At 45.7% G+C, this 144,179-nt stretch overlaps 1 protein-coding gene across 2 annotated transcripts; it reads right to left on the reverse strand.

Moving 5' to 3' along the window:
* Positions 1 to 20,783: 20,783 nt before the first annotated feature.
* LOC134346681 (uncharacterized) lies at positions 20,784 to 111,875 on the reverse strand. 2 transcript variants are annotated; one of them, XM_063048188.1, is made up of 11 exons: positions 111,210 to 111,875; positions 101,559 to 101,864; positions 69,895 to 70,161; positions 66,445 to 66,561; positions 62,619 to 62,720; positions 48,088 to 48,195; positions 47,916 to 48,002; positions 29,952 to 30,050; positions 28,432 to 28,485; positions 28,309 to 28,352; positions 20,784 to 27,671 (listed from the first exon to the last, which is right to left on the reverse strand). In XM_063048188.1, the coding sequence occupies exons 1-11, from the start codon at positions 111,487 to 111,489 to the stop codon at positions 27,642 to 27,644; spliced, it is 1,494 nt and encodes a 497-aa protein (XP_062904258.1). In that variant the 5' UTR covers positions 111,490 to 111,875; the 3' UTR covers positions 20,784 to 27,641. The 2 variants fall into 2 exon arrangements, with proteins under 2 accessions (XP_062904258.1, XP_062904257.1); XM_063048187.1 differs by lacking the exons at positions 20,784 to 27,671; positions 28,309 to 28,352; positions 28,432 to 28,485; positions 29,952 to 30,050 and having other exon boundaries at positions 47,369 to 48,002.
* Positions 111,876 to 144,179: the final 32,304 nt, after the last annotated feature.

Below are 144,179 nucleotides of genomic sequence, written 5' to 3' on the forward strand. Positions count from 1 at the left end.
AGTGGTTTTCTGCAAAGGCAGAGTACCCTGCTCATGAGAATGTTTTGAATTCAGCTAAAGATAAGGAGTCATGTTGTGTCAGTCATTCAGGGTTGCCTTGGCACATGTTGTAACTTTCTGTCCAGTGGGATGCCATGGAACATTCGAGAGGGCTGGGTGGCATCAGATTTCTGAAGGATGATGGTCTGGTTTGGGTCTTCTGACAGGAGCTGTGGAGCAGGGCATAAGAGCCCACCGAGTGCCATTTGAAGGAGAGATCCCAGTTGTAAGAACTGCTTTTGTGCAGACAAATAGTTAAAAGAGGAAGTGCCAATACCCCTGAATTAGCCAGTCCATTGAGACAATATTTGAAAGAAGTTGGAACTGTAATTGGTGTCTTTCACGCAGAACATACATTCAGCGCGTGAGTAAAGTGATACACTCATCTACTTCAGAAATGAGCTCCAATGTTTATGTGCACATTGGATTGGTTTCACTGTAATGGCCCCTTTTAATTTTCTTTTCCTGTTAACTGTTTGATAAAGTTTTTCAAAAAAATTGGTAAATATACTCTTAATATTATTCAGGTGTCTGATCTGCCATTTCTTGGCAACCAATAATTGTGTATAGGACAGTATTTACAAAGCATTTGCTACAATCAATGTTCCTTAATCAGAATGTCCTGATTTGCCTGTTTGGTTGAACCCCAAATCAGACTGTAACAACCTGGGAAAGGTTTCATTGGTAACATAATGGCCTTTCTGTAGAAGCAGTGTCTGGAGATAACGGGTGCTTTGGAATGTGAGCTGGGTCTTTTGTTCAGTGGGAGATGAAGAGGGAAATGCTGGAGAGAACTGATTGTAAGATTTGACGGTGGGAGACTGTGAAGGTGCCAGGGTCTACTGAAGATCGGTGAATATGTATGACTTTTAGAAGATTTGAGCTCCAATTTGACTGTTTAATTATAATTGTTTTTTTTCATTTCTTTATTAACCCTTAGTTAAGATTCATAAATATAATTCCATTAATCATATGCAATGTGCTGTCTGTTACTTCTTAACACTGATAGTAACTGGGTAGCAAATTACACAGCATCCACACAAACCGGGGTTTGGGGTGGGACAGCTGTCTCAATCTCTCGGGTTTGGTGGGACTGGAGTGTGTATTCCCGAGACTTGCGTAGTCAAGGAAACCCAAGTGGGTTTCAATACCCACCCTAGACATACAGTACATGCTTATGATAGGTGGCCTTCTCACTGCTGAGTTGCGTGGTTATTAGCAGAGTTAGCCAAGTTTGTATACAAGCCCAGTGAGAGGGTTGCAAGTACATGTGATGAATCAAGTTAATCTTTTTTATTTTTAAAATGTCTCTTAAGGATTCCTGTCCTTGGGATCATTCTAGGCAGCTGCTGATCTCTGCCACGTGCCTCAACCTGCTGCTTGCTGCTGCCAGGAGTTTCTGGCTGTGTCTCTGAACAGGAACTGTGCTTCCCTTGCACGATGCACACTGCCTCTGCCTAATATTCTCCACTAAACATCAGTAACTATATTATCATTAAGACAGCAGGTGCTAGTGGCCAGCTGACTCCATTTTAGAAACCAATAATGTTCTGCTTAACAGTTGTAACCGTGTTCCTCAGTGGTACAGTGGTAGACTTTCAACTGAGTGACATGAGTTTGATTCCCGATCAGGCAATTTCCCTTGCACTTAAATCTTCTCTTAAAGGGGACTGGTTCCCATCCCATCATGGTGGACCTCAAGGAGGCTTGGGAGCATCAAGGGGCCCCGGCTGTGCTGCCAGCTGGTCAGCCGGGATTGCTCATTGGACCTGAGCCCCGAGATGCCTCTCAGGAAGGGGTCCCACATGACATGAGCCGCCTGGCGGCAATGCCCACCATGCCTTTTTGTGAGCTGAGGAAATTCATGCACACCTTTCTCTTCCTTGACCTGTTCTGCCAACTAGACTCACTTTGGTGGTCTGTTTTACCATCCGGCAGTGGGGGAAGGTCCACAGTGGAAACATCTTTATGCAGGGGTCCTTTGCTGACACCCCATCCGCTTGTCCATTTTGTGAGTGGTAGGAGTCAGTGTACCATGGAATGTGAGACTTTGCAGCCCGCTTTCATATCTGAAAGGGCTGCTGCACAGGTTCTGGTTGCACTTCAGGCCTGTGCTCCTGATGTGGGTGCCCAGTACAGACTGGGGGAACAGGATATGAGTTGATATCATAAATGGCATATTCCATTTCTTTCCAAACAATCAGGTCTCTTCACTCACTCCAGGTGGAAATGACATGCCCCACTAATGGATGGATCAACATTGTCAAAGGCCAGTTTCCAACTCTGTTCTGACTGGGCTTCACTTTCGTGTCTTGAACTTGCCCTACGGGTTCACTATCCAAACTTCACAGTAAATACAGCAGACTGCAACCTGTACTGATCAGCACTCCCGAGTGTGTTTTACTTTCCTCACCCCCATGTCTAATTACTGGTCACCTAATGCTCCAACCCTTTATGTTCCTGGGCCACTGTCTCCTGCTTCGAGATACTTGCTGTTTATCAGCCCAGGTTTCTGTGTGGCCCAGGTCATCCCAATTTCCCCTGAAAACGCTATTTAGCTGTCATTGGCGAAGTCAGCCGTGCCCTTTCTCACTAACAATTCATGTACCTATAAATGAGGTACGATACCACAAATGGAGGTGACTTTGAAAACCTGGCCCCTGAATTTCCTCCATGGATTTGGGATGCCTCTGCTTAAGTAATTTGTAAATACCTTCTGTTCAAGGGGAGAGGCATTGTAGGTAATAATGTTACATACCCTGGCCAGATTTCCGAAGTGGTGAACCCATTCTATAGAAATAAAACCCCAAAGGCCTTCCAACATCGAATGGTGGCCCCTCTCAATTCCCGATTTTGTCTCCTGCCTTGTGGAGACAGACAGACAGACAATTCTCATTTAGTGGCTCAGCCTCTCCTCTGTAGTCCCTTCCTGCATTTAACCGTTTGTGACCTTGTAAACAATACCAGGAATTCCTTCTGTGTTCACCAGAGTTCTCTCCTCCCCTTGTCTCTTTTACTGGTCTCACCAGCACCTTTTGTGTTCAAACCGGCTTTCTAACTACAGAAGTTCATTTAATCACAAAAGTACAGGCTTAATCATCATTCAACCATACACATGTAGACAGTCAAATAAACATAATTTAGCAATGAAAAGCACATACAATAATTGGGTTCACAAATTTATTAATGGTTTCAAATTAAAATACAATTACTATTATATACAAAACCCTCAATTCCTTGGGGGGGGGAGGTGGAGAGGGGAGGGGCTCTCTGTTCTTGGAAATCCCCACTGTGCCCATAGAGATTTCAGGCTCCTTCTCCATAAGACAGAAGACCATAAGACAAAGGAGCAGAAGTCAGCCATTCAACCCATCAAGTCTGCTCCACTATTCTATCATGAACTGATCCATTCTCCCATTAGTCCCACTCCCCCGCCTTCTCACCATAACCTTTGATGCCCTGGCTACTCAGATACCTATCAATCTCTGCCTTAAATACACCCAATGACTTGACCTCCACTGCTGCCCGTGGCAACAAATTCCATAGATTCACCACCCTCTGGCTGAAAAAATTCCTTTGCATCTCTGTTCTGAATGGGCGCCCTTCAATCCTTAAGTCATGCCCTCTCGTACTAGACTCCCCCACCATGGGAAACAACTTTGCCACATCCACTCTGTCCATGCCTTTCAACATTCGAAATGTTTCTATGAGGTCCCCCCTCATTCTTCTAAACTCCAAGAAATACAGTCCAAGGGCAGACAAATGTTCCTCATATGTTAACCCTCTCATTCCCGGAATCATTCTAGTGAATCTTCTCTGAACCCTCTCCAACGTCAGCACATCCTTTCTTAAATAAGGAGACCAAAACTGCCCACAGTACTCCAAGTGAGGTCTTACCAGTGCCTTATAGAGCCTCAACATCACACCCCTGCTCCTATACTCCATTCCTCTAGAAATGAATGCCAACATTGCATTTGCCTTCTTCACCACCAACTCAACCTGGAGGTTAACCTTAAGGGTATCCTGCACGAGGACTCCCAAGTCCCGTTGCATCTCAGAACTTTTCCCATTTAAATAATGGTCTGCCCGTTCATTTCTTTTACCAAAGTGAATAACCATACACTTTCCAACATTGTACTTCATTTGCCACTTCTTTGCCCATTCTCCCAATCTATCCAAGTCTCTCTGCAGACTCTCTGTTTCCTCAGCACTACCAGCCCCTCCACCTACCTTCGTATCGTCAGCAAACTTAGCCACAAAGCCATCTATTCCATAATCCGAATTGTTAATGTACAATGTAAAAAGAAGCGGCCCCAACACAGACCCCTGTGGAACACCACTGGTAACCGGCAGCCAACCAGAATAGGATCCCTTTATTCCCACTCTCTGTTTCCTGCCAATCAGCCAACGCTCTATCCACGTGTATAACTTTCCCGTAATTCCATGGGCTCTTATCTTGTTAAGTAGCCTCATGTGTGGCACCTCGTCAAAGGCCTTCTGAAAATCCAAATATACAACATCCACTACATCTCCCTTGTCTAGCCTACTTGTAATTTCCTCAAAAAAATTACAATAGGTTTGTCAGGCGGGATTTTCCTTTAAGGAAACCATGCTGAGTTCTGCCTATCTTGTCATATGCCTCCAGGTACTCTGTAACCTCATCTTTGATAATCGACTCCAACAACTTCCCAACCACCAATGTTAAGCTAACAGGTCTTTAATTTCCTTTTTGTTTCCTTGCCCCCTTCTTAAATAGCGGAGTGACATTTTCAATCTTCCAGTCCTCTGGAACCATGCCAGAATCTATTGACTTTTGAAAGATCATCGCTAATGCCTCTGCAATCTCCACAGCTACTTCCTGCAAAACACGAGGGTGCATTCCATCTGGTCTGGGAGATTTATCTACCCTTAGACTATTCAGCTTCCTGAGTACTTTCTCTGTTATAATTGTGACTGTAAACACTTCTCTTCCCTGACACCCTTGAGTGTTCGGTATACTGCTGATGTCTTCCTCAGTGAAGACTGATGCAAAATACTTGTTCAGTTCCTCCGCCATCTCCTTATCTCCCACTACAATTTCTCCAGCATCATTTTCTATCGGCCCTATATCTACTCTCACCTGTCTTTTACTCTTTCTATACTTCAAAAAGCTTTTAGTATCCTCTTTGATATTATTTGCTAGCTTCCTTTCATAGTTCATCTTTTCTCTCTTAATGACCATCTTAGTTTCCTTTTACAAGCTTCTAAAAACTTCCCAATCCTCTGTCTTCCCACTAATTTTTGTTTCCTTGTATGCCCTCTCCTTTGCTTTATCTTTGGCTTTGACTTCGCTTGTCAGCCACGGTTGCATCCTTTTTCCATTTCAAAATTTCTTCTTTTTTGGAATATATCTGTCTTGCACCTTCCTCACTTCTCGCATAAACTCCAGCCACTGCTGCTCTGCCGTCCTTCCTGCCAGTGTCCCTTTCCAGTCAACTTTGGCCAGTTCCTCTCTCATGCCACTATAACTTCCTTTACTCCACTGAAATACCGACACATCGGATTTCGACTTCTCATTCTCAAATTTCACAGTGAAGTCAATCATGTTATGATCACTGCCTCCTAAGGGTTCCTTTACCTCAATTTCTCTAATCACCTCTGGTTCATTACATAATACCCAATCCAGTACAGCTGATCCCCTAGTGGGCTCAACAATAAGCTGTTCTGACAAGCCTTTTCTATTCCCTATTGTAATTTGTAGTCCACATCACGGCAGCTATTAGGAGGCCTATAAATAACTGCCATCAGGGTCCTTTTACCCCTGCGATTTCTTAGCTGCACCTTCCGATCCTATATCACCTCTTTCTAATGATTTAATATCATTTCTTACCAATAAAGCCACGCCTCCCCCTCTGCCTACCTTCCTATCCTTCTAATACACCGTGTATCCTTGGACGTTCAGCTCCCAGGGACATGCATCCTTTAGCCACGTCTCAGTGATGGCCACAATATCATACCTGCCAATCTGTAGCTGTACAACAACATCATCCACCTTATTCCTTATGCTGCGTGCATAAGTATAACACCTTAAGTCCAGTATTTGGTACTTTTTGCTTTGATTGTTCTGCAACTTTATTGCACTGCAACTCATCCCCAATGGCTACACATTTGCCCCATCACCTGCCTGTCTTTCCTGACATCTTTACTGCTCACTATCTTAGATTTATTTCTGTTTTCCCCTTCCTCCACTCTATCATTCCCGTTCACATCCCCCTGCCAAATTAGTTTAAACCCTCCCTAACAGCTCTATTAAACCTTCCCGCCAGGATATTGATCCCCTTTGGGTTCAGGTGTAACCCGTCCTTTTTGAACAGGTCAAACATCCCCCAGAAGAGATCCCAATTATCCAAGAATCTGAAGCCCTGCCCCCTACACCAGTCTCTCAGCCACGCATTCATCCGCCTGATCCTACTATTCTTGCCCTCGCTAGCACGTGGCACAGGTAGAAATCCCGAGATTACTACCCTGGAAGTTCTGCTTCTCAGCTTCCTTCCTAACTCCCAGAAATCTCTCTTCAGGACCTCCTCCCTTTTCCTATCTATGTCATTGGTACCAACATGTACCAAGACAGCTGGCTGCTTGCCCTGTCCCTTCAGAACATTCTGGACCCAATCCGAGACATCCCGTACCCTGGCACCTGGGAGGCAACACACCAAGCGGGTATCTCTATCAGGCTCACAGAATCTCCTGTTTTTTGGAATCCAGTCACTGTGGGCATCCCCTGTCAGGTCATCCCCCTCAACAGCATCCAAAATGATATACTTGTTGCTGAGGGGGGCAGCCACGGGGGTGCTCTCCACTGTCCAAGCATTTTCCTTCCCTCTCCTGACAGTCACCCAGTTTTCTGCCCCTGTAGCCTAGGGATGACTACCTCCCTGTAGCTCCTGTCTATCACCTCTTCACTTTCCCTGATAAGCAGTAGGTCATCAAGCTGCAGCTCCAGATCCCTAACACGGTCTCTGAGCAGCTGCATCTCGGTGCACCTGGCGCAGATGTGGCCATCAGGGAGGCTGGAGGTCTCCCAGGATTCCCACATCTGACACCCTGAACAAAACACTAACCCTCCAGGCATGCTAACTAATTCTACAGGAATGAAACAAGGAAAAATAAGTCTACTCACCCACTTAGCTCGCCAAACAGACGAACTTTTTAAACCATTAGCTTGTACCATTAGCTGTGTGAGCTCTGCTGTTCCTCTGTCTGTCCGGGCCGATTCACCAAGGGGTAAGGACACCCAGACACGGAAGCCGGAGAGGCAGTCGGCTTGAGAAGGGAGCTTGATTTCCTGCCACTTGGACTCACAAGTGGTTAGCTTGGCTGGGTCCAGATGCGTGGGGTTGGAATCTGCACTGTGAAACAGCAAAATGTGGGGAGGAGGGAAGACAGAAACACAAGGTGATAGGTGAAACTGGGAGGGTGAGGCGTGAAGAAAGAAGCTGGGAAGTTCATTGGTGAAAGGTACAAGTTTGGGCTCCTCTAAGCAGCTGCCTAGCACTCTGAAAATTAAAATAAATGATAAACACAAAGCAGGAGAAGGCTGTAAGAAGATAGCAAAGTGTTTTCAGGTAGCTGTTTCCTCAGTTCGGAATGTAATTAAGAAATGGCAGTTAACAGGAACAGTGGAGGTCAAGTTGAGGTCTGGAAGACCAAGAAAACTTTTTGAGAGAACTGCTCATAGGATTGCTAGAAAAAAAAGCAAAACCCCCGTTTGACTGCAAAAGACCTTCAGGAAGATTTAGCAGACTCTGGAGTGGTGGTGCACTGTTCTACTGTGCAGTGACACCTGCACAAATATGACCTTCATGGAAGAGTCATCAGAAGAAAACCTTTCCTGTGTCTTCACCACAAAATTCAGCGTCAGAAGTTTGCAAAGGAACATCTAAACAAGCCTGATGCATTTTGGAAACAAGTCCTGTGGACTGATGAAGTTAAAATAGAACTTTCTGGCCGCAATGAGCAAAGGCATGTTTGGAGAAAAAAGAGTGCAGAATTTCATGAAAAGAACCCCTCTCCAACTGTTAAGCACGGTGGTGGATTGATCATGCTTTGGGCTTGTGTTGCAGCCAGTGGCACGGGGAACATTTCACTGGTAGAGGGAAGAATGAATTCAATTAAATACCAGCAAATTCTGGAAGCAAACATCACACTGTCTGTAAAAAAGTTGAAGGTGAAAAGAAGATGGCTTCTACAACAGGATAATGATCCTAAACACACCTCAAAATCCACAATGGACTACCTCAAGGGCCGCAAGCTGAAGGTTTTGTCATGGCCTTCACAGTCCCCTGACCAAAACGTCATCGAAAATCTGTGGATAGACCTCAAAAGATCAGCGCATGCAAGACAGCCCAAGAACCTCACAGAACTAGAAGCCTTTTGCAAGGAAGAATGGGTGAAAATTCCCCAAACATGAATTGGAAGACTCTTAGCTGGCTACAGAAAGCGTTCACAAGCTGTGACACCTGCCAAAGGGGGTGTTACTAAGTACTACCATGCAGGGTGCCCAATCTTTTGCTTCAGGCCCTTTTCCTTTTTTTTTATTTTGAAACTGTAAAAGATGGAAATAAAAAAGTAATCTTGCTCAAAATATTAAAGAAATGTGTCATCTTTGACTTGACGTCTTCTGGAAATCAGGTCATCTTTTACTCGCTTAGCTATTCACAGAAACAGAAATTTTGACCAGCAGTGCCCAAACTTTTGCATGCCACTGTCCAGGGCTGGAGAAAGGGGAATCTGATAGGAGAGACAGAAGGCTATGGAGGAAAGAAAAGGGTGGGGGGGGGGGGAAGAGCAGCAGAGGGAGGTGATGAGCAGGCAAGGAGATAAGGTGAGAGAGGGAATATGGGATGTGGTATGATGAAGGAGTGGGGAGGAAAATTACCGGAAGTTTGAGAGATCGATGTTCATGCCATCAGGTTGGATGCTACCCAGATGGTGTACAGGATGTTGTTCCTCCAACTTAATCACTTCCAGTAATGCAACCCCCCCCCCCCATTCCCTTTTATTTCTCATCTTATCTCCTTGTCTGCACGTTGCCTGTGGAGGTTGGAGAGTTTTTCTTCTAGATGAGCTGCCGACCACAACTGACGAGCCCCATCTGCCAGAAACAACTGGTTTTATGTGCCAGTAACCCATTTTGCCTCTCCTGTCAGTAGAAACAGTTCTGCAGGGCTTATCAGTTAAGCACATGTGAACTCCAGGAGCAGGACTTGATTGTCAGAGGCTACTTGAAGCACATGCCATTGAAAGCTTATCTCCAATACCCTCCCCCACCACCATCCCCGACGACTATAACAACCATAAGGAACCCTCGCTATGACCACCTTAATTATTAAGTCAATAAGTCCCCCATTATCACTACTCAACAAGAACCTGGACCCAATGCAGTTTGCCTATTGCCACGATAGGTCAAGGGTAAAAGCAATTTCAATGGCTCTTCACACGGTCATAGACCACCTGGACAATACTAATACCTATGTCAGGATGCTGTTAATCGACTATAACTCAGCATTTAACACCATCATTCCCACAATCCTGATTGATAAGTTACAAAACCTGGGTCTCTGTACCTCCCTCTGCAATTGGATTCTCGACTTCCTAACCACAAGACCACAATCTGTGCAGATTGGTGATAATATCGCTGATGATCAACACTGGTGCACCTCAGGGGTGTGTGCTTAGTCCACTGCTCTACTCTCTCTATACCCGTGACTGTATGGCTAGGCATAGCTCAAATACCATCTATAAATTTGCTGATGAAACAACCATTGTTGGAAGAATCTCAGATGAAGATGAGAGGGTGTACAGGAGTGAGATATGCCAACTAGTGGAGTGGTGTCGCAGCAACAACCTCGCACTCGATGTCAGTAAGATGAAAGAGCTGATTGTGGACTTCCGGAAGTGTTATGTATTGCACTGTTCTGCTGATAAGTTAATAAATTTCACGTCACTTGCCGGTGATAATAAACCTGATTCAGATTCTGATTCCTTTTCTCCTGCTGTTTCCCTGCCTGTCCCCAAAGTCCTGGGCGGACGAGGGAGTTTTGCTCTGCAAAGACATTGTCAGTCCTGCGGACTCTTTCTTTGCTCTCACACGCAGCAAGCCGAACTTCCCTGATCAGATCATACCTGTCAAATACAATGGGTGTCTGAAATTCCTTGCTGGTGTGAAACCCACAGAGTAAATAGTATATCTTTACTCAGAGAGTGGTGAATGACTGCAATGCACTGCCTCAAACAGTGGTAGAGGCAAATACATTAGAGACTTTAAAGAGATGTTTAGACAGGCACATGAATGTGAGGAAGCTGGAGGCTTATGGACATTGAGTAGGTCGGAGGGACGAGTGTTCGGGTGTTTTTGATTTGATTTTTAGCTGGTTCGGCACAACACAGGATTTCATTTAAAGTCAAACCCACTAACACCCGGTGGATCAGCCAAGATTAGTAACTAACAAGGCAGTGGGACTCCGAATTATACCCGACAACCAATATCCAAGGCATGAAGGTACCTGGTCAAGAGGTCGTGATCTTGGTTATTGACCCCAGTCCCATGAATTCTCACAGAATTATCAAATCTGAGGAAGGAGACCTGATTGCCATCTCCCTCAGCTGCTGGATTAGGACTCCCCCAGACTGAATATCACTCGGAGGCAGTCGCGAGGAGGAGGAGACAGGACCTACCCTGCTGACCAAGTTACATGGTTCTGAAGGACATAGTTACATAGTTCTGAAGGACACATCTGTGTTCGTGGGGAAACAGAAGACATGCGACCAACTAGCACGAGGGGAATCCATGGAAACCATAGAAACTACACCACAGAAACAGGCCTTTTGGCCCTTCTTGGCTGTGCCGAACCATTTTCTGCCTAGTCCCACTGACCTGCACACGGACCATATCCCTCCATACACCTCCCATCCACGTATCTGTCCAATTTATTCTTAAATGTTAAAAAGAACCCGCATTTTCCACCTCGTCTGGCAGCTCATTCCATACTCCCACCACTCTCTGTGTGAAGAAGCCCCCCCTAATGTTCCCTTTAAACTTTTCCCCCCTCACCCTTAACACACGTCCTCTGGTTTTTTTCTCCCCTTGCCTCAGTGGAAAAAGCCTGCTTGCATTCACTCTATCTATACCCATCATAATTTTATATACCTCTATCAAATCTCCCGTCATTCTTCTACGCTCCAGGGAATAAAGTCCTAACCTATTCAACCTTTCTCTGTAACTGAGTTTCTCAAGTCCCGGCAGCATCCTTATAAACCTTCTCTGCACTCTTTCAACCTTATTTATATCCTTCCTGTAATTTGGTGACCAAAACTGAACACAATACTCCAGATTCGGCCTCACCAATGCCTTATACAACCTCATCATAACATTCCAGCTCTTATACTCAATACTTTGATTAATAAAGGCCAATGTACCAAAAGCTCTCTTTACGACCCTATCTACCTGTGACGACACTTTTAGGGAATTTTGTATCTGTATTCCCAGATCCCTCTGTTCCACTGCACTCCTCAGTGCCTTACCATTAACCCTGTATGTTCTACGTTGGTTTGTCCTTCCAACGTGCAATACCTCACACTTGTCAGTATTAAACTCCATCTGCCATTTTTCAGCCCATTTTTCCAGCTGGTCCAAGTCCCTCTGCAGGCTCTGAAAACCTTCCTCACTGTCTACTACACCTCCAATCTTTGTATCATCAGCAAACTTGCTGATCCAATTTAACACATTATCATCCAGATCATTGATATAGATGATAAATAACAATGGACCCAGCACTGATCCCTGTGGCACACCGCTAGTCACAGGCCTCCATTCAGAGAAGCAATTCTCTACCACCACTCTCTGGCTTCTTCCATCGAGCCAATGTCTAATCCAATTTACCACCTCTCCATGTACACCTAGCGATTGAATTTTCCTAACTAACCTCCCATGCGGGACCTTGTCAAAGGCCTTACTAAAGTCCATGTAGACAATATCCACTGCCTTCCCTTCATCCACTTTCCTGGTAACTTCCTCAAAAAACTCCAATAGATTGGTCAAACATGACCTACCACGCACAAAGCCATGTTGACTCTCCCTAATAAGTCCCTGTCTATCCAAATGCTTGTAGATTCTGTCTCTTAGTACTCCCTCCAGTAATTTACCTACTACCGACGTTAAACTTACTGGCCTATAATTTCCCGGATTACTTTTCGATCCTTTTTTAAACAACGGAACAACATGAGCCACTCTCCAATCCTCCGGCAGCTCACCTGCAGACAGCGACATTTTAAATATTTCAGCCAGGGCCCCTGCAATTTCAACACTAGTCTCCTTCAAGGTCCGAGGGAACACCCTGTCAGGTCCCGGGGATTTATCCACTTTAATTTTCCTCAAGACAGCAAGGACCTCCTCCTTTTCAATCTGTACAGTTTCCATGATCTCACTACTTGTTTCCCTTAATTCCATAGACTTCATCCCAGTTTCCTTAGTAAATACAGACGCAAAAAACCTATTTAAGATCTCCCCCATTTCCTTTGGTTCTGCACATAGCCGACCACTCTGATCTTCAAGAGGACCAATTTTATCCCTTACAATCCTTTTGCTCTTGATATACCTGTAAAAGCTCTTTGGATTATCCTTCACTTTGACTGCCAAGGCAACCTCATGTCTTCTTTTAGCCCTCCTGATTTCTTTCTTGAGTATTTTCTTGCACTTCTTATACTCCTCAAGCACCTTATTTACTCCCTGCTTCCTATACACGTCATACAACTCCCTCTTCTTCTTTATCAGAGTTGCAATATCCCTTGAGAACCAAGGTTCCTTATTCCTATTCACCTTGCCTTTAATCCTGACAGGAACATACAAATTCTGCACTCTCAAAATTTCTACTTTGAAGGCTTCCCACCTACCGATCACATCCATGCCAGAGAACAACCTGTCCCAATCCACGCTTTTTAGATCTTTTCTCATTTCTTCAAATTTGGCCTTCTTCCAGTTAAGAACTTCAACCCTAGGACCAGATCTATCCTTGTCCATGATTAAGTTGAAACTAATGGTGTTATGATCACTGGAACCAAAGTGCTCCCCTAAACAGACTACTGTCACTTGTCCTAACTCGTTTCCTAACAGGAGATCCAATATTGCATCCCCTCTAGTTGGTCCCTCTATATATTGATTTAGAAAACTTTCCTGAACACATTTTACAAACTCTAAACCATCTAGACCCCTAACAGTATGGGAGTCCCAATCAAATTAAAATCCCCTACCACCACAACTTTATGTTTCCTGCAGTTGCCTGCTATCTCTCTGCAGATTTGCACTTCCAATTCTCTTTGACTATTGGGTGGTCTGTAATACAATCCCACTAATGTGGCCATACCTTTCCTGTTTCTCAGCTCCACCCACAAGGACTCAGTAGACAAGCCCTCTAATCTGTCCTGCCTGAGCACTGCTGTAACATTTTCCCTAACAAGCAATGCTGCTCCCCCACCTTTCATTCCTCTGCCTCGATCACATCTGAAACATCGGAACCCTGGAATATTGAGCTGCCAGTCCTGCCCCTCCTGTAGCCAAGTTTCACTAATTGCTACAACGTCAGAATTCCACGTGTCAATCCACGCCCTCAACTCATCCGCCTTCCCCACAATACTCCTAGCATTGAAATATATACACCTCAGAAGATTTTTACCACCACTCACAACCTTTCTATTAGCGGATTTGCTTGAACTTTTAACATCATTTATTTTCACCTCAGCCACACTGTCAGCTCTGGCACTTTGGTTCCCATCCCCCTGCAAATCTAGTTTAAAGCCCCCCCAATAGCATTAACAAACCTCCCTGAAAGGATATTGGTCCCCCTGTAGTTCAAGTGTAACCTGTCTCTCTTCTACAGGTCCCACCTGCCCCAGAAGAGGTCCCAATTCTCCTGAAATCTGAAACCCTGCTCCCTACACCAGTTCCTCAGCCACTTGTTCATCCTCCAGAGCATCCTATTCCTACCCTCACTGGCACCTAGCACAGGTAGCAATCCTGAGATTACCACCCTTGAGGTCCTGCTTTTCAACTTCCTACCAAGCTCTCTATACTCACTCTCCAGGATCTCCTCACTCTTCCTTGCTATGTCATTGGTACCGATGTGCACCATGACATCTGGCTGATCACCCTCCCACTTCAGAATGTCATGCAATCAATCAGAGACATCCTTGACCCTGGCACCTGGGAGGCAACAAACCATCTTGTCACGACCACAGAACCTCCTATCTGCACCTCTAACTATCGAGTCCCCTATCACTACCGCTCTTCTCTTTTCCCCCCTCCCTTCTGCACTGCAGAGCCAGACTCAATGCCAGAGATCCGGCTACTGCAGCTAGTCCCAGGTAAGTCATCCCCCCCAACAGTATCCAATGCGTATACTTGTTGTTGAGGGGAATGGCCACAGGGGAACTCTGCTCTGCCTGCCCTTTCCTCTTCCCTCGCCTGACAGTGACCCAATTTCCTGTCCTCTGCTCCTTTGGCGTAACTACCTCCCTGTAGCTACGATCTATAATCTCCTCATTCTCCCGAATGATCCGCAGGTCATCCAGCTCCTGCTCCAGTTCCCTAATGCGGTTTGTTAGGAGCTGCAGCTGGATGCACTTCCTGCAGGAGTCGTTGTCAGGGACATCGGAGGGCTCCCTGACTTCCCACATCCTGCAAGAGGAGCATTCCAACATACTGCCTGGCATTCTCTCTACGCTAGACAATCTGAACAAAAAACTTACCAGAACCTACCCTGGCCTCTACCTGTTCTCGCCGAAGCCTGTTTGAGCCAAAGCCACCCCACTCTGACTCAGTCCACTACAACGATGGCCGCTGTATATGGTGGTCTGCTTTTTAAACCTTGGCGCGCTACGTCACGCACCTGCGCAGTGCAGACCCTTCTCCCCGAGCAGTCTTTAAGAAAAAAAATGACTTTTTCGACCTAATGTCACCCACGTAGTTTGTTGCAGGTGGGTTTCAGCTGACATTGTACGAGACAAAGGAAATACTGATTACCAGAAGCTTGCAGTGTTATGATCAATAACGAAAGGCAAGAGGCAAACTCACAGTTTGGATTACTTGTTAATGTTAAGAACGTAATCGAGGTGATGAACACAACAATGTGAAGTCCAAATAGAGTCCATCTCCAAAACTCTGTCAAGTACAGAAATGTAATGATTAGAGACCTGATAATCTGAGGGAATTGGAAGTCTGATCAAATTAATGATCTGTTCCTCACCTGCATTTTTCTGGAAAGAGACAGGCTTTACAACGGAGAATGGTAGAAACAAAATCAAAAGCAGCAGAGGCACTGTGCAGGAAGCCACCACTGCAAAAGGGTTCGAACCTGGAGCAAAGATCCCACAGTAATAGTTAGCAATTCACTCAGTACATATCAGGAAATTAAACCAATGAGATGCAGTGATCCCATTCCAACACTGAAGCTCATGCTTCTTACACAGCTCCTGGGGATATAGAAGTTGAACTCCTTCTGCTTACCCTGAGAGGATGATGGCGAGTCCCCACTGAAACCTCTGCTGTTCTCACACATTCCAGCACCAACGTAGCATACCCACAATCCTCAGCAGGACAACACAGAACACAACAAGCAACAAAACAACAACAGCAAACCAGGCCCCATTTCTCCATCCCACCCCACGCATCCTTAACCCCAGAACAGGCCTCCAGCCTGCAGCAGATTCAAATTTAGCCTGCAGACACTGGGCTTCAACCACCCCAGGTGACTCTCAGAGATTCGCAGAATCACCTCCGGCCATCAGGCCCAGACTTCCAATTCAACCCTTGACGATTGATCCTTGGCCTCAATGCCAAGACACGCTGATCACCAAACACTAGACCTCGAATTCTTGACTCGTTGGAGACGTGACCCCAAACACCAGTCTCACCAATTTGCAAACCCAGTGGGTCAGTTGAACTTACTCATCCACTCTCCGCTGGCCAGACATCTGACATGTGACCACAGCTATCCCACATCAGTGTTGCTGGCCTTTGAACACAGAATGGAGACTCTGCCCTGCCTCAAATTCCCCCACATCCGTCTCTCAACAACCTAAATTATTCCTAATTACTTATTAAAAAACATGAACAGAACAGCACTCAAAACTGACGTAGGCTCGGGTGACCCAGTCCCTGGTGCCCCAAGCATCAGCAATAGCTTCAGTCTGTCCATCACTCCCTGTTACTGTCTTGAGACCTTCCATCACATCACCCTCTCGCTGTTCAAACTCGAAGGATGTGATCTCTGCTCGTAACTTAAATCCTTAGTAAATCTACATTGATGTCACACAGAGGTCAAAATAGCCTGGGGCCCAGTATTGCTCTCAGTTCTCCAACTGTGGTCTCACCAGGGCTTTGTCTGGCTGTGGCAGAACCTGTACTCCACATACCCCAGTGGTCCAGATCTGAAGCCAGCATCCATGAGCTGCTTTGATGATCCCCTGTAGCTGTTTTGGACGTTTTAGTGATCAGTCAATCCTCCACCCCTCAAGGGTTATTGGATTGATATTTACCATTAGAAACCACTCTGCTCGATCTTTTCTAAGTCTAATGTGAATGCCAATGATTTAATATGCTTTGCTGAACACCTCCGCTCCTTCCACTAAAAGCGGAAATTCCAGATGGCTAAACATTTGGATCGCAATTCCCATTCCTGTTCTGACATGTTAGTCCTTGGCTTCCTCTTGTGTCAAGATGAAGTTGCCCTCAGGGTGGAAGAGCAACACCTTACATTCCGTGTGGGTCGTCTCCAAACTGATTAGATTAGATTAGATTAGATTAGATTCAATTTTATTGTCATTGTGCTAAGTACGGATACAAAGCCAATGAAATGCAGTTGGCATCTGACCAGAAATGCAAAGAATAGTGTTATTTACAAAATAACTGTGAATAATAAGTAAGCGCTACAGCACACAAATATCAAAGTACTGAGCAGTACAATATGGATGCAGCACTGTTTAGCGCTATGATGTGAGGTTCAGCAGTTACTTATGGTATGGATATCGATTACTCCCTCCAGTAATTAACCCCCCTCCCCCTACTCTTCTTATATTCCCCAGCGTGGCCTCTTACTCCTTCTCACCTGCCCTTTGGGTCCCCTTCTCCGACGGTCCATTCTCCTTCCTCCCCATGCATTTATCTTTCCTACCCACCTGGCTTCACCAATCACCTTTTAGCTGTCCTCCTTCCGCTCACCCCACCTTTTTATTCTGGCGTCTTCCTGCTTACTTTCCAGTCCAAAAGAAGGGTCTCTGCTCGAAATGACGAATATCTACTCATTTCCATAGATGCTGCCTGAGTTCCTCCAGCATTTTGTGTATGTTGGTTTCGATTTTCCAGAATCTACATTCTTTCTCGTGTTAATGACATCCATTTGCCATAGTTTTGAACATTTGCGCGGTCTAATCATCTCTATTTGCTTTAATATAGACATTCATCGGGCTTACGACGTCACATTCTCTGTGCCAATGGTGCGACTTTGATCATAGATAGGAGGAGTAAACCTGACCGTATTTCGGTAGATCGCCTTAAACCGGCCCACCAAGACTTGGAGTATTCCTCTACCATGCCCCTGGTGTCAGGACAACTCTGGACGAGCCCGAGTCACCTGCTGCTCCCCCACCCATGGAACACGGACCCGAATCGGGCAGCTCACGATGCCGGTTTCGGTGAATTCCGGAGGGGCTTGAGCAGGGTAGTGTAAGGGGTGGAAACACATGCATAATTCGGAACGACAGACTTTGAGCCGAGGGTTCACTTTAAGAGGCTGGTCTGACGGATTTTTTCATGTGCTTTATGCTCTGTGTGGTTGGTTAAACGTAAAGGAGTTGTTGCGGAAAATGCCTCTGTCGTTTTATTTACGAAAACGTACATTTACTGGGGGGGGAGATAATTTAGCGTTCATTTGAAAGACAAGAAGTGAGGGTCCCCCACTCCAATTCTCTGCACCTCACTCCAGTCGGTGGTGATTTTGCGCCGCGAACCGCCATAAAAATCCGCCGAGCAGTAGAGATCACGTACGGATCGACGTTTCCGTCCTGCCCCGGATCCGGGCTGCGGAGAGGGCTCGACCTCGGAGTTCCGCCAGGCTACTGTCTCGTTTGCCTTTTGCAGCAGCGGTTTCCGCTTTGTCTGCCTGGTGCCGAAGGCAATCTGCCGGCGCTGGGGAATAATTGTTGTAAACAAACGGCATATTCCCTGTTACAGCGCTCAGAACGGTGGTCACCGAGAAAGCGACTCGGGACTATTACAGGGACGTACAGGAACTTGTGGTTGTTCGGTCGGTCGGGGCTCGATCAGCGGATTTCACAACCGGTGTATTGAGAGTGTATAATGTGGGACGGTCCATGAAAATTTGAATCTCTAAATTGAAAATCTGGATGTGTGCTGTCCAGAACGAGGGGCCACAGTTTGAGGATAGAGGGGAAGCCTTTTAGGACCGAGATTAGGAAAAACTTCTTCACACAGAGAGTGGTGAATCTGGAATTCTCTGCCACAGGAAACAGTTGAGGCCAGTTCATTGGCTATATTTAAGAGGGAGTTAGGTATGGCCCTTGTGGCTATGGGGGTCAGGGGGTATGGAGGGAAGGCTGGGGCGGGGTTCTGAGTTGGATGATCAGCCATGATCATAATAAATGGCGGTGCAGGCTCGAAGGGCCGAATGGCCTACTCCTGCACCTATTTTCTATGTTTCTATAACAAACTCTCACTCAATGTCAGCGAGAACAAGGAAGTGATCAGAAAGAAGCTGTCCCGTAGCTTGTTGGCCCTGGCTTTAATGCTGTGGTACTGTTTGCCAGACGGAAGCAGCTGAAACAGTTTATGGTTGTGACTGGTGTCCCAGATGATCTTCCAGGCCTTCTTTACGCACCTGCTGCTGTAAACGTCCTCAATGGAGTGAAGTTCACATCCACAAATAAGCTGGGCCGTATGTACCACTCTCTGCAATGCCCAGTGATTAAGGTTGGTGCAGTTCCTGTACCAGGTGGTGATTACAGCCAGACAGGATGCTCTCAAAGGTGCCCCTGTAGAAGGTCTTGAGGATTTCCATCTCAGCCATCTAAACTTCTTCAGTCACCTGAGGTGGAAGAGTTGCTGTTGTGCTTTTTTTTTGCCACACAGCCAGTATATACAATCTGGGTGAGATCATTGGTGATGTGTATACCGAGGAACTTGAAATTACTCACCCTCTCGACTGCAGTCCCATTGATGTTGATTGGTGTGAGCCTGTCTCCATTCCTCCTGTAATCCGCGATCAGGTTTTTTTTTGGATATTGAGGGAGGGGATGTTTCCTTGGCACCACTGTGTCAGGGTGTTAACCTCCTCTGTAGGCTGTCTCATCACTGCTAGAAATAACTTGATCTGCTTGATCCTTCAATGAATTTTGTTGCAATTACAATTCTATAGATTTGCTGATATGCCTGCAGGAAAAAGAATCACAGGGTTTTATGTGATAACAATTATGTACCATAATAATAAAATTTACTTTGAATTTTGAAGGCTGGCAGCATATAGTGGGAATTGGATCGAACACAAATCTGACCACAATCATGTAGAGTCACTGACAAAGGCCAGTAGTGTTTGAACGATCGGGGGGCTATGATGGGGTGATCCCCAAACAAGAAATTCCCTCTTTTCTCATCCCTACTACAGTAATCCAAATTTAAGCAAGCTCCAAATTCAGAAACTGTGACATCACTAGACTGGGGGGGGGGGGGGTGTCAGCCAATCCCATAAAAGAATTAAAGTTCAAAATAAATGTTATCATCAAAGTACATAAATGTCACTGTATTCAACCCTGAGATTCATTTTCTGTGGCATCATCAACAAATGGATAGAATAATAATTATAACAGGGTCAATGAAGAACCTCCCAACTAGGGCGTTCAACCAGAGCGCAGAAGACAACAAACTGTGCAAATTCAAAAAGAAGAAACAATAATAGTAATAAATAAGCAATAAATATTGAGAACGTGAGATGAAGGAGTCCTTGAAAGTGAGTCCATTGATTGTGGGAACATTTCAATGATCAGGCAAATGAAGTTGAGTAAAGTTATCCCCTTTGGTTCAAGAGCCGAGTTATCCCCTTTCCTTGGGGGGGGGGGTTGACTCTTCCCGAACCTGGTGGTAAAAGTCCTGAGGCTCTTGTACCGTCTTCCTGGTGGCAATAGCGAAAAGAGAGCATGCCTTGGGTGGCAGGGGACCCTGATGACGGATGTTGATCTCCTGTGACAGTGTTCAAAGGTTCATTTACTTTCAAAGTATTCAACTCTGAAATTCCTTTTTGCCCGGCCGTCATGAAGCCAAGAAAGAAAAGAAAGGCAAAACAATCATCAACCCCCAACTCCTTCCTCCCGCACAAAAAGATGAACAAAATGGAACAGACACATTGACTGTTTCATGTAGATGTGCTCAATCAGTGGGAGGGCCTTCCCCGTGATGGACTGAGCTGTATCTGCTACTTTTCAAGGATTTTCCATTCAAGTGCATTGGTGTTCCCATACCACGCTATGATGCAGCCAGTCAATATACTCTCCACCACACACCTATGGGAGTTAGTCAGAGTTTTGAATGTCATGCCATATCTCCACAAACTCCTAAGGAAGTAGAAGCTCTGCAGTGATTTGTTATTTATTGCATTTGGGAGCTGGACCTAGGACAGGTCCTCCAAAATAATAACACCCAGGAATTTAAAGCTACTGACCCTCTCCACCTCTGATCCTCCCATGAAAACTGGCTCATGGACCTCCTGTTTCCTTCTTCTGATGTCTATAATCAGCTCCTTGGTTTTTTGGCGTATGGCAATGCTGCCATCAGCAAACTTGAACATGGCATTGGAGCTGTGCTTAGCCAGACAGTCATAGGTGTGCAAAAAAAAAGTAGCGCAGGGGACCAAGCACACAGCCTTGTGCTGCATCTGTGCAGATGGAGAACTTGGAGGAGAGGTTCAAAGATTCAAAGTACATTTATTATCAAAGTACGTATGTATTACACAGCCACGTCTTCCCACAAGCAGCCACGAAATAAAGAAACTCCATGGAACCCATTCAAAGAAAAGCATTAAACCACCCCCCCCCACAACACACACAAAAAAAGTGATAAACACAGCACATAGCACAGTAGTTAGTAGAATGCATTACAATACAGGTGACCCGGGTTCAATTCCTGCTGTGCCTGTAAGGAGTTTGTACCTGCTCACCGTTACCCTTAGGTTTCCTCCCACCGCTCAAAGATGTGTCGGTTGGTGGGTTAATTGGTCATCATAAATTGTCCCATGACCTGGGTAAGGTTAAATCGGTGGGTTGCTGGGCAGTGCAGCTCGAAGATCTGTAAGGGCCTTTTCTGCACTGTATGTCAGCCAATAAACCAATCAATTAGTTAACAAGTAAATAAAAATCTAAAAGTAAATTAAATAAAACAAAACACAAAACCAAGTCAGGGATATCGAGTTCCGTTCAGTCTGGTGCTATATCATTCGTTAAATTAAGGCCACCTCAATTAAATTCGTCCAAAATAGCAATAAAACAAAGGAGTGACCAGAAACCAGAAACACATCACAATGTGACCTAGAGTCCAACCCACAAAATGCTTCAATTGAGCCATGCCCAAAACCCAGGATTCCAGCACAGTCCTCTGTAGCGAGAGGGAAAAAGAGACTGTCACTTGCAGCAGTAGCAAGAAGTCGACAGCGCTAAGCACGCACTCGGTTTGATGATTTCAATGCTTTAGTCAGTGATAAATGGAGTCAATCATGGATTTGTGCCTCATCTCCAGGCTTTGCTTGAAACATGACTGAACACCCTCAGAGACAGCAAAGTGCCAGATCACTCAATTGGCCCAATAACACAACACCAAAATATAGATCACAGGTTCCAAAAGTAGTAGAAACAAGTATTAAAGTAAAAGATGACATAAAAGAACTGACAGTAGCAGTTTTGTGAATCGTTTACGGGATGTCATCGTTGGCTGTGTTGTTCACTGGCGCCATTTTCTTACATACTTAAGCACATCATCTGTACAGGGGCAGAGGCTGCCAACAGCAGCTCGACAGAGCCCTCTGTCCTGGGCCACTCTGTAAGTTGTCCCCAGGTGTGGTCTATCTTCTTGGTGTATCCTTCCTCTCCCAGGGATGAGGACTTCGGTGTTTCTGTAGCAGTGGCTTTTTACAGGATGAGGTTGCTCGCCCCATGCCTAACCCTCCTCCTTTCACAGCCGGGCTTGGGACCGTCCATGGCGAAGTTCTGAAGACCCACACCTCACTTTAACAACAGTTTCTGCCCCACTGCCCTCAGGATCTTGAACTGAACTGAAAAACCTAACATGACCTCAGACAAAAAACGAGGAATTCTGCAGATGCTGGAAATTCAAGCAACACACATCAAAGTTGCTGGTGAACACAGCAGGCCAGGCAGCATCTCTAGGAAGAGTGTGACGAAAGAGGGTTACAAAGAGTACACATAGACTAAGATGTTAACTGTCCTGTGCTAGCACCAGTGGGATCAACAGCTGATCTGCCACCTGTCTTCAGGAGAGAGAGATAAGTAAGACAATGGAGCAGCATTTGGAAATGTTAATGAAGAAACGAGAGAGTTTAACAGAAGGAGACACCGGTCTGAGTATTGTCAAGACCGGCTCCTTTTGAACCCTGAACTGTTTGAAGTGTGATGGACAGGCGATACCCCAGCAGGGGGATAAAAAGGAACAGGTTCGCTAAGACAACACACACGACACCACGAGGTAACGAGACCCTGGAAGCGGTGTGCCCCCACAAGTGGGAGTTTTTGGAGGACTGTCGCGGGTCCAGCCATAGACGCACAGGGTGGAAAGATACCGTCGGCGGGAACCTGGTGTGTGTGTCCACCCTTGCCTGGGTGCCGGGTTCACCACAGAGGAACGATCGTATCTGAAACAGAAGGGTCACAGTTGGTGACCTCAGAAGACATTACAAAGGGCTCGCCCGAAAGCTAACTGCGAGGAATATCGAAGGTCTGTTTGGAATCCGATTTGAATATTCATTCGTTCTCTCTCTCTCTCCAATGGCACGATGGCGATTACTGCGAACTGAACTAAACTGAACTCTGTCACTTGTGATTGAACTTTTACCCCTAGTATGCGATAGAGCTGATTGACCCTATTATCCTAGTTCTGTGGACATGTGTTTATTCATTGCTAACCTGTTGCATTTATATCCTTACTATTAGAGTACTCTGTTGCTTATTTCTTTAATAAAACTTTCTTAGTTCCAGTAATCCAGACTCCAACTGAGTGGTCCATTTCTGCTGGTCTGGCAACCCAGTTATGGGGTACGTAACAAGAGGTACAGTCGACGTTTTGGGCCGAAACCCTTCGTCAGGACTAACTGAAGGAAGAGCTAGTAAGAGATTTGAAAGTGGGAGGGGGAGGGGGAGATCCAAAATGATAGGAGAAGACAGGAGGGGGAGGGATGGAGCCAACAGCTGGACAGCTGATTGGCAAAAGGGTTATGAGAGGATCATGGGACAGGAGGTCCGGGGAGAAATAAAGGTGGGGGGGGAACCAGGAGGATGGGCAAGAGGTATAGTCAGAGGAACAGAGGGAGAAAATGGAGAGTGAGAGAAAGAATGTGTGTATAAAAATAAATAATGGATGGGGTACGAGGGGGAAGTGGGGCATTAGTGGAAGTTAGAGAAGTCAATGTTCATGCCATCAGGTTGGAGGCTACCCAGATGGGATATAAGGTGTTGTTCCTCCAACTTGAGTGTGTCTTCATCTTTACAGTAGAGGAGGCCGTGGATAGACATGTCAGAATGGGAATGGGATGTGGAATTACAATGTGTGGCCACTGGGAGATCCTCCTTTCTCTGCCGGACAGAGAGTAGGTGTTCAGCAAAACGATCTCCCAGTCTGCATCGGGTCTTGCCAATATATAGAAGGCTACATCGGGAGCACCGGACGCAGAATATCACCCCAGCCGACTCACAGGTGAAGTGTCGCCTCACCCGGAAGGACTGTCAAGGCCCTGAATGGTGGTAAGGGGGGTAAGTGTAAGGGCATGTGTAGCACTTGTTCCGCTTACAAGGATAAGTGTCAGGAGGGAGATCAGTGGGGAGGAATGGGGGGGACGAATGGACAAAGGAGTCGCGTAGGGAGCGATCCTTGCGGAAAGCGGGGGGGAAGGGAAAGATGTGCTTAGTGGTGGGATTCCGTTGGAGGTGGCGGAAGTTACGGAGAATATGTTGGACCCGGAGGCTGGTGGGGTGGTAGGTGAGGACCAGGGGAACCCTATTCCTAGTAGGGTGGCGGGAGGATGGAGTGAGAGCAGATGTGTGTGAAATGGGGGAGATGCGTTTGAGAGCAGAGTTGATGGTGGAGGAAGGGAAGCCCCTTTCTTTAAAAAAGGAGGACATCTCCCTCGTCCTGGAATGAAAAGCCTCACCCTGAGAGCAGATGCGGCAGAGACGGAGGAATTGCGAGAAGGGGATAGCATTTTTGCAAGAGACAGGGTGAAAATAGGAATTGTGCAAGAGATAGAGACTTCCTGACCCCATCAGGAAGGTCTCAAAGCTCTCCGCTTCTTTTTGGATTCCAGACCTAATCAGTTCCCCTCTACCACCACTCTGCTCCGTCTAGCAGAATTAGTCCTCACTCTTAGTAATTTCTCCTTTGGCTCCTCCCACTTCCTCCAAACTAAAGGTGTAGCTATGGGCACCCATGTGGGTCCTAGCTATGCCTGCCTCTTCATTGGCTTTGTGGAACAATCTATGTTCCAAACCTATTCTGGTATCCGTCCTCCACTTTTCCTTCGCTACATCGACAACTGCATTGGCGCTGCTTCCTGCACGCATGCTGAGCTCGTTGGCTATATTAGCTTTGGCTCCAACTTTCAACCTGCCCTCAAGTTTACCTGGTCCATTCCCGACACCTCCCTCCCATTTCGAGATCTTACTGTCTCTATCTCTGGAGACAGCTTATCTACTGATGTCTACAATAAGCCTACTGACTCTCACAGCTATCTGGACTATTCCCCTTCACACCCTGTCTCTTGCAAAAATGCCATCCCCTTCTCGCAATTCCTCCGTCTCCGCCGCATCTGCTCTCAGTATGAGGCTTTTCATTCCAGGACGAGGGAGATGTCCTCCTTTTTTTAAAACATAGAACATAGAATAGTACAGCAGAGTACAGGCCCTTCGGCCCACAATGTTGTGCCGTCCTTCAAACTCTGCCTCCCATATAAGCCCCCACCTTAAATTCCTCCATATATCTGTCTAGTAGTCTCTTAAACTTCACTAGTGTATCTGCCTCCACCACTGACTCAGGCAGTGCATTCCACGCACCAACCACTCTCTAATATCCCCCTTGAAATTCCCACCCCTTACCTTGAAGCCATGTCCTCTTGTATTCAGCAGTGCTGCCCCGGGGAAGAGGCGCTGGCTATCCACTCCATCTATTCCTCTTATTAACTTGTACACTCCTATCATGTCTCCTCTCATCCTCCTTCTCTCCAAAGAGTAAAGCCCTAGCTCCCTTAATCTCTGATCATAATGCATACTTTCTAAACCAGGCAGCATCCTGGTAAATCTCCTCTGTACCCTTTCCAATGCTTCCACATCCTTCCTATAGAGAGGTGACCAGAACTGGACACAGTACTCCAAGTGTGGCCTAACCAGAGTTTTATAGAGCCGCATCATCACATCGCGACTCTTAAACTCTAGCTCTCGACTTATGATAGCTAACAACCCATAAGCTTTTTTAACTACCCTATCCACCTGTGAGGCAACTTTCAGGGATCTGTGGACATGTACCCCGAGATCCCTCTGCTCCTCCACGCTACCAAGTATCCTGCCATTTACTTTGTACTCTGCCTTGGAGTTTGTCCTTCCAAAGTGTACAACCTCACACTTCTCCAGGTTGAACTCCATCTGCCACTTCTCAGCCCACTCCTGCATCCTAACTGTCTTCTCCTATCATTTTGGATCTCCCCCTCCCCCTCCCACCTTCAAATCTCTTACTAGGTCTTCCTGACGAAGGGTCTCGGCCCGAAACGTCGACTGTACCTCTTCCTGGAGATGCTGCCTGGCCTGCTGCATTCACCAGCAATTTTGATGTGTGTTACTACCTCAGACAAGACTTTTTCTATTTCTCTCCCTCAATTTTGCACTAATGTTATTGTTAATTTTTGTACACACTTGAGTTATGAATATATTGTGTTAGTTTTAAGTTGATGTTAAAATGGAACATTATATAGCTCACAATGTTGTGCGGACCCGTACAAACCTACTCAATGATCAGTCAAAACCCTTCATCCTACATTGACAATAACCACCCCCATCTTTATTTATCCAGGAGCCCATCTCAAGAATCTCTTAATGTCACTAACGAATCAGCCAAAACTACCATGCGTCCAGACATTACCATTACTCTCTGTAAAAAATCTACCTCGGACGTCACACCCCATATTTTCCTCCAATGACATTAAGAGTATGCACTCTTGTATTATTCATTGCCACCTGGAGAAAGGAGCTGGATGTTCAATGCCTCTTATCATCTGATACATCTCAATCAAGTTATAGGGAAAGGTTGAATAGGTTGGGACTTGTTTTTTATCTCTGGAGTGTAGGAAACTGAGCGGAAGTTTGATAGAGGTATACAAAATTATGAGGGTTATAGAGAGGGTAAATGCAAGCAAACTTACTCCACTGAGTTTAGGTGAAACTAGAACTAGAGGTCATATGTTAAGGGTGAAAGATGAACTATTGAAGGGAAACCTGTGGGTGGTGTGAGTGTGGAACGAGCTGCTAGTGTACACAAGCTGCAACATCTGAAAATGGGGAGAGCTGCCAGAGGCTTGAGGGGTGGGGAGGTGGTGGGAAAGGGACCAGAAGGAGATGTTTCTCCTCTCCAAGGGGACCTAGGTAAATCTCCATAGCTATAGCCACAGCCAATACCCCTGGCAGCAGCAAGCAGCAACTTGTGTGATGTGGCAGACATCTGTGACCAGACACGACTGAAATAAACCTCAGCTTCTAACTCTCAGACACAACAGTCCAAGCATTTGTGGGAGCCAAAATCTAACATCACCTACATTGTGTGGAATTTGCTTACTAGTGACGTCTATGAGCATTAGTCCTAATGAACTTCGGGTGTACTGTACAAGGCCCAAGAACAAGAGACTCCCTCTGCCTACTCTCAGAATCTGAAATAATAATTCCAGTGCTAATGAAAATACTGCCAAAAATTGCAGAGTCCTGACAAAGGGTCTCGGCCCGAAACGTCGACTGTACCTCTTCCTAGAGATGCTGCCTGGCCTGCTGCGTTCACCAGCAACTTTGATGTGTGTTGCTTAAAAATTGCAGAGGACTGGCTATCCTATTGATTCCAGTGCTAATGGAAATTCAGCCAGATTACTAGGGTCTAAATGTCCTACCTAGAGCTGAGAGAAGGAGAACTGAGGCTTCTTCCCTCTTCTCAGGCTCCTACCCAAAGCAAGGTCATTGGGAGGCAAGTATCTGTCCACTAAAATGCATCAGAAGCTGCTGAATGTGGTGCCAATTCTAATTGAAGAGATTGGTCATTCGTCATCTTGCATAACTTCTAACCCCTAAAATAAACAAGATGTAATTGTTACTTGATGACAAATATATTTATATACATCTACAGAGAGGTGCCAGAAAAAGGCCAGCAATCTCATGAAGGATCCCACCCACCCTGCTCACGTCCCTCTCCTATCAGAGAGGAGGCTACGTAGCATCCACACCAGGATCACCAGATACAAAATCAGTTACTTTCCCCAAGTAGTAAGGCTGATCAACACCTCCACTGAATCTTGAAATCTTCACATTCAAACACTGGAGAGACAGACAACAGCAGCAGAAAAATGGATGGGCTAGATGTTGCAATGGGGGAAGACTGAAGCAGTCACACTGTAGGACACAGTATAGCCTGGGAGATAATGTCTGTAACTTACAGGAGGAATGTGCCAGACAGGGAGTCAGTGAAACAGTCAGAGAAATCGTGCACACATTATATCCAATCACATATCTGTCAGTTTAACAGGGACAGAGGCTCACTCTGGGTCGTGTATTTCAATGTCTGACAGACGGTGGCATAATAAATAAGAACAGAAAGATTCTAAAGGGTGTGTATAGTACATAGGAGAGAGGGAGCGGTTAGACAATGAGTCAATTTACAATCACATGAACACTGAAAAACTGCAAGAATTAATAGAAACAAAATACCTGTACTTCAGTACACCTGCCTTCCCTTGTTTCTTGGTTTTGATCTGTAAAAAGTACATGAATCATTTGTTTCTTGTGCAAATTTAATATGCAACGTCATCGGAGATACCCGACTGCACTCACCATTCCTCTGGATATAGCTTCTCCAGATGTTAAAGGCAAGTCCTGTTCCTGGGGCTGAGCAGTGAGACAAATTATAAAGGAACTGAATAAGAGATTATGCCTTTTAAAAAAAAGCACACACATTGAAAATCAAACTCAGCAATCCATACAAAACAGAAAATGATGGAAACACTCAGCAGGTTGGACAGCGACTGTGGAGACTGAAACCAAGGAGTAACTTCAGCTCCATAAGATATAGGAGCAGAATTAGGCCATTTGGCCCATCGAGTCTGCTCCGCCATTTAGCCGTGGTTGATCCAATTTTCCCCTCAGCCCCAATCTCTGCCTTCTCTCCGTATCATTTCATGCCCTGATCAATCAAGAATTTATCAATCTCTGCCTTAAATATACATAAGACTTGGCCTCCACAGGTGCCTGTGGTAAAGAATTCCACAGATACACCATCTCTGGCTGAAGAAATTCCTTCTCATCTCCATTCTAAAAGGACACCCCTGTATTCTGAGGCTGTGTTCTCTGGTCTTTGATGCTCCCACCATAGGAAACATTCTCTGCACATCCACTCCAGCAAGAACTTTCGCCGTTTGATAGGTTTCAATGAGATCACTCCTCATTCTTCTGAATTTCAGCGCATACAGGCCCAGAGCCAACAAACGCTCTTCATATGACAAGCCATTCAATCCTGGAATCATTTTCGTGAACATCCTTTGAACCCTCTCCAATTTCAGAACATCCTTTCTAAGATAAGGGGGCCAAAACTGCTCACAATACTCCAGCTGAGGCCTCACCAGTGCTTTATAAAGTCTCAACATTATATCCCTGCTTTTATATTCTAGTCCTCTTGAAATGAATGCTAACATCACATTTGCCTTCCTCACCACAGACTCAACCTGCAAGTTAACCTTTAGGGAATCCTAATCAAGAACTCTCAAGTCCTTTTGCACCTCAGTTTTTTGTATTTTCTCTCCATTTAGCAAATAGTCAACCCTTTCATTCCAACTACCAAAGTCGATGACCGTACACTTCCCGACACTGTATTCCATCTGCCATTTATTTGCCCATTCTCCTTATCTGACTAAGCCCTTCTGTAGCTTCTCTACTTGCTCAAAACTATCTGCCCCTCCACCTATCTTCATATTGCCTGCAACCTTCGCAAGAAACCCATTAATTCTATCATCCAAATTACTGACATCAAATGTGGAAAGAATCGGTCCTAACCCAGACCCCTGTGGAACATAGGTGCAGTAGGAAATCACCAGAGCGGGAGTCCTGACAACTACTGGCAGCTCCACATGAACTGACAATAAGATCCAGCATAACACCCACAATAGGTCCAGAGCTGTTCCCAAACGATGGCAGCCGCTCAGGGACAAAAGGAGTGACGTGCTTAAGATTTAACCACCCACAACTGTCCACTTTTCAGAAGCCAGAGTGACACTGAGACCTGGCGAATGTTTTCACTGTAACCGACTGCCATAGAAAGTGAGCAAAGAGATAAACGGTTTAATCATTTTGATACTTACACTGATAGAGCAAAAGGTAGAGGAGAAAGATCACCGTAGAGATAAACATTGTTGCAAAGAATACTCTCCAGGTTATGAAGCTGCTGTCACAAATTTGATCTAAAATGCAGAAAGAGAAGCCGTTGGCACCCACTCACATCTCTAACACAGGAACTTATCCAAAGGCGCTTTCAGAACACTTCACGTACAACCTGCGTTAGAAACATAGAGAAACCTACCACACAATACAGGCCCTTCAGCCCACAATGCTGCGCCGAACATGTACTTACTTTAGAAATTACCTCAGGTTACCCATAGCCCTCTATTTTTCTAAGCTCCATTGAGGATTCAAGCTGCGATGAGGATGTGATGCGTGACTATCACCATTAGTGGGTGTGATCCATCAAAATAATGTGGACACTTCTCAACACAATAACAGGAGTCCTTCATAGATAGTTCCCACCAGCTGCTCCAGTGTCAGAAAACCCTGCTCTGCTATCTGATCTCAGAGTCACCCTAAACCCCCTGTTGTACCCTCGCTGCCCTCCTTCCTCACAGCCTCAGTGTGATGGAGACATAGGCACCACCCACCTAATCTGCCCAGATGGATATGACTGCAGGGTACTGGGCAGTGCCCAGTTGGATATGACCTCAGGGTACTGGGTAGTGCCCAGTTGGATACGACTGCAGGGTACTGGGTACTGCCCAGTTGGATACGACTGAAGGGTACTGGGTACTGCCCAGTTGGATACGACTGCAGGGTACTGGGTAGTGCCCAGTTGGATACGACTGCAGGGTACTGGGTAGTGCCCAGTTGGATATGACTGCAGGGTACTGAGCCACTTAAGGGTAATGGGGGTGGCAAGAACACAGGGCAGACCCAGAGGAAGGGGAAGAGGCACCAGGCACTCGACATTGGTGTTAAGTCTCTTCCTCTTCATCAAAGCCGAGCCTTCCCACTATGTCCCATTCCGACCTCCACAGCTCCCCCGAAAACTGTGACTCTGCCTCCCTTCGCACCCACCAAATACAGACTCTGCTTCCCCCCACACAGGTCCCCCCTCTTCACCCCCCAAGCACCACCTCTCTCTTCCTAACTCCGACCGTGCACAAACTCCAGTCTCCTTTTGAAAGGAGCAGTCTTGTTAGGCACAGGTCCATTGACACGTGCTGTGCAATGCACCACGTGGGTCAAAGCAAATCAGCAAGGGTTGTGCTGGCGGCCTGCCAAGTATCACCACACTCCTGGTGCCAATGCAGCATGCCATGCCCACCACTCACTGAGCCTCAGCAGTATGTGGGAGGAAACCGGAGCACCTGGAGGAAACCTACGCAGACACAGGCGGCGGCTGGAACACAGAATCCCGATCTTACGGCTGGCGTGCTGTGAAGCATTGCACCAACCCTGTACTACCCTGGCATCCGGTCCAGTTACACTCATGTACATGGTGCCCCCTCAGCCCCCATATACAAACTCTGCCTTCCTCCGTGTCCTGTCAGGAGATGGAGTAATGGGTCACAGTTCACCTTTGGGAAGAAGTGGGAAGCGATGTTCCAGAAAGAGCCATGCTGGGACCACTTTAGCTCTCACTTTGCATCAACTATTTAGACTTTGGTATGCTTTCTGAATTTGTGGATGCCACTAACTTGGAGAGATTATCAATACTGCAGAGATTTGCTTCAAAATAACCTGCAACAAACATGGAAGGATTAAAATTGGATGTTTTGGTGGAATAGAGATTTTATTTTTTGAATAGTTGAATCTTCAAAATAACACTTGGAATAAATGTCTTTGGGAGGAAACCAGAGCACCTGGAGGAAGCTCACACGGTCACAGGGAGAAGGTACAAACTCCTGACAGGCAGTGGCGGGAATTGAACCCGCGTCACCTGTACTGTAAAGCGTGGTAACCACTACACTACCATCCCGTAGTGATTAATAGGTAGAGGGCGCATATCTCTTCCCATCATTTCTCCCCCCTCCCCCAACCACCCCACTGAGCGTGTGAGGGACGTAGTCAGTCACGGTTGACCATGGATGTTGCACCCTAGCTGCCTAGATACGCAAGCCGGGGCAGCACAATATGGAGAGCAAGCTGTTGCCCATGTAGCAAGCCCCACCCTCTCCACGCATCTGATGAACCCAAAGGAACAACAGAGACCAATCTAGTTTGGAACCAGCAGCATTGCAGATGTTGCCAGTCAGCACTAATGTCGGACTGCCTTAGGGACTCCCAGCTCCAGATATTTCCTTCAAGGTTGTATAAGAGCTGGAATGTTATGATGAGGTTGTATAAGGCATTGGTGAGGCCGAATCTGGAGTATTGTGTTCAGTTTTGGTCATCAAATTACAGGAAGGATATAAATAAGGTTGAAAGAGTGCAGAGAAGGTTTATAAGGATGTTGCCGGGACTTGAGAAACTCAGTTACAGAGAAAGGTTGAATAGGTTAGGACTTTATTCCCTGGAGCGTAGAAGAATGAGGGGAGATTTGATAGAGGTATATAAAATTATGATGGGTGTAGATAGAGTGAATGCAAGCAGGCTTTTTCCACTGAGGCAAGGGGAGAAAAAAACCAGAGGACATGGGTTAAGGGTGAGGGGGGAAAAGTTTAAAGGGAACATTGGGGGGGGGCTTCTTCACACAGAGAGTGGTGGGAGTATGGAATGAGCTGCCAGACGAGGTGGTAAATGCGGGTTCTTTTTTAACATTTAAGAATAAATTGGACAGATACATGGATGGGAGGTGTATGGACGGATATGGTCCGTGTGCAGGTCAGTGGGATTAGGCAGAAAATGGTTCGGCACAGCCAAGAAGGGCCAAAAGGCCTGTTTCTGTGCTGTAGTTTCTATGGTTGATACCTGAAACCATTCCCATGAGTGGGTATAGACGCAAGGCAGCGGAGTTTTGAGATCAGAGTCTTCCTTCTCCTAGATGAGCTGCCAACCACAGCTGACGAGCCCCGTCTGCCCAAAGCGACTAGTTTTAAGGCACCAGTAACCTGCCTCTGCCCCTTCTCGTCAGAAGAAACAGTTCCGCCGGGCTTATCAGTTAGGCACACGCAAAGGCCAGGAGCAGGACTTGGTTGTCAAGAGGCTATTTGAAGCACACACCATTGGGAGCATTTAACAGGTGGTGGGAGCTAAACTCCACTACCCGACCCCCCCCCCACGCTCCCCCGCTACGACCACAGTGATCACTTAGTCATCAAGTCCCCCGTGATCACTACCTTTCTTCTCTGCCTCTGTTTCCCTGCCTGTCCCCAAAGACCTTCTTCTTTGCTCTCACACGCAGCAAGTCCAATATTGCTGATCAGATGATACCTGTTATATGCAGTAGGTGCAATGAAATTCCTTGCTGGTGTGAAACTCACAGAGTAAATAGTATTTATGGTTGATCATTACTCAGGGAGTGGTGGATGCCTGCAGCTCGCTGCCTGCTATGGTGGAAATTGGAGCAAATAAAAAGCTTTTATAGATATGTGAAAAGAAAAAGATTGGTTAAGACAAATGTAGGTCCCTTACAGACAGAAAGAGGTGAAGTGATTATGGGGAACAAGGAATGGCAGACCAATTGAATAACTACTTTGGTACTGTCTTCACTAAGGAGGACATAAATAATCTTCCGGAAATAGTAGGGGACAGAGGGTCTAGTGAGATGGAGGAACTGAGGGAAATACATGTTAGTAGGGAAGTGGTGTTAGGTAAATTGAAGGGATTAAAGGCAGATAAATCCCCAGGGCCAGATGGTCTGCATCCCAGAGTGCTTAAGGAAGTAGCCCAAGAAATAGTGGATGCATTAGTGATAATTTTTCAAAACTCGTTAGATTCTGGACTAGTTCCTGAGGATTGGAGAGTAGCTAATGTAACCCCGCTTTTTAAAAAAGGAGGGAGAGAAACCAGGGAATTATAGACCAGTTAGCCTAACATCGGTGGTGGGGAAAATGCTAGAGTCAGTTATCAAAGATGTGATAACAGCATATTTGGAAAGCGCTGAAATCATCGGACAAAGTCAGCATGGCTTTGTGAAAGGAAAATCATGTCTGACGACTCTCATAGAATTTTTTGAGGATGTAACTAGTAGAGTGGATAGGGGAGAACCAGTGGATGTGGTATATTTGGATTTTCAAAAGGCTTTTGACAAGGTCCCACACAGGAGGTTAGTGTGCAAACTTAAAGCACACGGTATTGGGGGTATGGTATTGATGTGGATAGAGAATTGGTTGGCAGACAGGAAGCAAAGAGTGGGAATAAACAGGACCTTTTCAGAATGGCAGGCAATGACTAGTGGGGTACTGCAAGTCTCAGTGCTGGGACCCCAGTTGTTTACAATATATATTAATGACTTAGATGAGGGAATTAAATGCAGCATCTCCAAGTTTGCGGATGACACGAAGCTGGGTGGCAGTGTTAGCTGTGAGGATGCAGGGTGACTTGGATAGGTTAGGTGAGTGGGCAAATTCATGGCAGATGCAATTTAATGTAGATAAATGTGAAGTTATCCACTTTGGTGGCAAAAACAGGAAAACAGATTATCTCAATGGTGGCCAATTAGGAAAAGGGGAGATGCAACGAGACCTGGGTGTCATTATACACCAGTCATTGAAAGTGGGCATGCAGGTACAGCAGGCAGTGAAAAAGGCGAATGGTATCTGGCATTCATAGCAAGAGGATTGGAGTACAGGAGCAGGGAGGTACTACTGCAGTTGTATAAGGCCTTAGTGAGACCACACCTGGAGTATTGTGGCAACACACATCAAAGTTGCTGGTGAACGCAGCAGGCCAAGCAGCATCTGTAGGAAGAGGTGCAGTCGACGTTTCAGGCCGAGACCCTTCGTCAGGACTAACTGAAGGAAGAGTGAGTAAGGGATTTGAAAGTTGGAGGGGGAGGGGGAGATCCAAAATGATAGGAGAAGACAGGATGGGGAGGGATGGAGCCAAGAGCTCGACAGGTGATAGGCAAAAGGGGATACGAGAGGATCATGGGACAGGAGGTCCGAAAAGAAAGACAAGGAGGGAGGGAGGAACCAGAGGATGGGCAAGAGGTATATTCAGATGGACAGAGGGAGAAAAAAGAGAGTGAGAGAAAGAATGTGTGCTTAAAAATAAGTAACAGATGGGGTACGAGGGGGAGGTGGGGCCTGAGCGGAAGTTAGAGAAGTCGATGTTCATGCCATCAGGTTGGAGGCTACCCAGACGGAATATAAGGTGTTGTTCCTCCAACCTGAGTGTGGCTTCATCTTTACAGTAGAGGAGGCCGTGGATAGACATGTCAGAATGGGAATGGGATGTGGAATTAAAATGTGTGGCCACTGGGAGATCCTGCTTTCTCTGGCGGACAGAGCGTAGATGCCATTGATCTCGCCGGCTCCAACACCTCAGGGCATTTTCAAAACCCGGACTCCAGCAACGACCATGGACACCTTCAAAGTGATTGCGCAACCACCAACTGCGACTCCAGCCTTGAACTCCAGGCCGGGTCTTTATGTGCTGCTATTGTGACTCCCGTGTCCCCTTCCCCAACCACCACTCCGCAGCCCCGTCTTCCTCAGATCCCACTGTCAACTCCTGGGCCCTCAGAGGCTCCATCTTCCTCTCACTCCAACCCTCCCCTCTCCATTGACATCCTCAGCCTCCCCACTCCCCCCTCTGATCCCAGCTCTCATCCATGCCGGGTCTTTACCATCCCCTCTGACCTTCAACTGTCGGAGGCACAACGCTCTGTTCTCAGTAAGGGCCTCACGTTTGTCCCCCTTCGCCCACACCTCAGCGAGTTCCGTGTTCGCCATGATGCGGAACTTTTCTTCCGCCGTCTCCGTCTCCGAGCCTACTTCTTCGGCAAGGACTCTTCCACCCCCACCGATGACCCCTTCTCCCGTCTTCAACCCTCCTCTTCTTCATGGACCCGCTCTGGTCTTCTGCCTGCTCTGGATCTCTTTATCGCTAACTGCCGACGGGACATCAACCGTCTCGACTTTACCGCACCTTGTCCCCATTGCAACCTCACTGCTTCGGAACGCTCTGCTCTCCAATCACTCCGCAGTAATCCTAACCTTATTATTAAACCCGCCGATAAGGGGGGTGCTGTTGTAGTCTGGCGTACTGACCTCTACCTTGCCGAGGCACAGCGACAACTCGCGGATACCTCCTCTTATTTACCCCTCGATCGTGACCCCACTAAGGAGCACCAGGCTATTGTCTCCCACACCATCACCGACTTTATCCGCTCAGGGGATCTCCCATCTACTGCTACCAACCTTATAGTTCCCACACCCCGCACTTCCCGTTTCTACCTCCTACCCAAGATCCACAAACCTGCCTGTCCTGGCCGACCTATTGTCTCAGCTTGCTCCTGCCCCACCAAACTCATTTCTGCATACCTCGACACTGTTTTATCACCCCCTGTTCAATCCCTTCCGACCTATGTTCGTGACACTTCTCACGCTCTTAAACTTTTCGATGATTTTAAGTTCCCTGGCCCCCACCGCTTTATTTTCACTATGGATGTCCAGTCCTTATATACTTCCATCCCCCATCAGGAAGGTCTCAAAGCTCTACGCTTCTTTTTGGATTCCAGACCTAATCAGTTCCCCTCTACCACCACTCTGCTCCGTCTAGCGGAATTAGTCCTTACTCTTAGTAATTTCTCCTTTGGCTCATCCCACTTCCTCCAAACTAAAGGTGTAGCTATGGGCACCCGTATGGGTCCTAGCTATGCCTGCCTTTTTGTTGGCTTTGTGGAACAATCTATGTTCCGTGCCTATTCTGGTATCTGTCCCCCATTTTTCCTTCGCTACATCGACGACTGCATTGGCGCTGCTTCCTGCACGCATACAGAACTCGTTGACTTTATTAACTTTGCCTCCAACTTTCACCCTGCCCTCAAGTTTACCTGGTCCATTTCCGACACCTCCCTCCCCTTTCTAGATCTTTCTGTCTCTGTCTCTGGAGACAGCTTATCCACTGATGTCTACTATAAGCCTACTGACTCTCACAGCTATCTGGACTATTCCTCTTCTCACCCTGTGTCTTGCAAAAACGCCATCCCCTTCTCGCAATTCCTCCGTCTCCGCCGCATCTGCTCTCAGGATGAGGCTTTTCATTCTAGGACGAGGGAGATGTCTTCCTTTTTTAAAGAAAGGGGCTTCCCTTCCTCCACTATCAACTCTGCTCTTAAACGCATCTCCCCCATTTCAAGTACATCTGCTCTCACTCCATCCTCCCGCCACCCCACTAGGAATAGTGTTCCCCTGGTCCTCACCTACCACCCCATCAGCCTCCGGGTCCAACACATTATTCTCCGTAACTTCCGCCACCTCCAACGGGATCCCACCACTAAGCACATCTTTCCCTCCCCCCCTCTCTCTGCATTCTGCAGGGATCGCTCCCTACACAACTCCCTTGTCCATTCGTCCCCCCCATCCCTCCCCACTGATCTCCCTCCTGGCACTTATCCGTGTAAGCGGAACAAGTGCTACACATGCCCTTACACTTTCTCCCTTACCACCATTCAGGGCCCCAAACAGTCCTTCCAGGTGAGGCAACACTTCACCTGTGAGTCGACTGGGCTGATATACTGCATCCGGTGCTCCCGATGTGGCCTTCTATATATTGGCGAGACCCGACGCAGACTGGGAGACCGCTTTGCTGAACATCTACGCTCTGTCTGCCAGAGAAAGCAGGATCTCCCAGTGGCCACACATTTTAATTCCACATCCCATTCCCATTCTGACATGTCTATCCACGGCCTCCTCTACTGTAAAAATGAAGCCACACTCAGGTTGGAGGAACAACACCTTATATTCCGTCTGGGTAGCCTCCAACCTGATGGCATGAACATCGACTTCTCTAACTTCCGCTAAGGCCCCACCTCCCCCTCGTACCCCATCTGTTACTTATTTTTATGCACACATTCTTTCTCTCACTCTCTTTTTTCTCCCTCTGTCCCTCTGAATATACCTCTTGCCCATCCTCTGGGTGTCCCCCCCGCTTGTCTTTCTTCCCAGACCTCCTGTGCCATGATCCTCTCGTATCCCCTTTTGCCTATCACCCGTCCAGCTCTTGGCTCTATCCCTCCCCCTCCTGTCTTCTCCTATCATTTTGGATCTCCCCCTCCCCCTCCAACTTTCAAATCCCTTACTCACTCTTCCTTCAGTTAGTCCTGACAAAGGGTCTTGGTCTGAAACGTCGACTGCACCTCTTCCTACAGATGCTGCTTGGCCTGCTGCGTTCACCAGCAACTTTGATGTGTGTTGCTTGAATTTCCAGCATCTGCAGAATTCCTGTTGTCTGGAGTATTGTGTGCAGTTTTGGTCCCCTAATCTGAGGAAAGACATCCTTGCCATAGAGGGAGTACAAAGAAGGTTCACCAGATTGATTCGTGAGATGGCAGGACTTTCATATGATGAAAGACTGGATCGGCTCGGCTTATACTCATTGGAATTTAGAAGATTGAGGGGGGATCTTATTGAAACGTATCAAATCCTAAAGGGATTGGACAGGCTAGATGCAGGAAGATTGTTTCCGATGTTGGGGAAGTCCAGAACGAGGGGTCACAGTTTGAGGATAAAGGGGAAGCCTTTTAGGACCGAGATGAGGAAAAACTTCTTCACACAGAGAGTGGTGAATCTGTGGAATTCTCTGCCACAGGAAACAGTTGAGGCCAGTTCATTGGCTATATTTAAGAGGGAGTTAGATATGGCCCTTGTGGCTAAAGGGATTAGGGGGTATGGAGGGAAGGCTGGTACAGGGTTCTGAGTTGGATGATTAGCCATGATCATACTGAATGGCGGTGCAGGGTCGAAGGGCCAAATGGCCTACTCCTGCACATATTTTCTATGTTTCTAAATACATTAGAGGCGTTTCAGGGAAGTTTGGACAGACAATGAATGTGAGGAAGATGGAGGGATATGGACATTCTGTGGGTAAGGGGGACTAGTTTTCGGGTATTTTGATTTGCTTTATAGCTGGTTCGGCACAACATTGTAGGCCGAAGAGCCTGTTCCTGGGCTGTACTGTTCTATGTTCTATAATAAACGCAGCAACATATAAAGCAATAAGTACAAAATAACGTCGTGGATCAGAGGTTGTAGTACAATGTGAAGTAGTACAAAAAGAAAGCTAGTGGTAATAACACGATTAAACATGAGAGGTAAAACTGAAAGTCCAAGCATGGGGCAGCCCCAGTGGGAAGGGGGTGTGAAAGACAACCAGCGAGCAGTTCAGTGTCAGCAGGACATTCTCGTTGTAAACCCTGCTTCCCAGCTCTCTAAGACATCACAATGCCCCTTTCCTAAACTCAACTTTCTTCTGCCTTGTAACTCTATCATGTATAAAACTGTTTAGATATCCTCCCTGATATTATTACTCAGCACCAGAGCATCTCCAACTTGCACTTGTTCTATAAACTGGTGTCAGAGAGATTCAAGCAGCGATATGGCCTATTGACGAGCCCCTTTGGGGTAACCTAACTTTCACAAATTCCCACATTATGCCGTCCGGACACACAACCTGTCAGGCCATATCTTTGATTGGAGTCATAGAAAACTGCAAGCACAGAACCAGTTGCTTCAGTTCATCTAGTCTTATACATGCTGAAATATTTAAACAGCCCAATCTTAATTACTTAACTAACTTAATTAATTAACTGGGTGGTTAAGTTCAGCTCCAATTCCATATTCAAGTTTGCAAATGACACCGCTGTTGAGGGCCAAATCAAAGGGGCTGACAAATCAGCACACAGGAGAGAGAGAGTGGCTGAGTGCTGTCAGAACAACCACCTCCCACTCACTGTCAGCAAGGCCAAGGAGAGGGAAACCAGTGGTGCTCATCGGAGGATCAGAGGTTGAAGCAAATTTCAATTCCTGTGTGCTACCTGTCCTGGACCCAGCACGTAAGTGCAATTGTGAAAAAAGCACAGCAGCGCCTCTACATCCTTAGAACTCCGTGGAGATTCTGCATGACATCTGAAACTTTGACAAACTTCTACAGGTGTGCAGTGGAGAGTATATTGACTGGTTGCGCTGCACTGATATGGAAATATCAATACCTTCGAATGGAAAATTCTATAGGAAGTACTGGGTTCGGACCTGTACATTACGGGTAAAGCCCTCCCGACCAGTGAGCACATCCACATGAAATGCTGTCGTAGGAAAGCAGCATCCACCATCAGTTTGTTGTCTTCTGCACTCTGGTTGATCTTTCATTGATCTTGTTATAGCTTCTATTCTAGAGATTTGCTGAGTATGCCTACAAGAAGATGCATCTCAGAGTTGTATCTAGTGGCATATGTGTACTTTGATAATAAAATTTATTTTGAACTCTGAACTTTGAAGTAACATTTTTGTTCAACAAGCTTTGATGATTATCTTTAGACAGTTTGGTCAAGCTGTAAATGTAACCCAATATCGTATACTATTGTAAACAACAGGAATTCTGCAGATGCTGGAAATTCAAGCAACACACATCAAAGTTGCTGGTGAATGCAGCAGGCCAGGCAGCATCTCTAGGAAGAGGTACAGTCGACGTTTCAGGCCGAGACCGTTCGTCAGGACTAACTGAAGGAAGAGTGAGTAAGGGATTTGAAAGTGGGAGGGGGAGGGGGAGATCCAAAATGATAGGAGAAGACAGGAGGGGGAGAGATGGAGGCAGTAGTTGGACAGGGGATTGGCAAAAGGGACACGAGAGGATCATGGGACAGGAGGTCCGGGAAGAAAGACTTGGGGGGGGGGGGAACCCAGAGGATGGGCAAAGGGTATATTCAGAGGGACAGTGGGAGAAAAAGGAGAGTGAGAGAAAGAATGTGTGTATAAAAATAAGTAACAGATGGGGTACGAGGGGGAGGTGGGGCCTTAACGGAAGTTAGAGAAGTCAATGTTCATGCCATCAGGTTGGAGGCTACCCAGATGGAATACAAGGTGTTGTTCCTCCAACCTGAGTGTGGCTTCATCTTTACAGTAGAGGAGGCCGTGGATAGACATGTCAGAATGGGAATGGGATGTGGAATTAAAATGTGTGGCCACTGGGAGATCCTGCTTTCTCTGGCGGACAGAGCGTAGGTGTTCAGCAAAGCGGTCTCCCAGTCTGCGTCGGGCCTCGCCAATCGGGAGCACCGGACACAGTATATCACCCCAGCCGAATCACAGGTGAAGTGTCGCCTCACCTGGAAGGACTGTTTGGGGCCCTGAATGGTGGTAAGGGAGGAAGTGTAAGGGCATGTGTAGCACTTGTTCCGCTTACAAGGATAAGTGCCAGGAGGGAGATCAGTGGGGAGGGATGGGGGGGGACGAATGGACAACGGAGTCGCGTAGGGAGTGATCCCTGCGGAAAGCAGGGGGGGGGCGGAGGGAAAGATATGCTTAGTGGTGGGATCCCGTTGGAGGTGGCGGAAGTTACGGAGAATAATATGTTGGACCCGGAGGCTGGTGAGGTGGTAGGTGAGGACCAGGGGAACCCTATTCCTAGTGGGGTGGCGGGAGGATGGAGTGAGAGCAGATGTACGTGAAATGGGGGAGATACGTTTAAGAGCAGAGTTGATAGTGGAGGAAGGGAAGCCCCTTTCTTTAAAAAAGGAGGACATCTCCCTCGTCCTAGAATGAAAAGCCTCATCCTGAGAGCAGATGCAGCGGAGACGAAGGAATTGCGAGAAGGGGATGGCGTTTTTGCAAGAGACAGGGTGAGAAGAGGAATAGTCCAGATAGCTGTGAGAGTCAGTAGGCTTATAGTAGACATCAGTGGATAAGCTGTCTCCAGAGACAGAGATAGAAAGATCTAGAAAGGGGAGGGAGGTGTCGGAAATGGACCAGGTAAACTTGAGGGCAGGGTGAAAGTTGGAAGCAAAGTTAATAAAGTCAATGAGCTCTGCATGCATGCAGGAAGCAGCGCCAATGCAGTCGTCGATGTAGCGAAGGAAAAGTGGGGGACAGATACCAGAATAGGCACGGAACATAGATAGTTCCACAAAGCCAACAAAAAGGCAGGCATAGCTAGGACCCATACGGGTGCCCATAGCTACACCTTTAGTTTGGAGGAAGTGGGAGGAGCCAAAGGAGAAATTATTAAGAGTAAGGACTAATTCCGCTAGACGGAGCAGAGTGGTGGTAGAGGGGAACTGATTAGGTCTGGAATCCAAAAAGAAGCGTAGAGCTTTGAGACCTTCCTGATGACCTCCGCCTCCCACTTTCAAATCTCTTACTCACTCTTCCTTCAGTTAGTCCTGACGAAGGGTCTCGGCCTGAAACGTCGACTGCACCTCTTCCTAGAGATGCTGCCTGGCCTGCTGCGTTCACCAGCAACTTTGATGTGTGTTGATCGTATACTATCCCAATCTTAGTTTAAAACACTGGCCAAACTTCGAGGGAAGAAAACCCCGGCACTCATTACTTCCATCACCAACCCATTCCACTTTAGGAAAAAGGCAATACCGTACTTCCGTCCCCACTTAATCTCCCCAGTTTCCTGGGATCAGTAGAATCCACACACTTGAACTCTACATTACTTCATTTCAGAGCAAAAGCCTCCGACATTAACATTCGGAAAAGTGCTCAGTCCAGAGTCATTCACTGCTCTCAATAATGTTTCAATAACCAATTCAGCAGCCACAAATTAACTCTGTAAATGTGTAGCATCTCGGCTGCCAATTGTGAAATAAATTCTGTTCATTTTAACATTGTTAAATGTTAATTACAAAACTTAATGAGATTCAAGGAAGCAATGAAGCTGAAAATTAAATTAATCTGTCCAATTCCCATGATCTGGAGGTTGGGAATCTGTAGATGTTCTAGAGGGCTTGCGAGGCAAAAGGCAAATGTCAGAGAGATCTACTGTCTCTCCATATTTACCATAGCTTCTCTCACTGCCCCTTTCCAACACTGATGGCATCTATTCAACACTGAAAGCCGTTGATTAGACAATCAAGATTTGAATAGCTCAGACTCAGCGGAAAGCAGCTGATTGGGCAGTCGAGGTCAGGTGATCAAGCATTTTGAAAAGCTCAAACAGATAAATAGAGGGATAGCTCAAGCAAAGTGGCCTGTGGAAAGTGGCCAGTGAAGGAGTGGAGCTTTTTGGCTCTGATGAGAAGAGGCGGAGGACTAGCTTGCTCGCAGTTAGTCTTTACAATGTCCCCTGATATGGTGATGTGCCTCTTATGTGAGATGTGGCAGTCTTGGGGGAATGCCCGTCTCCCGCAGAGTCACATCTGCCAGAAGTGCATACGGCTGGGCGATCCGGAAGACCGTGTAAGGAATCTGGAGCAGCAGCTGGATGACCTTTGACTCATAAGGGAGAATGAGGCAGTCATAGATTAGAGAGCTACAGGGAGGTAGTCACACCTAGGCTGTCGGAAGCAGGTCGTTGGGTGACAGTCAGAGGGGGGAAAGCGAAGGTGAGCAGACAGGTAGTGCAGAGCACCCCTGTAGCCATTCCCCTGAATAATAAGTTTACCGTCCGGGATACTGTTGGCGGGGATGACCAACCAGGTGTGAGCCACGGCGGCAAGGCATCTGGCACTTGGAGAAGAGGAGAGCTGTTATCATTGGAGACTCTATAGTCAGGGGAGCAGACAGGAGATTTTGTGGACGTGAGAAGGACACCCGCATGGTTTGTTGCCTCCCGGGTGCCAGGGTCCAGGATGTCTCTGGGGTGCACGACATCCTGATATGAGAGGGAAAGCAACCAGAAGTTGGGATACAAGTTGGGACCAATGACATAGGCAGGAAGAGGGATGAGGTCCTGAAGTATCAGTTTTGGGAACTAGGCAGAAGGCTGAAGAACAGGACCTCAAGGGTGACGTTCTCAGGATTGCTGCCAGTGCTACGTGACAGAGATGGTAAGAATTGGAGGAGATGGCAGTTGAATGCGTGGCTGAGGAGTTGGTGCAGGAGGCAGGGTTTTAGATCTTTGGATCATTGGGATCTCTTCTGGGGAAGGTGGGACCTGTACAGATTGGATGGGTTGCACCTGAACTCGAGGGGGAGCAATATCCTTGCAGGTAGGTTTGCTAGCATGGTTCAGGAGGGTTTAAACTAATTTGCAAGGGGGATGGGACCCAGAGCGATACAGCAGTGAAAGAAGTGCATGGAGTAAAGCCAGATCTAACATATAGAGAGGCTTTGAAGAAAGAGAAGCAGAATAAACAGTGTAAAGACAGTAAGGTAGAAGGGCTGAAATGTGTGTACCTCAATGCAAGAAGCATCAGGAACAAAGGTGATGAACTGAGAGCTTGGATACATACATGGAATTATGATGTAGTGGCCATTACAGAGACTTGGTTGGCACCAGGGCAGGAAAGGATTCTCAATATTCCTGGATTTCAGTGCTTTAAAAGGGATAGAGAGGGTGGAAAAAGGGGAGGAGGGGTGGCATTACTGGTCAGGGATACTATTACAGCTACAGAAAGGGTAGGTAATGTAGCAGGATCCTCTTTTGAGTCAGTATGAGTGGAAGTCAGGAACAGGAAGGGGGCAGTTACTCTATTGGGGGTATTCTATAGTCCCCCAGTAGCAGCAGAGACACAGAGGAGTAGATTGGGAGGCAGATTTTGGAAAGGTGCAAAAATAACAGGTTTGTTATCATCCGTGACTTTAACTTCCCTAATATTGATTGGCACTTGATTAGTTCCAAGGGTTTAGATGGGGCAGAGTTTGTTAAGTGTGTCCAGGACGGATTCCTATCACAGCATGTGGACAGGCCGACTAGGGGGAATGCCATACTAGATCTAGTACTAGGTAATGAATCGGGTCAGGTCACAGATCTCTCAGTGGGTGAGCATCTGGGGGACAGTGACCACCGCTCCCTGGACTTTAGCATTATCATGGAAAAGGATAGAATCAGAGAGGACAGGAAAATTTTTAATTGGGGAAGGGCAAATTATGAGGCTATAAGGCTAGAACATGCAGGTGTGAATTGGGATGATGTTTTTGCAGGGAAATGTACTATGGACATGTGGTCGATGTTTAGAGATCTCTTGCAGGATGTTAGGGATAAATTTGTCCCAGTGAAGAAGATAGAGAATGGTAGGGTGAAGGAACCATAGGTGACAAGTGAGGTGGAGAATCTAGTCAGGTGGAAGAAGGCAGCATACATGAGGTTTATGAAGCAGGGATCAGATGGGTCTATTGAGGAATATAGGGAAGCAAGAAAGGAACTTAAGAAGGGGCTGAGAAGAGCAAGAAGGGGGCATGAGAAGGCCTTGGTGAGTAGGGTAAAGGAAAACCCCAAGGCATTCTTCAATTATGTGAAGAACAAAAGGATGACAGGAGTGAAGGTAGGACCGATTAGAGATAAAGGTGGGAAGATGTGCCTGAAGGCTGTAGAAGTGAGTGAGGTCCTCAATGAATACTTCTCTTCAGTATTCACCAATGAGAGGGAACTTGATGATGGTGAGGACAATATGTGTGAGGTTGATGTTCTTGAGCATGTTGATATTAAGGGAGAGGAGGTGTTGGAGTTGTTAAAATACATTAGGACAGATAAGTCCCCGGGTCCTGACGGAATATTCCCCAGGCTGCTCCACGAGGCGAGGGAAGAGATTGCTGAGCCTCTGGCTAGGATCTTTATGTCTTCGCTGTCCACGGGAATGGTACCGGAGGATTGGAGGGAGGCGAATGTTGTCCCCTTGTTCAAAAAAGGTAGTAGGGATAGTCCGGGTAATTATAGACCCGTCAGCCTTACGTCTGTGGTGGGAAAACTGTGGAAAAGATTCTTAGAGATAGAATCTCCGGGCATTTAGAGAATCAAGGTCTGATCAGGGACAGTCAGCATGGCTTTGTGAAGGGCAGATTGTGTCTAACAAGCCTGATGCAGTTCTTTGAGGAGGTGACCAGGCATATAGATGAGGGTAGTGCAGTGGATGTGATCTATATGGATTTTAGTAAGCCATTTGACAAGGTTCCACATGGTAGGCTTATTCAGAAAGTCAGAAGGCATGGGATCCAGGGAGGTTTGGCCAGGTGGATTCAGAATTGGCTTGCCTGCAGAAGGCAGAGGGTCATGGTGGAGAGAGTACATTCAGATTGGAGGATTGTGACTAGTGGTGTCCCACAAGGATCTGTTCTGAGACCTCTACTTTTAGTGATTTTTATTAACGACCTGGATGTGGGGGTAGAAGGATGGGTTGGCAAGTTTGCAGACGACACAAAGGTTGGTGGTGTTGTAGATAGTGTAGAAGATTGTCAAAGATTGCAGAGAGACATTGATAGGATGCAGAAGTGGGCTGAGAAGTGGCAGATGGAGTTCAACCCGGAGAAGTGCGAGGTGGTACACTTTGGAAGGACAAACTCCAAGGCAGAGTACAAAGTAAATGGCAGGATACTTGGTAGTGTGGAGGAGCAGAGGGATCTGGGAGTACATGTCCACAGATCTCTGAAAGTTGCCTCACAGGTGGATAGGGTAGTTAAGAAAGCTTATGGGGTGTTAGCTTTCATAAGTCGAGGGATAGAGTTTAAGAGTCGCGATATAATGATGCAGCTCTATAAAACTCTGGTTAGGCCACACTTGGAGTACTGTGTCCAGTTCTGGTCGCCTCACTATAGGAAGGATGTGGAAGCATTGGAAAGGGTACAGAGGAGATTTACCAGGATGCTGCCTGGTTTAGAGAGTATGCATTATGATCAGAGATTAAGGGAGCTAGGGCTTTATTCTTTGGAGAGAAGGAGGATGAGAGGAGACATGATAGAGGTGTACAAGATAATAAGAGGAATAGATAGAGTGGATAGCCAGCACCTCTTCCCCAGGGCACCACTGCTCAATACAAGAGGACATGGCTTTAAGGTAAGGGGTGGGAAGTTCAAGGGGGCTATTAGAGGAAGGTTTTTTACTCAGAGAGTGGTTGGTGCGTGGAATGCACTGCCTGAGTCAGTGGTGGAGGCAGATACACTAGTGAAGTTTAAAGGACTACTAGACAGGTATATGGAGTAATTTAAGGTGGGGGGTTATATGGGAGGCAGGGTTTGAGGGTCGGCACAACATTGTGGGCCGAAGGGCCTGTACTGTGCTGTACTATGCTATGTTCTTATTCTCTCTATCATCTCTAATTCTAAATATACTTCTGTTGTGTCACCCTTTAATACTGATGTGTATTCTGCTTGTTAGTATATTGCAAGCCTTTAGTTAGATCTTCTCCAATCAAATCACAAAGTTAAAATCACTTTTTTTTAAAACTTTAAAAGAACTAAACAGCAAAGAAATGCATATAAAGTCAAACCCATTAACACCTGGTGGTTCAGCCAAAATTAGTGAATACAAGACAGTGGGACTCAGAATTATACCCAACAATCAATATCTAAGACATGAAGGTGCCTGGTCAGAATTGACCCCAGTCCCATGAATACCACTCGGAGGCAGTCGTGAGAAGGAGCAGACAGGACCTATTCTGCTGACCAAGGTACATAGTTCTGAAGGACACATCTATGTTCCTGGGGCAACAGAAGGCATGTAAACAACCAACACGAGGGAAATCGTCCCTAATGTCACCCACACAGATTCAAAGATTCAGAAAACTTTATTGTCATTCTAACCGCACATCAGCTCTGCAGGGCAGAATGAGACAGCGTTTCCCAGGGGCAGTGCAATCATAACATAACAAGCGCAACACTAAATAATAAACATAACAATAAATAGTAAAACACAACAGCCACATGTCAGTTAAAATCAGTTATAATTGTCCAGTGCAAGATAAAAGTGTCCAAAGCAGAGTCAGGTAGAGCAGCTATTTAGCAGTCTGACAGCCTGTGGGAGGAAGCTGTTTAGTAGCCTTGTGGTTTTAGTTTTGATGTTCCTGTAACGTTTGCCAGATGGCAGAAGAACAAACAGTTCATGGAGAGGGTGTGAGGGGTCTTTAATGATGTACCGTGTCTTCTGGAGGCATCGAATCTGACACAGTTTGTTGCAGATGGGTTTGAACTGACATTGTACGAGACAAAGGAAATACTGATTATCAGAAGCTTGCAGTGTTATGATCAATAACGAAAGGCAAGAGGCAAACTCACAGTTTGGATTACTTGTTAATGCTAAGAACGTAATCGAGGTGATGAACACAACAATGTGAAGTCCAAATAGAGTCCATTTCCAAAACCCTGTCAAGTACAGAAATGTAATGATTAGAGATCTGATAATCTGAGAGGATTGGAAATTTTATCAAATTAATGATCTGTTCCTTACCTGTATTTTTCCAGAAACAGACTGGGTTTGTAACGGAGAACGGTAGAAACAAAATCAAAAACAGGAGAGGCACAGTCCAGGAAGCCGCCACTGCAAAAGGGTTCGAACCTGGAGCAAAGATCCCACGGTAATGGTCAGCAATTCACTCAGGAAATTAAACCAATGAGATGCAGGGATCCCATTCCAATACTGAAGCTCATGCTTCTTATACAGCTCGTGGGGATATAGAAGTTGCTTTAAAGACTGCAGGTGTACTCCATCTGCTTATCCTGAGAGGGTGATGGCGAGACCCCACTGAAACCTCTGCTGTTCTCACAGAGATGTGAGCTGGGAGTCTGCAAAACTAACACTGAAGTGTGTGCATGTGTCTGTGTCTGTCAGTGGACACTGAAATTGTTGTTATTTCACTGAGTATGCTACTATTCTGGTCAACATTTCAAAGTGATGGAGATCATGGTCACTGGGGCTACACGTTCACTAGCCCTGGGCAGACCGGTGTGAGACACTCACAAAGCTCTCCTGGTCTCCATCCTTACAGACCGACCTTCCTTTCATTTTCACAGTCCTTCAGCCCTTCTTTGCGAAAGAAAGTTAATTTCTAACCTCCCATTCTGATGCAAGGTCATTGACTGAATCACTAGTTCAGGCACTCTCTCTGCAGAAGCTGCCAGCCCTCCGAGCATTTCAAGCATTTTTTTATGAGTCAGTTGAAGACGTGGTCTGGGGGGAGTGGAGGGAAGAAGCTTCAACAGTTACTGGTGGGGGAGGTTGGGAGCTGGTTAGCAACGAACAACTGCAGACATACAAGTTCAAATCTGCACGTGGTCCAGCTCCTCTACAGGAGTGTTGAGCACTGAGCACAACATCACCTGCTGGGATGCGAGGCTGACTGATTTCTGCAGCACCCAGTCCAATTTCTACTGTGGAGATCCCCACTTTTTACTCTGGGGAAAGTAAAGATTCATGATTCAAGTTTATTTGTCATGCGTACATCAAAACAGACAGTGAAATTTGCAGTTTGCGTTCACAAACAACAGGCCTGAGTATGTGCTCGGGGCGATCTGGAAGCGTCACCACATATTCCAGCACCAACAGTGCAAACTCACAATTCTCGGCAAAACACAGAACACAACAAGCAACAAAACAACAACAGCAAAAACAGGACCCATTTCTCCATCCCACTCACACACACATCCCAGGATAGGCCTCCAGCCTCCAGCAGATTCAGATCCGGCCTGCAGACACAGGGCTCCGGCCTCCCAAGCAGACTTGCAGAGATTCGCAGAATCACCTTCGGCCAATAGGCCTTGAATTCCAGACTTCTGATTCAACCCTGGGGTCTTGATCCTTAGGATCAATCCCAAGATAAGCTTATCACTGAACACTAAGCCTTGAACTCTGGGCTTATTGGAGACGAGACGGCAAAAAGGAGCCCTTGAACACCGGTCTCACTGATTTGCAAACCCAGGTGGTTGTTGGAGTTCATTCCTCCTGCATGCATGGATCTCTGACCTTGGATCCTGCCGATAACACACTGACCCGAATGACGGGTTCCTCAATCACTCTCCACTGGCCAGACATCCAACATCTGGCCACAGATATCCCATGTCAGTGTGGCTGGCCTTCGAACGCAGAATGGAGACTCTGCCTGGCCCCAAATTTCCCCACATCCCTGTTGCTGAACAACATAAGTGCTTACTAATTTATTAAAAAACACGAACAGAACAGCACCCAAAATTGCCGTAGGCTCGGGTGACCCAGTCCCTGGTGCCCCAAGCATCAGCAATAGCTTCGGTCTGTCCATCACTCCCTGTTACTGTCTTGAGACCTTCCATCACATCATCCTCTCACTGTTCAAACTCGAAGGACGTAATCTCTGCTCGTAACTTAAATCCTTAGTAATCTACAAACCTCATTTCCAGAAAAGTTGGGATATTTTCCAAAATGCAATAAAAACAAAAATCTGTGATATGTTAACTCACGTGAACCTTTATTTAACTGACAAAAGTACAAAGAAAAGATTTTCAATAGTTTTACTTACCAACTTAATTGTATTTTGTAAACACACAAACTTAGAATTTGATGGCTGCAACACACTCAACAAAAGTTGGAACAGAGGCATGTTTACCGTTGTGTTATATCACCTTTACTTTTAATAACACTTTTTAATCGTTTTGGAACTGAGGATGCTAATTGTAGTAGGTTTGCAATTGGAAATTTTGTCCATTCTTGCTTGATAAAAGACTTCAGCTGCTCGTGGTCCGTGGTCTCCGTTGTCTGATTCTCCTCTTCATGATGCGCCATACATTTTCAATAGGAGATAGATCTGGACTGGCAGCAGGCCAGTCAACCACATGCACTCTGCGTCTACAAAGCCATGCTGTGTAGCCCGTGCAGAATGTGGTTTGGCATTGTCCTGCTGAAATAAGAATGGACATCTTGGGAAGAGACGTCGCCTTGGTGGCAACATATGTCTCTCTAAAATCCTAATATACGCCTCAGAGTCAATGATACCTTCACATACATGCAATTCACCCATGCCTTGGGCACTGATGCACCCCCATACCATCACAGATGCTGGCTTTTGCACCCTTCGCTGATAACAATCTGGATGGTCATCTTCATCTTTGGCACGGAGAACTCGACGCCCGTTTTTTTCTGAAAACTAGCTGAAATGTGGACTCATCTGACCACAGCACACGGTTCCACAGTCTTTCGGTCCATTTGAGATGAGCTTGGGCCCAGAGAACTCGCCGACGTTTCTGCATAGAGTTGATGTATGGCTTCCTCCTTGCATAATACAGTTTCAAGTTGCATTTCTGGATGTAGCGACGGACTGTGTTGAGTGACACACATCAAAGTTGCTGGTGAACGCAGCAGGCCAAGCAGCATCTGTAGGAAGAGGTGCAGTCGACGTTTCAGGCCAAGACCCTTCGTCAGGACTAACTGAAGGAAGAGTGAGTAAGGGATTTGAAAGTTGGAGGGGGAGGGGGAGATCCAAAATGATAGGAGAAGACAGGAGGGGGAGGGATAGAGCCAAGAGTTGGACAGGTGATAGGCAAAAGGGGATACGAGAGGATCATGGGACAGGAGGTCCGGGAAGAAAGACAAGGGGGGGGGGGACCCAGAGGATGGGCAAGAGGTATATTCAGAGGGACAGAGGGAGAAAAAGGAGAGTGAGAGAAAGAATGTGTGCATAAAAATAAGTAACAGATGGGGTACGAGGGGGAGGTGGGGCCTTAGCGGAAGTTAGAGAAGTCGATGTTCATGCCATCAGGTTGGAGGCTACCCAGACGGAATATAAGGTGTTATTCCTCCAACCTGAGTGTGGCTTCATTTTTACAGTAGAGGAGGCCGTGGATAGACATGTCAGAATGGGAATGGGATGTGGAATTAAAATATGTGGCTACTGGGAGATCCTTCTTTCTCTGGCGGACAGAGTGTAGATGTTCAGCAAAGCGGTCTCCCAGTCTGCGTCGGGTCTCGCCAATAAATAAAAAGCCACATCGGGAGCACCGGACGCAGTATATCACCCCAGTCGACTCACAGGTGAAGTGTTGCCTCACCTGGAAGGACTGTTTGGGGCCCTGAATGGTGGTAAGGGGGGAAGTGTAAGGGCATGTGTGGCACTTGTTCCGCTTACACGGTAAGTGCCAGGAGGGAGATCAGTGGGGAGGGATGGGGGGGACGAATGGACAAGGGAGTTGTGTAGGGAGTGATCCCTGCGGAATGCAGAGGGGGGGGAGGGAAAGATGTACTTAGTGGTGGGATCCCGTTGGAGGTGGCGGAGGTTACGTTGAATAATATGTTGGACCCGGAGGCTGGTGGGGTGGTAGGTGAGGACCAGGGGAACCCTATTCCTAGTGGAGTGGCGGGAGGATGGAGTGAGAGCAGAGTGACGTGAAATGGGGGAGATGCGTTTAAGAGCAGAGTTGATAGTGGAGGAAGGGAAGCCCCTTTCTTTAAAAAAGGAAGACATCTCCTTCGTCCTAGAATGAAAAGCCTCATCCTGAGAGCAGATGCGGCGGAGACAGAGGAATTGCGAGAAGGGGATGGCGTTTTTGCAAGAGACAGGGTGAGAAGAGGAATAGTCCAGATAGCTGTGAGAGTCAGTCGGCTTATAGTAGACATCAGTGGATAAGCTGTCTCCAGAGACAGAGACAGAAAGGTCTAGAAAGAGGAGGGAGGTGTCGGAAATGGACCAGGTAAACTTGAGGGCAGGGTGAAAGTTGGAGGCAAAGTTAATAAAGTCAATGAGTTCTGCATGCGTGCAGGAAGCAGCGCCAATGCAGTCGTCGATGTAGCGAAGGAAAAGTGGGGGACAGATACCAGAAAAGGCACGGAACATAGATTGTTCCACAAACCCAACAAAAAGGCAGGCATAGCTAGGACCCATACGGGTGCCCATAGCTGCACCTTTAGTTTGGAGGAAGTGGGAGGAGCCAAAGGAGAAATTATTAAGAGTAAGGACTAATTCCACTAGACGGAGCAGAGTGGTGGTAGAGGGGAACTGATTAGGTCTGGAATCCAAAAAGAAGCGTAGAGCTTTGAGACCTTCCTGATGGGGGATGGAAGTATATAAGGACTGGACATCCATAGTGAAAATAAAGCAGTGGGGGCCAGGGAACTTAAAATCATTGAAAAGTTTAAGAGCATGAGAAGTGTCACAAACATAGGTCGGAAGGGATTGAACAAGGGGTGATAAAACAGTGTCGAGGTATGCAGAAATGAGTTCGGTGGGGCAGGAGCAAGCTGAGACAATAGGTCGGCCAGGACAGGCAGGTTTGTGGATCTTGGGTAGGAGGTAGAAACGGGAAGTGCGGGGTGTGGGAACTATAAGGTTGGTAGCAGTGGATGGGAGATCCCCTGAGCAGATAAAGTCGGTGATGGAGTGGTCCTCCCACTTCCTCCAAACTAAAGGTGTAGCTATGGGCACCCATATGGGTCCTAGCTATGCCTGCCTTTTTGTTGGCTTTGTGGAACAATCTATGTTCCGTGCCTATTCTGGTATCTGTCCCCCACTTTTCCTTCGCTACATCGACGACTGCATTGGCGCTGCTTCCTGCACGCATGCAGATCTCATTGTCTTTATTAACTTTGCCTCCAACTTTCACCCTGCCCTCAAGTTTACCTGGTCCATTTCCGACACCTCCCTCCCCTTTCTAGATCTTTCTGTCTCTGTCTCTGGAGACAGCTTATCCACTGATGTCTACTATAAGCCGACTGACTCTCACAGCTATCTGGACTATTCCTCTTCTCACCCTGTCTCTTGCAAAAACACCATCCCCTTCTCGCAATTCCTCCGTCCCCGCCGCATCTGCTCTCAGGATGAGGCTTTTCATTCTAGGACGAGGGAGATGTCTTCCTTTTTTAAAGAAAGAGGCTTCCCTTCCTCCACTATCAACTCTGCTCTTAAACGCATATCCCCCATTTCACGTACATCTGCTCTCACTCCAACCTCCCGCCACCCCACTAGGAATAGGGTTCCCCTGGTCCTCACCTACCACCTCACCAGCCTCCGGGTCCAACATATTATTCTCCGTAACTTCCGCCACCTCCAACGGGATCCCACCACTAAGCACATCTTTCCCTCCCCCCCTCTCTCTGCATTCCGCAGGGATCGCTCCCTACACAACTCCCTTGTCCATTCGTCCACCCCCATCCCTCCCCACTGATCTCCCTCCTGGCACTTATCCGTGTAAGCGGAACAAGTGCTACACATGCCCTTACACTTCCTCCCTTACCACCATTCAGGGCCCCAAACAGTCCTTCCAGGTGAGGCAACACTTCACCTGTGAGTCGACTGGGGTGATATACTGTGTCCGGTGCTCCCAATGTGGCCTTTTATATATTGGCGAGACCCGACGCAGACTGGGAGACCACTTTGCTGAACATCTACGCTCTGTCCGCCAGAGAAAGCAGGATCTCCCAGTAGCCACACATTTTAATTCCACATCCCATTCCCATTCTGACATGTCTATCCACGGCCTCCTCTACTGTAAAGATGAAGCCACACTCAGGTTGGAGGAATAACACCTTATATTCCGTCTGGGTAGCCTCCAACCTGATGGCATGAACATCGACTTCTCTAACTTCCGCTAGGCCCCACCTCCCCTCGTACCCCATCTGTTACTTATTTTTATGCACACATTCTTTCTCTCACTCTCCTTTTTTTCCCTCTGTCCCTCTGAATATACCTCTTGCCCATCCTCTGGGTCCCCCCGCCCTTGTCTTTCTTCCCGGACCTCCTGTCCCATGATCCTCTCGTATCCCCTTTTGCCTATCACCTGTCCAGCTCTTGGCTCTATCCCTCCCCCTCCTGTCTTCTCCTATCATTTTGGATCTCCCCCTCCCCCTCCAACTTTCAAATCCCTTACTCACTCTTCCTTCAGTTAGTCCTGACGAAGGGTCTCGGCCTGAAACGTCGACTGCACCTCTTCCTACAGATGCTGCTTGGCCTGCTGCGTTCACCAGCAACTTTGATGTGTGTTGCTTGAATCTCCACATCTGCAGAATTCCTGTTGTTTGTGTTGAGTGACAATGGTTTTCCGAAGTACTCCCGAGCCCAAGTGGATATAATTGTCACAGTAGCATGACGGTTTCTTAGGCAGTGCCGCCTGAGGGCTCAAAGATCACGCGCATTCAACAGTGGTTTCCAACCTTGCCCTTTCTGCACTGAGATATCTCTGAATTCTCTGGATCTTTTCACAATATTATGTACTGTAGATGTTGAAAGACCTAAATTCTCTGCAATTTTGCGTTGAGAAATGTTCCTTTTGAACTGACTAACAATTCTCTCATGAATTTTGGCACAAAGGGGTGAGCCACGACCCATCCTTGCTTGCAAAGACTGAGCCTTTGATGGACGCTACTTTTATTCCCAGTCATGATACCTCACCTGCTACCAATTAGCCTGCTTAATGTGGAGTCTTCCAAACTGGTGTTACTTGAATATTCTGTGCACTTTTCAATCTTGTTTTAACTCTGTCCCAACTTTTGTTGAGTGTGTTGCAGCCATCAAATTCTAAATTTGTGTATATTTACAAAATACAATTAAGTTGGTCAGTAAAACTATTGAAAATCATTTCTTTGTACTTTTGTCAGTTAAATAAAGGTTCACATGAATTAACATATCACAGATTTTTGTTTTTATTGCATTTTGGAAAATATCCCAACTTTTCTGGAAATGGGGTTTGTACATTGATGTCACACAGAGGTCAAAATGTATCTTCCTAGCCTGGGGCCCAGTGTTGCTGTCAGTTCTCCAGCTGTGATCTCACTGGGACTTTGTCTGGCAGTGGTACAACCTGTAACCCCGGTGCTCCAGTGGTACAACCTGTACCCCCAGCGCTCCAGTGGCACAACCCCTCCCCCCCCCCCGGTGCTCCAGTGGTACAACCCCTCCCCCCCCCGGTGCTCCAGTGGCACAACCCGTACCCCCATGAGCTGCTTTGATGATCCCCTATAGCTGTTTTGGACGCTTTAGTGATCAGTTAATTCCCACCCCTCAGGGGTTATTGGATTGATATTTACCATTAGAATCCACTCTGCTCAATCCTTTCTAAGTCTAATGTGAATGCCAATGATTAAATATACTTTGCTGAACACCTCCGCTCCATCCACCAAAAGTAGAACTTCCCGGTGGCCAAACATTTTAATTCCAATTCCCATTCCTGTTCTGATACGTTAGTCCATGGCTTCCTCTTGTGCCTAGATAGATTCACCCCAGGGTGAAGGAGCAACACGTTTCATTCCGTCTGGGTAGCCTCCAACCTAATGGCATGCATATCTATTTCTCCTTCCAATAATTACCCCCCTCCCCTCTTCTTCTATTCCACACTCTGGCCTCTTACACTTCTCACCAGCCAGTTATCTCCGCCCGGGTCCCCTTCTTCTTTCTCCCTCATTTCCAGCCTTTTATCTTTCCTACCCACCTGGCATCACCAATCACCTTCTAGCTGTCCTCCTTCCCCTCATCCCACCTTTTTATTCTGGCGTCTTCCCGCTTCCCTCCCAGTCCCGAAGAAGCGCCTCGGCTCGAAACATCGACTATCTATTCATTTCCGTAGATACTGCCAGCCCTGCTGAGTTCCTCCAGCATTTTGTATCTGTTGATTTGGATTTCCAGCATCTGCAGAATCTCTCATGTTAATGACATCCATTTGCCATAGTTTTGAACATTTGTCTGGTCTAATCATCTCTCTCTATTTGCTTTAATATTGCCATTCATCGCGCTTACGACATCACATTTCTCTGTGCCAATGGTGAACTTGGTGGTGCAACTTTTATCATAGATAGGAGTAGTAAACCTGAACGTATTTCGGTAGATCGCCTTTGTTATGTACTCCTGGGATTCCTTTTTGCTGTGGACTGTCACTTTAAGGCACAAGAAAGAACTGAGACTAACTTTTGGATTTCTGCTGAGAGAGAGAGGGGCATCGTCTGCCTCTCAGCTCATGTTTACACTTTTACAAGGACACTGACTACTGCTGTCAGCTTCTGGGTTGCCATCGAAAGTGAGAGAGGTGGAGTTATTTGATGGGCAATCGATGTTATAGTTTCTCTGCAGCGTGTTTACTTTTTACAAGGACAGTTACAGACACAGAGAAACACATGCTCAAAGTCAAGATGGTTTCGATCAAAGAAAGACATCAGTGAGTGAGGTCCTGGTTTAAACTTTCAGTAGCCCGAAAGGGGTGAGTTGAGATAGATCCTGAGTATTGATAAACGACTCTCACAAGTTTTCTGCAACTAGGACAAGTTCGCAGGAAGAGGGGAGGGGAAGGTTTGAAACAGAAGAAACCTAGTGACAAAGAGATCACTGTTTGGACTCTCTCTCTAAGTAGCCCATGAGGGTGAGTTTGATTCCACTCAAATACGAGAGTGTGATTGTCACGTAGTTAATCCACAGGAGTGGGTTTGCTGGTGAGGGGAGTAACTTTGTGAATACCATTTGTGTGTTACCCTTGTTTGGGTGTGCTAGTTCACTGAAGAAAGGCACTTGTGTGGCAAATCACTGTTGGAGTTATTTCATATGTCGTGGAACTGGTTAAGTGACTACCACTCTTGTGTGTTTGGGGTTACCTTGTGTGGAAACTACCTGTGTTTGATAATCCTTGCCTGGGTGGGTAGTTTTACCGCTTGAAGACGGTACATCAGTGATAGACTACTGTTGGTGATAATCCATACCAGGATTCTGTTTGAGTATCCTGTGGCCACCACTTTGGGATGACCCGTAGCTGAATTTGGGTGTGGTACCAATTGTGTTGAAAGGATATTCGTTGAGGATCACTGTCGGTGATATTTCGTGTGTGGAGTGGAAGAACATTGGAGATTAAACCTACTACTATTGTTATTTTGTATTGCTGTAGTGAAATCTGGGGAATATCAACGTAATTGCCTTCTCTCGACATTTACCCTGGATTATAAATATCTCTCTCCATCACTACTCAACTCAATACCACAAACTGAACTGAAGTTTACCCATCACAGTGAGACGGTATCCATTTACCCCTAGGCTTGAAGAAGCTTGGTTTCTATATTTCCACACTTATATACATATAATCTTTGCTAACCTGCTTAATATATCTGAATTTATATTATTGTATTGCGTAGTTACTAATAAATAGTATTAGTTAATAGCAATACCAGACTCCAAAGTGTTTTCTATTTCTGCTGGTTCTTTAACCCGTCACGGGGTATGTGACACCTTCAACCGGCCCACCAAGATTTGGAGTATTCCGCTGCCACGCCCCTGGTGTCAGGATCTGACCATGAGCGTGTTAACACAACTCTGGACGAGCCCGAGGAATATAAGGGGTGGAAACACATGCATAATTCACAACCAACGACATTGAGTTGAGGGTTAACCTTAAAAGGTTGGTCCGACATTTTATTTCACGTGCTTTATGTTCTGTGTGGTTAAACATAAAGGAGTTGTTACGGAAAATGCCTGTCGTTTTATTTACGAAAACATACATTTACGATCTATAGGGCTTTTAGAGGTAATTTAGCATTCATTTGAAAGACGAGTTGTGAGTTTTTCCCCCCAAAGATTCTCTATGACAACCCTATACAACAATTCATCTCTGTGACAGGAGAACACATCGTAGTACAATAGTCTCTGTTTAATTATTTTGTACAATATTATTGCACATTATTGAACATTGGTACATTATTGTATATATTATTATTCTGTATTTTATTATTAGTTAAGTCTTCACACTTTTTTTTAAAAAATGTTGCTGCTGTAACTAAAGAATTTCCCACTCGAGATCACTAAAGAATGATTATTATTACAACACCTCACTCCAATCCAGTTGGTGGCGATATCGCACCTTTAAGTTGCACTATTAACCCACACAAACTGGTGTCCAACCGTCGTTAAACAAGATACAGACAGACACAAACTGGTGACGCAGTGTTTGGAATGAGGTTTCCACCCTGCTCTGGAGAAAGTTTGACTTTATCATTACTGTATCGTTCGCCTTTTGCAGCAGCGATTTCCGCTTTGTGTGCCTGGTGCTGAAGATAATCCGTCAGCACTGGTGAATAATTGTTGTAAACAAACGGCATATTCCCTGTTACAGCGCTCAGAACTGTGGTCACCGAGAAAGCTACTCGGGACTATTACAGCGACGTACCGGAACTTGGACATTTGTGGAGTGGAGTAAAAGGGAGGTGGGGACAGTGTTGTAGTTGTTTACATTTGGTCGGTTGGGGCTTGATCAGGGGATTTCACAACTGATACTCCCTATTTATAGTGTATAATGTGGGACGGGCCATGAACCTTTGAACGCATCCCGCACTGTTGGTTTCTCCTAATGATCAACACATCCTATTTCCTTATGCACCCAACCCCCACCCCCGAAGAGTCTGCTATCACGCAGTTGCTTTCCCTTCTTCCCCACCTGTCAGACACGCACTCAACCCACCGTCCCTCCTCCCTTTGCTTTTACATCAGATTGCTGTCCTATCCCAGACTCCTGTCATTGTCTGCACCCGTCATGGCCTACCTGCCCATAAACCATGTCACACCTGGCTGCACCGGTCACTTACCAGCTCATGACCCTGCCTCCCTCCCGCTCACCTCTTTATAACTGGTAATCTCCCCTTTACACTCTCAGTCTTGAAAGAGGGTCACAACCAGTGTAAGTCGTTGTGATAGGTACGGTAACAAACTTTAAAAGACAGCTGCATGGAGAGGGAAGGTTAGAAGATGGTGGACTAGCTCGGATGAGGCATTTAGTTTGGTGTGAACTAGTTGAACTGAGGGGCCTACTTCCATTGGATCGATAATTCAAATCGTTAACCATCATGTTGGCTCTGCAGATGCTGCTTGCCCCACACGGTTCCTCCAGTAACACACACAAGATGCTGGAGGAACTCAGGAGGTCAGAAGCATCTATGGAAATGAATAAACAGTTGACGTTGCGGGCTGAGACTCTTCTTCAGGTCTGGAAATAATCATAGTCTTAGTTATACTTTATTGATCCCGGGGAAAATTGGTTTTCGTTACAGTTGCACCATAAATAATAAATAGTAATAAAACCATAAATAGTTAAATAGTAATATGTAAATTATGCCAGGAAATAAGTCCAGGACCAGCCTATCCGCTCAGGGTGTCTGACCCTCCAAGGGAGGAGTTGTAAAGTTTGATGGCCACAGGCAGGAATGACTTCCTATGACGCTCAGTGCTGCATCTCGGTGGAATGAGTCTCTGGGTGAATGTACTCCTATGCCCAACCAGTACATTATGTAGTGGATGGGAGACATTGTCCAAGATGGCATGCAACTTAGACAGCATCCTCTTTTCAGACACCACCGTCAGAGAGTCCAGTTCCATCCCCACAACATCACTGGCCTTACGAATGAGTTTGTTGATTCTGTTGGTGTCTGCTACCCTCAGCTTGCTGCCCCAGCACACAACAGCAAACGTGATAGCACTGGCCACCACAGACTCATAGAACATCCTCAGCATCGTCCGGCAGATGTTAAAGGACCTCAGTCTCCTTAGGAAATAGAGACGGCTCTATCCCTTCTTGTAGACAGCCTCAGTGTTCTTTGACCAGTCCAGTTTATTGTCAATTCATATCCCCAGGTATTTGTAATCCTCCACCATGTCCACACTGACCCCCTGGATGGAAACAGGGGTCACCGGTACCTTAGCTCTCCTCAGGTCTACCACTAGCTCCTTAGTCTTTTTCACATTAAGCTGCAGATAATTCTGCTCACACCATGTGACAAAGTTTCCTACTGTAGCCCTGTACTCAGCTTCATCTCCCTTGCTGATGCATCCAACTATGGCAGAGTCATCCGAAAACTTCTGAAGATGACAAGACTCTGTGCAGTAGTTGAAGTCCGCGGTGTACATGATGAAGAGAAAGGGAGACAAGACAGTCCCCTGCGGAGCCCTAGTGCTGCTGACCACTCTGTCGGACACACAGTGTTGCTGACCACTCTGTCGGACACACAGTGTTGCTGACCACTCTGTCGGACACACAGTGTTGCAAGCACACGTACTGTGGTCTGCCAGTCAGGTAATCAAGAATCCATAATACCAGGGAAGCATCCACCTGCATCGCTGTCAGCTTCTCCCCCAGCAGAGCAGGGCGGATGGTGTTGAACGCACTGGAGAAGTAAAAAAACATGACCCTCACAGTGCTCGCTGGCTTGTCCAGGTGGGCGTAGACATGGTTCAGTAGGTAGACGATGGCATCTTCGACTCCTAGTCGGGGCTGGTAGGTGAACTGGAGGGGATCTAAGTGTGGCCTGACCATAGACCGGAGCAGCTCCAGAACAAGTCTCTCCAGGGACTTCATGATGTGGGAGGTCAATGCCACCGGTCTATAGTCATTGAGGCCGCTGGGGCGCGGCGTCTTCAGCACAGGGACGAGGCAGGATGTCTTCCACAGTACAGGAACCCTCCGGAGCCTCAGGCTCAGGTTGAAGACATGGCGAAGTACTCCACATAGCTGAGGGGCACAGGCTTTGAGCACCCTGGTACTGACACCATCCGGTCCTGCAGCCTTGCTTGGGTTGAGACGTTTCAGCTGTCTTCTCATCTGTTCAGCTGTGAAGCCCACCATGGTGGTTTTGTGTGGGGGTGGGGTATAGTCATCAGAGCAGGGTGGGGGACTGTGAGGAGGGGTAGGAGGGGAGAGTGGAATATGTGTTGGTTGGGGGCCGACAACAGATGGCTCATGCGGGGGATGGGCAGGGGCCACAATGTCAAATCTGTTAAAGAACAGGTTAAATTCGTTGGCCCTGTCCACACTGCCTTCAGCTCCTCTGTTGCTAGTTTTCCGGAACCCAGTGATGGTCCTTATCCCCCTTCAGACCTCTCTCATGTTGTTCTGCTCGAGTTTCCACTCAAGCTTCCTCCTGTACCTGTCTTTAGCCTCCCTGATCCTGGCTTTCAGGTCCCGCTGTATTGCCCTCAGCTCCTCCCTATTTCCATCTCTAAATGCCCTCTAAACAGCCAAGGACCCTGTTTCTTTCCTAGTCAAACTCACCCATCAGCTACTTTTCATGCAGGGCCTTAAGAACATAGAAAGAAAGCCAGACAAAAAGCTCAAGCAGGGTGTTGTAAAGGGAAAAAGAGGCCATGAAAAATTCTTTGAAAAGAGGATTAAGGAAAATCCAAAGGCATTTTATAAATTTATTAAAATAAAGAGGTTAGTGAGGGAGAGAATAGGAGGGAATTTATGCCTGGAGCCAGAGGATATAAGCAAGGTACTAAATGAGTAGTCTCCAACCTGGTGGCATGAATATCGATTTCTCATTCTGGTAACTTTTTCTGACCCCATCCCCTCTTCTATTCCCCACTCTGGCCTTTTACCTCTTCTCACCTGCCTGTCACTTCCTCCTGGGTCCCCTCCTCTTTCCCTTTCTCTATTGGTCCACTCTTATCAGATTCCTTCTTCTCCAATCCTTTATCTTTCCCACCCACCTGGCTCCACCTATCACTGGCCTCCTTCCCCTCCACACCCCAACCTTTCCAGACCTGAAGAAGTGTTTTGGCCCGAAACATCAACTGTTTATTTATTTCCATAGATGCTGCCTGGCTTGCTGAGTTCCTCCAGCATTTTGTGTGTGTTGGTTTGGATTTCCAGCATCTGCAGACTGTCTTGTGATAATGACATCCATTTGCCGTAGTTCTGAACATTTGCCTGGTCTAATCCTCTCTCTTTCTGCTTTAATATCGCCATTCACAGCGCTTATAGCATCACATTTCTCTGTGCCAATGGTGAGCTTGGTGGTGCACCTTTTTATTCCAACACCTGAGTCAATCTGACAGAAAGTTGCAGTGCCAACACGGGTCCTTGCCCTTGTCTGACACCATTAACCTCACCTTGTCAACGTAAGCACCTGAAAATGACCTCCACTGGCTGTGGGGTCAAAGGCTGCAGGTGCCGGTAGTCCAGGTAAAGTGACTCACAATTACCGACTGAGATAGTCATTCCATTCTCATAATCCTGCAGACAACTGTGATTATTTTCATTGAAATAAAAATCATTTTGTGCACCTACCTTCAATGCGAATCCAGCAAATGAGGGCAATGAAGATTGCCACAAGAGACGCAACGTCACAGATAAACAGGCCCAGCAACCAACTTTCGTGGTTCTTCAGAACTACAAGGAAACAATCAAGAACAATCAGAATGTGAGATCCACGCAAATGATTTAACACAGGAATCAGCAGTGAAAGTGTTCCAGATAATAGGGATGGCATCCAGGTTTGGTCAGACTGTTGCATGTCCGCATTCCCTAAACAAGAGGCAACCTGGCCAGATCAGTGTTCCCTCTAATTTGTAATGGCCAGTGCATGCAAAAATCTTGTGTTGTGCAATTTTTTCCCCAGTGACAACATGTGCACTGAATAACTTCTTCAAAAAAAACAGTATAAATAAGCCAGTTCTAAAATCTGCAGACAAATTATCGCAAAGTCCATGTTGTCAACACCGTCTGCATCAGAAACCGGAAAAGGAAATGTGATTGCGGGTGATCGTGAAATATACTTAACGAGGTAGAGGGCAACAATCTTTTGTGTGCAGTTTAAATTCCTTTGTGCACAAGTAGCAAATGATTTGTGCACAAGCACCTTAGAGGGAACACTGGACCGCATGATGTGACACAGTGTGTGGAATTGGAATTGGCCCAGCAAGCTCATTGACACTTGCAGCAAGTGGAGAATCTGTACAGACAAAACATACTACTGGGAATCAGCTTGTGTAATCTCATTATCCGCTGCCTGTGGATATGAAAAAGACATTTGCTGGAATCCAGTGCCAAGAAGAGGAGGAACGAGCTCACTATGAATCAGCTGTGCTGTTTATCCCAATAATTTTGTTTTGCAAGAATAACCCTCCCTAGCTACTGCACTGAAGTTACACTGTTTTAAGTGTGAAATCTTTTCCGGTGCCAAGAACTGGAACATTACTGCAGTCAGATGCTCAGAGGAAATAGCAGGTGTTCTGGCCCAGAATGTAAATATGGTGCAGGCTAAACTATCCAAATGCAGGGACACTTCATGTAGAAAGAGTAAAAGTTGCCCAAAGGGTCCAGAGGTAACTGGTCAGCCACATATACGGATGCATCACCACACATCTCTCCTTCACTTGGTTCTTTGTTCAACTCATTCAGTTGTTGGTCCAGCATTTGTCGATTCTCATCATGTGCCCCAGAAAGTGATGCTGTTACCTTTTGCTTTGCTCCCATCCCATATTCCAGTCCACTTCAAATCCCCCTTCTGGAAAAGATTCCCTCTCCGATCCCTTCCCATGATCTTTTCAAGTTTCCAGCCACACATTGAAATGCTAAATAACACCCTCTGAAAGCTTCTGAATTTCCAGCTTCTGTTGAAATGGTTTCTCTCTCAGCCTGGTAGAGAAAAAAATACAAAAGCCGAATACTTGTTAAATGCTGAGACATTGAAAGTTGAGGGTGTCCAACGGGACTGGGATCTCATTGCACTCAAATCACCGAAAGCTAACAGGTAGGTAGAGCCAGCAATTAGAAAGGCAAACAGCACATTGTCCTTTATTACAAGAAAAAAAAATCAGTTCAGGAGTGGAGATACCTTACTCCGATTGTAGAGATCTATTACGTATAATGAGCTGCATCGGGAATATTGTAAACACAAGAGGTTCTGCAGATGCTGAAAACCCAGAGCAAGTGCTGGAAGACCTCAGCAGGTCAGGCAGTATCTATTAAAACGAATAAACAGCCAAGACCAGTTCTGATGAAAGATCTCGACCCAAAGTTCGACTGTTTATTCCTCTCCATCAATGCAGCCTGACCTGCTGAGCTCCTTCAGCATTTCTCTGTGTGTTGCTCAAGGTTTCATTTCTCTGATGAAGGAAGGACACACTTGTCCTAAAACAAGAGTGAACAAGACTTCATCAGATTCATTGCTGGGAGGGTTTATCATTCAGACGGTAATGCTTCCCCTGGCCACAGAGCTGCAAAGTAAGCAGTCACAGTATTAAGATATGGGGCAACACAATTAGCACTGAAAGAAAGAACTGTCTCAATCAGAGGGTAGTGAACTTGTGGAATTCTCTACCAAAGGCAAACGTGGAGACACGTCATGGAATAAAGTATATAGTGTTACATGCTCAAGGAGATCTGTTTTTTTTTGTGAGAATGCTGTAATGGTCTTTTGGAGGTCACCTGATGTGATTTTCCCGCCGATGTGAGGTCACGTGATGACATGTGCCCCCGTGACTATATAAGGGTTGACCCAGGTGACACAGTGGGTTTTTGAGTTTGTAGATTTCCAGGTAGAAAGTGTTGTGCCTCTGTTTCTGTTGCGTGTTTGTTTTTGTGACGCAGTTTCATTTTTAAAACGGAAGGTGCATTCTCTTACAAGATATTGTATTTGAACTGGAAATTTGTGGCTGGAAGTGCCAATTTACTCAATTCCGACAGTTTTGAAGGGAGAGTGAAGAATTCATCAAAGTGAAGGATCGAGAGAAGTCAGCATCGGTTGGCAGTTTAATAAAAGATCGACCTTATTGAGTCTTCGTTGAAGAGAACCTGCATTGAGATAACTCTTGCAATAGCGCAATGAGTTCATGCACAAAGGCTCTCTCTCTCTAAAAGGAATTTAAGGTCAGTTGATTTAAACTGTTTATTTTCGGCATCGGGAATCCTGCGGACAGAACCGGCAGTAAAGGTGCATCGGTGAAGAAATCGTTCTCCAGAGAAGTCTCTCCCAATTGAATGTGTAAAACTGTTGGACTTTTGAAGTTGTCGCTTTAAGAACTATATCTGACTGTATCGCTTTAAGAACTGTTTTCGCATTTAACGCTTTAAGAACCGGAGCCGAGTGGAGTTGATGAACGGCTGCGTACCTGTTTAACCTCCGGTTAAAGTTTTCCTTTGTTTTTTTTTCCCTTATCGTTTATATGTGTTTAATAAATGTTTGGTTATTTTTTTATAAAACCTGTCTCAATTAATATTCATTGTTGCCGGTTACGTAACAATAGTAAATATCTTAACTAAATTTCTTGGTTTAACAACTGGTGAAGAGGCTCTCAAAGTTAACATGACCAGAGACTTGCAGCACAAACGTCTTAAAAATAAATTTAATGTTTACTCCCCCAATAAACGATACTAAACACAGATGGGAGTCATTTGGCAGAATTCCGAATTCTTGAATGAAGGTGGAACAACAATATTTGGAACCAAGGATTGTTTATGATCTGGGCAGAAAATGGAAGCAGGTGGTGAAAGACACAAGATTCAAAGATATTCCAAAGTTTAAAAAAAATAGCAAGGACTCAAGGGAAATTAGTACAAGACCTGAGGGAGCCAAGCCTATCCCACATACACACACATTCCACAACAATCAGGATGAGGTACCTTTCTGTCACTCTTTACCAACTGAACCGACTCAACACTGGAAGAAAATTCCACATGATTTGTCAAACACAAATGATTTGGGACTCACTCTTTTCCAAAGTGCCCCTCTGGAGTTGGGTCAGAGCTGACTTGTGCGTCATTCCAGCTGTTGTGTGTCACCACAGAGGACCATTTCACATCTGGCCAAAAGTGAACAACAGTATCCCACAGATCCCAGGGACTGTCGGGAACAATGCCTGGTCACCTTTCTTTGCTGTCTTGCTTGTGTTAGCAGTGGAACACTGAAGAGTACGGCACACAGGAACGGGCCCTTCAGTTCAAAATGCAGGTGTCTACCATGATGGGGATGTAAATTAATCCCACCTGTCTACATCCCTCCATTCCCTCTCTGTTCACGTCCCTGTCTAAATACCTCTCAGAATTAATCAAAGTTTACTTAGAGAAGCCTGTGTGTTTATACCTTAAATGCTAATTAGCTAACGATAGGTACCTTTGTCAGGTTCCAAATTCCAGCAGAGCTGAAGAACACCATCAAGAAGAAAGACTGAAGAAATCATCAGTTCTATGATCGACAGAGTTATAACTGCGATGTCCTCAGAGGGAAAGCCTGCAAGTAAAATAGATTTAAACCATGCAACTGGACACTGCAGAACTGACTGCAAAGGCTGCTGATTGTGGCATTGAATAAATTGTTGCCCTTAACTCCTGCAGGAAGGTGAATGTGTTAACCTCTGCTCAGCCTCATGCCCTGTGATTTCAGAATCTACACACACACACAATCCCTCTGAGGTGGGTTGGCAAGATACTGAATTGTAATATCAGCCAGGAGCATACAATTGATAAGATCCATTCATCTGCCTCGTGGGTCTCCTGTCTAATTTCACCACTGGCTGCTCTGTTGGGTGTCAGTGTGGCCAGATGGGATTAGCACAGTTGGGTGCCTGTTGGTCAGCATGGACATGTTAGGCCAAATGGCCTGTTTCCATTCTGAACATCTCTACATCTATAACTGGAGTCAGATGTTGACTCAACACTGAATTTAAATACTTTCATACTTTGTCACCCAATTCCTCCCATTTCTTTTGTCGGGAGAAGGTCTGGTTGACTGCCACGATGTGGTTAATGGCACGTTAAAGAAGAGAAAGCCACTTCCTGAAGGGAAGGCTGACTGCAGTCAGGTCCTTGTACATCATGGACATAGGCACTAACTACTGTTACTGTTTTTGCCCCCCCAGTGAGTACAAGGAACTTACAATTTCACAACAGTTTTCACCATCTAACCATACAGCAGCAGTTGTGGATGCTTTAGAGAGAGTGCAGAGGAGATTCACCAGGATGCTGGATTAAATAGCATGTCATATGATGTTAAGTAAAATGAATAGGGCTTTTCTCTTTGGAGCAAAGGAGGACGAGAGGTGACCTGATAGATTTGTACAAGATGTTAAGAGGCATAGATCAAGTGGACAGTCAGAGACTTTCCCTCAGGGCAGAAATGGCTAATGGGGGGGGGCATAATTTTAATGAGATTGGAGGGAAGTAGAGGGGGCATGTTAGAGGTAAGATTTTTTTTAATACAGAGGGTGCAGAGTACATGGTACTCTGAGTCCCTGAGTCCCTGATGTACCTGCCAAAGGTAGCGATTCAGGCAGGTACATCAGGGACATTTAAGAGACCCTTTAGGTAGGCACATAGATGATAGAAAAGGGAAGTGTCAGATTGTAGGCTAAAAAGGTTTTTAGGCACAAAATTGTGGGCTGAAGGGCCTGTGCTGTGATGTATTGTTCTATGTTTTTGGACTCAGCCAGTGAAATGCAGCCACTGCAGTAGAGAATGAGGCATCCAATTTGTAGTGATCCAGGCTGCCTGTTTTATTTCAAAATTCTCTTTATTATCTTTAGTGTTACGTATTCTACTAATTGTGTCAGTATTTTCTGTGTGCAGTGCACCATTGTCTCTTTTGGAGGATACACGCTTCAATCTTTCTAAGGCTTTTCAGAGTCAGGGTCAAGTTGTTTTGTGGCATAATACTTTCTGCGGCACTGCTCCTTGAAGATGTCTTTGATACTATGGAGGCTACAGGACCTGTGATGGAGTTGATTAATCTTACACTTTCCATAGTTTCTTTCAATCTTGCGCAGTAGGTACCCCCCCACTTCCCCCTCCCCCCCCCCCCACTATACCAGACGTTGATGCTAAGGGCCGGAGACGTTTACACAGTACGGTATTTGTAACCTGAAACAGAGAGCGAGTTTGAAAAGCTGGTGGGAGCAGAGGATGTTGGGAATGGTGAGGGTGGAGCATCGTGAAAGGGGTGTGGGACAGATAACAGAGAAGAAGCATGGTGGGGGTGGGGGGTTGTTGGCATAGGTGCTGACACCAGGCAAGGTCATTTGATTCTAAATAATTCTTTTACTGATCAATACAGAAAGTCTCTCTGGTACTTCCTGCTCCCTCCCCTTCCCCTCCCCTTTTTCCCAACCAGGGTGGCTCCCGCTCTGCCCTCTTCCCACCCACAGTCCACAATCGAGACCCAAATCAGAATCAGGTTTGTTATCACTCAGGTGTCATGAATTGCCTTTTTTTTTGCGGCAGCAGTACAGTGCAATGCATAAAATTACTACCATACTGTGAAAAGTCCTGTACCTCTTTCCTGACGGTAGTGGAACAAGGAGATAAAGGAGCAGGTGATACAGATCATCAACAAAGCTTCGTGTACAATGCTCCCGGTAAATATTAGCTTCTGTACTACGCAGTGATACAACCAGACAGGACTTTCTTGATGCTGCTCCTGTGGAAAGTTGTTAGAATCGGGGCACATCTCAACTGTTGATGCTACTGTACCTCCTTGACTAACGAGCACCTTAGATCGTCCATCATGGAACTTTGTGCTCTTCACTCTCTCCACAGCAGTGCAAAGAAGGCATACAAGACCGTGGCTTTATAAAACAACCTATTAGGGTGTAATGCTCGACTATGAGTGGATGTACACATTCTAGCTTTTCAGACGACACAAAACCTGGAGATGTCTTGAACTGTGAAGGGGCTAATACATTTCAATGAGATAGAGACAGTCTGCTGGAATGGGCAGGTAGGTGCAAAAGAAATTTAATGTCAGGAAATGCTCTATGCTCCATTTCTGGTAGGAAGAAGAGGTCGCTACGTACACCAGAGCATGCAGCTCTAAATGGGGCACCACAATCTCACTGTCACCATAATGCAATGACAATTAAGTTCTGTTCTACTCTAAAGAGAAAGATCCGGGATATCCTAACAAAGGTTGTTGAAAGTGGCTAAGCAAATTGAGGAAGTGTCTAAAATCATGCAGTTACTGGTCTCTATAATTTGAGTGTAAGGTGAGGAATGTTACAAGGGATGTTAATAAAAGACACAGTCTTGGTACCAGACTTTAATAACAACTGTGTATGAATGTTTTGGAGGAGGTGCAGAATAAATTGTGGAATGACTTGAGTAAGCGGGCAGATGGTAGAAGCTGTGTTTATTCGACTTGGAACAGAGGAAGTTGCAAGAGGATCTGAAAGGAAATTTAAAACGTGAAGAGTAAAACAGCAGATGGAAAGGGTCATGAGTTAGAAGAGAAATAATTGACAAGAGAAGCAAAGCTCGCTAGAGCCTGCACTGAATTTGGTTCAGACGGAAGCGGATTCAACTGTAGTGTTCAAAGGGGAGCCATTAAAGTGTATGAAAGAAAAGAATTTGCAGGGCTATGGATAAAGGGCAGGGGAATGGAATAAATAAATTGCTCTGACAAAAAGCCAATACAGAGCTGATGGACATGATGGCCTCCTGCTGCACTGTCACCTTTCTGTGATCCTTAATTCTCTACTGCTGTAGTAATCAGCACAGGGTGCATTCTAAATCCCACCACTCCCAGCTAACCACAAGGTTTAGACTCAAAACGTCATACATAAATTAAACTCACCGAGAACAGTCAGGGTGTAGTCTGACTGGATGGAGCTGACAGGATTGGTTGCCACACAAGTGTATATTCCACAGTCACGTCTTGAAGCCTTCATGATTACAAGAGTCCTATTACCGTCTGTCAGCTGGTAAGGCTGGGAGATTTCCCCTCCATCTTTCCACCATTGATACTGATGAGGATCTCCACTGACGTTACAGATGAGCTGGATGGTGGAACCACGACCGTGGGAAGTGGAGTTGGACAATATCAGAGCTTCAACCAGCCTCCCTGAAAGGAAAAAAAAGATGTTGATTAATGAACTGCAATCACTTCCACAAATCTCACTCTGACTTTGGACCAAATATGTTTGAATGAAAGGATTTGATTTCATGCAACAGGTTTGTACTGCCAAGGAGTTCACACCCGGTGTCCTCGTAAAGCATAGAAAGTACAAACAAGAGAAAATCTGCAGATGCTGGAAATCGAAGCAACACACAGAAGTGCTGGAGGAACTCCGTAGGCCAGGAAGCATCTGTGGAAAAGGGTACAGTCGACATATTGGGCTAACACCCTTCAGCAGGACTGGCCTTCCCTTTGTGTGTGTTGCATAGAACACTACAGCACAGCAGGCCCTTCAGCCCATAATGTTGTGCCAAACCAAATAAAATAGCCAGCTTAAATAATCTCTTTTTACCTACAAGGAGGAAGGGAAAGAAGCTAACAGGAAGGTGAAAGGTGAAGCCAAGTGGGTGGGAAAGGTCAAGGTCTGGAGAAGAAAGAATCTAATAGGAGAGCAGAGTGGACCAAAGGAGAACGGGAAGGAATAGGGGACCCACGAGGGCAGGTGAGAAGAAGTAAAAAGTTAGAGTGGGGAATTGGGGGGAGGGAGGGGAATTTGTGTACTAGAAGGGGAAATCAATATTCATGCCATCAATTTGGAGACTACCCAGAGGGTATATACGGTGCTGCTCCTCCACCCTGAGGATAGACTATCCTATCCGATCTGTTCTTCTCCAGCCCTTGACCTTTCCCACCCACCTGGCTTCACCTATCACCTTCCAGCTAGCCTCTTTCCTCTCCCCTCACCTTTATATTCCGGCATCATCCCCCTTCTTTCTCAGCCCTGAAGAAAGGTCTCAGCCTGAAATGTTGACAATTTTTCCCATGGGTGCTGTTTGACCTGCTGAGTTCTTCCAGCATTTTGTGTGTGTTGCTTCTCCACTATCCATTCATTATACTGCCAATTTTTTTTAAGATTATGAGAACACTCAGTCCTCTTTCATTGTCATTTAGAAATGCATACATGCATTAAGAAGTGATACAATGTTTCTCTGGAGTGGTATCACAGAAAACAGGACAGACCAAAGACCGACACTGACAGAACCACATAATTATAACGCAAACAACAGGAATTCTGCAGATGCTGGAAATTCAAGCAACACACATCAAAGTTGCTGGTGAACGCAGCAGGCCAGGCAGCATCTATAGGAAGAGGCGCAGTCGACGTTTCAGGCCGAGACCCTTCGTCAGGACTAACTGAAGGAAGAGTGAGTAAGGGATTTGAAAGCTGGAGGGGGAGGGGGAGATGCAAAATGATAGGAGAAGACAGGAGGGGGAGGGATGGAGCCAAGAGCTGGACAGGTGATAGGCAGAAGGGGATACGAGAGGATCATGGGACAGGAGGTCCGGGAAGAAAGATGGGGGGGGGTGACCCAGAGGATGGGCAAGAGGTATATTCAGAGGGACAGAGGGAGAAAAAGGAGAGTGAGAGAAAGAATGTGTGCATAAAAAAGAGTAACAGATGGGGTACGAGGGGGAAGTGGGGCCTAGCGGAAGTTAGAGAAGTCAATGTTCATGCCATCAGGTTGGAGGCTACCCATACGGAATATAAGGTGTTGTTCCTCCAACCTGAGTGTGGCTTCATCTTTACAGTAGAGGAGGCCGTGGATAGACATGTCAGAATGGGAATGGGATGTGGAATTAAAATGTGTGGCCACTGGGAGATCCTGCTTTCTCTGGCGGACAGAGCGTAGATGTTCAGCAAAGCGGTCTCCCAGTCTGCGTTGGGTCTCACCAATATATAAAAGGCCACATTGGGAGCACCGGACGCAGTATATCACCCCAGTCGACTCACAGGTGAAGTGATGCCAACTGCCGACGGGACATCAACCATCTCGACTTCACCGCACCTTGTCCCCATTCCAACCTCACTCCTTCGGGACGCTCTGCTCTCCACTCCCTCCGCACTAATCCTAACATTATTATTAAACCCGCTGATAAAGGGGGTGCTGTTGTAGTCTGGCGTACTGACCTCTACCTTGCCGAGGCACAGCGACAACTCGTGGATACCTCCTCTTATTTACCCCTCGATCGTGACCCCACTAAGGAGCACCAGGCCATTGTCTCCCACACTATCAACGACTTTATCCGCTCAGGGGATCTCCCATCCACTGCTACCAACCTTATAGTTCCCACACCCCGCACTTCCCGTTTCTACCTCCTACCCAAGATCCACAAACCTGCCTGTCCTGGCCGACCTATTGTCTCAGCTTGCTCCTGCCCCACCGAACTCGTTTCTGCATACCTCGACACTGTTTTATCACCCCTTGTTCAATCCCTTCCGACCTATGTTCGTGACACTTCTCACGCTCTTAAACTTTTCGATGATTTTAAGTTCCCTGGCCCCCACCGCTTTATTTTCACCATGGATGTCCAGTCCCTATATACTTCCATCCCCCATCAGGAAGGTCTCAAAGCTCTACGCTTCTTTTTGGATTCCAGACCTAATCAGTTCCCCTCTACCACCACTCTGCTCCGTCCAGCAGAATTAGTCCTTACTCTTAATAATTTCTCCTTTTGCTCCTCCCATTTCCTCCAAACTAAAGGTGTAGCTATGGGCACCCGTATGGGTCCTACCTATGCCTGCCTTTTTGTTGGGTTTGTGGAACAATCTATGTTCCGTGCCTATTCTGGTATCTGTCCCCCACTTTTCCTTCGCTACATCGACGACTGCATTGGCGCTGCTTCCTGCACGCATGCAGAACTCGTTGACTTTATTAACTTTGCCTCCAACTTCCACCCTGCCCTCAAGTTTACCTGGTCCATTTCTGACACCTCCCTCCCCTTTCTAGATCTTTCTGTCTCTGTCTCTGGAGACAGCTTATCCACTGATGTCTACTATAAGCCTACTGACTCTCACAGCTATCTGGACTATTCCTCTTCTCACCCTGTCTCTTGCAAAAACACCATCCCCTTCTCGCAATTCCTCCGTCTCCGCCGCATCTGCTCTCAGGATGAGGCTTTTCATTCTAGGACGAGGGAGATGTCTTCATTTTTTAAAGAAAGGGGCTTCCCTTCCTCCACTATCAACTCTGCTCTTAAACGCATCTCCCCCATTTCACGTACATCTGCTCTCACTCCATCCTCCCACCACCCCACTAGGAATAGGGTTCCCCTGGTCCTCACCTACCACCCCAGCAGCCTCCGGGTCCAACATATTATTCTCCGTAACTTCCGCCACCTCCAACGGGATCCCACCACTAAGCATATCTTTCCCTCCCCCCCCCCCTGCATTCCGCAGGGATCGCTCCCTACACAACTCCCTTGTCCATTCGTCCCCCCCATCCCTCCCCACTGATCTCCCTCCTGGCACTTATCCGTGTAAGCGGAACAAGTGCTACACATGCCCTTACACTTCCTCCCTTACCACCATTCAGGGCCCCAAACAGTCCTTCCAGGTGAGGCATCACTTCACCTGTGAGTCGACTGGGGTGATATACTGCGTCCGGTGCTCCCGATGTGGCCTTTTATAAATTGGTGAGACCCAACGCAGACTGGGAGACCGCTTTGCTGAACATCTACGCTCTGTCCACCAGAGAAAGCAGGATCTCCCAGTGGCCACACATTTTAATTCCACATCCCATTCCCATTCTGACATGTCTATCCACGGCCTCCTCTACTGTAAAGATGAAGCCACACTCAGGTTGGAGGAACAACACCTTATATTCCGTATGGGTAGCCTCCAACCTGATGGCATGAACATTGACTTCTCTAACTTCCGCTAGGCCCCACCTCCCCCTCGTACCCCATCTGTTACTCTTTTTTATGCACACATTCTTTCTCTCACTCTCCTTTTTCTCCCTCTGTCCCTCTGAATATACCTCTTGCCCATCCTCTGGGTCACCCCCCCCCCGTCTTTCTTCCCGGACCTCCTGTCCCATGATCCTCTCGTATCCCCTTCTGCCTATCACCTGTCCAGCTCTCGGCTCCATCCCTCCCCCTCCTGTCTTCTCCTATCATTTTGCATCTCCCCCTCCCCCTCCCACTTTCAAATCCCTTACTCACTCTTCCTTCAGTTAGTCCTGACGAAGGGTCTCGGCCTGAAACGTCGACTGCGCCTCTTCCTATAGATGCTGCCTGGCCTGCTGCGTTCACCAGCAACTTTGATGTGTGTTGCTCACATAATTATAACATATGGTTACAGCAGTGCAAAGCAATACCATAATTTGATAAAGAACAGACCATAGGCACAGTAAAATATATCCTCAAAGTCCCGAGTCGATTGACTCCCGAGTCCCCGATAGCAGGCGGCAAAAGGGAGAAACTCCCTGCCATAAACCTCCAGGCACCGTCAACTTGCTGATACCTTGGAAGCAGCCGACCACAGCCCACCCTGAGTCCATCCGTCCGAAAACTCTGCACTTCCGACCAGTCTCTCCGATACAGCCTCCCGAGCGCCATCCTCTGCCGAGTGCCTTCGACCTCCCTCCGGCCGCTGAAACACGCAAAGCCGAGGATTTCGGGGCCTTCAGCTCCGGAGGTTCCGGTTACCACACAGTAGCAGCTGCAGCAAAGCAGGCATTTCAGAAGTTTTCCAGATGTTCCGCTGTGCTCTCACGTCTGTCTCCATCATATCAGGATTGTGCACGGTCCCCTACTTGACAGATAACAGACATCACCACTGAAGTGGCCGCGCGCGCTGTCGTCGCACTGCCATCTTCTCCCCTCTCCCGGGGGGATTTGTTGTTATTTTCAAAATCATTGATCATGCCACCAGCATTCTCTTCCAGATGATTAATATATATATGAAAACCAATAAAGGACCTAGCACTGACCTCCATGGCACACCACTGGCCACAAGCCTCCAATATGAAATGCAACCCTCTATGGGAGGGAACAAGCTTGGATTCACACATTAGGACATAAGGGGCAGGTAGAACAGACAAATGGGGAAGCATGTACAGTCTAGAAAGTGAAGGGGGAGGGATGATCATGAAATCTGCTGCTGCAAAACAACAAATTTCACAACGTACACTTAGTGTACAGCTGCACATTAATGCAAATCACGTGGCAGCAGTTGAATGCATAAAAGCATGAAGACATGGACTAGATGTTCAGTTGTTCAGACCAAACATCAGAATGGGGAAGAAATGTGATCTAAATGACTTTGACCATTGAATGATTTTTGGTGCCAGGTGGGATGGTTTATGTATCTCGGAAAATGCTGATCACCTGGGATTTTCATGCACAACAATCTCAAGAGTTTACAGGGAATGGTGCGAGAAACAAAACCCATCTAGTAAGTGGCAGTTCTGTAGGCAAAAAAAAAGCACATCCTAAAAATTGAGGTTCAAAAACCTGGACTGGTCTCCTTTATGTTAAGATTATGCAATGGACTCTGGTTAATTAGAATACATTGGGAACAATACATCTTGGCCCAATTACGGACTACCCAATTAGCCGAAGTTTCACGGAAATAGTTAAAAAGGCAATAAAAATAACTGAGTAACAAATTATGTATTTAAATGATATACAGAACAAATCAGAACACTTTCAATACTACTACAGTATAATAAACTGTGTATTAGATCCTAATAGTTATCAATGGCAGAATTCATCCAGTGTACGTTGTCATGTTCTTTTGATTGACTGAAAATGAACAAAATCAGCGCAGATGCCTAGTGCAGATAATGGACTGTTTTCAAAATAAACAACAAAATTATCAAAAATTCACATTTTTGAATCTCCCCAATAAAAGCAAGAGTACACACAACTGGTGCTATTTAAAAACTGTCCACTCTAAGCACAGAGTTGTGTCCATTGGTCACACAAGTGCAGACACAACTGACACAAGTTTGAAGCTGTATGGCGACAGTTTCCTGTACCAATTAAGTGGCATAGTGTCCCAAGTAAGCAAAAGGAAACCTGGCTATTTACTTGATTAATTTTATTCTTTAAGAGTTGTCCCAAATAAACAGCTGTTTCGATTAACTGATGGCCCCATTAACTGGAATCTACTGTATGTGATTTGGCCACTATGTTATCTCCTCGTCAGGTTAGATAGTTGATGTGGAAAGTTCATACTGACATAGGCAAGGATAAGCAAAATAGATAAAGTAGTTGGAATGCAAATAAGAAGATGTAGTTGTATGAACAAAGCCCAATACCAATCGACTGGGGAAAGGTAGTTCTGTAAGCAGCACGTCCCTGAACATGAGGAATACTTCAGAACTGTGTGGTTGAACAATCCAGGAGTTGCAATGTTAAGTGAAGAAAACAGAGGGATCTATTGTCCACTGAAGTCAACCTTTAATGGTGGCCTGAAAATCAACAGTGCCAGAATGTTTAGGTTAACAAAATCAAACTGGAAAGCACCTAACACTTCATACAGCCACAAACATGCATTCCTGATGAAGGGTCTCGGCTCAAAATGTCGACTGTTTATTTCTTTCCATAGAAGCTCCAGTATTTTGTGTGAGCTACTTCATACAGCCAAGTTGACTCCAGAGATGGGAGGTTAGCCTATGAGGAGAAATTGGGTCACCTGGGACTATACTCACTGGACTTTGGAAGAATGAGAGGGGATGTCATAGAAGCATACAATTATGAATGGGATAGATAAGATAAGGGAAGTTGTTTCCACAGGTAAACAAAACTAGAACTATGGGACATGGCCTCAGTATTCAGTGGGATACATTTAGGATGGAGATGAGAAGAGTTGTGAATCTGTAGAATTCTCTTCCCATGGACGCAATAGAACCTACCACAGTAAACATACGTAAGACACAGTGTCCCACCAGCACTGGCATAGAGGAACAGACATGGATAAGTCACTGCTGCAGAAACCATCAGCCACAGCAGCTCAGAAAGAGGGGAGGTGTTCATTCAAAAGGCTGCTGAATTATCACTCTGTTATGACCCACCATCTGCACCGGGAACAGGGGCTCTGATACCACAGTGTCGGAGAACATTTTCATGGCACTCAGATTGATTCAGGGATTCCCAGCCTTTGTTAAACCATTTTCCGAGGGGTCCGTGGACCTCAGGTTGGGAACATCTGGCTTGACGGTACAGCTGGTAAAACCGGATGCAAAAGGTCCAAACTTTCACTTTATTATTGAAGTATACAACTCTGAAATTCTTCAGTTCTCTGGGTAGCCATGAAACCAAGAAAGAAAGGCAGCAGGATCATCAACCCTCAGATAGCCCCTCCCCACAAAAGAAACAAAAACAGAACAGGCACATCGATCCCCAAATTCCTCCTCCCACATAAAAACCAAGCAAAACGGATTGAGCACATCAACTCCTAAATCCCTCCTCCTTCTCAAAAGCCAAACAAAATGGGGATCAGGCACATCGACCCCCAAATCCTCCTCCCCGCACAAAATCCAAGCAAAATGGATCAGACATATTGACCCCCAAATCCCTCCTCCCGCAGAAAAAAATGAGCAAAATGGAACAGGCACGTCGACTCCCAAATCCCTTCTCCTACACAAAAACCGAGCAAAACAGATCAGGAACACCGACCCCCAAATCCCCCCTCCCTGCAAAAAAAAAACAAAAATGAGAAGATTAGGTGAAAAAAAAAACAATATTAAAACTATAAGACTGAAAAATAAATTTTATGGTCCAAGTCCACTTCCAAAACGCGGAGAACCTGGGCAACACTCCCCACAGCAGCAGGCTCCCCCCTCTGGTAGCGTGGTGAAGTAGAAGCAGCACGCACATCAAACAGAGTTTCTGTGAATGGGTTGGCAATCTTGGACTCAACTCCCTACTTGTTCCTGTGATGGGGTCCTGAATTACCCCTACGAACTGTGCTTTTGAAAAGAGAGAGAAAGATGCTCAACAACAGACACCTTGCTAAAAAGATAAAAAGAGTTATTTAACACCAACATTTTGTTTTTAAGAGAGAGAGAGAGAGATGAAGACTGCTTTGAGATGGTGTTATGATTTTTCGGCAGGATGTTTACATTTCTACAAGGACGTGGCCTGCTTGTACATTCTTACAGAGAGAGAGAAGGGAAGAGCTGATTGAGTGACAGTTGGTACTCAGTGCAGGGAGATAAATAGAAGGTCAGATGATAGACCTGAGACACATGATTTTGGACACTGAATGAGCTTTGTTGTGCCCGCAGAAAAAGTGGGTTTTGGAGGATCGATTAGGCGGATCGATCAGTGGCTCTCGCAGTGTGAACAGGGCGTGACCGGTGGGGAGTTATTTGTATTTCCAACCCTCGCCTGGGTCGATAGCTCCACCACAGAACGGCCCCCTTTGTTGTGGTCAGTCAGTGACTTTTAAAGGATTTCAGAGGACAACAGGAAGATCGATGGCATCAGCTCACCTGAAGACTCAAATCTCTCTCTCTCCATCACTACTCAACTCAATACCACAAACTGAACTTTACTCATTATCGTAAGACTATCTATTTATCCCTAGACTTGAAGCTCGGTTTTCATATAAATTCCACACTTACTTATATATAATCATTTGCTAACCTGTTTGATTTATCCACATTATTATTATTGTATTGTGTAGTTACTAATAAATATTATAAGTTAATAGCAATACCGGACTCCAAAGTGTTTTCCATCTCTGCTGGTTCTTTAACCCATCACGGGGTACGTGACAGCTCCAAATTAAATGCTTCTTAAACGAAGGAACTGTGGGGCCTCTTCTCAAAGAAATCAATCTCCTAGGGATGCAATGCTGGTGGATATACAAATATTTGGTCCATAGAATGCTTACTAACTCTGCCATGGATGGTCCCAAGCCCGGCTGTCAAAGGAGAGATAGTTCGGGCATGGGGCGAGCAACTCCATCCTATAAAAACCCAGAGCTACAGAAACATCACAGAAGCTCTAAGGTTCTCATCCCTGGAAGCGAAAGGATCTTAGCCTAGAAGGCATTTGAAGATGGGCTACACCTGAAGACAACTTGAGAGTCCAGCCCAGGACAGAGGATGGACTTAAGTAATAATGTTTACTAATCACAACATGTGGGTAGAAATGACCTTTGAGGAGATTCAACATTGACTGACTGGTTGGATCAAGGGATATTTTTGTTATGATCTGACATATCGACCCTAAATTCTTCCTCCTACATAAAAACAAAGCAGAACGGTGTTGTCTTAATCCTGGTTGGACAAAGGGTAACGGCAAACTATTTCTGTACTGTTTAAGGAAATCCTCATCCATGAAGTGTAACCTTAGAAGTGTATATAGAGATCAGGTGTCGCAGCGGTCATTGTCGGAGTGGACAGAGTTAAACTGGTGATTTTGAGGCTTTAACTCTTCGAGGGAAAAGTGAGGAGAAGCTTCAGTTAGAAAACGCAAAAAAGAAAAGCTGTAGATAGTTTCTTTTTCATTTTTTCCCCTTCTTTACATTTGCTCAGCTAAAACAGTAGAGACCCCAGGCAGGATAATTGAATGCTCCTCTTGCAGGATGTGGGAAGGCAGGGAGATCTCCAGTGTCCCTGACATCTACAACTACAAGCAGTGCGTCCACCTGCAGCTTCGAACCATCCACGTTAAGGAGTTGGAGCAGGAACTGGAAGAACTCTGGATCATTTGGGAGGCTGAGGGTGTGATAGGGAGAGGTAGTTACACCCAAAGTGTAGGAAACAGGAAACTAGGTGACAGTCAGGAAGGGGAATAGGGTAAAGGAGCCAGTACAGAGTGCCCCTGTGGCCAACTTCCTCAACAACAGGTATACCACTTTGGATGCTGTGAGGAAGGATGACCAAAAGAGAAAAGTCACAGCAGTCAGGTCTCTGGCACTGAGTCTGGTTCTGTGACTCAGAAAAGAAGGGAAGAAGAAGCACGCTGTTGCTGATAGGAGATTCACTAGTCAGAGGAACAGAAAGGAGCTTCTGTGGGTGAGAATGAGATTCCTGGATGGTACGTTGCCTCCCAGGTGCCAGGTTCTGGGACATCTTGAATCAAGTCCCTCAGCATTCTCAAGTGGGAGGGTGAATAGTCAGAGGTTGTGGTCTATGTAAGTACCAATGACAGGTGACAATGTTTTGTATAGAGAGTTCAGGGAGCTAGGTGCTAAGGGGCAGGACCTCCAGGGTTGTGATCTCATGATTGCTACCTGTGCCACGGCTAGTGACGCTAGAACTAGGAAGAATATACAGTTTAACACGATGCTAAGGTTGGTGTAGGGGGGAGGGCATAAGATTTTTGGATCATTGGGCTCTCTTCCAAGGAAGGTGGGTCTTGTACAGAAGGGATGGTTTGCACCTGAGCTGGAAGGGGACTAATATCCTGGCAGGAAAGTTTGCTAGTGTTGCATAGTGAGGTTTAAAGTAGACTTGCAGGGGGATGGGAACAAGACTGCCAGAACAGTTAGTGGCGAGGTTGTGATGTTCCTCAAAGTCAGGAATCAAAAGATTGAACATGGTGCGACTCGTGTCCTGAGCTGCAAGTATTTCCATGCAAGAAGTATCGTAGGAGAGGCAGATGAGCTCAGGGCATGGATCAACACCTGGAATTATGATGTTGTAGCCATTAGTGGGACTTGTTGCAGGAGGGGCAGGACTGGCAGCTCAATATTCTGGGGTTCCATTATTTCACATGTGACAGAGTGGGATTACTAGTCAGGGAAAATGTCACAGCAGTACTCCGTCAGGACAGACAGAAGAATTCATCTATTGATTAAGAAAGATATGATCCCGTTAATGGGCTAAGTCTTAGGGGGATTTAGAAGAACAAATTTGTAAAGAGATCAGAAACTGGTGCCAGAAATATAATGTTATAGTAAATGATTTTAATTTTCCACATGACTGGGAATCCCATACTGTAAAAGGACTAGATGGGATAGTGTTTATCAAATGTGTTGAGGAAAGTTTCCTTCATCAGTATGAAGAAGACCCAATGAGGGAGTGCGTGATACTGGATCTATTAGGGACTGACACAAGACAGGCGACAGAAGTTTGTATAGAGGAACACATTCCAACTAGTAACCACAATAAAATTTCAAAATAAACAAGTGAGAAGACAGATCTGGTTTGCGGTTTGAGATTCTAAATTTGATTAAGGCCAATTTTGATGGTATCAGAAATGATCTGCAAGTGTGGTTTGGGACGGGCTGTTTCCTGGCAAAGTTTTCAGGTTGTTTACTTTGTAAGTAGGAGGCCTTCAAAAGCAAAACTTTGAGAGTACCAAAGATTTCAACGAGTATATTTAATGTCAGAGAAATGTATACAATATGCATCCTGAAATTCTTCTGCTTCGCAATCATCCATGAAAACAGCAGAGCGCCCCGAAGAACCTTGTATGTACCTGTTGGAATAAAAGATAAAGAGAACAAGGGTAGGAAACCTTGGTTTTCAAGAGATATTGAGGCCCTGGTTATGAAAAAAGGAAGTGCATAGCAGGAATAGGCAAGTAGGAACAAATGAGGTTCTTATGGAGATCAGGAAATGCAAGAAAACAGTTCAGAAAGAAATCAGGAGGGCTAAAAGTAGACATGAAATTGCCCTAGCAGACAAGGTGAAGGAGAATCCTAGGGGATTCTACAGATATGTTAAGAGCAAAAGGATTGCAAGGGACAGAATTGGTCCTCTGGAAAACCAGAATGCTAATCCATGTGTGGAGCCAAAACAGATGTAGGAGATCTTAAATAATCTTTTTGCATCTGTGTTTACTCGGGAGATGGACACAGAGACTATAGAAGTGAGCCAAAGCGACATCAACTTCATAGACCCTGCAGATTACATAGGTGGAGGTGTTTGCCACCGCGGTGCATCAGGGTGGCTAAAAGAGTGAAAGGTGAAAACTTTAAAGGGAACATGAGGGGAAACTTCTTCACTCAGAAGGCTGTGAGTGTGGAATGAGCTGCCAGCACAAGTGGTGCATGCGAGTTTGATTTCAACGTTTGAGAAAAGTTTGGTTAGGTGCAAGGATGGTAGGGGTATAGAGGGCTATGTTGATGGGAGCAGGCAGTTTAAATGGCTTCAGCGTGGACTAGATAGGCTAAAGGGATAGTCTGTGCTGTACTTCTCTATGACTCTATGTCATTAAGCTGATGGTAAATAATTACTGTATATTTTGTCATCTTGGAGCACTGTATCTGGGTGACGTCCTTGCATATCACTTTAATATAAAAGTGAACAGGGTAGCTTGTTTCATCTGATTGTTACAGGGTATTGCAGGGGATCTGGCATTTTAAATGCGGCGCTATTATTTTCAGAGCTTGTTCGCGGTGTCAGTTACATTTTATCAGCCAGGCTCTATAGTTCTTCCTCAATCATTCAGCTTCCTGGGGAGTTCAATTCACAGGTCAGAAGAAGAGGTCAAATAAAGAGGTTAATGGGATCAGTAGTGGAGGTTATGGACAGTTTGGTGTGCAGTGTACCATTCAGCTAGGTGTTCTAATATACAGTAACAAACTACAACAAAATCAGAGTGGACCAAATTATAATCTTGTTTATTACTTGCAAGGGAAGTCTACCTCCATACGTTAAGTTGTTGGTAGGTGGCTTCAATCTTACAGCTCAAAACCGACCATTTTTATATGTTTACAGAGTCTAGTAATTCATCAACTTTATGTCTTGGAGGTTGTTCCATCCCATAATTACACTTCTTCCCTATCTGTATCCATATTAAATGAGTCCATTTGTCTTTTAAGGCTTCTCCCCCAACCCCCACAACACCTGTGTCCTATTTTTCTCTGTTGTCAAGACACTCCCTGCCATAAACATAAACCCTGCTATAAAACACACACCCCAGTTGCAAGATGAATGCTTCATCAGTAAAGCACTCTGGGATCACACAGGTTCTATTTTGTCACATTACACTTGACAAAAGTTTATAAATTCATAAAGACTTCAGTGTTACAGGTATATTTGCACTTTCCTTCCAATTTGTCATTTCCTGATAACATCGTCTGTGCCTGCTTTGAAAGGGAAAATATAATTACAGCTGTGAAGATCCCTGATGACCCTGTGATCTCTGTCTCAGAGGCCGATGTTAGACTGTCTTTAAAGACTGTGAACCCTTGTAAAGCCGAAAGTCCTGATGGAGTACCTGGTAAGGCTCTGAAAACCTGTGCCAACCAACTAGCAGGAGTATTCAAGGACATTTTCAACCTCTCACTGCTATGGGCAGAAGCTCCCACTTGCTTCAAAAAGGCAACAATTATACCACTGCCGAAGAAGAATAACGTGAACTGCCTTAATAACTATCGCCCGGTATCATTCACATCGACAGTGATGAAACACTTTGAGAGGTTGGTTATGACTCGACTGTACTCCTGCCTCAGCAAGGATCTGGACCCACTGCAATTTGCCTATTGCCACAATAGGTCAATGGCAGATGCAATCTCAGTGGCTCTTCACGTGGCCTTAGACCACCTGGACAACACAAACACCTATGTCAGGATGCTGTTCATCAACTATAGCTCAGCATTTAATACCATCATTCCCACAATCCTGATTGAGAAGTTACAGAACCCGGGCCTCTGTACCTCCCTCTGCAATTACATCCTCAACTTCCTAAGCAAAGACAACAATCTGTGTGGATTGGTGTTAACATCTCCTCCTCGCTGATGATCAACATTGGTGCACCTCAGAGGTGTGTGTTTAGTCCACTGCTCTACTCTCTATACCCATAACTGTGCGGCTAGGCATAGCTCAAATATCATCTATAAATTTGCTGATGATACAACCATTGTTGGTAGATTCTCAGATGGAAATGAGAGGGCGTATCGATATGCCAACTAGTGGAGTGGTGTCACAGCAACAATCTTGCATTCAACGTCAGTAAGATGAAAGAGCCGATGTGGACTTCAGGAAAGGTAAGATGAAGGAACATATACCAATCCTCAGAGGGATCAGAAGTGGAGAGAGTGAGCAGTGTCAAGTTCCTGGGCGTCCAAGATCTCCGAGGGCCTAACCTGGTCCCAACATATCGATGCATTTATAAAGAAGGCAAGACAGCGACTACACTTCATTGTAGTTTGAATAAATTTGGTATGTCAACAAATACACTCAAAAACTTCTATAAATGTATTGTGGATAGCATTCTGACAGGCTACATCACTGTCTGGTGTGGGGTGGCTTCTGCACAGGACCAAAAGAAGCTGCATTGTGTTATAAATTTAGCCAGCTCCATCTTGGGTACTAGCCTACGAAGTACCCAGAACATCTTCAAGGAGCAGTGTCACAGAAAGGCAGCGTCCATTATTAAGAACCTCCAACACCCAGGGCATGTCCTTTTCTCGCTGTTACCAACAGGCCTGAAGGTACACACTCAGTAATTCGGGAACAGATTCTTCCCCTCTGCCATCCAATTCCTAAATGGACACTGAACCCATGAACACTACCTCAATTTTTAAATATATTTTATTTCTGTTTTTTTATTGCGTGATTTTTAATCTATTCAATATACTTAGTGTAATTTAATGTATTTATTATTATTACTTTATTACTTTTTTCTTCTTCTATACAGTATTATGTATTGCATTGAACCGCTGCTGGTAAGTTCACAAATTTCACGACACACGCCAGTGATAATAAACCTGATTCTGACGTGCCTCCTTTATTGGATAAAACAAAGTCCACTGCCACTTGGATTTGCAATGCCACTGTACGGACCACCAATTCTGACAATTTAGATATTACTTACTGGGTTTGATCGAGAGCATACACAGTTTCGTTGGCTAACTTTTCCAAAGCTGATGCCATGTTAACTGGTTCCCGTGCAGCTTTACCAGTTTCATAGGCAAGTGTTACCTTCCCTAGAGACAACAATAAGTCCTTTTACCCTGGGGTTAGCATTATCATACGGGGGTATACCATACTCTGAAACACTCATTGTTTCCAAATTTATATCCCCAACCTCCACCAAGGCCATATCAAGGGGGGGGTCTCTGTTTCTCAGCCCCATCACCATTGTACCAGAAACTAAACATATGCAGATCAGAGGGCTTGGACCAATTAAAGTAACAGTTCATCTCTATTTCATTGAACATGAGTAAAAGGGGCACACCTATCTCTTCATGTGCCAGGACAGCCATACAAGCACAGGCGCTTGAAGAGCTACTGATCCTGAAGGGTCTCGGCCTGACCATCGGCTGTTTACTCTTTTCCAAAGATGTTGCCTAACCTGCTGAGTTCCTCCAGTGTTCTGTGGGTGTAGCTTGAAACATTGGTCCTGTTTGCATATTTGTAAGTAAGTGTTCGTGGTTCCTTGCCTTGTCAGAGAAAGAACAAGGGCTAATTCATCCGTCATCATTACACTCTCAGTAGTTTTATTTTGTATGTCATTAGGCACCTTCTTACAGTGAGAGGCATGAATTCACAACTGCTTTTCTCTTACTTTGATGGCTGTATTGGTGACTAGCAATACCTGAAATGGTCCTTCAAATTGAGGTTCCAAACAGCTCTTTCTGTTAAATGTCTGCACCACCACGCAATCTCTAGGCTCGATGTCATGGCAGTTAGCATCGGTTGCTGGGTTTCCTTTACCCACTGATAATAATTGGAAATGTTTTTTTTTATAAAAAGGGCAATACAATAGTTCAGTGTACCCTCGTCCAGGCTTTGCACATCCATCTACTTAACTCCCAGTGGCACATCAGGTGCATGGCCGTCCCATTATGATTCCATGTGGGGATAAGTCAATGGTTCTATTAGCAGTGGCTCGAATAGTCATCAGAACCAAAGGCAGCACTGGCTTCCACTTTAATGCAATTTCCTTACACATTTTTCAGAATCAGAATCAGGTTTATTATCACCAGAATGTGACGTGAAATTTGTTAACTTAGCAGCAGCAGTTCAATGCAATACATAATCTAGCAGAGAGAGAAAAATATAATAATAATAATATAAAACATAATAGTAAATAAGTAAATCAATTATGTATATTGAAAAGATTATTAAAAATCATGCAAAAATAGAAATACTGTATATTAAAAAAGTGAGGTAGTGTCCAAAGCTTCAAAGTCCATTTAGGAATGGGATGGCAGAGGGGAAGAAGCTGTTCCTGAAGCGCTGAGTGTGTGCCTTCAGGCTTCTGTATCTCCTACTTGATGGTAACAGTGAGAAAAGGGCATGCCCTGGGTGCTGGAGATCTTTAATAATGGATGCTGCCTTTCTGAGACACCGCTCCCTAAAGATGTCCTGGGTAATTTGTAGGCTAGTGCCCAAGATGGAGCTGACTAGATTTACAACGTTCTGGAGCTTCTTTCGGTCCTGTGCAGTAGCCCCTCCATCCCAGACAGTGATGCAGCCTGTCAGAATGATCTCCATGGTACAACTATAGAAGTTTTTGAGTTTATACTTAAATTGTTCCATTCATCCTTTCCACTAGCCGACTGAGGATGGTAGCTACAACGGAAATGTTCAAAGTACATTTATTATTGAAGTACGTAGAAATTATACAACCTTGGGATTTGTCTCCTTACAGGCAGCCACAATGCAAGAAATCCAAAAAAACTCTTTTAAAAAAAAGACTAGCAACCATCTAATGCAGAGAGAGGAAAAAAAAAATCACAAATTGTTCAAACAATAAAAGCAAACAACAGCATTCAGAATGAAGCCCGGAGCAGCCAGAACAGGCCCACACTCTCATCTCAGCCTCAGTTCATCACAGTGGGGCAAACTGTCGTGAAGCTCGCAGCCACAAACCACAGAGCAGCCCACAGCCTCAGTACTGTGGAGAGCAGAGTAAATGCTGCAGAGCAGCGAGCAGAACCGGCTCGACCCTGTTCTCTGGCCTTTTCAATCCATCGAGCCCAGCTCGACCCTGTCCTCCTGACTTTTCAATCCATCCAGCCTGGCATACTTCTTTAAATGACCTCACCAGAGAAATGGGTACCATCGTCGCTAGGAAGTTTCCAGGGGATCCCAAATCATGGATTATTTCCTTTAACAAACAATGTTACTGTAACTACATGTTTTCTACAAGGAAATTACAGGAAAATTACATACGTGGATAGGGCGCTGGCTGATTGGCAGGAAATAGTGGGAATAAAGAGACATTATTCTGGTTGGCTGCCGGTTACCAGTGGTGTTCCACAGGGGTCTGTGTTGGGGCCACTTCTTTTTATGTTGTAGATCAACGATTTGGTTTATGGAATAGATGGCTTTGTGGTTAAGTTTGCTGATGATACAAAGATAGGTGGAGGGGCTGGTAGTGCTGAGGAAACAGAGTCTACAGAGATAGACTGGAAGAATGGGCAAAGAAGTGGCAAATGAAATACAATGTTGGAAAGTGTATGGTTATGCACTTTGGCAGAAGTAAATGGGCAGACTATTATTTAAATGGGGAGAGAATTCAAAGTTCTGAGATGCAACAGGACTTTAGAGTCCTCGTGCAAGATACTCTTAAGGTTAACCTTCAGGTTGAGTCGGTGGTGAAGAAAGCGAATGCAAAGTTGGCATTCACTTCTAGAGGAATAGAGTATAGGAGCAGGGATGTGATGTTGAGGCTCTATAAGGTGCTGGTGAGACCTCACTTGGAGTACTGTGGGCAGTTTTGGGCTCCTTATTTAAGAAAGGATGTGCTGACGTTGGAGAGGGTACAGAGAAGATTCACTAGAATGATTCTGGGAATGAAAGGGTTAACATATGAGGAACATTTATCTGCTCTTGGACTGTATTCCTTGGAGTTTAGCAAAATGAGGGGGGACCAACATTAGAAACATTTTGAAAGTTGAAAGGCATGGACAGAGTGGATGTGGCAAAGTTGTTTCCCATGGTGGGGGAGTCCAGTATGAGAGGGCATGACTTAAGGATTGAAGGGCGCCCATTCAGAACAGAAATGCGAAGAAATTTTTTAAGCCAGAGGGTGGTGAATCTATGGAATTTGTTCCCACGGGCAGCAGTGGAGGCCAAGTCATTAGGTGTATTTAAAGCAGAGATTGATAGGTATCTGAGTAGCCAGTGCATCAAAGGTCACGGTGAGAAGGCGGGGGAGTGGGACTAAATGGGAGAATGGATCAGCTCATGACAAAATGGCGGAGCAGACTCGATGGGCCAAATGGGTGACTTCTGCTCCTTTGTCTTATGGAAATGCTTCAACCCATCGTGCAAACACCTTAATAATGACTAATACATACCCTTCACATTGAGGCAATTCAATAAAGTCCATCAGTAAATGTAAAGGAAAACATCTGACGGTGGAGTGTGAGCCCCATTACTTGTACCTGTTTTCCCAAATTCTGCAAGGCACATATCATAGTGTCTACAGATTTGTTCTGCAACTTGAGATATTCCAGGGGCACACCGAGTTTGGTTTATGTGATCAAATGTTCCCCTCTTGCCCACATATGTGAACTTGTAAACACATTGGGCAAACCATGGTACCAGCTTACCTGGAGCTGCAAGACATCCATCTGGGTGAAGCCACATTCCATTGTGCTGAAAGCAAGAACAGCTTTTCCAAGTTGGCCCTTTAGTCCGATGGAGCAGTGGACCAGTATGCTCATACGTCCTCCAAAGGGTGAGGTTTCATCAGGGGGCGTTTGTTTCTAGCACAACAAGGGTGGGCCCATTTGCTGCTTCTTTTGCAGTACAACCTGTCACTTTATTACACTTAGCAAACTCATCCATTTGTCCCGTAGGAGCTGCACACTTAATAATTACAACCTATTTAGGCTCCTGTAATGCTACCAATAAGTTTCATATGTGCACCGAATTTTTTGATAGGGACCCCACCCTCCGGGTCAAAAATCCCCGCATTTCCAGGGCGTAGCACGAGTCAGTATAAATATTGACAGTCTGGCCTCCAGCAAGTATACAAACCCTAGTGAGTTCAAAGAGCTCTGCTTGTTGTGCTGGAAGTAGACACAGGAAGTGCTGCTGCCTCCACAACAGGGGTGAGGGAAATAATTGCATATCCTGCGCATAGTTTTCCCATATCGTTACGAAAAGCCGAGCCATCAACAAGGAAAATTTAATCAGCATTAACAATAGGAGCATCAGTAAGGTCCACACGGGGTTTTACTACTTCTCATGTAAGAGTTTCACGGCAGTGTGGGTCGCCGTCTTCCTCCGTGGAGAGAAGAGTGGCCGGGTTAAGAGTTACACAGTGAGTAATTCTAACATTCAGATTTGTGAATAATTTAATTTGTCTAGAGGGGGTAGGGTGTTGTGTGCACAGTGAGTCAGTAACGCTTCCACTGAATGTGAGACACGGACATGAGAGTCAAAGACTGCAAGTGCTGTGCTGGAAGACAACCCAGTAGACCTCTGGTTATTGGGTCTAACCGAGTACGGAAATAAGCAATCTGCCTTTGTCTTTCTCCGTGGTCCTGAGTCAAAATGGACTGAGCAAAACCATTCTTACTGTGAACGAAAAAGTGAAATTCCTTACTATAGTCTGAGATGCCCAAAGCTGGGCTAAATATTATTGCTTCTTTTATACATTCAAATCCCTGCTCAGCTTATGGGATCCAGCATAACAGATCTGGTTGTCTGGGAAGAAATATATTCTGGAGGGGCCTTACAATAGAGGCATAATCTAAAATCCACTCTCTACAATACCTAGCCATCCCCAGGAAGTGCTCCATTTCCCTCTAAGTCAACGGCTGCGGCGCTTTGACTACTGCTACAATTGACCATTGACCTTGTATCCTGGTATAGGTTATGTCCCAGATAAATAACTTCTGGTTGTACAATCTGTAGTTTCTGCTTTGATACTTTATGACCTTTCTTAGCTAGTTTATCTAAAAGTTACAGGCAGTACTGCTCCCAAATTTCCTTGCTTGGGGAGGTCAACAGGAGGTCATCCACTTAATGTATTACAATAGAACACCCAAGAAACTCCTTACCTTCTTCCATTTGCAATTTACATGACAAAATACTGATTGCATCAAAACTATTTTCCAAGGAATCTCAAATGCAAATTCAATGTCAAAAGACTTGAGTAGCATCACTTATGCTCTATAAAAGAAAGCAGTCCTGTTAGTAAAGCAACTTTTAGGGTTGCTCCCAAAATAATCCAATCTTTCCAAAATCGTTAATTTCAAATTTTCAATTTAACTCTCTACCAAATATCAATTTCCCCAAATGCCCATTTCCCTCTGAAATGAGGACAACTCACATCCAAAACACAGATGTACAGATTTTCATTTCCTTAACCTGGATTCCACATAACCAGTGTGGAATCCTGGTTTCTGTAAAATCAATTACGTGGAAAGCAAATAAAGGAACACCAACCAAAATGCACAGACAGAACAAAAAAAAAAATCCATTTTTTACTGTTCTTCCTTCAGAACCTCTACAAGTAACTACAAAACTAAATAGTTAATTCTCACTGTGAAAACCTTTCACACATTTTACAAAGAACGAGGAGGGAGGGAGGAAGTTGCTGCATGGGGCCCTGACTCATTAACATATTGTAAAACACAAAAGCAAATTTACCCCAGAGTAAAATATTTCACTTGATCACCTTTTGAACTGAAGCACAAAATTAATTAAAACTTCCTCCCAATATCGATTGAGCAAATACAAAACAGCCTTTGCTCTCTCTCCCTCTTTTGTGAACTCTTATTTCCACTCTTTACAATGAAAAGGTGCAAACCATCCACACTTTACACCATGTCAGAAAATCTCTTGTTCCTAACAGTTAAATCATTACCAAAATATTCAGTTAGAATCAGAAAAAATACTATAGCAATTAATAAATAACAATGAGAAATTAAAGAGCGATTACAGTAGATATAGGACCACTAGAAAATGTAGTTGGAGAAATAATAACAGGGGACAAGGAAATGGCAGATGAACTAAATGAGTAGTTTTCATCAGTCTTCACTGTGGAAGACACTAACAACGTGCCAGATGTTGAGGAAAGAGAAGCAAGTGTGGTGACTATTACAAAGAAGGTGGTGCTCAAATAGCTGAAAGACATAAGGGTATATAAGTCACCCGGATGAGATGAACTGCACCCTAGGGTTCTGAAAGAGGTAGTGGTAGAGATTGTGGAGGCACTTGTAATAGCCTTCAAATATCATTGGATCCTGGCATGGTGCCAGAGGACTGGAAAACTGCAAATGTCACTACACTCTTTAAGAAAGGAGGGAGGCTGCAGAAAGGAAATTATAGACCAGTTAGGCTGACCTCAGTGGTTCGGAAGACACTGGAGTCAATTGTTAAGGATGAGGTTATGGAGTGACACGGCAAAATAGGGCAAAGACAGCATGGTTTCCTTAAGGGAAAATCTTCTGTGACAAGCTTGTTGGAATTCTTTGAGGAGATTACAAGGAGGATAGATAAGAGGGATGCAGTGGATGTTGTATATTTGGACTTTCAGAAGGCCTTTGACAAGATGCCACACGTGACGCTGCTTACAAAGTTAAGAGCCAATGGTATCACAGGAAAGTTACTGGCATGTTTACAGCATTGGCTGATTGGTAGGAGGCAGGGAGTGGGAATAAAAGGATCCTTGTCTGGTTGGCTGCCAGTGACAAGTAGTGCTTCACAGGGGTTGGTATTGGGACTACTTTTTATGCTGTAGATTTATGATTTAGATGATGGAATAGGTTTTTTCCCCAAGTTCGCACATTATACCAAGTTTGGTGGAGAGGCAGGTAGTGTTGAGGAAACAGGTAAGTTGCAGAAGGATTTAGACAGAACAGGAGAATGGGCAAGAAAGTGGCAAATGAAATACAATGTTGGAAAATGTACTTTTCCATAGATGCTGCCTGGCCTGCTGAGAAAATGCATGGTCATGCACTTTGGTAGTAGAAATAAATGTGCAGACTATTTTCTAAATGTGGAGAAAATCCAGGCATCTGAGATGCAATGGGACTTGGGAGTCCTTGTGCAGAACACCCTACAGGTTAACTTGCAGTTTGAGTCAGTGGTGAGGAAGGCAAATGCAATGTTAGCATTCATTTCAGGAGGTTTAGAATACAAGAGCAGGGATGTAATGCTGAGGTTTTATAAGGCATTAGTGAGGCCTCACCTTGAGTATTGTGAACAGTTTTGGGCTCCTCATCTAAGAAAAGATGTGCTGGCATTGGAGAGGGTTCAGAGGAGGTTCACAAGGATGATTCTGAGAATGAAAGGGTTATCATACGAGGAATGTTTGATGGCTCTGGGTCTGTACTTGCTGGAATTCAGAATGAGGGGGTGATCTCTTTGAAATCTTTCAAATGTTGAAAGGCCTAGACAGAGTAGATGTAAAAAGAATGTTTCCCATGGGGGGGGGGGGAGGGAGGAAATCTAGGACAAGAGGGCACAGGATCAGGACAGACGGGCGTCCATTTAAAACAGAGATGCGGAGAAATTTATTTAGCCAGAGGATGGTGAATTTGTGGAATTGTTGCCACGTGCAGCTGTGGAGGCCAAGACGTTGGGTGTATTTAAGGCAGGTTCTTGACTGGACATGGTATCAAAGGTTACAGGGAGAACGCCAGGGAGTGGGGCTGAGGAGGGGAGAAAAGGATCCGCCATGATTGAATGGTAGAGCAGACGCAATGGGCCAAATGGCCTAATTCTAGTCTTCACACTTCACCTGTGAGTCGGCTGGGGTGATATACTGTGTCCGGTGCTCCCGATGTGGCCTTTTATATATTGGCGAGACCCGATGCAGACTGGGAGACCGCTTTGCTGAACACCTACGCTCTATCCGCCAGAGAAAGCAGGATCTCCCAGTGGCCACACATTTTAATTCCACATCCCATTCCCATTCTGACATGTCTATCCATGGCCTCCTCTACTGTAAAGATGAAGCCACACTCAGGTTGGAGGAACAACACCTTATATTCCGTCTGGGTAGCCTCCAACCTGATGGCATGAACATCGACTTCTCTAACTTCCGCTAAGGCCCCACCTCTCCCTCGTACCCCATCTGTTACTTATTTTTATATACACATTCTTTCTCTCACTCTCCTTTTTCTCCCTCTGAATATACCCCTTGCCCATTCTCTGGGTACCCCCCCCCTTGTCTTTCTTCCCAGACCTCCTGTCCCATGATCCTCTTGTATCCCTTTTGCCTATCACCTGTCCAGCTCTTGGCTCCATCTCTCCCCCTCCTGTCTTCTATCATTTTGGATCTCCCCCTCCCCCTCCAACTTTCAAATCCCTTACTCACTCTTCCTTCAGTTAGTCTTGACGAAGGGTCTCGGCCTGAAACGTCGACTGCACCTCTTCCTAGAGATGCTGCCTGGCCTGCTGCGTTCAACAGCAACTTTGATGTGTGTTGCTTGAATTTCCAGCATCTGCAGAATTCCTGTTGTTTGCGTTTTTAAATTCACTACTGCGAAGCCTCTTCCGGTGATGCCTACACCGAAGAAGTTTAGATCCTCTCTTCGACGGGAGTTCAGTGAAACCATCTCTCACTGCTCCCCATCTGTAATTTCTTCGGCTCTTCAACTTTTCAACCACACTTGACTCAGACCCGCTATCACAGCCACATATCCCTTCTTGGAACCTGCCTCCGTCGCCAACTTACTCCAGTTGGCTTTAGGATTCGTTTCCAAGCCTCTCAATTTGGACCTTCTGAGGATCCCAGGTACTCACATTTTATTGACTCTGCCTCTCGCCGCTTCTCCCATCAAGCTCTGAAGGCGACGCTCTCCGCCATGAGGAGGTACTTGGTGTCCCTATCCCAGACACTCTCTTCGCCGTCTGTAATGGTCCTACCCGTTATTTCATCCTCCATCGGATTCACGCATGCAATCGCCGTTTTTTCTGACTTTGTCATGTTAGGCAAAGATCGCAAGATCCTACATCTACGGACTCCAGAGCCTGCTGGCCATGAAACTAGCAGGCATGAACTTCAGATTGCCTCTGCCATTGATCTTGCCGGCTCCAACACCTCAGGGCATATTCAAAACCCGGACTCCAGCAACGACCATGGACACCTTCAAAGCGATTGCGCAACCACCAACTGCGACGCCAGCCTTGAACTCCAGGCCGGGTCTTTATGTGCTGCTGTTGTGACTCCCGTCTCCCCTTCCCCCACCACCACTCTGCAATCCCGTCTCCTTCAGATCCCATCGTCAGCTCCTGGGTCCTCAGAGGCTCCATCTTCCTCTCACTCCAACCCTCTCTTCTCCATTGACACCCCCAGCTTCCCCACTCCCCCCCCTGATCCTAGCTCTCATCCGTGCCGGGTTTTTACCATCCCCTCCGACCTTCAACTGTCAGAGGCAGAACGCTCTGTCCTCAGTAAGGGCCTCACCTTTGTCCCCCTTCGCCCACACCTCAGCGAGTTCCGTGTTCGCCATGATGCGGAACTTTTCTTCCGCCGTCTCCGCCTCCGAGCCTACTTCGGCAAGGACTCTTCCACCCCCACTGATGACCCCTTCTCCCGTTTTCAACCCTCCTCCTCTTCATGGACACCCCGCTCTGGTCTTCTGCCTGCTCTGGATCTCTTTATCGCTAACTGCCGACGGGACATCAACCGTCTCGACTTCACCACACCTTGTCCCCATTCCAACCTCACTCCTTCGGAACGCTCTGCTCTCCACTCTCTCCGCACTAATCCTAACCTTATTATTAAACCCGCCGATAAGGGGGGTGCTGTTGTAGTCTGGCGTACTGACCTCTACCTTGCCAAGGCACAGCGACAACTCGCGGATACCTCCTCTTATTTACCCCTCGATCGTGACCCCACTAAGGAGCACCAGGCCATTGTCTCCCACACCATCACCAATTTTTATCTGCTCAGGGGATCTCCCATCCACTGCTACCAACCTTATAGTTCCCACACCTCGCACTTCCCGTTTCTACCTCCTACCCAAGATCCACAAACCTGCCTGTCCTGGCCGACCTATTGTCCCAGCTTCCTCCTGTCCCACCGAACTCGTTTCTGCATACCTCGACACAGTTTTATCCCCCCTTGTTCAATCCCTTCCTACCTATGTTTGTGACACTTCTCACGCTCTTAAACTTTGATGATTTTAAGTTCCCTGGCCCCCACCGCTTTATTTTCACCATGGATGCCGAGTCCCTATATACTTCCATCCCCCATCAGGAAGGTCTCAAAGCTCTACGCTTCTTTTTGGATTCCAGACCTAATCAGTTCCCCTCTACCACCACTCTGCTCCGTCTAGTGGAATTAGTCCTCACCCTTAATAATTTCTCCTTTGGCTCCTCCCATTTCCTCCAAACTAAAGGTGTAGCCATGGGCACCCGTATGGGTCCTAGCTATGCCTGCCTTTTTGTTGGCTTTGTTGAACAATCTATGTTCCGTGCCTATTCTGGTATCTGTCCCTCACTTTTCCTTCGCTACATCGACAACTGCATTGGTGCTGCTTCCTGCACGCATGCAGAGCTCGCTGACTTTATTAACTTTGCCTCCGACTTTCACCCTGCCCTCAAGTTTACCTGGTCCATTTCAGACACCTCCCTCCCCTTTCTAGATCTTTCTGTCTCTGGAGACACTGATGTCTACTATAAGCCTACTGACTCTCACAGCTATCTGGACTATTCCTCTTCTCACCCTGTCTCGTGCAAAAACGCCATCCCCTTCTCGCAATTCCTCCGTCTCCGCCACATCTGCTTTCAGGATGAGGCTTTTCATTCTAGGACGAGGGAGATGTCTTCCTTTTTTAAAAGACAGGGGCTTCCCTTCCTCCACTATCAACTCTGCTCTTAAATGCATCTCCCCCATTTCACATACATCTGCTCTCACTCCATCCTCCCGCCACCCCACTAGGAATAGGGTTCCCCGGTCCTCACCTACCACCCCACCAGCCTCCGGGTCCAACATATTATTCTCCGTAACTTCCACCACCTCCCACGGGATCCCACCACTAAGCACATCTTTCCCTCCCCCGCTCTCTCTGCATTCCGCAGGGATCGCTCCCTACACAACTCCCTTGTCCATTCGTTCCCCCCATCCCTCTCCACTGATCTCCCTCCTGGCACTTGTCCGTATAAGCGGAGCAAGTGCTACACATGCCCTTACACTTCCTCCCTTACCACCATTCAGGGCCCCAAACAGTCCTTCCAGGTGAGGCAACACTTCACCTGTGAGTCGGCTGGGGTGATATACTACGTCCGGTGCTCCCGATGTGGCCTTTTATATATTGGCGAGACCCGATGCAGACTGGGAGACCGCTTTGCTGAACATCTATGCTCTGTCCGCCAGAGAAAGCAGGATCTCCCAGTGGCCACACATTTTAATTCCACATCCCATTCCCATTCTGACATATCTATCCACGGCCTCCTCTACTGTAAAGATGAAGCCACACTCAGGTTGGAGGAACAACACCTTATATTCCGTCTGGGTCGCCTCCAACCTGATGGCATGAACATCGACTTCTCTAACTTCCGCTAATGCCCCACCTCCCCCTCGTACCCCATCTGTTACTTATTTTTATACACACATTCTTTCTCTCACTCTTTTTCTCCCTCTGTCCCTCCGAATATACCCCTTGCCCATCCTCTGGGTCCCCGCCCCCCCCTTGTCTTTCTTCCCGGACCTCCTGTCCCATGATCCTCTCGTATCCCTTTTGCCAATCACCTGTCCAGCTCTCGGCTCCATCCCTCCCCCTCCTGTCTTCTCCTATCATTTTGGATCTCCCCCTCCCCCTTTCAAATCCCTTACTTACTCTTCCTTCAGTTAGTCCTGACGAAGGGTCTCGGCCTGAAACGTCGACTGTACCTCTTCCTAGAGATGCTGCCTGGCCTGCTGCGTTCACCAGCAACTTTTATGTGTGTTGCTTGAATTTCCAGCATCTGCAGAATTCCTGTTGTTTTAATTCTAGTCTTATGCCTTATGTTCTTTGTTTTAAAATTGAAGAAATCTGTTTCTTTAAGACTTTAAAACAAAGAAATGTTGGAAGTTATTCATTATGCCCCATCATGTAATCACTTCACAAGTTCAAAGCATAGCATCCCCACATTAACCATAATTCCAACATATTCTGACCCTTCTGCTACCCCAATCTCTATCTACTGTTAATCCATATACTCCTTGGAACACCATCCATAATCAGGACGCAAATACAGTGGGGTGTTCTCCTTTCCACTCACAACATTAGGGAAGTGAGTCCAGATCCCCTCTGTTAACGCCCACAACAGTCAATATTGCACTCTTTATCATTTGCTCGCCCAGCATGTTGTTGTGCTTCTGGCAAAATGGAGTGTATGTTCAGATGCGAGTACATTGCAGATGTTCAGTTGCAGTCTGCTTCCTCACATTTATTCTTTTCTTAAACCAGCTTTATATATTCTAACTGAAACTGGTACATACAAGTTGAATCCATACTTCTCTGCATCTGTAAATCAGTAAATTTCTCTTTCTGGATCAGGGAAAGATGCACCCTGCCCCACCTTTTACTTCATCTTTTTTTGATATTTGTGTTCACCTATATTCTTTCAACTTACCTGTTTTCACTACACCATCCCTGTAGAGTTTAATAAATTTTTCAGAATTTAGTTTCAGCACCCGGTGTCCCTGACAACCTTTTATTATTGGATGTTTGAAAAATGCCCTTACACTACCTCACTAAAATTTCACATGTCCCCGACACAGGTCCATGTGCTTCCCTGATGCTGAGCCATCCAACTCATTTGCTCACCTCTGTCACGTGTCCTAGAAGCTAGGTCAACCTGTAGAAGTGTTCACCTCTTATCACTCGAAGTTTCTGTCATCATGCTGAATATGTCAGGATCACGACAAGAGGAACTGATCCACCCAAGACCATACCATTGATCGCGAAGTATAGGGCAAAAGGAGTCAAAATCCGAAGACTGACTGCCAAGAGGGAACATCCGCAGGTGTGAAAAGAAACTTACTTTTCAGCAGTTGCTGTTGCCAAGGATTTTCCCTTAGGCAGCCCCATCCTCTCAATTCTGACTTGCTGTTGCCCCTAGACAAGCAAATCTTGGTGGAAACTCCAAATTCTGTTGTGCACCATCCGGCTAGGACTTCTGATATACAATAACAAACTCCAACAAAATCAGCGTGCATCAAATTATATGCACGTTTAATACTTGCGAAGGAAAGTCTACCTCCATATGTTAAACCCTTGTTAGTCGGTAGCTTCAATCTTACAGCTCAAAACAGAACATTTTTATACATTTGCAGAGTCTAGTAATTTATCACTTCATGTCTTTGAGGTTGTTCAAGCCCATAATTGCATTCCTTCCTTAGTTCCATCCATTTTAAAAGAGTCCATTTGTCTTTTGAAGCTTCTCTCCCCTCACCCCCCACAACAGCTGTGTCCTGTTTTTCTTGTTTTCAAAACATTACCTGCCATAAACGTACATCCTGCTCTAAACATGCATCCTACTTGCAAACTAAAAAACTTCAAACTAGCAAAGCACTCTGGGATCACAGGTTCCATTTTGTCATATTACAGTTGACAAAGTGATAAATTCATGAAGACTTCAGGTGACAGATATATTTCCAAAGGTGCTACTAAAGAGTTAGAGTGTGTGGACTCCTAAAATATAATGCAGAGATACCAACCTTAATACCTGGGTGCCTTCCCAAAATTCCACCCTCTATTTCAACACTGAACGTTGCTATGTCAAATGGAAAAGTTTATTCTAAGACATTACTGACTTAACTATTTGTAGGCAGGGAGTGGTATTGGTGGCATGCATTTAGAACAGAGGATTGAAAACACTCCAGTCATCATTTTGTGCTCCACTTTCCCAAACTTATCTCAAATCCTCCATGCCTCCCTCTTTTTACCTTCAATATGTGGAAATTGCAGCAAGGCAAGGGTTAAGGTAATATCTAGGCAAGGATATTCTATGGACAATATGCAGTCAACCCAGGCAAGAGAGGACTTTGAAGAGCATAGCTTCCCTTTGTACAGCTCAGGACCAGACAAGGGTGTATCAGGAGATGCAACGAGGGGACAATTATTTTACTAACTTCAATGTATCATTGGTTGTTAGCTTGTAGTTTCTATTAAGTTTTAAAATTTCCATCGTGAATAGTGATTGATCTTGCAAGTAAGGAATTTGAACATAGAGTTTACAAGTGGTCAATATCTGTAACCGCAAGTCAATTGTGTACAAAAATGGCATTTCTTCGTTCAGACTTCAGAAAATTTGATGATGCTGTTTTCCTTGTGCACAAGTAGATAAAGTGTGACTGAAGAACAAGTGTGAGATTTCAGAGTCCAGTTAATTGGTAAAGACAAACCTCTCTCCCCTTCCAACTTCACTCCTGATTCTGACCCTCCACTTCCTTACACTCTGTAACAGTGCCTTACTCTTGTCCGGACCCAGAGATTTATCCACTTTTATATTCCTTAAAAGCACCAGTACTTCCTCTTCTTTAATCGTCATACTTTCCATAACTACCCTATTTGTTTCCTTTACCTTACCCAATTCAATGTCCTTCTCCTTAGTGAATACCGAAGAAAAGATATTGTTCAAAATCTCCCCCATCTCTTTTGGCTCCGCACATAGCCATCCACTCTGATTCTCTAAGGGACCAATTTTATCCCTCACTATCCTTTTGCTATTAACATAACTGCAGAAACCCTTAGGATTTATTTTCACCTTACTTGCCAAAGTAGCCTCGTATCTTCTTTTAGCTTTTCTAATTTCTTTCTTAAGATTCTTTTTACATTCTTTATATTCCTCAAGCACCTCATTAACTCCAAGCTGCCTATATTTATTGAAGATCCCTCTCTTTTTCCGAACCAAGTCTCCAATATCGCTTGAAAACCATGGCTCTCTCAAACTTTTAACCTTTCCTTTCAACCTAACAGGAACATAAAGATTCTGTACCCTCAAAATTTCACCTTTAAATGACCTCCATTTCTCTATTACATCCTTCCCATAAAACAAATTGTCCCAATCCACTCCTTCCAAATCCTTTTGCATCTCCTCAATGTTAGACTTTCTCCAATCAAAAATCTCAATCCTAGGTCCAGTCCTATCCTTCGCCATAATTATATTGAAACTAATGGTATTGTGATCAGTGGACCCAAAGTGCTCCCCAACACATACCTCTGTCACCTGCCCTATCTCATTCCCTAACAGGAGATCCAACACTGCCCCTTCTCTAGTTGGTACCTCTATGTATTGCTTCAAAAAAAAAAAAAAAAAAAAACTATCTTGCCCACATTTGACAAACTCCAAACCATCCAGCCCTTTTACAGAATGGGCTTCCTAGTCTATGTGTGGAAAATTAACATCTCTCACAATCACAACCTTGTGTTTACTACAAATACCTGCTATCTCCTTACAAATTTGCTCCTCCAGTTCTCGGTCCCCATTAGGTGGTCTATAACATACCCCTATAAGCATCACAACACCTTTCCTATTCTTCAATTCCACCCAAATAGCCTCCCTAGACAAGTCCACTTATCTATCCTGTCAGAGCACCGCTGTTATATTCTCTCTGACAAGCAATGCAACACCTTGCCCTCTTGCCCCTCCTATTCTATCACATCTGAAGCAACGAAATCCTGGAATATTTAGTTGCCAATCACACCCCTCCTGCAACCACATTTCACTAGTAGCTACAACATCATATTTCCAGCTATCAATCCATGCTCTAAGCTCATCCACCTTTCTTACAGTGCTCCTAGCATTAAAATAGATGTATTTAAGAAACTCTCCCCCTCCCACTCTGTTTATCCTTAATGGAGCAAACAACTTTGGTTATCCTTTTCTTCCTTGTCCCCTACATCTTTGGTTTGGGTGCTCCTGATCTCTGTCCCCTGCCTATCCTCCCTCACACACTGTCTACCTGCTTTCTCTATTTGTGAATAACTCCTCTCTCCTAGTCTCTTTAATTTGATTCCCTCCCCCCAACCATTCTAGTTTAAAGTCACCTCAGTAGCCCTCGCAAATTTCCCCGCCAGGATATTGGTCCCGCTAGGATTCATGTGTAAACCGTCCTTTTTGTACAGGTCACACCTGCGCCAAAAGAGGTCCCAATGATCCAAAAACTTGAATCCCTCCCCGCTGCTCCAATCCCTGAGCCACGCATTTATCCTCCACCTCATTGTATTCCTACTCTCACTGTCGCATGGCACAGGCAGTAATCCCAAGATTACTACCTTTGCGGTCCTTTTTCTCAACTCCCTTCCTAACTCCCTATATTCTCCTTTCAGGACCTCTCCCCTTTTCCTACCTATGTCATTGGTACCTATATGTACCACGACCTCTGGCTCCTCTCCCTCCCACTTCAGGATCTCTTGGACATGATCAGAAACATCCCAGACCCTGGCACCAGGGAGGCAAACTACCATCCGGGTCTCCGGACTGCGTCCACAGAATCATCTATCTGACGCCCCATCACAAGGAAATCCCAATCCTTGGGTTTGATAGACAGCACTCCTTCTCTCATCTCACCAGTACCACAGGGGATAGTTGTTAATGATCCTAAGCAGTCTATTCCATGGGATGGTAGGGTATATCACAGCTACGGTGGCTGACATTCTACCAGGTGATGCAACCCAGAAACCACCACATATTCTGTTGTGAACAATACATTGCATCATCACAAACAAGTGCAATACTCACCAAAGAGGAACAATTGGATTATTTTCAGTGTTTTTCTATCCACAGTGAAGCTGTAAACTCCCTCGTCATCGGCTTCTAATCTGTTCACTACCAGAGAGCTGTTAGACGGATTAAACTGTAAACGGGACTTGAACTGCTCACTGGGCTCGGCCCACTTCAAGTATTGTGGGATGTGATGTATAACGGTGAGAGAGCTTCTGTGGCTGGCAACGAATGTCCAAAGAACTTCACTTTTGTTGAGATCAACTCTGACTTTAGGATCCAGTAAAACTGATGAACCAAGGACTCCGACCAATTCTTCTTTGTCTGATTAGGGTAAGAAGAGAAAATGTAACCATTTAAACTGGTGACAGTCATGAAACTTTAAAAAGAAAAAGCAAATGAAAGGCTACAGCAAGTGAACATTACTGGGAAAAGCACTGTGAAGTGACACACTGGCTATGTGAGTGCAGTTTGCAGTATATAAGCTTCATATTATAAACAAACTACCTTTATAACTTATGTAACTTTATAACAATGCAAAGGTCACACCATTTTGCCCATAAGTGTGTTACAGCCAAAGCTACTCATAACTGCTTTATGTCATCCTGAAAGAACTTAAAGATTCAGTTTGCCAAGTCAGCCCTCAGTGATGTAAACAACTCTGCCAAATCTACACCAAGTTACCACCCTCTGTTCTTCCACTCTCTCCTGACTGAGCAATAATCACTTGGAACTGTTCTAGCAAATCCCATGTGCGCCCCCTCCAAAGCCTTCACTCCTCTCCTATAATATAGAATTCAGAGAGTTCAAAGGTTTATTTTATTATCAACGTATGCATGCAGCTAAATGAGAGGTTGTACAAAATTCTCTGGAGCAGTAGAGGCTGGAGCCCTTGCGGTTTATGGTATATAGCAGGAGTGGCCAACTTTTTACATTCCATGCGTCAATTTTTTTCACTCACGAGTTCACAACTCTTGTACCCCCATTCAATTCTTGTAAAAGTATGTTACTATCGAACTTGTGCATGAAAAAATTGACGCGTGGAATGTAAAAGATTGGCCACTGGTGGTATATAGTAACAACTTGAATGAATGCAGGAGGCAAGATTAGTGTGTTCGTGAATGACACAAAAAAATTTGGTGTGATGGATAACAAAGGATGTCTAAAGGGACAGCAGGATATAGATCAATCGGACAGAGTGATAGCAGATAGAACTTAATCCCAACAATTGTGAGGTGATTCACTTTGGGAAGTTAAGTTGGGTACAGCATATACAATAAATGACAGGGCACTTAAAATGTTGATGAATAGTTACGTGGGGTTCAAGTTCATTGTCTCCTGACAGTATCAAAATTGATGGATATGGGGTGAAGATAGCTTATGTCATGCTTACCTTCTTTGGTCACCCACACAATCTGGAAGTTGGAATATGGTAGTTTACATTATAACTTTACAAAATACTGGTGTGTTGCGATTCCAGTTGCAACACTATAATAAGGATATGAATGTGCTAATTGGCATTGCAGGGGAGATTCATCAGGATGTTGCCTCGATTGTTGAACTTTATATATGTGGAGAGATAGGAAGGCTGGGTTTGTTTTCCTTGAAGATATAAAAGGCGTTGTTAGTCAAGATCTTTTTCCCATAGTGTGTATCTCAGATTCATTTATTTATCACATGTGTATCGAAACATACAGTGAAATATGATGTTTGCGATAACAAGTAACATAACCCAAGGGTGTGCTGGGGGCAGCCCACAAATGTCACCACACATTGCGGCAGCAACAAAGCATACCCACACTGTTCAGCAAAACAAATAATCAAGAGAAAGAAACTAGTCCCTTACCTCCGTCCCTCCCACCCATTCACACACACAGGTCCCCAACCCACAGATAGGCCACCTCCGGGCCTTCAGCCTCCAGTGGGCTCATAGACGTTGGTCTTCCAACTTCCCCAGTAGACTCGTAAAGCAGGCATAAACAATAGTGTGTGGGTTTAAAGTAAGAGGAAGTAATTTTGAGGGGATCTGAATTCAAAACTATAATTCCAAGCAAACTCATCACCAAAACTCCCCACCCTGGGAATCAATGTCTCCCTCTGCAACTGATTCCTTGACTTCCTGACCAAGAGACCACAGGAAAGGCAGCAAACACCTCCACTGTGATTATTCTAAACACTGTACTCCACAAGGCCGTGTCCTCAGCCTCCTGCTCTACTCCCTGTACATTCAAGACCGTGTGGCCCGATTCTGCCCCAACTCCGTAATCAGGTTTACAGATGATACCACTGTTATGGGTCATACCTCAAACAATGATGAAGGAAATAAAGAGCTTAGTAACATGGTGTCATAACAACAACCTGTTCCTCAACGTCAGCAAAACAAAAGAGCTGATCATTGACTTCAGGATATGGGATGGTGCACAATCTCCTGTCTACATCAAAGGACTAGACAGGGTTGAGATCTTCAAGCCCCTAGCAGTGAAAAATCACCTTGTTACAACTATGTAGGCATCACACCAGACTGATTAGGTTCACCAGATTGATTCCTGGGATGGCAGGACTTTCAGATGATGAAAGACTGGATCGACTAGGCTTATACTCACTGGAACTTAGAAGATTGAGGGGGGATCTTATTGAAACGTATAAAAATCTAAAGGGATTGAACAGGCTAGATACAGGAAGATTGTTCCCGATGTTGGGGAAGTCCAGAACGAGGGGTCACAGTTTAAGGATAAAGGGGAAGCCTTTTAGGACTGAGATGAGGAAAAACTTCTTCACACAGAGAGTGGTGCATCTGTGGAATTCTCTGCCACAGGAAACAGTTGAGGCCAGTTCATTGGCTATATTTAAGAGGGAGTTAGATATGGCCCTTGTGGCTAAAGGGATCAGGGGGTATGGAGAGAAGGCAGGTACAGGGTTCTGAGTTGGATGATCAGCCATGATCATACTGAATGATGGTGCAGGCTCGAAGGGCCGAATGGCCTACTCCTGCACCTATTTTCTATGTTTCTATCATGGCCAAGAAAGCTCACGAAAACCTCCATTTCCTCTAGATGCCTGTCAACTCTCACCAATTTTTATCAATGCACCATAGAAAGCATCCAATCTAGTAGAACAGAGAATAGTACAACACAGTACAGGCCCTTCGGCCCACAGTGTTGTGCCAACCCTCAAACCCTGCTTCCCATAAAAGCTCCCACCTTAAATTCCTCCATATACCTGTCTAGTAGTCTCTTAAACTTCACTAGTGTATCTGCCTCCACCACTGACTCAGGCAGTGCATTCCACGCACCAACCACTCTCTGAGTAAACAACTTTCCTCTAATATCCCCCTTGAACTTCCCACCCCTTACCTTAAAGCCATGTCCTCTTGTATTCAGCAGTGGTGCTCTGGGAAAGAGCCGCTGGCTATCCACTCTATCTATTCCTCTTAATATCTTGCACACTTCTATCATGTCTCCTCTCATCCTCCTCTCCAAAGAGTAAAGCCCTAGCTCCCTTAATCTCTGATCATAATGCATACTCTCTAAACTAGGCAGCATCCTGGTAAATCTCCTCTGTACCCTTTCCAATGCTTCCACATCCTTCCTATAGTGAGGCGACCAGAACTGGACAGTACTCCAAGTATGGCCTAACCAGAGTTTTATAGAGCTGCATCATTACATCGCGACTCTTAAACTCTATCCCTCGACTTATGAAAGCTAACACCCCATAAGCTTTAACTACCTTATCCACCTGTGAGGCAACTTTCAGAGATCTGTGGACATGTACCCCAAGATCCTGCTGATCCTCCACACTACCAAGTATCCTGCCATTTACTTTGTACTCTGCCTTGGAGTTTGTCCTTCCAAAGTGTACCACTTCACAGTTCTCCGGGTTGAACTCCATCTGCCACTTCTCAGCCCACTTCTGCATCCTATCAATGTCTCTCTGCAATCTTTGACAATTCTCTACACTATCTACAACACCACCAACCTTTGTGTCATCTGCAAACTTGCCAACCCACCCTTCTACCCCCACATCCAGGTCATTAATAAAAATCACAAAAAGTAGAGGTCCCTGAACAGATCCTTGTGGGACACCACTAGTCACAATCCTCCAATCTGAATGTACTCCCTCCATCACCACCCTCTGCCTTCTGCAGGCAAGCCAATTCTGAATCCACCTGGCCAAACTTCCCTGGATCCCATGCCTTCTGACTTTCTGAATAAGCCTACCGTGTGGAACCTTGTCAAATGCCTTACTAAAATCCATATAGATCACATCCACTGCACTACCCTCATCTATATACCTGGTCACCTCCTCAAAGAACTCTATCAGGCTTGTTAGACACGATCTGCCCTTCACAAAGCCATGCTGACTGTCCCTGATCAGACCATGATTCTCTAAATGCCCAGAGATCCTATCTCTAAGAATCTTTTCCAGCAGCTTTCCCACCACAGACGTAAGGCTCACTGGTCTATAATTACCCAGACTATCCCTATGACCTTTTTTGAACAAGGGGACAATATTTGCCTCTCTCCAATCCTCTGGTACCATTCCCGTGGACAACGGGGACAAAGATCCTAGCCAGAGGCTCAGCAATCTCTTCCCTCGTTTCGTGAAACAGCCTAGGGAATATTCCGTCAGGCCCCGGGGACTCATCCGTCCTAATGTATTTTAACAACTCCAACACCTCCTCTCCCTTAATATCAACATGCTCAAGATCATCAACCTCACACATATTGTCCTCACCATCATCAAGTTCCCTCTCATTGGTGAATACCGAAGAGAAGTATTCATTGAGGACCACGCTCACTTCCACAGCCTCCAGGCACATCTTCCCACCTTTATCTCTAATTGGTCCTACCTTCACTCCTGTCATCTTTTTTTCTTCTTCACATAATTGAAGAATGCCTTGGGGTTTTCCTTTACCCTACTCGCCAAGGCCTTCTCATGCCCCCTTCTTGCTCTTCTCAGCCCCTTCTTAAGCTCCTTTCTTGCTTCCCTATATTCCTCAATAGACCCATCTGACCTTTGCTTCCTAAACCTCATGTATGCTGCCTTCTTCCACCTGACTAGATTTTCCACCTCACTTGTCACCCATGGTTCCTTCACCCTACCATTCTTTTTCTTCCTCACTGGGACAAATTTATCCCTAACATCCTGCAAGAGATCTCTAAACATCGACCACATGTCCATAGTACATTTCCCTGCAAAAACATCATCCCAATTCACACCCGCAAGTTCTAGCCTTATAGCCTCATAATTTGCCCTTCCCCAATTAAAAATTTTCCTGTCCTCTGAGGACTGCTCTGCATGCGATCACAAGAAACTGAAGAGCTGTGGGCCCAACTCAGTGCATCACAGAAACCAGCCCCTCCTCTAAAGACACTATTTATACTTCAGTCAGGGAGCCAGAAGAACGCGAGACACTGGCCCTTCCCCACCAAGCCCCCAGACAGATGGCGCCCAGCTGCAGTCTCCAACAATGTCGTGGCTCAGAGTTTAGGGGACAGAGAGGGGAGTGAGGGGTCAGGCTGGAGTCTAGGCCTCTACTTTACGTTTCATGTTCAAGTACCAGCAATGTGGAAATAGGATGAAGGACATTTGGAGTCCAGGCCTCCGCTCTGATTGAAAGCCAACAACTTGGATGTGTGACGAAGGACATCCTTGGACGTCCCCCTAGCAAGCGCTGTGGACAAGGACCAGAGAGGGATAAGAGCTAGTGGTCAGCAAGTCCACCCACCAAGTTGGTGGGACCCGACATCAGATGCTTGTGCAAGTAGGAGGCATGTGGGCTGATGGCAACATAGGTACGGGAGTCAAAATGAGTCCAGAGTTCAAGACCTAGAGTCCAAAACCCTGTCACCAGCTAGTAGTGGGGTCAACATTGAAGATCAAAGCCTTAAGGTCAATTGGAAGTCCTGAAGTCAAAAAAGGCCTTGTAACAGTCTGAAGTCCACTAGGGAAATCAGAGGCCCAGTCTTGCCGTGTTCTTCTCTTGAGCATTGTGGATATGTTCTCTTAGGGCTGGAATGTCTGGTGACACTTGCTGGCTGTCCCCAGGTTGCTTGGTTGTTAATGCACAAGAAGCATTTCACTGTATCCGAGATAAATAAATCCGAATCCAAGCTATTGCATTGGCTGCGTTCCTCAGCACTTACTCCTGCAGCCTAGAATGTGCCAGACAGCAGCGAGCGGGGAGCCAGGCGCGGTCGGGCCAGCGGGACAGGCGCCGCGCGGGTGCCCGGGACGGTCGGGCGAGCCGGAGGGGGGGGGGCGGGGCGGGCCGGGCCGGGGCGAGGCGGGGGGGGGCGGGCCCGGGCGAGCCGGGGTGGGGGGGCCGGGCCGGGCGAGCCGGCGGGGGGGGGGGGGGGCCGAGCTGGGCCGGGCGAGCCGGCGGGGGGGGGGGGCCGAGCTGGGCCGGGCGAGCCGGCGGGGGGGGGGCGGGCCGAGCTGGGCCGGGCGAGCCGGCGGGGGGGGGGGGCCGAGCTGGGCCGGGCGAGCCGGCGGGGGGGGGGGGCCGAGCTGGGCCGGGCGAGCCGGCGGGGGGGGGGGGGCCGAGCTGGGCCGGGCGAGCCGGCGGGGGGGGGGGGCCGAGCTGGGCCGGGCGAGCCGGCGGGGGGGGGGGGCCGAGCTGGGCCGGGCGAGCCGGCGGGGGGGGGGGGCCGAGCTGGGCCGGGCGAGCCGGCGCGGGGGGGGGGGGGGGCCGAGCTGGGCCGGGCGAGCCGGCGGGGGGGGGGGGCCGAGCTGGGCCGGGCGAGCCGGCGGGGGGGGGGGGCCGAGCTGGGCCGGGCGAGCCGGCGGGGGGGGGGGCCTGGGCCGAGCCGGCGGGGGGGGGGGGCCGGGGCGGGCGAGGGGGCCGAGCTGGGCCGGGCGGGGGGGGGGGGGGCGGCTGGGCCGGGCCCGGGGGGGGGGGGGGGCCGGGCCGGGGTGGGGGGGGGGCCGGGCGAGTCGGGGGGGGGCGGGCCGGGCCGGGGTGGGGGGGGCCGGGCCGGGGTGGGGGGGGCCGGGCGAGGGGGGGGGCGGGGGGCCGAGCGCGTGGGGATCGGGCTAGGTTGAAGGTGATGGGTGAAGCCCAGTGAGTGGACCATAGGCGAAAGGGAAGGAGGAGGGGATACGGGGGTGAAGGTAGGTAGGAGGTAAAAGCCCAGAGTGAAGAGTGCAGTTGGGGGGGGGGAAGAGAAACTATTGGAAGGAGAAATTGATATTCATGCCATCAGGTTGGAGTCTACTCATTTAGTACTTTGACCGTATGCTCAGGCTCCTTCCTTTGTCTTTGAGTAGTCCTACTCTGTCCTTCACTAGCCTCTTGATTTTAATACATGTATAAAAACATTCAGATTTTTCTTAATCCTACTTTCCAAGGATGTTCTATGGCCTCTGCTTGGTTTTTGTTTTGGCTTTCTTCCCATGTTCTTGAGGGCCCTTGCATTAGTAGGCCCCTCAGTTCAACTAGTTCACACTAAACTAAATGCCTCATTCGAGCTAGTCCAACATCTTCTAACCTTTCCTCTCCATGCAGCTGTCTTTTAAAGTTTGTTACCATATGTATCACAACGACTTACACTGGTTGTGACCCTCTTTCAAGACAGAGTGTAAAGGGGAGATTACCAGTTATAAAGAGGTGAGCAGGAGGGAGGCAGGGTCATGAGCTGGTAAGTGACCGGTGCAGCCAGCTGTGACATGGTTTATGGGCAGGTGGGGCCATGCAGGGAAGGACGGGTGGAGACAATGACAGGAGTCTGGGATAGGACAGCAATCTGATGAAAAAGCAAAGGGAGGAGGGACGGTGGGTTGAGTGCGTGTCTGACAGGTGGGGAAGAAGGGAAAGCAACTGCGTGATAGCAGACTTCAGGGGGTGCGGGTTGGGTGCATAAGGAAATAGGATGTGTTGATCATTAGGAGAAACCAACAGTGCAGGAGGCATTCAAAGGTTCATGGCCCATCCCACATTATACACTATAAATAGGGAGTATCAGTTGTGAAATCCCCTGATCAAGCCCCAACCGACCAAATGTAAACAACAACAACACTGTCCCCAGCTCCCCATTACTCCACTCCACAAATGTCCAAGTTCCTGTTCGTCCCTGTAATAGTCCCGAGTAGCTTTCTCAGTGACCACAGTTCTGAGCGTTGTAACAGGGAATATAAGCAACACACCTCAAAGTTGCTGGTGAACACAGCAGGCCGGGCAGCATCTCTGGAAGAGGTACAGTCGACATTTCAGGCCGAGACCCTTCGTCAGGACTAACTGAAGGAAGAGTTAATAAGAGATTTATAAGTGGGAGGGGGAGATCCAAAATGATAGAAGACAGAAGGGGGAGGGATGGAGCCAAGAGCTGGACAGGTGATAGGCAAAGGGATTATGAGAGGATCATGGGACAGGAGGCCCAGGGAGAAAGACAAGCGGGGGGGGGAGAAAGAGAACCCAGAGGATGGGCAAGGGGTATAGTCAGAGGGAGAAAAAGGAGAGTGAGAGAAATAATGTGTGTATAAAAATAAATAACGGATGGGGTACGAGGGGGAGGTGGGGCATTAGCGGAAGTTGGAGAAGTCGATGTTCATACCATCAGGTTGGAGGCTACCCAGGCGGAATATAAGGTGTTGTTCCTCCAACCTGAGTGTGGCTTCATCTTTACAGTAGAGGAGGCCGTGGATAGACATGTCAGAATGGGAATGGGATGTGGAATTAAAATGTGTGGCCACTGGGAGATCCTGCTTTCTCTGGCGGATAGAGCGTAGGTGTTCAGCAAAGCGGTCCGCTTTGCTGCGTCCGGTGCTCCTGATGTGGCCTTCTATATATTGGCGAGACCCAACGCAGACTGCTTTGGGTCTATCCACATGTCTATCCACAGCCTCCTCTACTGTAAAGATGAAGCCACACTCAGGTTGGAGGAACAACACCTTATATTCCGCCTGGGTAGCCTCCAACCTGATGGTATGAACATCGACTTCTCTAACTTCCGCTAAGGCCCCACCTCCCCCTCGTACCCCATCTGTTACTTATTTTTTATACACATTCTTTCTCTCACTCTCCTTTTTCTCCCTCTGTCCCTCTGAATATACCTCTTGCCCATCCTCTGGGTTCCCCCCCCCTTGTCTTTCTTCCCGGACCTCCTGTCCCATGATCCTCTCGTATCCCTTTTGCCTATCACCTGTCCAGCTTTTGGCTCCATCCCTCCCCCTCCTGTCTTCTCCTATCATTTTGCATCTCCCCTCCCCCTCCCACTTTCAAATCCCTTACTCACTCTTCCTTCAGTTAGTCTTGACGAAGGGTCTCGGCCTGAAACGTCGACTGCGCCTCTTCCTATAGATGCTGCCTGGCCTGCTGCGTTCACCAGCAACTTTGATGTGTCTTGCTTGAAATTCCAGCATCTGCAGAATTCCTGTTGTTTGCGTAACAGTGAATATGTCGTTTGTTTACGACAATTATTCCCCAGCGCCGGCGGCTAAACCTTCCGCACCAAAAACACAAAAGGCGAAGGCGTCTGTTTTTGTCTTTACTCCGGATGACAAGTGTTGAAGTTGACTGCATTTCCTGCAGTAATCGCAGGAAGCTCCTCTGGTGTCCAACAGTTCTCCTGGAACAACATTTGACCCTATTTGGTGGAAAAATTCCGAACGCTGAATCACAACATCTGCTATTTGTTTACTTCAATTAATCCCCCAGTGCCGGCGGCCTACCTTCCGCACCAGACACGTAATGCGGTTCCTGCTGCAGCAGAAGGTGGAGCAACAATATCCAGTAACTTGGGACGCCAAAGTCAAATCGTTTCCACGGTCCGGGGTTGTGCAAGAAGCACATTCCGAACATTGCATCAGCTATTACCGCTCCTTCCCTGACTCGAACAATGGTGGGGGTAAAGATATTACAGAGCGACGGCAGTTGTTTACAGTTGTTAGCTGTAACCACCGCTAGCAGACCATTACCGCCACCTACTGGATTAGCGTCAACTATCATCATTGTGGCGTGTACAGATACAAAGCCAATGAAATGCAGCAATACTGCTTAGCGCTGGGATGTGAGGTTCAGCAAGGTCACAGCCTCAGGGAAGAAGCACTTCCTGTGTCTGCTGGTGCGGGAGCGGAGGCACCTGTAGCGCCTACCGGATGGGAGGAGAGTAAAAAGTCCATGGTTAGGGTGAGATGCATTATTGATAATGTTTTTCACCCTGCCCAGGCAGCGTTTATAGTAGATGAGGAAAGACATTCTTGCCATAGAGGGAGTACAATGGTTCACCAGATTGATTCCTGGGATGGCAGGACTTTCATATGAGGAAAGACTGGATCGACTAGGCTTATACTCTGGAATTTAGAAGATTCGGGGGGGGGGGGGGGGAGATCTTATTGAAACGTATAAAATCCTAAAGGGATTGGACAGGCTAGATGCAAGAAGATTGTTCCCGATGTTGAGGAAGTCCAGGACAAGGGGTCACAGTTTGAGGATAGAGGGGAAGCCTTTTAGGACTGAGATTAGGAAAGACTTCTTCACAGAGAGTGGTGAATCTGTGGAATTCTCTGCCACAGGAAACAGTTGAGGCCAGTTCATTGGCTATATTTAAGAGGGAGATAGATATGGCCCTTGTGGCTAAAGGGATCAGCAGGTATGGAGAGAAGGCTGGTACAGTGTTCTGAGTTGATGATTAGCCATGTTCATACTGAATGGCGGTGCAGGCTTGAAGGGCTGAATGGCCTACTCCTGCACCTATTTTCTATGTTTCTGTGTTCTCAATGGTGGGCAATTGGGTGCCAATAATCCACTGGGCAGTTTTCACCACATGCTGGAGTGCTTTGATCAGGATAGAGGTTTATCAAATGAATGCTAAATTACCCCCAAAACACTGCAAATTGTAAATAATAAAAGACAACATTGTGAATTAAATTAAATCATTTCCTTAACTTAGTAATTTTTTTAAATGAAAACTTATCAACCACAAAGCTAGTAGTGCAGCCTGCATTTGCTTTCTTTCAACCTTGTATGATTCACATCATAAAATAATATGTTCAACTGTTTCATAACGATGACACACCCCAGAGTGCTGTTCTCCAAGATACAAGGAATAATTAAGCATAGTATTTCAGTTGAGTCAATATAATTCCTTCTCTTCTTGTTTACCCCCTTCTTCCATCAATCCAACAGTTGTATCTTTTATATTTTCTGTAAAAGTGTCTCCTGTTATCCCACAAGTCTTAGAAGCTAAGCGGTTGGTGAGGCTGATTTGCTAAATGGATGGTCTATACCCACAGATGAACTTTCAACAGCCTTTTTTGGCCAAACAATCAATCCGTTCATTCCCTCAACACCTGTGTGTGCAGGGACCCATAAGAGGAAATGTAAACCAATACTTTGGATATGAAATAGAGTTTAAATAGCTTCCAGCAGTAAATCTGACCCATTTCAAGACTGGTCAAAACTGAAAAAGAATGAACAAATTATAACTTTGCAAAGACAGATTTCCTCCACCCACTGTAAGACCAAAATGATGGCAACCAGTTATGCTGTATATACGAGGGTGATTGATATGTTCGTGGCCTAAGGTTGGAATGAATTTTACAAAACCTAGCACATTTATTTTTCAACAAGTCCCTTCCTACATTTACACTTAGTCCAGCAGTCGTGGAGCATACAGATCTTGGACCTCCAGAAAGTGTCCACAGCAGGGGTGATTAATAAGTTTGTGGCCTACGGTAGAAGGAGATGAGTTATACAGCTCTCGTTACATGCACATGCAGTTCAACTCTGAGTGATTATGCAGAAAGTTTAAAGTTAATAACATCAGGGATGATTGATAAATTCATAGTTTAGGGTAGAAGGAGATGAATTATTAACTGCAAACTTCCTGCATAATCACTCAGAGTTGACCACGCCCCCACCCAGAACATCACAACATTTATTGGCCCTTTACATTTGTCAATTATTTTACTGACATGGTGCTTCCATATCAGTTTATTATCCAGCTACATGCCGATATAGTTTACCACTGACACTTGAAGAGTTTATCATATTTCAAATCAAGGGCAGGTCTATTGATCCTCTTTGTAAAACACATAACTTGTGTTTTAGCTACTGAAAGTTTAATACCCCATGTATTTGCCCACTGTTCGACCTTGTTAATTGCATCCTATATACAGCTAAATTAAAATTGCCATCTCCATAAAGCTCCATCATCTGCAAAAGGTGATTTACCCTCCCCAGTACCTATCATTAATCATTATATTAAACAATAAAGGGCTACAAATAAGAGAAAATCTGCAAACGCTGGAAATCCAAGCGACGCACACAAAGTGCTGGAGGAACTCAGCAGGCCAGGCAGCAGCAAAGGAAAAGGGCATGGTGGACTGGAATAGAAGAGGACTCAATAAAAAAAAAGTGGGGGCTGGGGAGGGGAGGAAGAACAAGGTGATAAGTGAAACCGGGAAGAGGGAAGGGTGAAGTAAAAAGAGCTACGAATTTGATTGGTGGATGATGTACAGGACCGGAGAAGGGGGTGGGGGAATCTGATAGGAGAGGACAAAAGGTCATGGAAGAAAGGGAAAGGGGGGGGTAGTAGATAGGTAAGGAGATAAAATGAGAGAGGGAAAGGGGCATTACCAGAAGTTAAAGAAATTGACATTCGTACCATCAGGTTGGAAAAGTGGGAGGGAGAGGGAAAGATATGCTTGGTGGTGTGATCCCATTGGAGATGGTAGTGATTATGGAGAATCATGTACTAGAGCAGAGGCTGATGAAGTGGTAGGAACCCCATCCCTGGTAGGATGGCAGGAAGATGGGGTAAGGGCAGACATGCACAAAGTGGAAGAGATGGGATTGAGGCCAGCATCAATGGTGGAGGAAGTGAAGCTCCTTTCTCTGAAAGAGGAGGACATCTCCTTCGTCCTGGAATGAAAAGCCCCCTCCAGGAGCAGATGCAGAGGAGTTGAGAGAAGGGGATGGCATTTTTACAAGTGACAGGGTGGGAAGAGGTATAGTCCGTGAAGCTGAGAGAGTCAGTGGGTTTATAATAGACATCAGTAGAGAAACTGTCTCCAGAGAGATCCAAAAGGGGAGGGAGGTGTCAGGAATGGACCAGATAAATTTGAGGGCAGGGTGGAAGGTGAAGGCAAACTTGAAGTCCACAAGCTCCACATGGGTGCCTATTCATAAACTATGAACATCTACTAAAGTTTAATGAAGATTGGCAGACCAACATAAGGTGGACCACTGCAACCTACTGAGCAAAGAGACAGTAAGTATATAATCCATTAATTTCCACGCACACACCACCCAACAAAAAACACAGATGTGAAAAAGGATCTAATGCTTTCCCCATGTATACTATGAATAAACTCTTCTCCAGCTTCCAGCAAGATACAGGTATTAATTTTAACTAGTTTAAATCAATATCTATGCCCAGCAGGAAGCCTGGGAAGAATTTATTAAACACAGATGTTATCAAAAAGTCTAATACCATTACACCAGCACAGGGACAGAGTCAGGAGGCATTATTGCCATAGTGAGCATGGAATCGGTATCCAGGAGAGTCTTTACCTGGAGTCTTCAGTTTGGAGAGAATCCAGGAGCGCTACTAGACTAGAACGAACGAACGCACGCACACACGCACCCTATTCCTGTTTATTCATCATATTCTATAAAAACCCTGTACCCCTTAAAAACACTAAAGATACCCAGACTTGTGCTCTCTCACCCATGCCCAGCAACCTTTTTAATGTCAATTCCTGCATCCCCAACTCCCTTAATTTATTTCTCATCATCTCTCTCTGTATCCCATACTTCCTGCAACTCAGAACTACATGTTCTACTGACTCCTCTTCCTGACATTCCTCACACAATCCTGTCTGGTGTTTCCCTATCATTTTCAATGTTTTGTTTAATGCACAGTGCCCCAGTCTTAACCTAGTCCACACAATTTCCTCTCTTCTGTTTCCATTACCTACCCTAGTAACTGCAATACTCTTTTGTATTTGATATAAATGCCTCCCTTTCCCCTCCCTGTCCCATCTTTCTTGCCATATTCGGTTGACTTTTTCCCAGATTACACACTTAACCTCTGCTTTACTGATACTAATGTGCATTTCCACATTTTCTTTCTTTAACGCCCTCTTTGCCAACTCATCCACCCTCTCATTCCCCTTCACCCCTACATGTGCTGGAACCCATGGAAATTTTACCTGACCTCCCTGATTTGCAATTCTTGTAACTAACTGAAGGACTTCATAAAGTACATCTTGCCGACTGTTTGTGTGAAAAGACCTTAAACTTGCTAGAACTGAGGATGAATCTGAACATATCAATGCTTTGGATGGTCTGGCTTTCTGCACCCATTGCAATGCAACCAACACTGCCAGCATCTCCACTGTAAACACCCCTAACTTATTAGATGTTCTTCTGCTGATTCCAATTTCTTTCGCTGGTATTACCACCCCAAACCCTGTCACTCCTGTTTCAGGTTCCTTCGCACCATCCGTATAAATGTGAGTATAATCACTATACTTTTCCATCACATGACAGTTAAATGCATTTACCAAATCTGTTTTATATCTTTCTTTCCTTTTTACCTCTAACAAATGCCAGTCTATGTCAGGCCATACAAGCTTCCATGGAGCTACAACCGGATAAACTACTGAAGGACTTATCCTCAGATCAAACACTCCACATTCTTTCGCGATATCATTCCCTACCCGACTAAAGGTATCCCTCTGAAACCTCCCATTTTCCCAGCACTCCTGCAACACTCCTTTAGTAGGGTGACAATCATTGTGCCCCTGCAAGTTAGCCCAGTAGTTTGCCATCAGTTGCATCCTTCTTAGTTCCAAAGGCATTATTCCCATTTCTACCTGTAGGGCTGACACTGGTGACGTTTTAAAAGCCCCACTGCACACTCTCAAGGCCTGAGCCTGAATCACATCCAGTTTCCTTATAAGAGACCAGCTGCTGATCCATATACTATATTTCCATAGTCCAACACAGATCTCACTAAAGCCACATACATTCTCTTCAAAGCTGAACAACTTGCTCCCCATTCCCTACCAGTCAAACATCTCATCACATTTATTACTTTTTTACATTTCTCCTCAACTTTCCTGATATGGTCTGCCCATGTTAATCGTGAATCAAATATAACTCCCAGAAATTTAAATGATGCAACCCTTTCTAATTCAACCCCATACATCCTTAACTTCTTCCCTACCTCAACCCTTTTCCTGGTAAAAAATACAGTTTAGTTTTATCTACTGAAAATCTACATCCCCAATCATAACCCCACTCCATCACTTCATCAATTGCTTCTTGTAGTTTCCTGATTATATAGTCCATGTTCCTGCCTCTTTTCCACAAGGCCCCATCATCCGCAAACAGTGACCTACCTATATCCACTGGTACCTTTGTGAAGACATCATTAATCATAATCATGAAAAGTAATGGGCTAATCACACTACCTTGAGGTGTGCCATTTTCCACTATGTACTGTTTTGATAATTCTGATCCAATCCGAACTTGAATTTTTCTACCAAACAAAAAATCTTTAATCCAATTAAAAACTCTCCCACCAACCCCCATCTTGTGCAGTTTAATTAATAATCCTTCCTTCCACATCATATCATAGGCTTTTTCAATGTCAAAGAACACTGCCACTACTGACTCTCTATTTGCCTGGGCCTTCCTTATTTCAGTCTCTAACATAATCACTGAGTCCATGGAATTCCTTCCCTTTCTAAAACCACTCTGATAACTTGCCAGCATTCCCCTTTTCTCAAGCTCATATGATAACCTTTCTGTTATCATCCTTTCCATTATCTTACATATTCTTGATGTTAATGCAATTGGTCTGTAGCTAGTGGGTTTTGATAGATCCTTGCCAGGCTTCCTTATTGGAATTACTACTGCTTCTTTCCATGCACTTGGTAATCTTCCCTCCTCCCACACTGTTATAAAAATGCAGCAACTTCAAGAGCGCTCCTTCTCCTAGATTTTTTAGCATCACAGAGCATATCAGATCTTTCCCTGGGGAGGTTGGTCTCGATCTCTTTATTGCTCTCACCATTTCTGCTAATGTAAACGGATCATCAATTATATCATCTGTTCCTTCCCTCCTGCTTAACACACCTGGGTGTTGGCTCATTATTCTTTCCCTCCTTCTTCAGACAAGTTTTCTGAACTGTGTATCAGTACAAATGACTTGGCCATGACCTCAGCCTTATCCCCACTGGAGACTGCAGTTTCCTCCTCAGATATCATTACTGGATATTCCCATTCCCTTCTATCTCCTCCCATCCTCTTAATCATTCCCCATATCTCTCCCACAGGTGTTGTTCTTCCTACCTTGTCGCAAAAACCCCTCCAACTTGCCCTTTTAGCTTGACGTATAGTTCTTCTCACCACTGCCTGTGCTTTCTTATATTGAACCAAATGCTGCATATTATGGGTTCTTTTAACTAGCCTGAATGCTCTATTTGTTTTTTACAGCCTGACAACATTCCTCTGTCCACCATGGTACCAGTTTTCTATTCATCCTATTTTTACTCCTAGGTATAGACCCTTCTGCTGCCATGATAATTGCTGAAGTCACCTGACTGTTTAATTCATCTACATTTCCAGAAATATCAATCTTTGTCAACCCTTCTTCACTCAACTTCTGGAACTTACCCCAATCAGCTTTTTCAAACACCCACTTTGGGGTTCCGCCACCTGGTCTAACTTCAACTCTTTCACCCACTGAACACAAAACTGGGTAGTGATCACTGCCTACTGTTGAAGCAGTCCAAACTCCCCAGTTACTAATGCCAGCCAAGGTATTAGACACTAACGTAATATCTAACACTGACTCAGTTCCTGTTGTTATATCTATCCTTGTGCCGCTACCATCATTCATACGCACCAAATCCCTTTCTTCCATCAAATCTTCAATTACCTTTCCATTTGGATCTGTAATCTGATCCCCCCATATTGTGCTATGAGCATTGAAATCTGCACACCACACTACTTTATGTCTGTTTTGTCCTTGTATCTTTAATAGGCTGTCCAAATCCAACCTTTTACATGGATTGTAGTAGTTAATTATAACCACTCCCTCCCCTCTCTCCCACACTTCCACCACTATGTATTCCTGATCATCTCCTTTCTCCAGTACCCTATATGGTATACCTTGCTTGATTAACATAGCACAACCCCCTCCTCCCCCTAGATTTCTATCTTTCCTTATCATTGTATACCCATATACCACAAAGTCTAAAGTTGGTTTCGACCAAGTTTCCTGAATACACACTACATCCAGTTTTACAACCATTTCTTTAATAAAGTGCTTGAATTCCTGGCTATTGGCCAGTAAGCTCCTTACATTCCATTGTAAAAGAATCACCATAATTAGTATTAACCAACACATGACACTTCCTGGCTTGACTGATTACTGAGGTTCTCCCTCACTTCCTCCCATGTCAGTCCTACTAACCCTAAATGGTTTACTGCTGCTTTTACCACCAGCTGAATTTTGTCACTTTTTGACTTTACCTCAGCAGTACTATTAATCACTCCTGCAATGAATGTTACTAGAGCCTTTTTGTCTACATAAATCCTGTCATTTGTTCTTTGTTGCATCTCTCGTATCCCTATTGCTCCCTGTTCATTAGGAGCATTATTCTGTTCTCTTGACATTCTGCATAAGTGATCTTTCTTTTCACTCTTATTTCTTGAATTTTAGTCTCCCATCTCACAACCTCACACCCACTATATGCAACATTATGAGCTCCTCCACAATTGCAGCATTTTGGTTGAACTCCTGTTCCGCACTTCCCATATTCATGATCACCCCCACATATAGCACATCTCCTCTGCCTTTTACAGTTTTTAGCCACATGTCCAAACCTTTGACAATTATAGCACCTCAATGGCTTTGGCACATACACCCTTACTGGGTAACTCATGAAACCCCGGAACACCTTCCTTGGCACTCTTTCTTCTTCAAATTCAATCAATACAGATTCACTTTCCTTCTTCACTCCCTCATTTGTTGTTTTCAGTCTTTGAACATTCATTACTTTCCCTCCTTTGATATTCCTCTTTATCTCCTCCATATTTATACTCATTGGTATCCCCATGATCACTCCTTTACAACCAGTTATGTGCTCCCACCCTCCCAGTGTATTCCACCTTGCATTTTCCTATCTCTTTTAGCTTGAGTGCTTTCTCAAGTTGTTCCTCATTCACACATCTTACCAATAAGTTGCCATCATTAAGGACTTTTGCAAATACTATTTCCCCTATCTTATTTGTCAGAGTTGTTGTTAGCACAAACAGGTTAATTTTCTTCATATGTCCCTGAGCCTTCTCATTAAACCTAATTATGACAACACCTCCTCTCTGAGCTTGTTCATCTTCCTCACTTTCAGAGCTTTCTCCACTATCATTTCTTATTCTTTTATTCCCTTTGTCTTGGTTTTTATTCATCCAACCCCTCACTACCTCCTCATTCCCTTTATTTCTCCCTTCACAATAATCCACCTCTCCCCAGCTGCCTACCTCTGGTCCCAAGTCTCTATCCCTCTCCTTCTCCACTTTCTTTCCCTCAACCCCACCTCTTATCTTGTCCACCATTACCGGACCCACACAACCCCCTCCCAACAATTTCTGTTCCTTCCCCACTCTCTTTCCCTGAACAGGTTCCAAAACACACTCACACATCAAGCAGAACACAGCCAGCTTCCAGCAGCAGCAGCCCACACTCCATCACCCCCTCTGGCCTGGTAGCTCCTTGTTCTGATCACAGGGCCTTTATCCTGCATTTTCTGATGGAAAGCAGGCGTGTGTAGTTAGTGGAACCTGGGAATGATTGGAAGTTAAACGAGGGGATTGAGGCCCAATTCCTGAGGTAAATAGCATGGTGGGGGATTGCCAGAAGAGACCATGACAAATACTTTTTAGAAAGTAAAGTTATACACTTGTATACATTATGATAGCAGTTATATCCTAACAAACTATCATGTGGAAGTTTCCTTTGCACATCATAGGATCTGCGTACAAACAGTATATGTGGCACCATTTTTGAGAAGTGTCCCTATCATGCATATTAGTTCTGAGCAAGGAATTATTCAAACTAGTATGTTCAATATGTAAATGTTTAAGTATAACTTCCATCCATCTTCTGAATTTTATGTAAATGCAATCCTTGCATTACCTTGCACAATTTTGTTGCCACAAGGATTATGGCTTTTACTTGCTCTTTATGCAAAGGTACCACACATTTACATCCTTAAAGTGATTGCTTGCCTAGAAGATCTGCCACCTTGTTTTCCTCAACCCCAACATGGGCAGGACACATAAGAAATGGATACATACGCCTTGTCCTGGAGGTGCCCGATGAGCCTGTCTCCTAACCCGGTCACCCCTATGTATATGATATGGCAATGAATTACATATACTAACTCCTGTTGTTCAGAAGTTATGCTCTGCTTTTTTCGGGCCCACTTCCCTGTAGCTCTGTTGTGTAGGCTTTTTGAGCGTTTAAATGTTTTCATGCCTTACAGTTTCTACCCATACATTTTGGAGCTGCAGGTAATTTGGTCTGACTCGTATATTCTTTAAGTTTTTACCTCTTTTAAAAAGGTGACATAATTGTGCATTGACCCAGTGGGCCCTTCTCTGCCTCAAGTTGTTCTAATTGAGTTTTAAACATCCCGTGGGTATCTTGTTATCAATGGTAGCCTGTGTTATATGACATGCTGTATGATTTCGCTAATAATTTTGCTTTTTCAGGGTCAGTAACTGTCCTGCGAGGGTGTGCCTTATTCTGACTGTCAAACGTGGGTTCCGTTGTGATTGGTTAGTTTAGAAACTGCAGCTGCTCTTCCCATTGGATACCTGCCTGGTGTCCAGTTTCAAAAAGCCTAGGTATATAAAATAGCACATGGAAGGGGCTTGCTCTCTTCTTCCTGTGTTTAAAACATGGTGATTGGGAAGGTATGTTCTGCGTGCACTTTTAAGTAAATATGTTTGTTGAGTATTCTGCTTTATGGTGTCTGTAACTTGGGGAACATGAATGTTTGGTCAAACAACACACATAAAAGTTGCTGGTGAACGCAGCAGGCCAGGCAGCATCTCTAGGAAGAGGTGCAGCCCGGCCTGCTATGTTCACCAGCAACTTTTATGTGTGTTGCTTGAATTTCCAGCATCTGCAGAATTCCTGTTGTTTAATGTTTGGTCAAATATTTACTGTTGGTAAATAAATGATTAATATACCCTTTCCTATCTCACTTGCCAGTCCTGTGAACCTGATTCAACGATACAGTAACTGCAACCTTCTCCCCACCAAACAAAGCCAGTAATGCATCAAGTTTTCAAATCCCCCTCATTTTCTGAATCATATCCCAAACTTCCTGTACTTTCTGAATCTTTCCCAATGCTATCACAGTGTGTTCTCCAGTACATTTTCTTTGCCCTTCTCACCACCTTTCCTACTGTGGCTTGAGCTCTTTTATGTTACATGAACAATGAATAGGAGTATCTCTACTTAAGTTGGTAACTCTGATAAGATGGTGGCAGGTTCGACCGCAGCAGCTTCTACGAGGGGCACTGCAGGCGTTATTATCCTTTTTAAACTTTTTTTAAATGAACACAAGAACCGGCTGGACATTAGGAATTAAAACACTGTAAGTCTACCCCATCAGCGAGTTGCTCATTGGCAGAGAAATCGAAGGAGCTGGATTGTGCTGCTGCTTGTGTTAGAGAGGTGTCAGAGGAGCTGGTATGGGAAGGCAGTGAGCATCTAACAGCCAGTGATCACTTTTCTTGTGATTGCAGGAACCTGTTGGACATTGGTGATGTGGAATGCTGCAAGTCTGATTCGCTGTTTCATTGGTGGTTGGCGGAGGAGTTGCGTGGCCTCCGTTGTAGCGAGGACTGGGCCTCGAGCCGCGGTGCCACCTGTATATAGATGCCCAGGAGAGAGATGTCAGAGTTGATGTGCTCCACCAGAGGCGATGTGGTGTGCCATCCAAACTGGAATCAGGGCTGCACCGGTGTTCGCACGGCAGAACGCAAGCTGTATTGTGTTAGACAGCAGACTCCTGCCACCTGGTCCCAGAGTAATACTGTTTCATTGGGCTGTATTCATGGCTATCGATGTATGGCTGAATGACAATTAAATTTGTACTTGAACCTTCACAGCTCTTTTACATTCATCTGTCCACCAGGGAACAGCTTTCCTTTTATTATCAATAATCTGGAAATTCCTTCCTCAACTATTAAGTTGTGGGTACAGAGCACAAGGTATTATTAACCTGGCTTGATAGCCACCAAAATTAACTGCTCAGGAAATTTACTTTCGCATATATCATCAAGTACAACCCAATTTGACTTTTTGAAATTTCATCTGGAGATATGGAACCTTTCTTCTGATACACATCTATTCCCATTGCACAGAAAACAACTTCCACAAATTCACCACCCTCTGCCTGAACAATTTTCTCTGCTGATGTTTTCAATGGATGCGCCTCTATCCTGAGGCTGTGCCCTCTTGTCCTAAACTCCCCCACCATCCTTTGCACATCTAATCTGGGCCTTTCAATGTTCCAAAGGTTTCAATGAGATCCCCTCTCATCATTATAAATTCCAAGTACAGACCCAGATCTATCAAAGGTTCCTCATATGATATCCCATTCATTCCTGGATTCATCCTTGTGAACTTCCTCTAACCCTTTCCAATATTAGCACATCTTTTCTTAGATGATGAGTCCAAAACTGTTCACAATTCTCAAGGTGAGGCCTCACCAGTGCCTTATAACACCTCAGCATCACATCCCTGCTCTTGTATTCTACACCTCGCGAAAAGAATGCTAACATTGCATTTGTCTTTCTCGCCGCCAACACTACTTGCATGTTAACCTTTAGGGTGTTCTGCACAAAGACTCCCAAGTCCCTTTGCATCTCAGATTTTTTGGATTTTCTCCCTGTTTAGAAAATAGTGTGCATATTTATTTTTTTCTACCAAAGTGCATGACCATGTGTTTTCCAACATTGTATTTCAATTGCCACTTTCTTACCCATTTTCCAAATCTGTCTAAATCCTACCTGTTTCCTCAACACTACCTGCCCCTCCACCAATCTTCATATCATCTGCAAACTTGGCAACAAAGCCATCTATTCGATAATGTAAATAATTTGTATAGAGCATAAAAAAGGCGGTCCAAACACTGACCCCTGCGGAACACCACCAGTCACTGGCAGCCAACCTGAAAAGGGTACTTTTATTCCCACTCACCACCTCCTACCAATCAACCAATGCTCTAACTATGCCAGTAAGTTTCCTGTGATACCATTGGCTCTTAGCTTGCTAAACAGCCTCATGTGTGGCACTTTGTCAAAGGGCTTCTAAAGGTCCAAATATACAACATCCACTGCATGCCCTTTATATATCCTATTTGTAATCTCCTCAAAGAATTCCAACAGGTTCATCAGGCAAGATTTTCCCTTAAAGAAATCATGCTGACTTTGTCCTGTGTCACCAAGTACTCCATAACCTCATCCTTACCAATTGACTCCAACTGACCACTGAGGTCAGGCTAACTGGTGTATAATTTCCTTTTCTGCCACGTTCCTACTTCCTTAAAGAGTGGAGTGACATTTGCAGTTTTCCAGTCCTCTAGTACCCTGCCAGAGTTCAATGATTTTTGAAAGATCATTACTAATGCCTCCATAATCTCTGCTGATACCTCTTTCATCAGAAAGGGAACAAAGAAGGATTAATAAGAAAATACTCCAGTGAACTGAATGTACCTTCCCAAAATCAAGATGCCCAAACTAGAATAAGAAAAATAAAGGATAAGAAAGGTGTCCAGAGCTGTCAAAACCACTTCCTACAGTCTCAGAGTCAATTCCTACAATCACCACAGAGAATGCCCCAGAGTCTGAGATTATTTTGACAGTCACAAGTCTCACCTGCCAAGCAGAGTGACCTGCCTTGTCTGGAAAGACTTTATCCCACAAGAGTACAGAATCTCTAGGCCTGAATTGGACAATTTAGCATTTACTATGCTGTGGAAGTCTATATTGTAGTTGTATTCTATAGTACACTGTAACTTTAAATTAGAATGGTTGGGGGGTGGGAATCAAATTAAAGAGGCTAGGTGTGAGGAGGTTAGTTCACAACAGAGGGATGGGAACCAGTGCAGAGAGACAGAGGGGTGTAAAGTGAGCATAGAAGCAAAAAGTACAAAGGGGAAAAGTAAAAGTGGCAGGCCGACAAATCCAGGGCAAGCATTAAAAAGGGCTAAGAGAGTTGTAAAAGAGCGCCTGAAGGCTTTATGTGTCAATGCAAGGAGCATTCGTAATAAGGTGGATGAATTGAAAGTGCAGATTGTTATTAATGATTATGATATAGTTGGGATCACAGAGACATGGCTCCAGGGTGACCAGGGATGGGAGCTCAACGTTCAGGGATATTCAATATTCAGGAGGGATAGACATGAAGGAAGGGGAGGTGGGGTGGCGTTGCTGGTTAAAAAAGAGATTAACGCAATAGAAAGGAAGGACATAAGCCGGGAAGATGTGGAATCGATATGGGTAGAGCTGCGTAACACTAAGGGGCAGAAGACGCTGGTGGGAGTTGTGTACAGGCCACCTAACAGTAGTAGTGAGGTCGGAGATGGTATTAAACAGGAAATTAGAAATGTGTGCAATAAAGGAACAGCAGTTATAATGGGTGACTTCAATCTACATGTAGACTGGGTGAACCAAATTGGTAAAGGTGCTGAGGAAGAGGATTTCTTGGAATGTATGCGGGATGGTTTTTTGAACCAACATATCGAGGAACCGACTAGAGAGCAGGCTATTCTGGACTGGGTTTTGAGCAATGAGGAAGGGTTAATTAGCGATCTTGTCGTGAGAGGCCCCTTGGGTAAGAGTGACCATAATATGGTGGAATTCTTCATTAACATGGAGAGTGACGTAGTTAATTCAGAAACAAAGGTTCTGAACTTAAAGAGGGGTAACTTTGAAGGTATGAGTCGTGAATTAGCTAAGATAGACTGGCAAATGACACTTAAAGGATTGACGGTGGATATGCAATGGCAGGCATTTAAAGGTTGCATGGATGAACTACAACAATTGTTCATCCCAGTTTGGCAAAAGAATAAATCAAGGAAGGTAGTGCACCCGTGGCTGACAAGAGAAATTAGGGATAGTATCAATTCCAAAGAAGTAGCATACAAATTAGCCAGAGAAAGTGGCTCACCTGAGGACTGGGAGAAATTCAGAGTTCAGCAGAGGAGGACAAAGGGCTTAATTAGGAAGGGGAAAAAAGATTATGAGAGAAAACTGGCAGAGAACATAAAAACGGACTGTAAAAGCTTTTATAGATATGTAAAAAGGAAAAGACTGATAAAGACAAATGTAGGTCCCCTGCAAACAGAAACAGGTGAATTGATTATGGGGAGCAAGGACATGGCAGACCAATTGAATAATTACTTTGGTTCTGTCTTCACTAAGGAGGACATAAATAATCTTCCAGAAATAGTAAGGGACAGAGGGTCCAGTGAGATGGAGGAACTGAGCGAAATACATGTTAGTAGGGAAGTGGTGTTAGGTAAATTGAAGGGATTGAAGGCAGATAAATCCCCAGGGCCAGATGGTCTGCATCCCAGAGTGCTTAAGGAAGTAGCCCAAGAAATAGTGGATGCATTAGTGATAATTTTTCAAAACTCGTTAGATTCTGGACTAGTTCCTGAGGATTGGAGGGTGGCTAATGTAACCCCACTTTTTAAAAAAGGAGGGAGAGAGAAACCGGGGAATTATAGGCCGGTTAGCCTAACGTCGGTGGTGGGGAAACTGCTGGAGTCAGTTATCAAGGATGTGATAACAGCACATTTGGAAAGCGGTGAAATGATTGGACAAAGTCAGCATGGATTTGTGAAAGGAAAATCATGTCTGACGAATCTCATAGAATTTTTTGAGGATGTAACTAGTAGAGTGGATAGGGGAGAACCAGTGGATGTGGTATATTTGGATTTTCAAAAGGCTTTTGACAAGGTCCCACACAGGAGATTAGTGTGCAAACTTAAAGCACACAGTATTGGGGGTAAGGTATTGGTGTGGGTGGAGAATTGGTTAGCAGACAGGAAGCAAAGAGTGGGAATAAACGGGACCTTTTCAGAATGGCGGGCGGTGACTAGTGGGGTACCGCAAGGCTCAGTGCTGGGACCCCAGTTGTTTACAATATATATTAATGACTTGGATGAGGGAATTAAATGCAGCATCTCCAAGTTTGCAGATGACACGAAGCTGGGTGGCAGTGTTAGCAGTGAGGAGGATGCTAAGAGGATGCAGGGTGACTTGGATAGGTTGGGTGAGTGGGCAAACTCATGGCAGATGCAATTTAATGTGGATAAATGTGAAGTTATCCACTTTGGTGGCAAAAATAGGAAAACAGATTATTATCTGAATGGTGGCCGATTAGGAAAAGGGGAGGTGCAACGAGACCTGGGTGTCATTATACACCAGTCATTGAAAGTGGGCATGCAGGTACAGCAGGCGGTGAAAAAGGCGAACGGTATGCTGGCATTTATAGCGAGAGGATTCGAGTACAGGAGCAGGGAGGTACTACTGCAGTTGTACAAGGCCTTGGTGAGACCACACCTGGAGTATTGTGCGCAGTTTTGGTCCCCTAATCTGAGGAAAGACATCTTTGCCATAGAGGGAGTACAAAGAAAGTTCACCAGATTGATTCCTGGGATGGCAGGTCTTTCATATGAAGAAAGACTGGGTGAACTGGGCTTGTACTCGTTGGAATTTAGAAGATTGAGGGGGGATCTGATTGAAACGTATAAGATCCTAAAGGGATTGGACAGGCTGGATGCGGGAAGATTGTTCCCGATGTTGGGGAGGTCCAGAACGAGGGGTCACAGTTTGAGGATAGAGGGGAAGCCTTTTAGGACCGAGATTAGGAAAAACTTCTTCACACAGAGAGTGGTGAATCTGTGGAATTCTCTGCCACAGCAAACTGTTGAGGCCAGTTCATTAGCTATGTTTAAAAGGAAGTTAGATATGGCCCTTGTGGCTACAGGGGTCAGGGGGTATGGAGGGAAGGCTGGGGCGGGGTTCTGAGTTGGATGATCAGCCATGATCATAATAAATGGCGGTGCAGGCTCGAAGGGCCGAATGGCCTACTCCTGCACCTATTTTCTATGTTTCTATGTTTCTATGTATATATGGTGTAGGTATATAAATTTAAATACATTCTATATTGAGTTGGAGCTTATAGCTAAGCAGGGAGGAGTTTGTGTATTTAATACTTCAGTAGTATTTGAGTACTATTGTAATTGCATACATCATGATGCTACAACATGATAAGTGCACACCTTCCTGGCTTAAAGTAAGACTAAGTTAAATTCACGTTTTGAACCCCTGTGTAAATTAATTTGATGTTTTGGAGTTACAAAACATAGCACCATTGACACAGTCTTCTGTGCTTTTTAAAAAGCCTGGCGATAACATGGAGAATGTCACAATTCAGTTCATATTTAGACCTTTCCCTTTCTCCAGCTCCCAATCTTCACTAAGCACAAAGCTTTCTGTGGCTGTGCAGGAGCCAGGGTTTCTTCTGAATCGCGTGTCTGATGCTCCTGAGATTGTCACTAGCAAGAGACCCGAATACGGAGCCTGTTGAACACCACCCACTGTAACTGTGGACTGGGACACGGTGGTCCACAACCACTGTGTCAATGGATAGAGTGAATATGTCATTGGTATAAGGCAGGACACTGGGTAGTGTTCACCTCCCTTCAACTCTGAAGATGTACTACATTTGTAATGAAGCAATATTTATATATTTCTTTTACATATTTCTTCTAAACCAGGTGTCCCCAATCTTTTTTGTACCGTGGACCGGTTTAATATTGACAATATTCTTGCGGACTGGCCGACCGGGGGTGGGGGGGGGGGGGTGTTCAAGTAGGGTTAAACTCACCTCAACATGTCTTTTACAGTTAGGGTTGCCAACTTTTTCACTCCCAAATAAGGGACAAAAGTTGCAGTCAACTACGGGTCGAGACCCTTCGTCAGGACTAACTGAAGGAAGAGCTGAGGTAAATCTCTTACTAGCTCTTCCTTCAGTTAGTCCTGACGAAGGGTCTCGGCCCGAAACGTCGACTGTACCTCTTCCTAGAGATGCTGCCTGGCCTGCTGTGTTCACCAGCAACTTTGATGTATGTTGGTTGAGTCAACTACGGGATAGTGTTTATTCCGAGAAAAACTACCATGACCATAAAACCTTGCGCGGGAAACTGCGCGCATGCGTAACGTGCGCGTATGTGACGTACGCATGCGCGTACGTGCCGATTCTTTTCCACAAATCGGTTTTGACTTGATCTTCCCGACTACTCTGTACATACATTATTTCTACTTTATATAGGCTGAGTATTTATCATATCATTCCTGCTTTTACTATATGTTAGTGTTATTTTAGGTTTTATGTGTTATTTGGAATGATTTGGTAGGTTATTTTTTGGGTCTGGGAACGCTCAAAAATTTTTCCCATATTAGTTAATAAATTAATGGTAATTGCTTCTGCACTTGATGCCATTTCGGCACGAAAGGTTTCATAGCAACGCTCTACCTTAGCGGGGGAAATACGGGACAAGGGCGATCCCGTATGGGACATACCAATTTATACTTTATTGTCACCAAACAATTGATACTAGAACGTACAATCATCACAGCGATATTTGGTTCTGCGCTTCCCGCTCCCTGGAGTACAAATCGACAGTAAATATTAAAAATTTAAATTATAAATCATACATAGAAAATAGAAAATGAAAGTAAGGTAGTGCAAAAAAACCGAGAGGCAGGTCCGGATATTTGGAGGGTACGGCCCAGATCCGGGTCAGGATCCGTTCAGCAGTCTTATCACAGTTGGAAAGAAGCTGTTCCCAAATCTGGCCGTACGAGTCTTCATGCTCCTGAGCCTTCTCCCGGAGGGAAGAGGGACGAAAAGTGTGTTGGCTGGGTGAGTCGTGTCCTTGATTATCCCGGCAGCACTGCTCCGACAGCGTGCGGTGTAAAGTGAGTCCAAGGATGGAAGATTGGTTTGTGTGATGTTGCGTTGTGTTCACGATCTTCTGCAGCTTCTTCCGGTCTTGGACAGGACAACTTCCATACCAAGTTGTGATGAACCCCAGAAGAATGCTTTCTACGGTGCATCTATAAAAATTAGTGAGGGTTTTAGGGGACAGGCCAAATTTCTTTAGTTTTCTCAGGAAGTAAAGGCGCTGGTGGGCCTTCTTGGCAGTGAACTCTGCTTGGTTGGACCAAGTCAGGTCATTTGTGATATTGACCCCAAGGAACTTAAAGCTTTTAACCTGTTCCACTTGCGCACCACTGATGTAAATTGGCTCATGCGGTCCGCTACTCCTTCTGAAGTCAACAACCAATTCCTTCATCTTGCTGACGTTGAGGGATAGGTTATTGTCTTCGCACCATGCCACCAGGTTCTTAATTTCCTCTCTGTACTCAAATCCATCATTACCCGAGATACGGCCTACAATTGTTGTGTCATCAGCAAACTTATATATTGAGTTCGCTGGAAACTTGGCTACACAATCATGGGTGTACAGTGAGTACAGCAGGGGGCTGAGTACACAGCCTGGGGCATCGGTGCTCAGAGTGATTGTAGAGGAGAGCTTGTCCCCTATTTTTACAGCCTGGGTTCTGTCTGAGAGGAAGTTGAAGATCCAGCTGCAGATCTGAGTGCTAAGGCCTAGGTTCCAGAGCCTAGGAATCAAGTTTATTTGGAATGATGGTATTAAAGGCAGAGCTGTAGTCAATAAAAAGGAGCCTTACGTATGTGTCTTTATTCTCCAGGTGCTCTAAGGAGGAATGTAGGGCCAGAGAGATGGCATCTGCTGTTGACCTGTTGCTCCAGTAGGCGAATTGCAAAGCGTCGAGGTTGACCGGTAGGCTGTGGTTGATGTGTGCCATAACCAATCTCTCAAAGCACTTCATAGCAATTGATGTCAGAGCCACAGGTCGATGGTCAATCAGGCATGCCACCTTGCTCTTCTTCGGCACTGGGATTATCGTTGCCTTCTTAAAACACGAGGGGATCTTAGACTGAAGCAAGGAACAGTTGAAGAAGTCAGCAAACACTCCAGCTGGCTCGCTTGCACAGGCCTGGAGAACCCATCCTGGGACGCCATCTGGGCCTGTCGCCTTCCTTGGATTTATCTTCAGGAAGGCCCTTCTAATGTCCTCCTTGGTGAAGACGAATCTCGATGCCACCAGGTCCGGTTCATCCGGAGGGAGCGGGACGATCCTCTTCTGTTTGAATCTTGCGTAGAATACGTTAATTTAGCCCAATATACGGGATGTCCCGGCAAATACGGGACAGTTGGCAACCCTATGTTCAAGTTCAACAGTGTGTGACAGGGAATGAGGAAAGGTGCTGCTGACTCAAATCGTGTCCTCGCGGCTCGGTAGCACATGCTTTGCGGCCCAGTACCAGTCCGCAGCCCGGTGGTTGGGGACCACTGTTCTAAGCTTTAGTTTTTCCTGCAGATAAGATGTCAATAAAACTGAAAAAGTGCAGAGAAAATTGCCAGGGCCTGAGGACTTGAATTGTAGGGAAAGGTTGACTAGGTTAGGACTTTATTCCCTAGAACGTAGACAAATTAGGGGAGATTTGATGAAGTTATACAAAATTTGAGAGGCATAGATATGGTGAGTGCAAGTAGGCTTTTCCCACTGAGGTCGGATGAGATTAGAACTGGAGGTCAAAGGTTAGGGGTGAAAGATGAAATTGTAAGGGGTACGTGAGGGGGAGCTTCATCACTCGGAGGGCTGTGAGAGTGTGGAATGAGCTGCTAGTGGAAGTGGTGGATGTGGGCTTCATTTCAACACAAGAGAAATTTGGATAGGTACACGGATGGGAGGGTGTAGGTCAATGAGACTAGTCAGGATACTAGTGCGGCACGGATTAGATGGGCTGAAGAGCCTGTTTCCATACTGTAGTGTTCCATGACTCTTCTACGAGTCAATTCAAAGACATACCAGTTAGTAGGTTAGTTTGTCATTGTAAGTTGTCCTGTGGTTAGGCGAGTGTTAATGAGCTCACCGTTCTGGAAGGACCTGTACTCTGGAGCAGCCCTGTCTACACACAGTACTTCTGACATGGTCCACCACTGCCATTTATAACTAAGGCATGAACATCCTACTTTCCGTTCTCTGGCTTTAAACAACAACATTCTGGTAGCTTTCCCATTTATCTGATTACCTTCACGTTAGTTTTTATACAACTCTTGCACGCATTATACACAGTGTCATAATGGTTACAAAATTCAGGCCAGAGCTGTTTCCAAATGATCAGTCAGGAGCAGATTGTATAACGTGCTGGAGACTTCCTAACCCTTCTCATGGAGCCATAGATTTATATAGCAGGGAAACAGGCCCTTCAGCCCATCTCACCTATGCTATCCAAGCTGGCTATCCGAGCTAATCCCATTGACAGCATTTAGCCCATCCCCTCTTAACCTTTCATCTCTCCATGTACTTAGCCAAAACTCTTTTAAACTGCACCCACCTCAACTTCCACTGGCAGCCTGTTCTGTATACCCAACACCCTGCATGGAAAAACTTGCCTCACATGTTCATTTTACCGTTCACCTTAATTCTACGCACTCTAGTTTTGAACTCTCCTTCACTTTGGCCATTTGTTTTCCCCATGCACCCCCACATGGTTTTATAAACCACTATATAATCACCCCCTAACCTCCTATACTCCAGGAAAATGTGTCCTAGCCTATTCAGTTTCTCCTTTTATCCCAAACCCATCAATCCCAGTAACATACTCATTAAATTTTATTTTGTGCTCTCTCCAGTTTAATGCATAGAGTAGAGAGCCAGTCTCTTTTTTTTTTGCCCAGGATTGAAATTTCAAATACTAGAGGGCATTTATTTGAGGTGGGAGTGGGGAAAGTACAGAGGAGATGTACAGGGCAAGTTTTTTTTTACAGAAAGTGTAGGAGAAGCTAGGAATATCCACTGGGATCAGAGGTGGAAACAGGTACAATAGTGGCATTTAAAAGGCAGTTAGATAGAGAACTATGCAGGGATTCGAGGGATATGGTTCACATACAAGCAGAAAAGGTTCTGCACGAACATTGTGGGGCAAATGGCCTTGGTTCCTGTGTTGTACTGTCCCACGTTCATGTTCTGTGTTCTGATAGTAACTAGTGTTCTGGTTAAGTCTCACTCATGTACTATAACTGAAACAGAACTTTACTAATTCTGTATTCAGATCCCAACAAACAATCACATTACGTTAACTTTCCAAAATACTATCCGTACTTTCAAACTAGTCTTTGACAAATCGTGCACTAGGGTGTCCGGATCGCTCAGACATAACGTGACAGAGTTATTTTTCCCTCAAAAATTTACAATTGGATGGAAATGTGGAGGCACAGCCATACACGATGTTAGTCAGGCAACAGTCGGAGTATTGTGTGCGGTTCTGGTTGTCACAGTACAGGAAGAATGTGATTAAGCCGGGGAAGATGTATAAAATATTCACAGCGATGTTGCTAGGATGAGAAGGTTTGAACTACAAGGAGAGATTGGGTAGGATGGGATTGTTTTTCCTGGAGGGAAGGAGGCTGAGGGGCAACATTAAGCAAATTTCTAAAATCATAAAAGGATTTTCAAAGAGTAAGGGAGTCTGAAACTAAAGGACCGAGGTTTAAGGTGACAGGTGAAAGATTCAAAGGGGAACTGAGGGGCAAGTCCTTCACAAAAGGGCATGATGGGTATAGGGAATGAGTGTCCAGAGGAAGCAGTAGAGACGGGTATAATTACAACATTTAAAGAGTATTTTCGGACCAGTAAATGGATAGGAAAGGTTTATGGATGTGGGTCAACTGCAGATAAGTGAGACTAACTCAGGTAGGCACCTCGCTGGGCATGGACAATTTGGTTGAAAGGGCCTGTTTCCATACGTGTGTAACTAACTCTATAACTCTGTGAGAGGGCTCGGGGAAAGTCTGTATCCAACTGGTCACTATCATTTGGAACAGCTCTGGCCCAGAATTTCAAGCAAAGGAAAATCTGCAGATGCTGGAAATCCAAGTAGCACACACAAAATGCTGGAGGAACTCAGTCGGCCATGCAGCATCTATGGAAAAGAGTACAGTCGACGTGTTGAGCCGAGAGCCTTCATCAGAACTGGAGAGAAAAGAAAAGACGAGAAGTCACACAGAGAAGATGGGAGGAGCAGAGGAAGCAGTATGAGGTGGCAGATGATAGGCAAAACTTGGAGAGCGGGGCAGGGGTGAAGTAAAGAGCTGGGAAGTTGATTGGTGAAAGAGATAAAGGGCTGGAGAAGGGGGAATCTAATAGGAGGGGACAGAAGACCATGGTAAAAAGGGAATGGGAGGAGCACCAGAGGGAGGTGATGGGCAGATAAGGTGAGAAGGGGAAAAGGGAATGGGGAATGGTGAAGTGGGGGCGGCGGACATTACAGGAAGTTTGAGAAATTGATGTTCAGGCCATCAGAATGGAGGCTACCCAGATGGAAGATGTTGCTCCTCCAACCTGAGTGTGGCCTCATCCCAACAGTAGAGGAAGGCGTGGACGGACATGTCAGAATGGGAATGGGAAGTGGAATTAAAATGGGTGGCAACATACATCAAAGTTGCTGGTGAACGCAGCAGGCCAAGCAGCATCTATAGGAAGAGGCGCAGTCGACGTTTCAGGCCAAGACCCTTCATCAGGACTCATGTCCTGAGTCCTGATGAAGGGTCTTGGCCTGAAACGTCGACTGCGCCTCTTCCTATAGATGCTGCTTGGCCTGCTGCATTCACCAGCAACTTTGATGTATGTTGCTTGAATTTCCAGCATCTGCAGAATTCCTGTTGTTTACGTTAAAATGGGTGGCCACTGGGAGATCCCACTTCTTGCGCACAGAGCTTAGGTGCTCTCAGTGTGGCCTCCTGTGTATTGGCGAGACCCAACATAGATTGGCAGACCGTTTCGCCGAGATCTGTGCAGAGTTGGATAGGTCACAGGGTTTGCTTCAGCACTGTAACTCTCCATGGCTCGCCGTGAACTAACAGCAAAGCCCAGAGTAGGAACAAATGGATCTTTATCATGTTGTAGTCAATGGGTTCACAGATTCCATTGCCAGAGCCTCAACATCTTAGAATTTATACAAATGACTTGATGAAGGCACCAAAAGGATGGGTGCTAAATCTGGTGAAGGGAAAGTAAGTTCTGCAGTGAACACAGGAAGGTGAGGGTGAGTTCTGAATGGACAAAGGAGAAGAATGTGAAGAAATGTCAAACTACCCACTTTGGAAGGATCTTCCCGGAAGAAGCATACTGGTGATTATTTATTGTTTTTTTTATTGAAACGTGCACTAAAATACAGTGAAAATCTCTGCTTGCCACCATGCAAGTCATTCCAGAGGTAGTACAAAGGGAAACGCAATATCAGAATGCAGAATATAGTGTAAAGGTCATGGAGAAAGTGCGGCTCTAATGGGCAATCAGGCAGAAAAGCCACAATGAGATAAACTGAGAGATCTGGGTAGCCTCCAATCTGATAGCATGGACATTGATTTCTCTAACTTCCCATAATTCCCCCCTCTCCTTCCCCAGTCCCCATTCCTGTTTTCCCCTCTTACCTCATCTTCTTACCTGCCCATCCCCTCCATCTGGTGCTCCTCCTCCTTCCCTTTCTTCCATGGTTTTCTGTCCTCTCCCATCCAATTGCCACTTCTCCAGCCCTTTGTCTCTTTCACCCATCAACTTCACAGCTCTTTACTTCACCCCTCTCCCTCTCCTGGTTTTACCTATCACCTACCGCCTTGTACTACTTCACCCCTCTCCCTCTCCTGGTTTTACCTATCACCTACCGCCTGGTACTACTTCTTCTCCTCCCCCCACCTTCTTACTCTGACTTCCCTTTTTCCCAGTCCTGATGAAGGCTGTCGATCCGAAACGTCAACTATTTACTCTTCTCCATAGGTGCTGCCTGGTCTGCTGAGTTCCTCCAGCGTGTTGTGTGTGTTGCTTGAGAGTTCACTTTTATCGTACAGTGGCCTATCTAAGCTAGTCACATTTGCCTGTGTTTGCCCCATATCCCTCTATACCAGGGCCTCCCAACTTTTTTTTTGCCATGGACCAATCCATTAAGCAAGGACTTTGTGGACCCTGGATCGCGGACCTTTCCTATTCCATGTCTAAATGACTTTAATATATTGTGCAACATTTGCCTTCTTCTGGTAACACATTCCACACAGCCAACAGGCTCTGTATGAAGAAATTGCCCCTCAGGTCCCACTATAAATCTTTCTCCTCTCATCTTGAATCTATATTGGACTAGTTGAGAACCCAAGTTAGGTTAATTCCGTTCCTCCAGCAATTTGCTATATACATAAAGGCGTTCCTTCATATTGAAGCCCTTGTAAAGTAGATTGCTAGGATGTTGTCAATCTGCTTTAAACAACTGGTGACATAATTTCACTCAGTGCACAGTGGACAACCGGAAGAAGAGTAAAAGGACACTAAAGTATAACCTGTAGATACTAGATATCTGAAATATTTCATGCTTCCTTATGATGTTGAAAGATGCCTCTCAGCTCAATAAGTGAATAGCAGTTCATGAGAAACCTGATCCCTAACTAGCTTCATTGCATCTATTCTTCCTGTGCTCCAATCAACTCCCCCTCCCTCTTAGATTCTGAGGACAGTTTACTGTCCAATTAACCTGTCCCCTGAACCACCCCCTCCCCACCACCACCACTATGTCTGTGGGAGGTCGGAGGAAACTGGAGCCCTTGGCGGGGAAACCCACGTGGTTGCAGAACATGCAAGCTCCCTGAAGATGGCGCCAGAGTTCGGGATTGCGCCTCGGTTTCTGGAGCTGAGAGGCAGCGACTCAAACTCAGTGCCAGGAACTGCCCAGTGAGTCAGTCAGCATCAGTGGAAAGAGAAAACGGGTTAATATTTCATGCCAGAGACCCTTCCTCAGACTCATCGGAATCAAGGGACATTGGAATAATAGGACCTGTGCAGAACACTATGCACACTACAGACCCTTCAGCCACGATAGTGTGCTGACCTCTTAACCTACTCTGAGATCAATCTAACCCTCCTCCCTACATAACACTCCATTTTTCTGTCATCCGTATGCTTATCTAAGAATTTCCTAAATATCCCTAAAGTTTCTGCCTCAACCACCCATTCCGGGCAGGGAGCTCCATGCTCCCACCACTCTCCGTGTAAAAATTTACCTCTGACTTTCCTCCAATCACCTTAAAACTTACGCATCGCCCCTGCCCCCCCCCATATATGCAATATAGGATAGTGGTTTAGGATTGTCCACTGCTAATTGAACAGCAGAGTGTGTTCCAGGTCTGACTCCTCTCCCTACTGCATTTGTAACGGTCTAGTAGCAGTGTGATCGTTTTCTGGGAAAGCAAAGATTAACCCCATAACTCCATCCATCCCATGGTCCACATCGTATACATCCATTGTTCATTTGAGATAAAGATCCAGCCATTTTCCGCACTGATTCCACGTGGTAGGGCATTGAGCACAAACCTGTGCTCCCACCTGCCCCCTCAGTCCTCCTCAGTGATCATCTCAAATTCAAACTTGCCACCTCCTTGATGCCCCTCACCAGCTTTTGCAGGTGCACCACAAATAGTATTCTAGCCAATGCACAACAGCTCGGTACGGCAACTGCTCTACCCAAGACTACAGGAAATTACAGTTCTGGATGGAGCCCAGTTCCATCATGCAAACCAGGCTCCTCTCTGTTGACTCTTTCTACACACCGACTGCCTCAGCAAAACAGCAAACACAATCAGCCTCTGTGCTGTTGAGCCCAAGATACAAAATCTTGAGAATATACACTACAGGCTCAAGGACAACTTCTATACCACGGTTATAGACTTGTGAATAGGCCTCCATCTGCGAGAAATGGAACGTTTGATCTCCTAATCCACCTCAATGTGGCCCGTGCTTGTTATTTGTCTGACTGCACTGCAGTTTCTCTGTAACTGTAACACTATAACCTGCTTTCTGTTCTTCTGACTGACTTAGTTTTCTTATGTCTGCCAAGATCTATCTGGAAAGCAAAAACTTTTCATAATACCTCAGTACGTGTGACATTAATAAACTAACGGATGACAAGGGAAGTCAAGGACAGTATAAAAATAAAAGAAAGGAAGTATAACATAGCAAGGATGAGTGGGAAGCCAGAGGACTGGGAAACTTTTAAAGAGCAACAGAGGATAACTAAAAAGGCAATACGGGGGGTAAAGATGAGCTATGAAGGCAAGCTAGCCAAGAATATAAAGGAGGATAGTAAAAGCTTCTTTAGGTATGTGAAGAGGAAAAAATGGGTTAAGACCAAAGTTGGGCCCTTGAAGACAGATACGGGTGAAATTATTATGGGGAACAAGGAAATGGCAGACGAGCTGAACAGGTACTTTGGATCTGTCTTCACCAGGGAAGACACAAGCAATCTCCCAGATGTAATAGTGGCCAAAGGACCTAGGGTAACGGAGGAACTGAAGGAAATTCGCATTAGGCAGAAAATGGTGTTGGGTAAACTGATGGGACTGAAGGCTGATAAATCATCAGGGCCTGATGGTCTGCATCCCAGGGTACTTGAGGAGATGGCTCTAGAAATTGTGGATGCATTGGTAATCATTTTCCAATGTTCTATAAATTCAACATCAGTTCCTGCAGATTTGAGGGTAGAACCATAGAACCATAGAAACTACAGCACAGAAACAGGCCCTTTGGCCCCTCTTGACCGTGCCGAACCATTTTCTGCCTAGTCCCACTGACCTGCACACGGACCATATCCCTCCAGACACCTCCCATCCATGTATCTGTCCAATTTATTCTTAAATGTTAAAAAAGAACCCGCATTTACCACCTCGTCTGGCAGCTCATTCCATACTCCCACCACTCTCTGTGTGAAGAAGCCCCCACTAATGTTCCCTTTAAACTTTTCTCCCCTCACCCTTAATCCATGTCCTCCGGTTTTTTTCTCCCGTTGCCTCATTGGAAAAAGCCTGCTTGCATTCACTCTATCTATACCCATCATAATTTTATATACCTCTATCAAATCTCCCCTCATTCTTCTACACTCCAGGGAATAAAGTCCTAACCTATTCAACCTTTCCCTGTAACTGAGTTTTTCAAGTCCCGGCAACATCCTTGTAAACCTTCTCTGCACTCTTTCAACCTTATTTATATCCTTCCTGTAATTTGGTGACCAAAACTGAACACAATACTCCAGATTCGGCCTCACCAATGCCTTATACAACCTCATCATAACATTCCAGCTCTTATACAACCCTGAAGGAAATATCTGGAGCTGGGAGTCCCTAAGGCAGTCCGACATTAGTGCTGACTGGCAACATCTGCAATGCTGCTGGTTCCAAACTAGATTGGTCTCTGTTGTTCCTTTGGGTTCATCAGATGCGTGGAGAGGGTGGGGCTTGCTACATGGGCAACAGCTTGCTCTCCATATTGTGCTGCCCCGGCTTGCGTATCTAGGCAGCTAGGGTGCAACATCCATGGTCAACCGTGACTGACTGCGTCCCTCACACGCTCAGTGGGGTGGTTGGGGGAGGGGGGAGAAATGATGGGAAGAGCTATGCGCCCTCTACCTATTAATCACTACGGGATGGTAGTGTAGTGGTTACCACGCTTTACAGTACAGGTGACACGGGTTCAATTCTCGCCACTGCCTGTCAGGAGTTTGTACCTTCTCCCTGTGACCGTGTGAGCTTCCTCCAGGTGCTCTGGTTTCCTCCCAAAGACATTTATTCCAAGTGTTATTTTGAAGATTCAACTATTCAAAAAATAAAATCTCTATTCCACCAAAACATCCAATTTTAATCCTTCAGTGTTTGTTGCAGGTTATTTTGAAGCAAATCTCCGCAGTATTGATAACCTCTCCAAGTTAGTGGCATCCACAAATTCAGAAAGCATACCGAGTCTAAACAGTTGATGCAAAGTGAGAGCTAAAGTGGTCCCAGCATGGCTCTTTCTGGAACATCGCTTCCCAGTTCTTCCCAAAGGTGAACTGTGACCCATTACTCCATCTCCTGACAGGACACGGAGGAAGGCAGAGTTTGTATATGGGGGCAGAGGGGGGACCATGTACATGAGTGTAACTGGACCGGATGCCAGGGTAGTACAGGGTTGGTGCAATGCTTCACAGCACGCCAGCCGTAAGATCGGGATTCTGTGTTCCAGCCGCCGCCTGTGTCTGCGTAGGTTTCCTCCAGGTGCTCCGGTTTCCTCCCACATACTGCTGAGGCTCAGTGAGTGGTGGGCATGGCATGCTGCATTGGCACCAGGAGTGTGGTGATACTTAGCAGGCCGCCAGCACAACCCTTGCTGATTTGCTTTGACCCACGTGGCGCATTGCACAGCACATGTCAATGGACCTGTGCCTAACAAGACTGCTCCTTTCAAAAGGAGACTGGAGTTTGTGCACGGTCGGAGTTAGGAAGAGAGAGGTGGTGCTTGGGGGGGTGAAGAGGGGGGACCTGTGTGGGGGGAAGCAGAGTCTGTATTTGGTGGGTGCGAAGGGAGGCAGAGTCACAGTTTTCGGGGGAGCTGTGGAGGTCGGAATGGGACATAGTGGGAAGGCTTGGCTTTGATGAAGTGGAAGAGACTTAACACCAATGTCGAGTGCCTGGTGCCTCTTCCCCTTCCTCTGGGTCTGCCCTGTGTTCTTGCCACCCCTTAGGTGGCTCAGTACCCTGCAGTCGTATCCAACTGGGCAGTACCCAGTACCCTGCAGTCGTATCCAACTGGGCACTACCCAGTACCCTGAGGTCATATCCAACTGGGCACTGCCCAGTACCCTGCAGTCATATCCATCTGGGCAGATTAGGTGGGTGGTGCCTATGTCTCCATCACACTGAGGCTGTGAGGAAGGAGGGCAGCGAGGGTACAACAGGGGGTTTAGGGTGACTCTGAGATCAGATAGCAGAGCAGGGTTTTCTGACACTGGAGCAGCTGGTGGGAACTATCTATGAAGGACTCCTGTTATTGTGTTGAGAAGTGTCCACATTATTTTGATGGATCACACCCACTAATGGTGATAGTCACGCATCACATCCTCATCGCAGCTTGAATCCTCAATGGAGCTTAGAAAAATAGAGGGCTATGGGTAACCTGAGGTAATTTCTAAAGTAAGTACATGTTCGGCGCAGCATTGTGGGCCGAAGGGCCTGTATTGTGTGGTAGGTTTCTCTATGTTTCTAACGCAGGTTGTACGTGAAGTGTTCTGAAAGCGCCTTTGGATAAGTTCCTGTGTTAGAGATGTGAGTGGGTGCCAACGGCTTCTCTTTCTGCATTTTAGATCAAATTTGTGACAGCAGCTTCATAACCTGGAGAGTATTCTTTGCAACAATGTTTATCTCTACGGTGATCTTTCTCCTCTACCTTTTGCTCTATCAGTGTAAGTATCAAAATGATTAAACCGTTCATCTCTTTGCTCACTTTCTATGGCAGTCGGTTACAGTGAAAACATTCGCCAGGTCTCAGTGTCACTCTGGCTTCTGAAAAGTGGACAGTTGTGGGTGGTTAAATCTTAAGCACGTCACTCCTTTTGTCCCTGAGCGGCTGCCATCGTTTGGGAACAGCTCTGGACCTATTGTGGGTGTTATGCTGGATCTTATTGTCAGTTCATGTGGAGCTGCCAGTAGTTGTCAGGACTCCTGCTCTGGTGATTTCCTACTGCACCTATGTTCCACAGGGATCTGGGTGAGGACCGATTCTTTCCACATTTGATGTCAGTAATTTGGATGATAGAATTAATGGGTTTCTTGCGAAGGTTGCAGGCAATATGAAGATAGGTGGAGGGGCAGATAGTTTTGAGCAAGTAGAGAAGCTACAGAAGGGCTTAGTCAGATAAGGAGAATGGGCAAATAAATGGCAGATGGAATACAGTGTCGGGAAGTGTACGGTCATTGACTTTAGTAGTTGGAATGAAAGGGTTGACTATTTGCTAAATGGAGAGAAAATACAAAAAACTGAGGTGCAAAAGGACTTGAGAGTTCTTGATTAGGATTCCCTAAAGGTTAACTTGCAGGTTGAGTCTGTGGTGAGGAAGGAAATTGTGATGTTAGCATTCATTTCAAGAGGACTAGAATATAAAAGCAGGGATATAATGTTGAGACTCTATAAAGCACTGGTGAGGCCTCAGCTGGAGTATTGTGAGCAGTTTTGGCCCCCTTATCTTAGAAAGGATGTTCTGAAATTGGAGAGGGTTCAAAGGATGTTCACGAAAATGATTCCAGGATTGAATGGCTTGTCATATGAAGAGCGTTTGTTGGCTCTGGGCCTGTATGCGCTGGAATTCAGAAGAATGAGGAGTGATCTCATTGAAACCTATCAAACGGCGAAAGTTCTTGGTGGAGTGGATGTGCAGAGAATGCTTCCTATGGTGGGAGCGTCAAAGACCAGAGAACACAGCCTCAGAATACAGGGGCGTCCTTTTAGAATGGAGATGAGAAGGAATTTCTTCAGCCAGAGATGGTGTATCTGTGGAATTCTTTACCACAGGCACCTGTGGAGGCCAAGTCTTATGTATATTTAAGGCAGAGATTGATAAATTCTTGATTGATCAGGGCATGAAATGATACGGAGAGAAGGCAGAGATTGGGGCTGAGGGGAAAATTGGATCAACCACGGCTAAATGGCGGAGCAGACTCGATGGGCCAAATGGCCTAATTCTACTCCTATATCTTATGGAGCTGAAGTTACTCCTTGGTTTCAGTCTCCACAGTCGCTGTCCAACCTGCTGAGTGTTTCCATCATTTTCTGTTTTGTATGGATTGCTGAGTTTGATTTTCAATGTGTGTGCTTTTTTTTAAAAGGCATAATCTCTTATTCAGTTCCTTTATAATTTGTCTCACTGCTCAGCCCCAGGAACAGGACTTGCCTTTAACATCTGGAGAAGCTATATCCAGAGGAATGGTGAGTGCAGTCGGGTATCTCCGATGACGTTGCATATTAAATTTGCACAAGAAACAAATGATTCATGTACTTTTTACAGATCAAAACCAAGAAACAAGGGAAGGCAGGTGTACTGAAGTACAGGTATTTTGTTTCTATTAATTCTTGCAGTTTTTCAGTGTTCATGTGATTGTAAATTGACTCATTGTCTAACCGCTCCCTCTCTCCTATGTACTATGCACACCCTTTAGAATCTTTCTGTTCTTATTTATTATGCCACCGTCTGTCAGACATTGAAATACACGACCCAGAGTGAGCCTCTGTCCCTGTTAAACTGACAGATATGTGATTGGATATAATGTGTGCACGATTTCTCTGACTGTTTCACTGACTCCCTGTCTGGCACATTCCTCCTGTAAGTTACAGACATTATCTCCCAGACTATACCGTGTCCTACAGTGTGACTGCTTCAGTCTTCCCCCATTGCAACATCTGGCCCATCCATTTTGCTGCTGCTGTTGTCTGTCTCTCCAGTGTTTGAATGTGAAGATTTCAAGATTCAGTGGCGGTGTTGATCAGCCTTACTACTTGGGGAAAGTAACTGATTTTGTATCTGGTGGTCCTGGTGTGGATGCTACGTAGCCTCCTCTCTGATAGGAGAGGGACGTGAGCAGGGTGGGTGGGATCCTTCATGAGATTGCTGGCCTTTTTCTGGCACCTCTCTGTAGATGTATATAAATATATTTGTCATCAAGTAACAATTACATCTTGTTTATTTTAGGGGTTAGAAGTTATGCAAGATGACGAATGACCAATCTCTTCAATTAGAATTGGCACCACATTCAGCAGCTTCTGATGTATTTTAGTGGACAGATACTTGCCTCCCAATGACCTTGCTTTGGGTAGGAGCCTGAGAAGAGGGAAGAAGCCTCAGTTCTCCTTCTCTCAGCTCTAGGTAGGACATTTAGACCCTAGTAATCTGGCTGAATTTCCATTAGCACTGGAATCGATAGGATACCCAGTCCTCTGCAATTTTTAAGCAACACACATCAAAGTTGCTGGTGAACGCAGCAGGCCAGGCAGCATCTCTAGGAAGAGGTACAGTCAACGTTTCGGGCTGAGACCCTTTGTCAGGACTCTGCAATTTTTGGCAGTATTTTCATTAGCACTGGAATTATTATTTCAGATTCTGAGAGTAGGCAGAGGGAGTCTCTTGTTCTTGGGCCTTGTACAGTACACCCGAAGTTCATTAGGACTAATGCTCATAGACGTCACTAGTAAGCAAATTCCAGACAATGTAGGTGATGTTAGATTTTGGCTCCCACAAATGCTTGGACTGTTGTGTCTGAGAGTTAGAAGCTGAGGTTTATTTCAGTCGTGTCTGGTCACAGATGTCTGCCACATCACACAAGTTGCTGCTTGCTGCTGCCAGGGGTATTGGCTGTGGCTATAGCTATGGAGATTCACCTAGGTCCCCTTGGAGAGGAGAAACATCTCCTTCTGGTCCCTTTCCCACCACCTCCCCACCCCTCAAGCCTCTGGCAGCTCTCCCCATTTTCAGATGTTGCAGCTTGTGTACACTAGCAGCTCATTCCACACTCACACCACCCACAGGTTTCCCTTCAATAGTTCATCTTTCACCCTTAACATATGACCTCTAGTTCTAGTTTCACCTAAACTCAGTGGAG

This window comes from Mobula hypostoma, chromosome 5 (assembly GCF_963921235.1).
Source record: "Mobula hypostoma chromosome 5, sMobHyp1.1, whole genome shotgun sequence".
NCBI lineage: Eukaryota > Metazoa > Chordata > Chondrichthyes > Myliobatiformes > Myliobatidae > Mobula > Mobula hypostoma.

Excerpts from the sequence above, each read along its gene's own strand:
- LOC134346681 (XM_063048187.1), bottom strand. The coding sequence starts at position 111,489 with ATGATGATAGTTGACGCTAATCCAGTAGGTGGCGGTAATGGTCTGCTA. Across the intron at positions 70,162-101,558 it reads AATCCAATTGTTCCTCTTTG|GGAGGCTGGTTGAAGCTCTG; the intron begins GTGAGTATTGCA and ends TTTTCCTTTCAG. Across the intron at positions 48,003-48,087 it reads CTGTTTCTGGAAAAATACAG|GGTTTTGGAAATGGACTCTA; the intron begins GTAAGGAACAGA and ends TGTACTTGACAG.